At 38.4% G+C, this 127,791-nt stretch overlaps 6 protein-coding genes across 9 annotated transcripts; 5 read left to right on the forward strand and 1 right to left on the reverse strand.

Moving 5' to 3' along the window:
* The first annotated feature begins 439 nt into the window (after positions 1 to 439).
* Positions 440 to 25,278, forward strand: zgc:152774 (MORC family CW-type zinc finger protein 3). Of its 3 annotated transcripts, XM_081611646.1 has the most exons (18): positions 440 to 779; positions 6,370 to 6,475; positions 6,596 to 6,668; positions 8,635 to 8,767; positions 8,945 to 9,165; positions 11,329 to 11,476; positions 12,034 to 12,187; positions 14,668 to 14,796; positions 15,416 to 15,535; positions 15,650 to 15,753; positions 15,846 to 15,974; positions 17,393 to 17,509; positions 17,727 to 17,804; positions 22,177 to 22,216; positions 22,294 to 22,613; positions 22,792 to 23,263; positions 23,568 to 23,686; positions 24,261 to 25,278. In XM_081611646.1, the coding sequence occupies exons 2-18, from the start codon at positions 6,437 to 6,439 to the stop codon at positions 24,415 to 24,417; spliced, it is 2,553 nt and encodes an 850-aa protein (XP_081467772.1). In that variant the 5' UTR covers positions 440 to 779; positions 6,370 to 6,436; the 3' UTR covers positions 24,418 to 25,278. The 3 variants fall into 3 exon arrangements, with proteins under 3 accessions (XP_081467772.1, XP_008418602.1, XP_008418604.1); XM_008420380.3 differs by lacking the exon at positions 440 to 779 and having other exon boundaries at positions 6,141 to 6,475; XM_008420382.3 differs by lacking the exon at positions 440 to 779 and having other exon boundaries at positions 6,142 to 6,475; positions 23,571 to 23,686.
* A 1,148-nt stretch (positions 25,279 to 26,426) lies between these two features.
* Positions 26,427 to 43,893, forward strand: f8 (coagulation factor VIII, procoagulant component). Of its 2 annotated transcripts, none has more exons than XM_008420383.3 (27): positions 26,427 to 26,821; positions 26,917 to 27,017; positions 27,774 to 27,896; positions 28,939 to 29,151; positions 29,295 to 29,477; positions 29,623 to 29,726; positions 31,211 to 31,331; positions 31,418 to 31,661; positions 31,745 to 31,910; positions 32,015 to 32,102; positions 33,409 to 33,614; positions 33,701 to 33,839; positions 33,938 to 34,147; positions 34,734 to 35,398; positions 35,479 to 35,621; positions 35,825 to 35,990; positions 36,170 to 36,400; positions 36,481 to 36,724; positions 36,809 to 36,991; positions 37,577 to 37,693; positions 38,532 to 38,603; positions 38,766 to 38,851; positions 38,944 to 39,099; positions 40,426 to 40,570; positions 40,656 to 40,804; positions 42,174 to 42,356; positions 43,320 to 43,893. In XM_008420383.3, exons 1-27 carry the CDS (start codon positions 26,442 to 26,444, stop codon positions 43,473 to 43,475), a joined length of 4,974 nt encoding a protein of 1,657 aa, XP_008418605.2. In that variant the 5' UTR covers positions 26,427 to 26,441; the 3' UTR covers positions 43,476 to 43,893. The 2 variants fall into 2 exon arrangements, with proteins under 2 accessions (XP_008418605.2, XP_008418606.2); XM_008420384.3 differs by having other exon boundaries at positions 33,704 to 33,839.
* A 5,762-nt stretch (positions 43,894 to 49,655) lies between these two features.
* slc16a2 (solute carrier family 16 member 2) lies at positions 49,656 to 85,504 on the reverse strand. Its single transcript, XM_008420387.3, has 7 exons — positions 84,445 to 85,504; positions 72,438 to 72,582; positions 71,426 to 71,924; positions 69,194 to 69,337; positions 58,719 to 58,947; positions 56,081 to 56,347; positions 49,656 to 55,980 (listed from the first exon to the last, which is right to left on the reverse strand). Exons 1-6 carry the CDS (start codon positions 84,863 to 84,865, stop codon positions 56,097 to 56,099), a joined length of 1,689 nt encoding a protein of 562 aa, XP_008418609.1. The 5' UTR covers positions 84,866 to 85,504; the 3' UTR covers positions 49,656 to 55,980; positions 56,081 to 56,096.
* An 871-nt stretch (positions 85,505 to 86,375) lies between these two features.
* On the forward strand, positions 86,376 to 99,910 carry LOC103471403 (uncharacterized). Its single transcript, XM_081611603.1, has 3 exons — positions 86,376 to 86,443; positions 95,340 to 97,117; positions 98,795 to 99,910. The coding sequence occupies exon 3, from the start codon at positions 98,797 to 98,799 to the stop codon at positions 99,577 to 99,579; it is 783 nt and encodes a 260-aa protein (XP_081467729.1). The 5' UTR covers positions 86,376 to 86,443; positions 95,340 to 97,117; positions 98,795 to 98,796; the 3' UTR covers positions 99,580 to 99,910.
* A 6,163-nt stretch (positions 99,911 to 106,073) lies between these two features.
* On the forward strand, positions 106,074 to 119,215 carry top6bl (TOP6B like initiator of meiotic double strand breaks). The gene is made up of 14 exons (XM_081612030.1): positions 106,074 to 107,939; positions 108,091 to 108,214; positions 109,286 to 109,339; positions 109,415 to 109,527; positions 109,666 to 109,749; positions 109,835 to 109,890; positions 110,248 to 110,319; positions 110,455 to 110,657; positions 113,605 to 113,754; positions 116,031 to 116,195; positions 116,306 to 116,496; positions 117,201 to 117,332; positions 117,405 to 117,503; positions 117,587 to 119,215. The coding sequence occupies exons 1-14, from the start codon at positions 107,919 to 107,921 to the stop codon at positions 117,632 to 117,634; spliced, it is 1,512 nt and encodes a 503-aa protein (XP_081468156.1). The 5' UTR covers positions 106,074 to 107,918; the 3' UTR covers positions 117,635 to 119,215.
* A 1-nt stretch (position 119,216) lies between these two features.
* Positions 119,217 to 120,397, forward strand: LOC103471410 (thiosulfate:glutathione sulfurtransferase-like). Its single transcript, XM_081612031.1, has 3 exons — positions 119,217 to 119,229; positions 119,869 to 119,985; positions 120,108 to 120,397. Exons 1-3 carry the CDS (start codon positions 119,217 to 119,219, stop codon positions 120,395 to 120,397), a joined length of 420 nt encoding a protein of 139 aa, XP_081468157.1.
* Positions 120,398 to 127,791: the final 7,394 nt, after the last annotated feature.

A 127,791-nucleotide genomic window follows, 5' to 3' on the forward strand; every position in this document is an offset into this window, starting at 1 on the left:
TAAATGCAACACTTTCCTGAACATTGCAAAATTTGTGTATTTTTATACCTCAACTGTTGCATTGATCTTAAGGAAATTTAATAAGATGTACAAACATTAAGTACTGGATTCATTATGACCGGTTTATAGGAACTGCTTGATGTAGAAAAATCAGGCATATTTGAAATAAAATTCCTCCTCAGTTACATTTATTGTTTACTCCATAACGCCCTCCAGATGCCTTTTTTCACCTCCTTCACCATCCTGGTGTAAGGAAATGTTCAGGGTCTCGACTGTTCATATTTGCAGGTTTATCTCATGATCCCATGGCGACTTGTACCCAATGTAAGGTAGTTTAGGCTCAAGGATCAGAGGTGAGCAGAAAATCAGGACCAGCCACCGCTTCAGTTTCTTCCAATTGTTTTTTTTTTATTCAGTCTTTGCTCAGACTTCTCCCCCAGCATCCAAAAGCTCACTGTTTTTATATACAACTGGCACCACACCTGTGCTTGATTGGACACAGCCACCAAGGAACAGGTCAAAAACATTTACACAAAGAAACACAAAAAACTACAAATCAATTTACAAACTCCTACATAATAAAGTTATCTGCAAAATAAATTAAATACAAGATAACTCAAAAGGTTATTTTTAAAAGGAAAAACAAACAATACACAAAAGAAAAACCCTCTAATTGGTAGAACCCAATAAGGTAATCACTGACATCATCCAGCCATTTAACCAGGAAGTACTGGGCCGGCCTCTCCCATACTCCTGCAGATCTACATGGACAAATGATGGTGAGTACAAAGAAAAGTAAATACTCCTTGAAACAACTTCAACCCATAATCCAGAAATAATAACTTTAACCTAAACAGATAGATCTTGCAACATAATGCCAACACAAACAAACCCGGGATAGTAAGTGAAGCAAAATGGCAATGTTTGAATTAATTATTATAACCAAATATAAAAATAAGTGAATGAGAAAGAATAAGGGACAAGTGGTGAACACAAACTGAACCACTTTGTCACACCCAATTACAATGAGCATGAGCTAGCATTAGCATTGCAGCATGGTACTGACGCTGATAACTACTACAGGAAGTTCGAAAAGTAGCAATAGGACTTGTGTTTCCAGGGTTGTGGGATTTCATGATCCACTTATTTTCATGCATGAGGAAAATCAAAAATGTTTTGATGGTTTTCAACTAGTGTTGCTTTGGACTTTGATTGGGTAAAAACACAGTCGGTTTTCAAGGGTGTTAAAACCATAAGTGCTCTGCTTCAAACATATTTATATAATCTAAAATATCCCATCGTGTTTCATTACAGGCTCATTTTGGGAAGCTGGACATTTTTCTCTCAACCTTGTGTCCATAAAGAAATAACTGCTTGACTTTAAATTCTACATGGTCAAAGCAAGTTTAGTTTTTATTACTTAACAAAATGGCATCTCTTGAGCAAAAAAAATTAAAATAAAATAAATAATTAAATAAATAAATAAAATGTAAAGAATGAGTCAGGTTTCCTTGGGTTCATATCTTTATATTTAAATTCATGGAGTATACACAATGAAGTCTACTCTATTACAATTTCCACATGTTGATAATGTTGGTTGACGGAGCTATGTTTTGGCGTTTAGTTATCCAAACAAACAGCAGTGCGACCGAGAAGCTTGGAACAAAAAAGGGAAAAAAATACAAAAGAACAAAAACAAATTTAAACATTTGTTAAAGTTGATGCTGCAGCTTCAAACAGAAGTTTGGTGTGAGAGTCACTACCAGGTGGAGCAGAAGCGGCGCTCCGTCTGTGAAATAGACGGAGCTACGGCAAACCGGTTCAACAGCGAGAACAGAACCAGCGTCTTACATCACAGCTCGATGACTTAAATAATTTTGCGGGTTATTTGTTTAGCTTTCTGACCGTCATGCTAATCCAGGTTAGTCTTTGTAGCTGTGCGCTGCTTTATCTGCTATCTGATCGCTCCATAAGTCTTTTTTTTTTTTTACTGCAACATGCAAACTTCCCCATTCACTCAGTGCGTTATTGTTCCACATCGCTTAGGATTTGTTGCTGTGCGTTCGAGCAGTGTGAAGGAAAGAGGAGACCAGCTGCACAGGGATATATATATATATATATATATATCTCCCTGCGACAGACTGGCGACCTGTCCAGGGTGTATCCCGCCTCTCGCTCGGTACGCTAGCTGGAGATAGGCACCAGCACCCCTCTCGACCCCACTGAGGGACAAGGGTGTAAGAAAATGGATGGATGGGTATATATATATATATATATATATATATATATATATATATATATATATATATTTTTTTTTTTTTTTTATCTGATGGATCAACTCACAAGGTTGAGTTATTGAAACTAAGTTGAATGCACATTTTTAAAAGTTTTATCAATGAAACCAGTGAAATATATTTGTAACAACAAAAAAAATCATTAACAGCATCACATAAAACATCATCTCACATACATACATTTACACAACATATAAAAACAGCAAAAAAGTTATTAAAAGCATAAAATTCGCAATCAAGAGAAAAACTACACCAGGCATAGCATGTAGCTCTTGTTAACGTTCTTTATTAAAATAGATGACCATGCTGAGTTATAATGATCATCCCCAAAATGTGACCTTGTTTCTATCCTCACATTGACATGTCATTGCTTCCAATACCTGAAAATATTTCCAACCCATTGGTCTTGCTGCATTAAAACTACAAAATCTATTGTGTCATGTGTTTCATCTGGATTTTATATGAAAGTCCAATAACAAGTAGTTGAACAGTTTCACAAATGACATTTCTGAGAAGATGCGGCACTTCTGGGTTAACTAGAGGAACATCACAACCAAAAGGAGGTTCACAATAGAGACAAAGAGACAGCTTAGATTGAATAGAATGAATTGATGATAATAATAATAAGTCACTTTAATAACCGATAAATCTGACAAGAACTAAGTATAAGTCAGCTAATTGTTGAGTAATGTTCTGCAGAGGTGTGAGGCAGTTTTCCACAATAGCCAAGATAAACAAAACAAAAAAAGACAGACAGACAAAAGCAGGTCGTAGGTTAAATTAACATCCTGATCAATCTTCCAGCACAAAGGTTTTTCTTATAAATGTTGTACTGGTTCCACAGAAGAAGATCCTGGAAACTAAGTTGCAGCAGGACAATGCACCACGTCACAAAGTCCTCGTTACTTGCAAGATTTATCTGATAATGTGGTTGGTGGGCGTGAATTAGGATAAGAAAATGTATAAATGTATGTCATTACAAATGGATTTTAGAGAAAGCTGGTGAAAATCTTCACTTTGGATGTTGATGATAAATTCTCTAGCGTTTAGTTGAGGCATGAGGTTTTTCAGGTTCTAAAGGGCAAGAGAATATTAGCCTGAGCGATAACTTGTTTAGACGGTGTGTTTTGTTGTGGGAGCATAAACAATTCAACTTGATCTCATTTTAGTTGTCCACAGTAAGTCATTTGAGCTGACGTGTTCTTTGACTTACTTGACTTTCATAGGTAAACAACTTAGACTTCTCTGAGAAGAAGAGATAACGTATGTTACAAAGATGTTATGTGTTTTTTCACAATGTTCAGTCTCATTGTTTTCTGTTGGGCAGTTTGAAGGATCTGGAATTGTGTTGATGAAAAGTAGGACTCATAAAATAAATAAAACTTTGTTTAGGTTTATTTTTTTATGGAACTTTTGCCACAACTTGATTTTTGTCTGTGAGGAATGCCTGATGGCTGAGGGACGTTGACTTTCCCCATGGTAAAGATAAATAAATTGATCACAAAAACGACTAAAACACTACATGTGCATCACTGAAAACAATCAAGCATGCAATATTTTGTTGACAAAATATAAAAGAACAAATTATTAAATGTTTATTTTAAAAAAAATTCCCAGACAGTTTCCAAACTTTTTTGTTCACGTTTTTTTATTTTCATTTTGTCAGCCTAGAATTTATTTTTAGTCTGTTTCCAGTAACTACGAGAGAACTTTCTACAAAAACATTTGCTGCGTCTAACCAAGTGTGATGGATGGGTGTGACCAAGTTTGTTTTTCAGTAATGAGCTGTTGTATGTTTATGGCCCTTCTTCTGATGATATTAAAATAAAAAAACAAAAAGCATTCCTAATAAAGCCAAATAAAAGAAAATTGTTTTGTCAAATTTCTCATTGCAAAATCTCATGATAAAAAATATGTCCCTGCATTCCCCTGTCCCTGCATTGCTGGAGGGACAGATTTGCTCTATTGTTGAACTGCAGTCGGGAATTACGCAAAATGAATCCAAATGCCTGTGAGCCACTCTTTGGAGACTCCAGTCTTTTTAGGGCTGGTATATCAAGTTGCACATAAGAATGATTTTATTTATTTTATTTATTCCGATAGATTAAAGTTGGCAGATATCATTTATGAACTGCACTTTAATCTCTCCTGTCCAAGCAGAGTTAATCCAGAGACACAAGGCTTTTCTGTTAACCTTGAATTTATGCACAGTGTAATGGAAGTTTGTTTCTTTGTTACATCTCCAACTGCACTGCACTACTGCTGAAATATACGGTGGATTTTCAATAAGTGATAGCATTATGGAAAGTTGATTCAGTTCAATAATTTAATTTAGAGAATGAGATTTATAATGGAGGGCTGCACAGTGGCACAGTTGGTAGAGCTGTTGCCTTGCAGCAAGAAGGTTCTGGGTTCGATTCCCGGCCCAGGTCTTTCTGCATAGAGTTTGCATGTTCTCTCTGTGCATGCGTGGGTTTTCTCCGGGTACTCCGGTTTCCTCCCACAGTCCAAAAACATGACTGTCAGGTTAATTGGCCTCTCCAAATTGCCCTTAGGTGTGAGTGTGTGTGCATGGTTGTGTGTCTCTGTGTTGCCCTGCGACAGACTGGCGACCTGTCCAGGGTGACCCCGCCTCTCGCCCGGAACGTTAGCTGGAGATAGGCACCAGCAACCCTCCCGACCCCACTGAGGGACAAGGGTGTGAAGAAAATGGATGGATGGATTTATAATGTAGACGCATATATTAATAACACACAGAGTATTAAGGTTAATTTTTATAACTATGCATTATAGTTAATGAAGCCCATTAGTTCAGTTTTAAATTCTCCAGCTGCTTTAGGTCATGAGGGTTTGCCGGCCAGTGAAGTTCACTGACTCTGTGGAGAACAAACGAGGTATTGGTGCTTTTGGTCGTGTAGGCAGGTGACAAGTCCTGTGGAAAAAGCAAACCTCTGCCTCTGAAAAGCTTGTTAGTCAACAGGAAACTCAGTGTTCAGTTCCTACACTGACAGTCGACTTTAGAAAACACAGTGGACAAACACCAGCAGGTAACACGACTCTATTCATCCTTGAACGTACACTTTTCACACGGGACCTGAAGCAACCACGCTGGGACTTTGATTTCCAAATGAAATGCAAAGCTCACTACGCAACCCTGAGCAAAAATCCAGTCCTTTTTCTCCTTAGCCAAGGTAAGACGGTTCTGCTATTGTCTTTTTTCCTGGAAAGACTTAACATACGCTATAAAATAGTTGTAGTTTATGGCTTTGAAGTGTTTGTGTTTGGAGACAAACACTTGTCTCCAAACACAAGTGTTTGTCTCAAGCATTGACTCCACCCACAACCCACGTCTTGTGACTCTTTCCCAAACTCTTGAGTAAGTTTTGCTTTTGCAATTTTTTCAAGGCTGTGGTGTAACATTTCCCACATTTTATCCTTCCACTTGACTTTCTGGTAATATGGCAGGATACAGCACTCTATCTATCTATCTATCTATCTATCTATCTATCTATCTATCTATCTATCTATCTATCTATCTATCTATCTATCTATCTATCTATCTATCTATCTATCTATCTATCTATCTAAAGGAGGTATTGATTATTTTTATTATATTTTTATTTTATTTTCAACCTTTTGTTGCTCAGTCTGTTTGGGATTTTCTTAATTTGATTGTATTATTTTTTTAAAAAAAAAGTCATTTCTTCATACATTTCTAAAATACACTACACAGAACAAAGTCGCTACAATATTCTATTTTTGAAACTAGATTGTTTCATTTTAGTCCAAGGAGGTAAAGCAAGAATCTTTTTTTCTTTAATCAGTTCTGCGTGCAGCAGTGAGGCTGAACTCACTTTGCAACAGATAGGAAAATAAGAGCACTCACCAAACCACAATCATGCCCTATAGCTTAACGCGACAACTGCAAACGGGGAGGGAAACGATCATCTATGTGATTTATGCGCAACGACACCTAAAAGCAAAGATGCACTCGGACGTGGACGATGTGTCATTAGTTAGTTCAAAGTCGGTTTAAATGTTTAAATGCGGCACTTCCTCTGTCTGCGACCCACAGGACGCACCCACTCTGCCGTGTGAAGTTACGTACCTGCTCTCAGAAGCAATATTATCACAGAGAAAACATGGCGAGGTTAAGCGAGCAGGGGATTCGCCTCAGTTCCGTAAGTTTTTCAAACATTACAATCATTTCTGCTCCAAAGAGTCGCGTTGATTAATGAACATCAGAAGAAGCGTTAATGGCTGATTGTTATGTTTTTTGTTTGTTGTTGTTTTTTTTCCAGATGAGCCCTTCCTTTCTAAACAGCAACTCCACCAGTCATACCTGGCCGTTCAGCGCGGTGGCGGAGTTAATAGGTAAACTGCAATGACACGATTACATAGAAACTTTGCATAGGACGGCGCACCTGCACTCTGTATTATTATGCTGTTGCAACATTTCGTGGTTTCATTTTGCTCTCTCTTCCGCTGTCGCACACTGAAAGCTGCGTGTTTCGCAAACTTTGTTCTAAATTGGAGCGATGGACTTCCTCTTAGAGACTCCAGACTTCATCAGTCTAACCAAGCTTTCTGTTATTGTCGAGTGCGTACATCTGCGTGCATTCAAAAATAATGTGAATCCTGCAGACTTTCCCTGCTGGAGGAATGTTTTCTGAGCTGTTTGGTGTTAGACTTTCTGGGGTTTAAAGCATAAACGCGGCTGTTTGGGGTGCAACGTGACTTCATAGCGTCTCTCTCTGGCTGTCATGCCTCCACTCTGTGTGCTCTCATTGGCTAAGACCCAACCGCCATTATTTGGCTGCAGGGCTTTTAACAGGAACTGTGACAGGGCTGCAGTTAAGACGTCCTGTTAGATCTGTACATTTTGCATCAGTGCTGCTGTGTGTTATTACTAGGTAATGCACTGTCCGGCGGGGAGCTATAGGACGGCTTTACATTGCAAAGTGTCACGGAGTTAGACCTAACCCCGCTGCAGTCCAGATGTGCTCAAATCTGTAAATATTTGGTACAGTATTCGTATTGAACTGCCTCAGAAAACGTTTGACCTTCAAAACTACATCCCCCCCACGTTTTATCTGCGCACATTTAAAGGGACAGTTCAGGATTTTTGAGCTGAGGCTCGGTTAAGAGTTTATAAGCTGTTAGTATCTTACCCGAATTAGACAAATCTCTTGACATATTTATTTAATATAAATCCAGATTTGTTGTTCCTTGAGGTTAGAGCTTTATACTTGGTCTGAATCGTGCCAAAACCAGAGCAGACTTGTACCGTCTTAAAACAGCTACAGTCTCAAAAGTGTCAAAGAGTTCGTGGTGCTGCATAGATCCTTAAACTGTTGTCACGTTTAATGACATATTAGAATAAACTGTTTAGCCTCACGTGTAAAACTCAAGGCCCTCCGGCCAAATCTGGCCCATTATAACTATTTATGCGGATAAATTTACAAGAAGGCAGAAAATTGTTGTTCTCAGTTTTGGCTGCTCTCTGATTGGTGAATATATAAGTATTATAACAAATCTGAAAAGCAAATAATTATAAAATTGGTCAAATAGCACATACATTTAATTTTAAGAGAATATTACATTTAAAAAATGTTATAATAAACATTTTTGCTTAAATAAAAAAGTGTGTATTATAACACTGACCTCTTTTTGGGGATAGTTGTTTAGCCAAAAAAAAAAACTGTGACTGACTTTCTGTTGGTAAATATTATATGTCTGAGTCACATAGCCAGAGGTTCGTGTCTCAGACTTTGAGTGCATTACAGAACGTTACTTTAAATAATCATTGATTGCTAAAGCAGATTTTAAAACAGATATTCACATCACATTCACAGCGGCTGCTTCTCTTTCCTGATCAGATGTGAAAGAGCCATTCGAAAGTCTTGTACAAGACAACCGAAAGTTCAAAAGGATGAACAGACCAATCTATCTGTAGATTTTCTTTTCATCTGGAGGCTCCGATTGAGATGCACCTGCATAAGTAGTTTTTGATTTTACTATGTGAGGAAGCTGCACTCTGGATTTTAACATTTTACCGAGTTAATCTGCACATTTTATGCATGTGCAGATTAGCTCTGCAGGTTGTTTGATTGTGCTCCCCATAGGAACTCCATCTGGTTAAGACTCGCAGGATTTCACATAAACACTGTTTATAAACACTACAGGACAACTTATCAGTTACAAAGCTGTGCTCCTCTGTCAGCATCTGCAAGAGGAGTTACTCTTTTATCAGTTGTTTCTCTGTAACCTCAGTCCTCCCCTTTTCCTGTGTGTTTCTTTCTTTTCTGAGTTTTGCATTTTCTCCCTTTTCGTCCTCCAGACAATGCGTCAGACCCCGGTGTGTGTGCCAAACAGATCTGGATAGATGTAGTTAAAATCGACGATCAGCTTTGTCTGACTTTCACAGACAATGGCAGCGGGATGACACCGAATAAGCTGCACAAGATGCTCAGGTGAGTCAGAAGAACTGAAACAAGACGATTATGTGGAAAACACAAGAACCCACAGCATATCTAAAACGTCATTTAAAAAAATAATAACAATATTACTGATTAATAACAGTAATTATGGTATGACGTGTGAATGGTCGTATTGAGTGTCCTTATTATCGTCGTCCCGTTTCATTCCAGCTTTGGCTTCACAGAAAAGGGCTCAGGTAAAGCCAGCCAGCAGGCCATCGGCTTGTATGGAAACGGCTTCAAGTCCGGCTCCATGCGTCTGGGCCGGGATGCGCTCATCTTCACCAAAAACGGCGGCTGTCAGACTGTGGGACTGCTCTCTCAGACCTACCTGCAAAACATCAAAGCGCAGGCAGTCATTGTTCCCATAGTTCCCTTCAATCAACAGACCAATATCCTTTTTAAAAAAACCTAACGTGCAACACGCTCTGTGTTTGTTGTTTATGATTAGTATCAATACGTGTGATTTATTTATTTTTTTGTTCTCATCTAGGTAGAGCGATAGCTCTAGCATAAATACCACCATGGGTCCATCCTGCATGTAAATGTGTTGGGCTGTAATAAAGCACGCTGTTGCGTAGTTATGAGGCAAGTGAGAAATTTGATCATTTTTTAACTTATGCAAATTTGTCAACACCAGCTTTTATGGGCCTGTATAGTGAGGTTGTGGTCTGAAGAGATCAACACCTTATATCATGATAATTAGGCTGCTTCTAGTCCTCAGGCAAAGCGGACCACAAAATTAGGCCTGACAGGCTCTGAAAAGTCCAAAATTGATAGAAGTGTTTCACAGGGATGCAGAACTGTTGAAGTTGAAAAGATATTGGGGAGCAATCACAGAACCATCAAATATCCTGTTAAAAATGTGCAACAGGGTCACAAGACACATTGAAAAAAAATGTAAATGAACTGACAAAGATTTGAGAAAAGCCTCCACAAACCCATTTTCTTCCAGTTCTGTTGTGTCCAAGGTGTTCGGGCCTCAGAGACATGGCCTAACAAGGTTAGGGAGTTTAAAACCCGACCACATATGAACAGGACAAAAATGTTGAAACATCAAAACTGGGTTAAGGAATTTCTGAAAACATACTCTCCAATTTTGTTATACTCTGATTGATGTGTGGATCACTCTAAATCCAAACAAAAGGTTTTAGAAGACGTCTTCTTCAAACACTGATACAGAAAAAAGTCTGTTTCTATTAAGAAGACGCTGCCTTTTATTACATATAGGACAACGCTCCAGTGCATGCAGGAGTTGTCAGTGAGAGCCTTATTGTTAAAAAATAGACATGCTCCCCTTCCTCATTGGGCAAAAGCTCTATTGTAGCCCCTCTGTAAGGGAGGTTTATGTTGAAGGAAAACAGTAAACCTCTCACACCAAGGTCTGTTACTTCATGAAAAGTTGATAAGAAAGCCAGAACTTCACTTTTTCTTCCTTAGGTTTGACGTCTATGAATAGGAGAATTGACAACAAGCATTTTAGTTGTTCAATAATAAAGTGAATCCTAAACTAAACAAACTGTTGAGAAAACAGACTGTTTTCTCAAAGTTTAATCAAGATGATTTCATTCATTAAGAGCAAGACAACCTGCAAGTAAAAAAAAAAAAAAACCTAACTTCTCCCACTCCCCAGGTCCTGTGTTTAATCATGAATCATCTTGGCTCAGTCAGACTTTAGATCAGTACACGATGTGCTTTTGGACCTACTTCATGTTGTCAGACAAGTTCTGCCAAACGGATTTTGCAGTCTGGTATAGTAGGTATCGCCGGTGAAATTGTACTCAGCTTTTCAAAAAAAGAAAAACAAAATCTAGTTGATTGCATTTAATTCAATAAACAAGTGGGTGTGATTAATTACTTTTTCACTTAGATCCAAGTTTGTTTAAATGCAGCTTCAAACATGGATTCCAAAAAATAAAATGGGGAAAAAAATGTAATCTTATGTTTGAGGAAATTAGGAATTGCGTTTTGTTAGTATCGTTTTAGTATTTAGCTTCTCTTTGACACTGAATGAACGTATTCACTCCACCTGCCCCGGCAGCAGCTGGGTTAAGTGTGGTCCTATTGTGTTTTTCCACCCATGTAGGAGGTTCTGCATGGGTAGAGCGCTCCTCTGGGTTCAGCATCTTGACTGAAAGGTTACAGTGGTTCTGATCCGAGCCAGATTTTGGATCCCAGACTTCTGGTGTGTTTGTTAACCCTCGGTGATAATGCTGTTGTAAAAAGCTTGTGACTCTTTCTGTAGTCAGAGCGGACTACAGAAAGACATGCCGGCTTCCTGTTCTCATTCTTGCAAGAATTAATAAAATGCTATTATTAGTTACTGGTAACTAAGAGTAACAACTATTTAGAGGAATCCAATTTTTTCTTACATTTTTTATTTTATTTTATGGTTAATACAAGACAGCTTTTGTGTTCGGTCTGAGACAGAAATCTCAGTCGGGGCGCCCCATAGCTAGGTTTGCCCTGGGTGGGAAGCCGTGTTGCCTTTATCAAAAGCCACCACTGTCTAGATGTAAACTTCCACACATGATCGGACCTTAACTCAGCGCTATGGTCTCTGGTTGTGACTGAAGACTCAGAGGCCAGCCTGGCAGCCATCTTGCAACACTCCATCATCAAGTCCCAGGAGGAGATACTCACCCACTTCGACTCCATTCCTTCAAAAAAAGGCACCAAGATCCTGATATGGAATATCCGCAGGTCAGAAACAGAAACAGACGCTTTTTTGTGTTGTTTTTAGATAAATGTTTGCATTATCGTATTGATTGTCACAGTTGTTTCTTTGATTTGGGCTCACTTGAGTGTTAGATGTTTGTTTCAAATGTAGCTTAAATGCATTTTAGTGTGGACAATAAAGACAGAAGCAGATGTGTGTCGGCTTGTTTAAGTTAGAGGATGATTTTATCACAAGCCTCAATTTACTGTGGCACAAGCAGTACAAATGTTTTTTTTTCCACTTCCTGTGAATATTTTGAAAAAAAAGATGGTAATCAAATTATTTCTTTAAGTTTCTCTTGTTTTTTCAGTTCCTTCTGATCATATTTTCTCTCTGCTCAGAGAGAATATGATTAGAAAAAGATTAGAAAAAATGGCCGCGTGACATTTAGAGGGATTTTTAAGTAAAAGTTGAATCTGTAATTCAAACTTGGTTTTACTGTCGTTTCTATTTTGAATAACAGATCCTTCGTTACTCCTTTAAAGCAGCTTCAGAGCTGGAAAACGTGCTCTAACGCTTATTTTGTTTTGTGTCCCTGAAGAGCCAAAGATGGTAAAACTGAGATTGAGTTCGACACCGATTCAAGTGACTTTCGTTTGCCTGAGATTCACTTCGAGGAGCTGAAGCAGGGCCTGAGGAACAACGGGTCCCCGAGACCGGAGCAAAACATCCCAGACATGTATTACAGCCTAAGGGTGAGCCGGCCGTTTGCTTATTTTAGGAATTAGTAATTTAGCCTTTGTTGGAGCATTGTGTTTATTTTACCGTGGTCTGAGCACATCAAGAGTCCCTTCAGAGCAAACTGACCATGTTACAGCTGTGAAACCCATTAAGTCTGTTGAATCTTTGGCACAACAATCTGCATTTCACCGAGCAGATAGAAGCTTAAGTACGAGTACGACACTGTGCACAGCTCAACAACCTTGCATTTTTGGCTAAAAATAGGAGTTACTAGAAATGAGCTCAATTCCCCTTACTATCTCCCAAACAACAAAGTAAATAAGCTCCATGTTTAGCCTAAAACTGAACTTAAACTGCGTCTCTTATTAGTATTCTTTAGATTTTTGAAAATGTTGAATATTCTACGTAAAGCAGAATCTCAGCTGTCACAGAGCACCAAGCCAGTTTTGGCTTCTATGAAGAGAAAAAAACAGAAACATAAATTTAACAATTAAAATAACAGAAAATAATGCAAACTTGAGAGTAGAAGAAGAAGAAGAAAGTGATCCTAACCCTACACCTACAGCAGCATAACTAGAGATAGATCAAGATAACAACTGGACCAATCAGTTCTGTGTGATGAAACTTGATCATTCAGCGCTTTACACGTAAGAAGAGGAATTTTAAATTGTATTTGCATTTAACAGGGAGCCAATGAAGAGAAGCTAAAGCAGGAGAAATATGATCTGTTTTTAATTTTCATCAGAGCTCTTGTTTTTGGATGAGCTGGCTGCTTTTAACGGCATTCTGTGGACTTCCTCATAGTAAGTGTAAGCATTACGTACATCCTGACTGAAAAGACCCCTCGGCTTCTGCCACAGTAATTTCCTGTTTCAGCTCAGCTCAGTTTTAAAATAACGTCGAATACGAATCAAAGTTTCAAACCTGGAAGAGTAAAATAATTACAGGAGTGAAGGGAAATGAGGGAGCTGCTGCTCTGCTCATGTATTAAATCATAAATGGAGATCGTCGAGTCTTTGCTGGAGATATTTCAGAAACAATCTGCTGCACTTCCTCATCTTGCTTCCGAATGTTCTGGCCTTCACAGAAATAGCGCCTGGTTGCTAGGTAACACTCAACCCGTCCCTGTCCAGCTGTGTTTAGTTACTTGTATGTTTTCACACTAAAGTAGGCAGGTTTTATTCTCCTGCAGCAGCCAGGGCTGAGGGTTGTTCTTCTCTAAGACGCTTTGGTTTCTGCTCAGCTAGCAAATGCTCTGGCTTTGCTTTGTTTATTGCCAGCACTCTCTAGTTCTTATTATGGACAGAAAGGAAGCTCAATGAAGCAGATCTGGCCAACTTGGTTAGCTTGACAACGTACTTTGCTTCAAATTGTGTTAATTAGAAAACGATTTCAAATGTTTCAAAGAAAAACATATATACATTAAGTGAGTCAGAGCATGAAACTAATTCACGTCAGACAAAAATATCACAGCAAAAACACAAATTCAGATGCTCAGAGTTTTTTTAAGTCGCTAATTTCTTAATAGAAAAATTACTTGTTCCAGACTTTTCCACTTGTAACATGAGAAAAATGTCTGCAAAAGTGCCAGTGGTACTAGTGTTTTTATTACTAATATTAAAGGTTCATTGACTTAAAGCAAGCTCCTATGTCTTGCTGAAAAGTTACTTATAAATTAGAGTTATCTAAGATATTTGCTCTAGAAAGTAGACCAAAAATACTTAGAAAATTTTGTGGTTTTTGCAGCAACCAGTGTAAAAAAAACAGGAAAAAAGCAGTTTTCAAATGATGAAAACATTTCTTAACTTTTTGATTTCCTGATCTTCCACCAAGTTGGCACTGGGATCAGATCAGAGCTAAAGCTTGGCATGTTAGAAATCCAACAAACTGGTGACCAGTTGTTGTTTGGACTGGTTTGGTGGAGCAGGCTTTATAGGCCAGGCCGGTTTTGATGGGTTTCCTATGAAAATGAACACTAACATTTGACAAAAGTTTGACGAAAAATCAGAAACAAAAGAAATCTGTAAGAGGGCAAACTCCTCTTCACAGCCCTGGATAGCTCACAAAGCTGAGGTGAGTTCTGAGCATTCAAAGACTGAAACAGGTGCAGTGGTTGTGGTTCAGGTCAAGGTGAGCCCAACGCACGTGAGGGAGAAAAGGGTAAGTGTAGCTTTTTGAGCTCCAGTTTCAAGCAGAAACCAAGAACCTCTCCACCACCAAAGACATCTGTGGTTTTCTAGTAAGCCTGCCCCAGTTCCCTTTTGAAGCAGCCTGGAGGGTTTGACTAACACAGCTATGTTTTACCTGTTTTAAATTGCAAGAAGCGTGCTGAATTTTAGATTTGTGAAACAACTTTAAAGTTTGTTAAAAAAAAATTATTTTTTTTTACTCTCAACCAAGACAACTTGTCACCCCAAAAAATATAAATTACTTCTTTTTTTTTTTTAAATACGTCAGTATTTGCATTTTCTCTTTGCTTGCTTGTTTTTCTCAGGCCTACCTCAGTATCTTGTACCTGAAGCCACGGACACAGGTCATTCTACGAGGGAAGAAAGTCCTGGCCAAGTTGGTCTCCAAGAGTCTGACTCACATCGAACATGACGTCTACAAGCCTCAGTTTAGCGTATCCTTGTGTTTTCTGCACATATATTCTCAAACCAAGCAGAAGTCGGAAGCTCTTGGCTTCACGTGTTGAATCACATCATTTATATTTATTAACAGGGAATCATGGATTACAAAATGAACTGATACAGCTGAAAAGGGAACATTTTCATTTAAAAAAAGGCTTAGATAAAAAACATTATTGTTATTATTGAAATTGATGGAAGTCACAATTGTTGCCTTAATAATGGGATATTTTCCTTCAGTAATGATTTTAAGGCACTTTGTTCTCTATTCAATACGAAGAGGCTGAAAAGTGTTAGAAAATAATGATCCAGACTTTTTGGAAAATAATGATCCAGACTGATCAATTTTACTTAAGCACTGAGTTTGGGTTAGCTGCCTTCAAACAGTGAATGCACAGAAGATAAAAAAAACTTTAAATAATGGAAAGATCCATTAAAAAAATCTCCCTCAAGATATATCATCAAAAATGCCAGTCATTATTTGGCTTCTGCGTTGCCCTACATCTACTTAGTGAGCAAAGATATGTGAGTTTAATCATGTTTTTGTTTTTTATTTTAAAAAATCTGAAGCGTGCCCGTGTGTAGCGCCGTTTCTCCCTAACTGGTGCTCATCAGAAAGAGAAAGTGAAGGTGACTTTCGGCGTAAACCCTAAGAAGAAGGAGCACTATGGCATCATGATGTACCACAGGAACCGACTCATTAAGGCCTACGAGAAAGTGGGCTGCCAGCTAAAGGTGACAAAAATGATAATACTTTATATACTTGACATGTTATGAATGAATGGATGGATGGATGTTATGTTGTGCTAAGTATCAATCTACCTCTTTGTTGTTGTTGTTCTTTTGCAGGCCTCGGGTCAAAGGGTAGGCATCGGGGTGATCGGCATCATTGAGTGTAATTTTCTCAAACCTGCTCACAACAAGCAGGACTTTGAGTACACTAAAGAGTACAGGTACCTCACAACAAAGCCTAGCCTGCCTTATCTGCTCTTTAGTAAATTAGGGGAAAAAATGTTAAAGACTTTGTTTTCCTTCTGCTGTCAAGACTCACCCTCGGAGCTCTGGGTCTTAAACTTAATGACTACTGGAGGGAGGTAACAGAGAAGAGGGCCAGGGAGCGAGAGTTTCAGGCTCTAGATAAAGAAGACAGCGAAGACCAAGAGGAGGCGGACGTGTGAGTTTTTGGTTTACCTCTTCTGTGGAGCAGATGAAAATATGTCTGATCTCATTTTTGTTACGTCAGTGCTGACAACCCCTGTGAGCTCTGTGCTCATCAACATTCAAGACTCTCTTCTCACTCCATTATTACTTTTATCTTATTGCCTCCTCAAGCAGACGTTATTCAGACTTTTGATTAGTTTTCTTCCCATTTTCCATTGAGTTGCATTTGTCTTTTAAGCCACAGCATTTAAAAAAGTTACAGAATTGGCTTGACTGGACCGGCTGATTGTTACTTTTTCAGACAGAAAACTAGTTCGCGCTTGTCAACCAGGAAGCTGCAGTTCACCCAAAGTGGTGCTGCCAGAGTCCTGACTAAGAGGAAACTGGATCATGTTACTCCAGACTAACTGCCATTTTTGAAAAAGGGTAAATGCTGCTATTGGTATAAAAAGCGCTGAAAGGTCTTGGGCAAAGATCGGCAAGTTGCTTGTCAAGCGTGAACCATTTTGACCCTTCTGGTCTTTAAAGACCTGCTTACTCATGGTTTCCAGGACAATGACTCATTTAGCTTTAATGCTCTTCCGTTCTGGAGTTTGCTCATGTTAAGACTCACCTTTGAAAACCTGAGAAGTGCAGAAATGGTTGCTTCCTTTAAATCAGTATTTAAGACATTTTTGTGCTTCAATCAAAGAATCTGAGAATTAACTGTTTGCCTGATCAGTGACATATCTTGCCAGTTTGAGAACAAACTACTGTGTTCTAATATTCAACGCTTTTAAATGTTTGATGCACGGAGATCTTTTTTAAGCTGTTATTTGTATTGTTTTTCCTCTGACCCACTCCAAAGCTCTACGCATTGCCTTGTGCAGGAGTGATGCTATGCAAATAAACTTCCTTTGCCTTATTTACTAAACTAGACAAAGCCTCTCATTCACAACTCCTACAGATTTCTGATTCCATGTTAATGAGTTGAAACTAGAGAGAACGTGTTTTATATTCATCACACTGTCTTCCTTCTGAGTTCAGAATTTCCTCTAAAATATTAATCATCATATATGAAGCACGAAACGGTCAATAAGCAAATGAAAAATGTTGTTTTTCAACCTATATCCCCGATTTCCCAAATGGAGATCGGGGTATATAGTTCATGGAAAACTTTAAATGACCTTAAGTAAGTGGTGACTCTTGAAAGTGTCTCCATCTATCTATCCTTTGGCTGAATCCATCCTGGTCAGTTTTGTCCCAAAACCTTCAAGTATCTCCTTGAAAACGAAGGGTGAAAGGTCCGGTTTAAGACTAGAAAATACACTGGAAATTAAACAAAAAGACCCTCTTTGTGGCTGTTCAACCATAATACTGAGCTATAATATTTATAATCCCAATAATTTCATAAAATCTTCTGCTAACCACCAGCTTTGCTTGTCTTTGCAGGGGTCCTGTGTGGCTACAGTGTGAGGAGTGTCTGAAATGGCGAAGTGTCCCACCGCACCATTACAAGGTCATGCCAGAAAACTGGAGCTGCAGCCAGAATCCCAATCCACGTTACAGGTGGAGCATTTTTACATGTCTTCCAGCGGGAATATTCACTTTTATTCGACTTTTCTTGTTTTCTTTTCACCCACTTAACACAAAAAAGTGAATGCAACTTCTGCTGCTTTGCATGTGATGTTTTAGCTGCCAGTGTTGTTTTTTTTTTTTCTTTGGTGACATTCAGCCAAGCTGTATTTTAGCAGTGACTGATGTGTTGGGCCTCATGGTTTTGCAGAAGCTGCTCATCGCCAGAGGAAGCTGAGGAGAGCGGGGAACAGTTAACACCCAGCTACCAGAAAAGCCACAAGAAACTGTAAATTCCTTTTTCACAAGACCTCTCACACATACTTTTTCACACGACTTGTCTTCCTGTGCGCCTGCGTGCATGTGTCTGCTATCTTGCGGTTTCCATTTTTTCGGTTTCTGGCCCTTAAAAGTGAAGGCTAGGCTCTCCATGTGACAGGACATGTATCTAATAATCAGAAAAGCTTCTTTTTTTTTTTTTTTTTCCACTGTGAGATTTGACTGAAGTGTGACTCAGTGAGTTTGCCACGTCGGTGTCGGTGCTACCCCTTCCACAGAACTACACAAACCAGTTTTAGTAGCTCTAAAAGGCAAATATTTTCATGATTTTCGCTGCCAAAGGTTGTCGGAGAGCCACAATGTTACATTATGAAGAAAATAATCTAGTGTCGATGCGTAACACAGTGTTCAACCAGCAGAAAATGATCCTTACATCCACTGAGCTCACCTGTGTTTGCTGCATAAATAGAGTTTGTAGCTCTAGTTCTCTTAGATGTATTACTGTTTAAAAAGTATGTTTAGTCCCGACAATGGATCATATTCCATTTATAGCAACAGATGGGGATAATCTTAAACATGACGTCATAGAGGACACGAGGTCATCCTCCATATACGATAGTAACTTGCTGTTTTAGTGGGAATGATGCAAAAAAAGTATATTTTTTCCACAACAGTGGGTTTTAAAATGACTAATCTGCTTTAAATGAAATGCAGACTGTGATTTATTCATTCTTTCCTTCCAAAAGTGTTTCAATTTCAGCATACATGCATACGAAGCATACGTTACGTAGTGTGGACGGGAAATGCGCTTTGCCGCTGTAACCCACTGTAGCGGTTTTGTGGCCTGATACTTTTAAGCCTCAACATTTGCCTTGAGGAAGTGAGATGACCAGAACTGACCATATTTGGAGGTGCGTGGGGCTCAGGAGGTCACGGAGTGGTGTGAGAAACCCGATAAGATAACAACATTGCAGGACAGACTCAGCATGCTCAGACTGTGTTTCAGCCTGTTTCCTGAGGTCAGATTCCAGAGTTAGATCCCTTGTTTCCTTCTTGCAAATTAGTTTCGTCCGTGGAGTCGAAACTCCACATCAAAATGTTTACACATGCCTCACGGTTCTGCCAAAATTTATTCCATTTGGCTGAATTGACTAAAGGTAATTTAACATTTCCTAGAAAGTGGCTCACAGTCGTGTTGAGCATGGCATAGTTTTACCTTCATGACATATTTATCATACTCTAGCTTTGATCTCTTTTTGGCTATTTCTCTTAACAACAAGAGTGAAAAAAGGACGTTCTCAAATCTTGCATGTTTCATAAAATACAGGTTGAAAGCTCAAATATTTAAATCAGAATAATTTTTGCTGTAATGTGAATGTGCTGAAAGTCTGGCTCTCTCTGGCTGCAACCTTAATGAACCTGAGGCATTTCTAGACGCATCTCAGAAAATTTTGTTTTTCTTCAAATTACCTTTTACATCTGAGTTTCTTCTGACTTCCGTTTTATACACTTTACTAACACTAGAAAATAACTAACGTTAAGTCAGTATTTTCCCTGTAACAAATTCACACAGAAAAATATGGAAAAATACCATCTCTAATATGGGACTTAGAGATGGTGCATTCACTGACCGAAAACAGATTGGATTTTTGAGTTTGTTTGCTGAAAATTACCCAACTTTGGTCATGCTTTAATAAATCTTCCTCTCTTGCTTTGCTTGAGATTAAGTCATATATGCCACAGTATAAGAAACATAGAAAAGTAAAGCTAGAGCGTTGTTTACTGAATGTTTATGTGCTTGCACCCTGAAACACCAGGCAGGAATAGGATCATTTAGAAAGCAAATAAAAAATTATCATGCCTTATCCTGCCTTTGCTGACTTTGATCCAATTAAATATTTTACTTCAGAACAGAACAGAATGACGTGGTTTGATGTGCAAGCCATTTGAGATTTGTGTTATATTGAGGTATTTTTGAGTTTAATCTAATCAAAAATAGCAAATCTGTAGACTTTTAGGACAAATCTATATCTCCGTTAGGTGAGAGGCGATGAGAACTGAATCCTTTGTCTTTGAGAGCTAAGTGAAATCTAAGGAGAGAAATGTCTTATAAGCAATGTTCCTCTGGTTGCTCGCAGGCAGACACAAAATTTACACCCAGTTTTTGAAGCCACGCGTCCTCTTCCCAGTTCCACTCCTCAAGATGACCTTCACCTGCCAACAGTTGGAGCAAGGCTCCGAGTTACACCCCTGTGTTTGATACCTTAGACACCAACAAACGTGTCGCTTTACATAATGATTAACTATCACAGGTGGGAAAAAAATAAAAAGAAACACAAAGTCAAAAGTTAATTCTTTCATTACAAGGTGAAAGTTGCTAAGGTTCCTTAATGAGAACAGGAGTGGCTGACCTTGCAGCCATGTAAGTCGGAGGTACCAGGCAGGCTGTCTCTTGCCCGCTCGGTTTATCCGCACTTCTTGATCTGCACTTTCTGCAGATGGAGCCTCCTGTCAGGCCGGTGAGAAAATATGGCAGCAGTCTTTTACGCTCAGAGAAATCTCTGCATATTTTAGCACATTCACACAACTTGAGCTGCGTTTCACTTTTTAGATACAGAAAAAAATTGCTGCTTTTTTTTTTGCTTGTAATTGGAGGGAATCAGCAGTGGTGTGACATGATTCTTACAATATCAGGGTTTTTATTAGAGCTGAGAAACTGTGTTAGCAGTGTCTCAACATAAGTAGAGTAAAGTTGACCTGGTATGAATTTCCCACCCACAGGATGAAAGATAGTGTTAAAAACAAGATTAAATTATTTTATATGCAAAAGCCTTAAATCACCTACTATTTCCAAAATAATATTGTAACTATTAAGGTTAATAAGTAAAGATTACATTTATTCTCTTGCTTTAACAACAAAGACCTGAACACCGACTAAATACTTAACCTTTCTACTATTCTGGATATTTCTGTCCTGTAAGCAAAGGGAAACATGTAGGAGCCTTACTTCAACATGTGTAACTCCTATTATTTATTTAAGAAGCACTTTAAACCACAGCAGCAATTATCATGAAAAAAATTAATAATTTTATAACTGCAGCTATTTAAATCCTAAAGATGTAGTAAAATTTGTTACTGGCTTCGACTTAGAAAGTATCTTAAATGGTGAACATGAACAGAAAGATTAAGGAAGATGCAAATGCTTAGAGAGTTGGAAGAAAGAGTGAAAATTTAATGCAAGTCATTATCAGGAAGTTTGTTTTTTTATTCTAAACTTCAGCTTCATTTGTTTGGAAATAACTGGGAACACTAAATAAAAGGAAAACGTCTCTAAATCTGTCAAGGAGCAGAACGTGTTTTGACAGATTTAGTGTCAAGAAGTGGTTAGTGCAGCAGCAGCAGGTTAATGGGGAGTTTCAGGACATTTCCTCATAAGCAAAGCTGGATAGAGTTCGTCCATTAATGGTCTGCTATGCGTCTGAACGATAAGACTGCAGAATGAGAAAAAATAATTAGCCCACCGGCCTAAAGCCACAAACTCTCAGTAACTTGAGTATCAAAGTAAAACTGAGAAGTGGCTTAAAATGAGCAAATATTAAAGTTAGATTTCTTTCTTCTCCAAATTAATGTTGCTAACATTCTCTTCATAAAGATAAATAAACAAGCAGAATGGCAATAAAGCTTTCAACTTATTTCTGTTAAAATGTCATGTTTGAATTAACAGAAATAAGTGAGAATCTGCCAGTCGCATGCATCATTTTAAGCTTACCTGCATGCGATGCGATGCTTATATAGTGGCGTTATTTGGAGAGATTTCTCACTTACCGAAAGCAATTCCTGTTCTACTTATGCTGAAGGTTAAACATTCTTCTACCTTCACTCACCGCGTTCTGACTCACTCTCCATGTTGGTTTGGACAGGTTTGTTTCTCTTCATTAATAAATCATTACTTGCATAATATGAGCAACAAAAGACGTTAAGTAAATCATCATAAAGACGAGATGAGAAACGCTTTGTTTTCAGAGATCTGACATTAAAAGGTGATCATATCTTGCCATTACTTTCTTTGAATAAAACTGTCCATTTAGGTCTCTAATGGGATAAATATTAGACTTTAATTACATTTTCAGGTTAATTTGCTGCTCCTCAAAACTCTTTGCACACTGAAACAAATCTTAGAAGACCAAAACAGAGGTTAAGTGGTCTTGACTACAACACTACTAAGGACAAGGGAAGGATCTGAATTCCCAACCTATAGCAATTCTGTGGTGTAAGCAAACTAAACGGTGTGCAGTTGATAAGAACATCTCTGTTTGCATCTAACCATGATGTATAAACTCACCGTGCTCCCAGTGTCTCACTGTGCTTTTGTTTCCTTCCAGAGAGCACTGCAAAAGCAGAAAACGAGAAAAATCACTAGAGGTACGTGATATTTTTAGCAACAGTTTTTACCAAACTGCATTGGGAAGGTTTTATGAGCGTACCTGGTTGTGTTGCAGGCGTGGCACTCGGAGGAACAAGAGGCGAAGGATGAAAGTATTTCATCAGAGCAGCCCTACTCCCCGTCCAAACACAGACGTGAACACAGTACGCATGAACAGAGACTGGAACAGGACGAGGCCGATTTGCATAAAGACACTCACACAAATGATGCAAAGTCGGAAACACACTCCCAAGAGAAGGCTTCTGGAAGAGATTTGGTCATTAAACAGAAGAATGATCGTAGAGAAGAGGAAATTGATCAGAGGCTTGAAGACAAGGAGGACGAGAACAAGAGGGAGACAGCGGAGAAGGAAGAGGAGCACACAGACACTTTCAGGTGGGAAAAACTGAATCACCACAAGGGGGTGCTGTTGTTCATGAAAAAACATGTTAAGTCTGGGTAATTAAAAGTAAGTTTATGAACAGTGCTCAGGTTGAGTTTGAAGAAAAGATCAAATGTGTGTATAAATTTACAAACACAGCAACAGTAACCAAATATTCTTTATGTTCTTTAGTCGCAAAAGAAAGTCTGGACCTATTTTCACCTACATGTCGAAAAAGCGCTGGAGGCCAGAGCAGTCAGGAAACCCCACGGAGGATTTTCCTACTGGGAAACAAACAAACGCATTCCAAAAGGACAGCAGCAGCCAAGTGGAGAAGTCAAACGCTTTGCAGCAAACCCCGTCCAACACCTGGACCTACTCGCCGCTGGCCACCCAGACTGTTATGGTGTCCCCGCTGAGGACGGAGCGGCCCCAGAGCAAGGCGCTGCCTCCAGAGCAAGGCGAGCGGGAAGCGAAAGTGCAGAAGCTGGCCGCGTTGGAGAAGGAAGCTGAGCGACTACGGAGCCTTCTCGGCCTGGAGGTCTCCAAGACGACGCAAGGCACGATGACGACAGCCGATGGCGTTGTTGAAAAAGAAGGGAAGGGAAGACCGACAGCATCCACAACCAGCAAGGACGTCGGCTGCCAGACAGTCATGGCTGAGGTTTACAATTTTATCTATGTAGTCGGTTTGGTGTGTTCAAGTTATTCTTTGAACATGTCATTCCTTTGATTTACACTTTTGTTGTTTAGAAATGGCTGAGCAAACCCACGTAAGCAATGCGGTATCACTAGCAAATCTAAAAGAAAAAGTTTTTCTTGTGCTTATGCTGTAATTTGACTGCAGAAAATCTGTTTTTCAAATTTAGAGAAGAAGAAAAGTAGCATCAATTAAAAAGCTAATTTGGAAAGTATAAAACTGGAACCTGGAAGTCTTGTGCAGCAATCTGTAAACGCTCTGTGTCCAGCAGTGCTCCACCTCAGTGCCGGACGTGGCTGCAGCGCTGGAGAGCAGACCGAGGAAGGAGAGGAGTGAAGTTCAGAGCAGAGTGAGAGCGAGTGACGGTGACTCCTGTGACGACAGCAGGTAAGTATTTAAGATATTCAGACAGTACAATAACACACACACACACACACACACACACACACACACACACACACGCATTAGGCTCAAGATAGACATGGACAATTCTCCCTCTTCATCTTTGAGTTTTATGGGATCTTATATGGTGTACCAAATAAGGTCGTTTTTAGAGCCATGATTGCCATAACCCAGAAAACCTGCAGCTTTGTGTTTTTTCATTAATGGCGTCTAACAAACCAGAGACCTTAATTAGACTTCTAAGAGCATTTAGCAATAATGGATTTTATTTAGGCATTTCCAAATAAAGGAGGCAGAATGCCAAATTATTTTAAACGTTTATTATTTTCTTAGAAGAGACCTTTTTTTAGCTTCGCAATTTTGTGCTACTTTGCGTCAATCTATGGCAATCCAAATAAAACAGTTTGAAGTTTGAGTTTGTAACAAAATATTTTGGAAACCACTGTTAAAAAAAAAAAAACCTCAATTTTAAATTGATCAAATCAGTTTGTGCTTAAAACAGATTTTTAAAGTGCTGCCAGTTCAACCTTTAATGACGTTTTGTCCTTCCTCCCATCAGATCATCTCAGCAGAATCTGCGCGAGATCCGTAATAACGTGGTGGTGCTCCTCACGGCCCTGCTGCCCCAGCTGGACCTGGCCGGTATCAGCTTAGAGACGGCAGACGTGGACAACATCCTGCAGCAGATCATAGAGGTTAACTCACTGAAACTATGAGCGCCTCGAAGTCCTGCACAAGATGGTTCTCCTGTGTGTCCTGCAAAGGAATACTCTAAACACCCAGGTTCTTCCTCCATACCATTTATTTTCTTACCTCATGGCATCAGCTCGTTTGAAGATTCCCGAATCCACCGGATGTAGATTACTGAACCGAAGCGTCTCGTGGTGGATTAGACAATGTCTCGCATGTGAGTGAAAAACCAAAGAGTTCAGAATCTAAACTACATGACGTATTTAGGAATTTGTTCCGATAGACTTTTTACGCTTCTCCAACTTCTTAACCATTCAACACGGGAGGGAAAGAAGGTTGTGTTACTGCATAAGCTTATTAAGATGATGCTATTCCTCGTCAAAACTAAAAGTGGTCATACAGAGTTATACATTGTAGCATATAAATACAGTCAGTGTACAATACGGATTACTAAAACTGCAACAGGTTTCTTTGTAGACCTTCATAGGGAACCTTTCTGAAAAGCAGGGACAAATTACATAAAACGCTCTCTTGTAAAAATCACTGCAGTGTAATGTCTGTTTTTCTTCACATAGATTAAAGTCAACTTTCTATTAGTTATTGACCTTTTGTGTACAATTGTATTACTTATTTAACTGCAACCTGTGGAAACGTTACTTTAAATATTGTGGAGTCTCTGTTCAGAGCCCATCTACTGTAAAAATGTTTTTCTTTTTTTATCTAAAACTGCATGCCATATTTTAATGTTTGTGTTTGGCCTATTAGTTTTACATATACTTTTAGCACCTGATACATGCATTTGTCATGCAGCTCTGTTAAGATGGAAGAATTTGTTTTTATGTGTCAAAAACGAAAGCTTTGTGTTTGAAGTAAATATTGAAACCATTTATTGTGCTCTGTCTCTATTTTATTTTATATTATTTTATTTTGTGTTACTTTACAGCGCAGTGCCTGTATTCCGGATTGAAAACATGGTTTGGGGAGCGCTGTAGTAGTGTAGTTTTGCCACAGGGTGGCAGCAAAGCTTTGTAGTAAAATATTTTTCTCTCACGTCCTAACGAGGAAGCGCCGTAGATGAGAGGAGCTTCCACAAAAAAATCCTTTTTATTTTGTTTTGTTTTGGTTTTTTTGGCTGTTATGCAAAATTCACAAAGGCATAAAAACTAAAACTATGCAAAAGAACAATATTTTGTGGTTTATATTTGTATTGATCCTTCCAGTTTGATTAAAAACGAGTCACTTTAGTCGTCAAGTCAATAGTTTGATATAGTTTTAAAACCAGACAGAGATTCAAAACTGCTATAAAGCTTTTTAAACTAGATAAAAATTAATCTCATATGACTTTTCAGCATATTAAAACACAAATTAAAACGTTTCTTCTTTATGGATTGTGATTGCTACCCACTGCATGACATCCATAATTCTCATCACTGTAATTGCAGAACCATCCAAGATGTCATAAACATTCTAAAACAATGTTTCCGCTGCATAAAATCCTCCTTTACATCATTACGCCTTTGTTTTACATGAAACATAAAGGTTTCCCAAATAAACAGACATTTTAAAATAGTTCTAACCCAGTCTATGTACTGCACTTTTCACACTTCTACTGAAAATGTGTTTTTAGATTTATTTGGAGATGTCTTTAATGTCAAAGTTTGTTTTAAAAAAATCTCAGGTTAGTGTATGTAAACCATGTTTTGAACAGTCAAAGATGCTCAAATGGAGTCCTGGAAGAGATTAACTTATTTTAATGTTGCTGCCTATTATGACTTCTCTTTTTCTACCTAATTTCAATTATATTTATTTATAATAAAAAAAACTCAGTTAACGTTAACATTTTAATGTGAAGCCTTTTCTTTTTGAGTGGATAAATAACTTCATAAATAGATAAATACACATCATATTTATGTTTTAGTTCATAAATAGCTTTTCATTTGTTCATATCTAACTTCTTTTAAATTGTTAAACCTTTACAATGATGCCAACCTCCAGCTATGACCCAGTGATTTTAATGGACAGAGTGCAGCTGCAAGTGAGTTTTATTACGATGGCGTCTCCAAGACAAACTCATCTTCCAGAAAAAATTAATGTGATGTCACGACTACCCACGCGCCCCCACGTGCTCTCCCTTCACCGTCTTCTTCTTGACCTTCCTCTCCTCCCTCCTCCCTCCCTTAAATATCGGAGCCCAGAGGAGGCGCAGCAGAGCCTGGTTGGTGTTTCACACCGGGACACTGAAGTGGAGCTAACAGGTGCGCACACAGAAGGGATGAGGACACAGCAGCTGCTGCTCCTGCTGCCGCTCCTCCTCTGCTGCTCCGCCGGGGAGGTTCAACAGGGCGCTGTTAGGGAGTACTTCATAGCGGTGGTGGAGATCGGATGGGACTACATCCACCTGGACGATGGGGGCCGCGCATCCGAGCAAAGGTAAGCAACTCCGACTAAATGATGAGAGAAAAGTGTAGTACAGTTCTCCGAGCCTAAGTTTGTTTTATGGCTAACTAATCCTTGATTTTCTTCAGAGGAAACCTCAAAACCATTCCTCAAAAATACATCAAGGCCGTTTACAGGGAGTACACAGATGCTGCATTCACTGCCCCCAAACCGAGAGCAGCCTGGACAGGTGGGCGGTGCACGCTTTCATTTACACTTACCTAATGACGGCAGGAAACTTGTCAGTAACATAATGAATGAATGAATGAATGAATGAATGAATGAATGAATGAATGAATGAATGAATGAATGAATGAAGTGGTGCCTCTTGAGAGCCTTGTGAGTGGAATAGCATTAATAATTCTGTGGCGTCACACCAAACCAAAAGCTTTCGCAAAATTTCAGGAATTTTAATAAATTGGCTGTGAAAATGGAAATGTAGTTTGATTTTTTTTTTTAATTATCTAATTATTTAAAAGAAAAATTAATAGTCTATAAGCATCTTAATACAAAGCAGTTGATTTCAATATGCTGGCACACATATATGTATATTTAAAAAAAAATTTTAAAGTCAAACATTTTAAAACTCTGCCACTCTCCTGACATTATCATGTACGCCTGATATTACTTGAAAGCTTGGAGCCAAAAGTAAGGGAGGAAAACTCTTATCAAGAGACAACAATAAAGCATAAGTATGTTATTAATTATAAAGCAATAAATGCTGCAATCCATAAATATTTCTTATTTCACCAGATACATTCAAACAATATATGATTATACTATATAATACTATTATAATAATATAAGTAATAATAATAATATGAAGAAGATCGTCCCTCCATACGCTGTCGCTGAATCTAGCATAAACATACTTTTTCACATTAACAAGCATCATATCATGTTTGAAAATGTTACAATTGTAGCATCTGATGTTATGTGATGGCAGGTATTCAGGGCCCAGTGATTGTGGCCCAGGCTGGGGAGAGAGTGGTGGTCCACTTCAAAAACCTGGCGTCTCGGCCCTACAGCATCAGCCCAGTGGGGATCACCTACTGGAAGCAGTCTGAAGGTAAGCCGTCAAAATACCCAGCATGTCTTCTTCTCTTTTTTTCTTTTTTTTTTTTGCTTCTGGAACATAGCAACATGGGTTAAACATTAGTGAGCAGCATTCCCCTGTCCTTTGTCAAATAATGAGCAACAGATTGACTCAGATGCTTGACTCATGGTTTGGTTTAAAGACCTGTTGCAGTGCAGATGAGGAAATGGAAAACTCAGACAGAAATAGCTGCAAACTGACCGCTTACTGTTACAGTGAGTTACATTACCATGTGGGATTATTTTACAGTTTGAGTCACTACATAGTAGTTTCCTTTTTGAACTTGAAATGTGATGAATGAAGCAGTTTTTATAACATCATTATCAATAAACTGTAAAAAAAAAATGCTTTCAATGAACAGGAACCCCTATTAAGAAAAAACAACAACTCTTGATTCTCAAGAAGTGACAGAGAACAACGGTCACCATTATCTCATGTGTGCAGATCTTTTGCGGGTTGCGGGAGCCAAACTGCTCATCTCTCTGGCTCTTATTAGAATCTTGTACCCACGTGTGGCGCTTCCTAGTTAATCCCATTCGCTGACAGCACCGGATTATACTCTAATGCTGCTAAACGTCCCAAACCATCACTTCCTGCAAGCAGCTCGGTTCCGATAACTGACTTTATAATCTGAAAAGCTGCTTTTGTCACGTTCGGGGTTTAGCCTATTTAAACATATTCTGCCTTTGCTGTTTTCATATTCTATCACGTCACAACTGGAAAATGTAACACATTTTATTTGGATTTTATCTGAAAGACCAACACTAAAGAGTGGATCAATTTAAAGTTGATGGGGAAAAAAAGAACATTTTCAGCTGTTTTGATGTCCATTTGTCTGATTAATGTTTTTGCTCTGAGTCACTGCTTCCCAAAGAACTTTAATTACTTTCTAACATTTTTTTCCTCAATTTTTTTTTTTTTTTTTAATATCTGGAGGCTTTTAGTGGGAGCAGCTTTTACTCTTTTGATCCACCTTGGTAGCTAAAACAACTCATGGAATATCCTCTCTTTCCAGGAGCTGGATATGATGACTCCACCACTGGTCAGGAGAAGGAGGATGACGCCGTCCAGCCCGGCGGATATTATGAGTACGTCTGGGACATCAGCTTCAGCGACGGCCCGACCATCAGTGACCCCGACTGCCTCACATACTCATACTCCTCCCAGGTGGACACGGTGCGAGACATGAACTCCGGACTCATCGGTGCCCTGCTCATCTGCAAATCAGGTCAGTGAGCTGCTGGAATGAGTCATCAAAATACATTCATTCACAGGAGCTGGTAGTTTAGGAAGAAGTCCAATGCTTTATTTCAGATTTAAAACCTGGATATATCACCAAATAAGTCACTTAACTTTAAAATCCTGCGTCAGGCGCTTTCACAGAGGACGGCCAGAGGAGATTCCCAGCATTTGTCCTTCTGTTTGCCGTGTTTGATGAGACTAAAAGCTGGTATGGAGAGGTGGGGCAGAGGACGGGCAGGGAGAAGTTCAGGAGAAGCGATGGCAGGAACGAATACCACACCATCAATGGATACATCAACGCCACATTACCTGGTAAGCCGCCTAACACACCGCAGAAGACGTTGCTGCGTACATGCATGCTGAAATGTTAAGCGTGCATGTATGCTTGACATGCATGCATGCGTTGCTCAGTGCTTTGCTCAGTGATTACACTGAATCCGTCTCTGTCTATGTGCAGGTTTGACAATGTGTCAGGGTAATTACCCGGTGTCTTGGCATATGATCGGGTTGGGCACTACTCCAGAAATCCACTCCATTCGCTTCCAGGATCACACACTGCAGGTAAACGAAGACTTCAGATAAGAGGCAGTCACAGCAGACCGGTCAGGGACGTCTGCCAGATAAGATGTTTGCAGGGCGCTCAGGAAATGCCTCAGGTCTGCAGTGTTGGAGGCATTTCTGGCATTTCTGTTGAGAACTGCATGGTTTTGCCAAAGTCAGTAGATAAGGTTGACCTTTATCTGTGAGATTGTGTTTGTTCATCCAAGAGCATAACAGCATCTTTGTTGGCTGCACATATAAACAGGAGAACTCTGAAAACAATTCCCTGGCGGAGCTCTTCTTTCTACAGGCAGCTTTTAAATGTTAAAAAAAAAAAAAATAATTAAAGCAAGGTGTTTCCCATAAAGGATGAATCCTTAAATTATTTTTACTGTCTAATCAGTTCATCATTATCACTCTTGTCTGTAACATATGTTAAAATAGGATTTGATGGTGGAGCCATTTAAAATATAAGATACAATTTTACTATACTTATGGATCCGATCTAATTTTTCATGAGAATTAGATATTAATTTGTTCTCGTTCTTAAATCTTAAAGATGGTTGAAACTCAAATCTTAAAGATGGTTGAAACTCGAGTCTCTGTGCTTGCTTATTGATGTTGTGTGCCCTTTTTTCACGTATCTGTAGAGATTTTGCAAGTTTAAACATGATGTACAGATTTCCAAACAGATACTGATTAATTGCATTTATAAACAGAAGTTAAGCTGCATGACAAACTCCTCCTTAGCTTTCGTTCAAAAGAACTCAGCCTGCTGAGGCAACTTAATTTCATACCAGGTCATGTTTGAACTTCTGGCCTGGAATTGGCTGGTGAAGTCCTGGAACAGGCTGGACCTGCTATGGACGGCTGCCTGGAGGGACAATATACAATTACATTTATAGTTCCTTGGAAAAACTTCCGCTTTTTCACATATTATGAAAACTTAAGGAAGAAATGTAACTTTTTCTCCAATAAAAAAGTTATTTGAGTTTTATGAAAATGTTGCACCAAATTTTATTTTGAGGCATCAGTTAAAAGCAATACATACTCAATACTCCAATTTTATTGTAAATAAATATGGTAAAAAAAAACTACCTATCTATTTTCTTCCACTTCCACTAAGTAAATCTGGCCAGTAAGAACAGGCAATTGATTCAAACTGACATTTTTTTTATCTCTTATATCTCATTTTCACATACAAAAAAAATATTTTAAGGTTAAAAAAGGGTTAGTACAACACATATTATCCCTTATTCATTAGCCAAGTTTTTGCTTTTAAATTTGTAGAAATCAAAACTACAAACATCCGGCAATTTTTACATAAATCCGGCTTGGGCTCCAGAACTTTTGGGGTTCACAGGTGATTTCAAGCTTAAACACATTTGGCTAAAAGGTTCTCTAGAAAGTAGTTTTTTATCCTTTTGTCTAAAGATTTTATTCAAACAGTTAGTTGAGTCTAATATCTAAATGAAATCTATGTACTATAAATTGTTTACTTGCAGGTACTGACCCATCGTAAAGTCACAGTGGAAGTGACTCCAATGACATTCATCACTGCAGAAATGAGACCGGCAACCAAGGGCCAGTTCCTCATCAGCTGTCAGATCCACGCTCATCGATATGGTAAAAAAAAAAATTATCAGTTTACCTTATCAGAATATAACAACAACTCCTTAAGTTTGGAATAACCAACATTAACTGTTTCATAGATGGCATGAATGCATTGTTTACGGTGGAGAAATGCCCGGAACCCGTCACCAAGGAAGTGCGCAAAGTTAACGAACATGATATCATCTATGACGAAAGCTCAGAGTATGTGTTCAACATAGAACAAATTCCAAAGCCACAAGTCCAACCCAGATCCGGCGGAGGACCGAGTCGCCCGTTCACCCACTATATTGCTGCTGAGGAAGTCACCTGGAACTACGCTCCTCATCTGAAACCCACAGACAGGTGAGGAAATGTGGAAGGAAAAAAGGAAAAGCATAAGTATTTGTTGCTAAACAAATTGTTTCCCTTCTTTTTCCTGTTTCCAGTGAATTACAGTCCAGATATTTGCCTGCTTCTCCCCATCACCTTGGCTACACATATAAGAAAGTTGTGTATGTTGAGTACGCAGATCCATCCTTCACCGTGAGGAAGAATCCCTCTCAGACCCTGCTGGGTCCCCTACTGAAAGGAAGAGTCAACGATGAAATCCATGTGAGTTGTTTGAAAGTCTGATTAGTGCATGTTAACAATCTGCTCTGTTTGGGATTTTTCTTTTTTTTTATTTATTTATGTGCCTTTTGTTGATTTTTTTCCAGATTTATTTTAGAAACTTAGCCAGTCGCCCTTTCAATATCTACCCCAATGGCCTTACCAAGATCGTTCCAGGACCGGGATACGCTGATGGTAAGCCTACGCTCTGAAGAAATCTGCATTCACTGTGTTTGTGGAGAACACACAAACACAGTGAATGCAGTGTTTGCACCATGCGGGCTCTGGATGCCCGCATGGTGCTGATGCAAGTTTGTGTTAGCAGCAACACAACAGGGAAAAGGAGGAAGTGTGATTTTGCTGCAAGCACAGAAACCACCAGAGTGGCACTTTCCCACAGGGGCACATCGAGGGTGAACTTAGAATAGAATAGAATAGAATAGAATAGAATAGAATAGAATAGAATAGAATAGAAGCAGCCTTTATTGTGCCACAAAGGGAAAATTTAGGTGCAACAGAAGCAAGAGATATAAATGTTTGCACCAAAAGTTAAAGTGTTAAAGAAAACAAATCCTAAACAACAAAATTAACAACAACAATAACATTAATATGCATTGCATATACATTGAACAGTAAAAAAGATAGACTATTTACAACACAGTACTTCAATGGAGAAAATCAGATGTGCAAAAAGAGCGGAAATATAATTTTAAAAATGTTATTTATCTGTGTTTGCTAAAAGATTCATGTTCTCTGAACTTTATCAATGTTGTCATGTTGCGCTCATGCACTGGATGGGATTTATTTTGATTTTATACCATAAACCAATAAGCTCTAAAGTAAATCTGTCCCCAAATTTCAGTAAAATAATTTTAACCGCTAATCCCTGTTAAAAATAATATCTCTTTGAGCTCCCTGTCTTTTCATTTGTAACTTGTTTTTGCTTTCATGATATTGCATTTAACAAATCATATAACCATGTCCATATTCATTAATGGAAAGTAGATATCTGTTTATTTTACTAGTCAATCGTAGTTACTGGCAGATGATTCTATTCTGTAAATTTGTAAATTATTCACCTGTTTCTGCTAATCCATGACTGTCTGGTTAATATATGCATAAATATCTACTCATAAAATAAACAGGTAAACGCCAATCAAAAATCTTAACTTTGAATAAAGTTTTGATCACTTAAAATATCTAAGAAAGGATATCACTACATATTACTTACTTCCAAAGGCAGTTTTTTCTGACAAAATTTATATTAAAATAAAGGGCTCTTGAATTCAAAAGCAAAAAAAAAAAAAAATCTTTCAAATTTTTATTTAGAATATATTTTTTCAGTAACTACGTATTATTCTCCTTCCGCTTCACCTATTCATCTTTCATGTAAAATCCTGAACAGCTCAGTAAAATTAGCAGAACCTCACAAATCTCTGAAGATCTTCAGAGATTTGTGATCTTCAGCTTTTCTTCAACCTGCTCAAATCTCTCTAAACAGCTGCCGGGTATGACCTGCGTACATTGGGAGTTCCACCCAATGGGACGTTGGGCTACACTTGGAAGCTAACTTCAGATGACGGACCCTTGGATGGAGACCCCCAGTGCCTGACTCAGCTGTACCAAAGCACCGTCTCCCCAGAGCAGGACCTGGCCTCTGGGTTGGTCGGGACCCTACTCATCTGCAAGCACGACAGTGGGAATCTGGTGAGATGAAAAACGCGTCAGACACATACTGTCCTTACTGTCTACTATTGGCTGTAACGCTTTTTTTGTTTGCTCATTCCTTGCAGCAGGACCCAGCAGGAAGTCTCATATTTGCTGTGTTTGACGAGAACAGAAGTTGGTACTTTAAGGAAAACATGAAGAGGTCAACTCAAAGCTCCTACAACACCACAGACCCTGACTTCTATGACTCCAATGTCATCTACAGTGAGTTCCACATGTTTGCATTTGTTTTTTATTTGATCTTTTTCCACCATTGTTAGTGAAAACAAAGACGTGTACTTTGAATGTGCCTCTCCCACCAGGTGTAAACGGCATCATGTTTAGCGGGCGTCAGTTTGTCATGTGTCAGAGGGACGTCCCCTTCTGGCACGTGGCCAACGTGGGAACCCAGAGCGAATTCCTCTCCATCTATTTCACCGGAAACCTGTTTCAGTACCAAGGCCTCTACCAGTCTGTTCTCACCCTCTTCCCCATGACGGCTGTAACTGTTCCCATGGTGACAGAAGTGATCGGTGAGGGAAAAGCTCACGTTTACACCCAGCTCCTAACATGAACATGTTCGCTCATTGGTTTACGGTTCAAAGCTGACCGTCTGGATTGATTTTATCGTCTTAATAAGTGGGTGGACAGAGATTCTAGTTTAATTGGTGATACATAAATGTATCTGAAGTGCTGGGAGTTGCCGTTCGGCGATTCTGGATGCATTTCTTACTGAAAATAGCTTGGAGCTATGGTTTCACAAAGAGTGGCCTGCGTCCTGCTTCAATTTTCACTTTCATTCTTTAAACAGAAAGCTTCATTTCCATAAAGTCCAGATGTGTGAGGTGCACAAATAATTTCTGTCCAATTGACAGATCCTCACACCTGAGCTGTAGATCTCTGCAGCTCCTCCAGAGTCCTTAATAACCCTCTTCATTTTGCTATCAATGAAAACCATCTATTCTTTCCTTTCACTTCATAGTCATGAGCTCATGGGTGTTTTACGTAAAATCCTAGTAAAATATATTAAATTGGTGGTTGGAATGTGAAAAAATGTACAAAAAAAGTTTAAGGTCTGAATACTGCTGCATAGCACTACATCCTGACTTTCTCTTCCAGGGGAGTGGGAGATAAGTGCCTTTGACAGCAAGCTTAGAAGTCGGGGAATGACCATCCGCTACACTGTCCGCGTCTGCAGTGACTTTTCTCTGGTCGACCGCAATGAGGATGAAGATATCTCTGAATTTATTGACAACGCATTTTTGCAACCGAGGGGCTTGAGACCTCAGAATGGCACAATGTTGGTTCGGGTGTGCAAAAAACCTATCGCCAACAATACTACTGGTCAAAATGTAACTTTGGGTGAAGATGAACGTGGCCTGTGTCAGCTGAAGAGAGTGCCGGTGGCGTCAGTGAAAAGGGAACAAGGTCCCTCAGATGCGGGGATCCCAGAAGATGTCCTGGAAGAATTAGAGAGAGATGGCAGCTGGACAACTCCTGAAAATCGGACTAATGCAAAAGAAGACAGAGGTGGGAGACAGAAACGAGAGGCAGGCGGGAACTGGACAGAGAACAATGACATACCACCAAATGGTGACGCATCAGAAAGTCAACAGGTCCGCTCTGAAAACTTAATTTCTCCAGTGGAGGAGATGGGTGAAAACTACATCTATTCTGAATCTGAGGGTCTTTTAGACGATCTGTTGGACCTTGAATACAACTTCACCGATAGCAACACAACAGAGGTCAATCTGTCCTTTGAGTATGATGACTACAACAATGAGGTACACGTTTAGATTTTGTCTTATTCAGGACAATCCAAACCTTCTGCTTCGCTGCTATAAATGTTTAACTATTTCAACAGGTGAACGGCTCATCAGAAATATTTGGCACGGGTTTAATTGGTCCGCGCTCTGGAGAAACCAAACCCCGTAATTACTACATCGCCGCAGATGAAATCACATGGGATTATGGCATCAAGGCATCACATCAATTCATTAAACCCAGGTGGGAATAAAAGTCTGACCAAGCTTGGGCTATTTTTGGAAAGTAGTGTATGAGTGCCTGGAATTGTTAAGCTAGTAGAGACATAACTTTGCAGACTTGTAAATGAAATTGCTGTGAAAGGTGGTTCTACAAGGGAACAGACACAGTGATTCTTCTAACTCGCTGAAAGAGCAGTTCTTAATAATTGATTTTCCTAAAATCAGAGAGATGCGTCGGGGGATGAGGAAGTTCCTTCCTCGTTATACGAAGGTGGTTTATCGCGCTTACGTGAATAAAGACTTCAAGCAGCCCATCAACAGAGGAGAGCTTGAGGAACACTTGGGAATCATGGGGCCTGTCATCAGAACTGAAGTTAACGATCTCCTCACAGTGAGTTTCTTCCTCTGTAAGGAAAGAAGCACAAGAAAAGTTTTTCCTCTTCCTCTTCTTCCTGTTTTCTTCTGATCTGTCATAGACAATAGATCAATTTTGTTAATGACCGGCATATAAATACATCTGGTTATGAAGTCAAATCTAATGTTTCTCATCTATGCCGTGTCCTAACTCAGGTGACCTTTAAGAACAACGCCAAGAGACCCTACTCCCTTCATCTTCATGGAGTGTATGACCGCAGCCAGCATCTTAGCCCTACAGAGAGCAGTGCATCCTCTGATATTCCTGGAGAACCTGTTCCTCCAGGACAGACCCGGACCTACAACTGGAAAATTAGCAAGTATCAAGGTCCCTCTGATCCTGAGTTTAACTGCAAGACTGGCGCTTACTACTCCACTGTGGACAAGGTCTGCTGCTGTGTTACTTACACATTCAAAAACTGATTCATGTAGCAAACATCCTCACTTAATTTCTTTGTCTCATACAGGAGAGGGACCTTCACTCTGGTCTGGTTGGTCCACTTGTGATCTGTAAGTCTGGAACGTTGCAGACTAACAGATGGCAGAATAACCTCAACATGCATCCAGACATCCAGGATTTCTCCCTGCTCTTCCATACCTTTGATGAAACTAAAAGCTGGTACCATGAGGAGAACCTGCTGAAGCACTGCTCTCCCCCCTGTCAGGCCAACACACAGGATCCCTGGTACCACACCAGCAATAAGTTTGCAGGTGACTCATTGTGTTTCTTGTAAAGCTTGCTTTTTCTGCTCTGCAATGCGTCCACTAACGAAGGCAATGAATATTTTTCCTTAGCCATAAATGGCTATGTGGCCGAGACTCTTCCTGGTTTGGTTGTGGCCCAGCATCAGCCAGTGAGGTGGCACCTTCTTAATGTTGGAGGCGACAAAGAGTACCATGCTGTTCACTTCCATGGTTTGCCTTTCACTGTCCATGGTAAAGAAGAACATCGTATGGGTGTCTTCAACCTGTTTCCAGGTAAAAACACACATTCAAACACACATTTGTATCCATACTTTCCCTAGAAGGGGGCCAGACTTTCTTGATGTCTTTTTATGATCAGTAGTGATAGTCTGGAGTTCTGTTGCATATGTGGGTTCTCTCTAGGGACTCCAACATCCTCCCATAGTCCAAAACCCTGACAGTAAGGTTAACTGGTCTCTCTAAATTGTCCTTTGGTTATTTGGCCTTTTTGCTTCTGATGGACAGGCATCCTGTCCAGACTGTACCCAACCACATGCCCAATGACTTCTGGATATAGGCACCAACCAACCTTGTGGTGCACCTGTACTGCACTTACTGGGTTGTTTTGATGTTGCCGACTCTTGCTGCCGTCCAAACCATCCAAACTGTTGTAAACTATTTTGGCAAGCACTGAATGCCAACTTATGAATAAACAGTGGCATAAAATCAACCAAAGTCTAAAGAAAAAAACATTAAAACATCTGATCTGGAAAAACTAATAATCAAGATTAATTAATTATTTAGAAATAAATACATTTCTATGTAACATGAACTTTCAATAACTCTGTCTCACTCATTGCTTTGTTTTCATTCCTGAAGGTGTTTTTGGGACGGTGGAGATGAAACCCCCGACGGTTGGGACATGGTTAGTGGAGTGCACCATCGGCGAATACCAGCTGGCTGGGATGAGAGCCAAGCTCTTGGTCTATGATCCAAGTAGGTGCACACATGTCCTACTGATAGAAGCACTGATTGAATTGGATGGTTTTGAATCAAACTGTGTTACTGGGTCTAGACTCAGATGGGTATTAAGATTTCTGGGGCATGTGTATCTATAAGAAAAACTTCCCAAACTCAATGAGACACAAACTTCAGCATTTTTTGATTGTTTTTGTGATTTGTCATCAGTTTTTTTGAATCCTTGATATTTTTATGCTGACATCTATTGTTCTGTTTGTACCATAGATGCCAGAATTGCTCGAACTAGAATAAAGAAATCCCTGTTGCTTGAGGTCTTGTCTTTTTCATTAGGTTTAGATAAAATTAAAATTTTCTGTGAAACGTCTATCAGTTGTAAACCATTCCTGATAAATGCCTGATAAGTGAGGCATTTATCAGGAATAAAGGCCTAATTTCCTATATATCACAGTGTGTAATATTTTAATTGATAGGCCATATTTTCTGGACAGTTAGTTCGGGAAGTGGTAATAAGAGTTTTACGCTTATTACTAATTTAAAAAATCATTTTTATTTATTAGAAATAAAAAGAATGGAACAATAAGCTAAATACATGAATCAGAGTGTTTCAGTACAATGTTTGAATCATGGCCTTCATCAATGCCCACTCCAATTTCAGAGCTGAGTTATCCTAGAATCCCCTCATTGCTCAGGGTAATATCAAAAGTTTCATCAGTTACAGAAAAGGTCAAACCACTGAAACGCATTTCACAACTGAAATTTATTTACTGCATGCTGTTGTTTGCTTTAAATGTGTTTACTGAGTATTTTAGGAACACACTTTACTGAACTTTTCTTTTGATGTTGTGACATGCAGGATGTGTTTTACCTCTGGGAATGAAATCAGGGCGGATCGAAGACTCCCAGATTACAGCATCAGATCACAGCGGTAAGATCAGATGGGTTTTTCTTTTATTTGCAACAGGCTTTCTAATGTGACAGTACCAAAAGAATTAGCACAACTTTCAGTCAATCTAAGGAAAATGCCTACAAACATCAGGAAGTAAGAAGGGGTTATGGTCTTTATGTTGGTTTATGTTTCTGTTTCCAGGTAACTGGGAGCCAAGGCTGGCAAGACTCGATATGACTGGTTTTTACAACGCCTGGATGGGAAAGGGCAGCAAGTCATGGTTGCAGGTAAGACGTTCTGAGAATTTACACTTGACACACAAAGCCAAAGTTTAGGTATTGTTGTGAAACAGTCAGTGTAAAATCATTTGTGGTATCAGGTTGATCTTCTGAGGCCCACCTTACTGCATGGCATCCAGACACAGGGGGTGAGCTCGAAGCTGAGGGACCACTACACCGCCACCTTCAATGTGTCCTACAGCCTCGACCAAGAGACTTGGACTACTTACAGGGGAAACGGCTCCATTAACACCAGGGTACGTCCACAGTTCCTTAGACATCAGAGCAAAGGCTAGACAGCTGTGAGGTAATCTTCATTGTCCCTTTAGACTGAACTGTTTTCAGTCTGACTGTGCTGCAGATCAAGGTTATTATAGTAAACCAAAACGAACAAAATAACAAAAACTGAAATTAAGACTACTTTCACACTGCAGCATGAAGTGACCCAATTCTGATTTTTTTGTCAAATCGGATTTTTTCTTCTTTTTTTTTTTGCCGTGGTTGTTCATACTTCCAAACAGGAATGGCCAATGACCTGAAAGTGTCCCGCATGCGCAGTAGAGGGCGCAATAACGTAGTGCATAGTGTTTTGCCCATATGGTTTTGCCAACCGCCACAAAAAAGAAGTAGTGCTCAGTGTTCGCGGGAGTGAACATGGATGCTAACAGCATAGTTTACACACTTGAAGTTGTTGTCCGACTTGGAGCAGCATATTAGCAACTTAATCCTCATTGTAGTCCGTCATGGTTGTTGGGGGGGGGTTTTCCACTTGCGAGTATCGGGACGCAGAATAGCGATATTTGCTGAGTATCAGTGACGTAAACGTCAAATGAACGCGACATGGCCGTTGAGATTCAGGTCACATTTGAAAAGATCAGATACGTATCGGATAGTGGCCTGCGTTTCATTACGTCAAAAAAAATCGGAATTGGGTCACTTCAGGCTTCAGTGTTAGCTGAATAAAAACGGTAATTAATGGGGAAAACACAATAACTAAGGAAAACTGTTTCATGTGTTTATAAAACTAAAATACTGAAATTAGAGTTATAATAATCCTTGTTTTGTGTAATGAATCTATTAGCCTTTCGGTATGATATGAAATTTTATAATTTTTTTTTTGCACATGCAGTTTACGTCAGCTGTCATCAAATTACGGTACTCAGTACTCCTCCTAGTGGCACTACTTGAGTCCGCAAAATGGTAACAGCAAAAGTTGGGATAAAATGCCAAGAGTCAGTTGGTTGTTTAACAATTATTTAATTCATTTTTGGAAAATTGTATCATCAATTGAATATACATTACCCAACTGATGTTTAAGGACAAGTATATTGTTAATGACGCTGTACTTGACCTTTTTGAATTCTCCACCTAAAAATTAACCAAAGTATGAAAAAACTAAAACTACTAACATAACTAATAGAAACTAAACTGAAATTAATATTTACACTACTTATTATTAATAAAAACTAACAAACCCACAGTAAAAACTAATGAAAGCTAACTGAATTAGACAATCAGAAAGTCACAACGAAATAAAACTAAACTACAATGAAAAATCCCAAACTACTCTAACTGTGCTGCAGAAGTTTCGTGGCAACCTGGACAGCTCCAAGACAAAGGAGAACAGATTCTCTCCACCGTTAGTTGCTCGCTACATCAGGATTCATCCACACGACTACAAGCAGAAACCCGCTCTCCGACTGGAGCTGCTGGGATGCGATCTGAACAGTGAGTTGATTCAACTTTTTTTTAGCACTTGCAGAGAGTGAGAAATGACTCAGACTGTATGTTTTATGTGTGTGTGCGTGAGCAGGCTGCTCTCTGCCTTTGGGACTTGAAAAGGGGAGCATTAATGACAGCAGCTTTAGCGCCTCATCGTTTCAGTCGTCTTTCCTACGAAGCTGGTACCCCTTCCTCGCACGCCTGCACCAGAGCGGTGGAGCCAACGCCTGGAGGCCAAAGGTGTGTTCACCTTTTTGCGAGTATAAGTATATCTACTGATTAGCATGCCGACTGCATACTGCATAAAGAAATTAATTAATGAAAACACTCAAGACATTTAATCCATCAATAACCTTTTGTCTGCATTATCGGTGACATTTGGTCTCCATCAGGTGGCAAAGAAGCAGTGAAGCTCGCAAAGCGGACCATTAACCTTTCTCTCTTCACACTCCGTTATCATGTTTGGCTTCAGCTTCTCTTTCCTTTCCTCTTCACCTTATCGTTTTAACACTTTCCAGAAGTGAACTGCAGGCGTGTGACTTGTCCTCATGGCAGGTCGTTGAGCTGCTGTAGCACCGGAGAACAACAGAGGTCAATCTCTGGGTGCCGACCTTTGGTTATAAGATAATTCTAGGATAAGATGAACAAACAGCAAAATGTTGCATAAAACCAAAAGAATTTCAACAATGAAGGAACTGAAGTTGAAACTTTTGCCCACAACCGGTTTCCACATCGTGCCAGTAAAGAGTAGGAGAATAGATACACGGGTGAAACATTGTTTTTCTATGTTTCGGTTTCTCAACAACCATGCTCTAAAGTTAAGAAGACATTAGTTTGTTGATGATTTTTTAAAGATATATAAGTGAGAAAAATCTTTTACATATTTCAAGACAAACAATTATACAACACTAGTTAAGTGAAGATATGTATATTAATCTTTCTAAAGTTTGTGCAGGAATATGGAGAAGTGTTTCTTCTTTTTTTGCCTTTTTTGTCAACATGTTTCCAACAATCAAAACAAATTTTATATCAAGCCAAGACAACCCGAGTAAATACAAAAGTCATTTTTTCATATCTTAACCAATCTGGACCTATATGAAAAAGTAGTCACCCCAATAATTGTGTGTGCCCTCCGGGGCACCAGCTGCCATAAAGTGTTTGTAATAACTAACGGGTTTCGTCCCACTCTTCTGGCACAATCATTTTAATTCAGCCACATTGGAGTGTTTTCCAGATTAAACAACTTGTTTTTTAAGTTCATACCACTGCTTCTTAATAAAATATATCTCCAGACTTGGATTAGGCCATCTAAAAACCTTCCTGTTGTTTTGTTGACCCATTAGTCACTGGACTTTTTATTATGATTTGGATCATTATCCCACTACATAAACCAGAAGAACTTAAATTTAAAGCCACAAACCAATGTAAGGAAAGCATTTTACCAAGAGTGCTCAGGAACAAAATTAATGGTTTCATTAATTGTGGAAAGTTGTTGCATTTTTTTTATTATTTTCTTGTGAAAAAGCCAACTTTTGTTGATCATATACTGAGCTACACAGTGAACATCCTCTTGAAATCTGAAGATGCTTCAATATCTTGTTTGCCTCAGAACAACAACCCCCATGAGTGGCTGCAGGTGGATTTGGGGAAGGTCAAACGGATCACAGGCATCATCACGCAAGGCGCTCGGTCGTTGCTGACCCAGATGATGGTAACAGAGTTTTCGGTCACATTCAGTCCGGACCGACATTCCTGGAGCAGCGTGTTGGAGGAGAGCTCCCAGAGAGAAAAGGTATGCAGAAAAAAAAATCATAAACGGTTTCCATTTAGACTCAGGCCCACGTCACAGCTGCCAGGCAGACTGCAGGTTTCCCAACTCTAATATGTATTCAGTTATTCAGTGAATCAGAGCTGAGGCTGCCGGGTAGATGAGTCAACCCAGTTTTTTTTGCAGTGCTAGTGTGGGTCTTGGAAAACATTGAACTACATCTATGGATGGCTGGCAAAAGAAAAAATACAGACTATTTCCACATGTTTTGGTCTTTGGGATTAAATGTACTTTTACAGTGGCATGTAAAAGTATTAATACCACAGGAACTTTTACAACTTTACAAGCAGAAACATTTTGCATTTCATTGGAATTTTAGACAAACACAAAGTAGTGGAGTGGAAGGAAAATTATACATGGATTTAAATTTGAAACGTGTGAAGAGAAGTCATGCAGGGGAAACAGCAAACATATGAAAGAAGATGCTAAAATTGAATACTTTGCTCTGTGTGCAAATTACTATTTGTGGTGGAAAACTAAAATGTCACATCTCATCTTCCACCTGGACAACAAGCCTAAGAAATACAATGCTTTTTATTTTTTTATTTTTTTTTACATCAATCCATCTTCATGTGTTAGAGTTCAGACCCAAATCAAATAGAAAATATGTGCTGGGACTTGAAAATTGTGGGTTCAAATACAATTTCCATCCAATCTGTTTAAGTTTGAGCTATTTCCCAAAGAAGAAAAGAAAGAAAGAAGACAAAAGTGTTACAAACATTGATACAAACAATGTGCAGCTTCATCATTTTCCTTCAGTTTCACAATGTTGCTCTGCTTTGTTTTTCTGTTGTGTCTGTAATGAGACAAAATGTGAGAAACTGCAAGAGCTGAGAGTATTTTTCTGAGGAACTGCATGCACTGACATGATAAATGTCATCTTTCTGTGCTGTTTCCTGACTTCTGGCTCTTCCTTTTCCTCATCAGATCTTCACAGGCAACAACGATCCAGACGAGGAAGTTTTCACAGTTTTCGAGCCTCCTTTGTTTGCCCGCTACCTCCGTATCCACCCACGGGGCTGGGTCAATGACATCGCCCTCCGCCTGGAGGTGTTGGGCTGTGACACCCAGCGGGGGGTCTGACTGCCCTGGCAGTAAACACCGGCGCCAGCAACAGCAGCTTTTCGGATTTAACTGGACATTTTGTTTTTTCTGTGAATTTTGCTGGATAATGAGATAATGTAGCGCACTTAAGTTACAATTTGAAGCTGTTCCCCCTGTAGGCAGAACATTGTTTACATTTTCACTTGTTTTCTTTCCGACACTGTGATATTTGATGAAGGGCACACTTATGCTAAGTTCATAGGGAAGTAGGTGTTTTTGGAAAGCTTGATTTTGATTATGCTAAAAAAAAACAAAAAAACATTTTGAATGTAAGCAGGTGTAAATATTTCAGACTTGGGTTGCTTTTTACTGTTTGACTATTTTTATATCATTGGAAAAGTTGTATTTTCTCTGCTTTATTTGAGATATTAAACTATGAGTTCCATGACACCTTCAACATGTGTCAAACGTTTATTGCCAGAAACGTACACAGATAGACACTAGGAGGTGCTAGAGTACCTGCTCTGTTTCTTCTGTACAAAAAAGAACCCTTCTGAAATCTTTTTTGGTTTTTAATAGTGCACCATCTGACGCCAAACAATAACATATGGCTATTGATTTTAAATTGATTTATAGATATTACGTTATAGCTGTTCCTGTAAAAGAACAAAATCCCACTTGTGGCACAAGTTGCCTTATTTCCCACTTAATCACCTGCACCCCAGAATATCTGTGCACGCCACTGTTTGTTTTTGTTTTTGTTTTCTTCTTACCAGAAGCCTTCTCGTGTTTTTCCCTTTTTTTTCCCCAAAGCCTCTTCATCCTTCATTCAGTCCTGATATGTCGTTTTTTCTTATCCACCTCCAAGAGGCCCTCCTGGCAGAAACAATGGGACGGTGGAGCTCCGACTTTGTTCTGTCATAAGTTAAACTATGCAGCTCTGTTGCCCAGAGGAAGTACGCGTTCACAGACAAAATTATTGGGCTGCGGGACTGGAGGGCAACTGGTTGGATCGACACGGAGTTTGTGCCATAAGACCTGACGAAAATGTGTCACCTCATTATCGGTCAGGAAGTTTCCAGGCAGGCGGGAGGTGTTGTGTTTAGTTTGGAGGTTAAGAGCAGGCAGGCATGTGGCAGGAGCACATTGTACCTGGTTGTCACGCTTTATCTCTCTGAAAACACTGACTGCTCTCAAAAACACAAACAGCATCTGTATTCATTGGTGGCTGTGGCACAAGAAGGAAAGCAGATGAATCTGAGCAAAGCAGAGGCTGTCGCCCAGATGTGATCTCTTATCGGGTGCCGCGCTGCTGCTCCCAGCGTGTGAAAGCAGCAGCAACAACAAACACAGACCAGTCTGACATTTTAACACTGGGAATTACATCATTTTCATTACACAGCATTGGAAATGCATTGGCATGCTTTAGCTTCCCCACATGTACCACATCTGATCAGTGTGGTGTGCATTTGTACTATAATTAACTGATTAAACTAGAGTCACTGTAGTGTTGCTAAAATTACCAGCCAATGTACAAAAGGGCATGCCTCCCTTCATATCCAAATCTAAAATGTCCTTTTATCAATTTTTTCAAATTAAAATAGTAAATCTGTATTAATTACACAAGACATTTCAAGCTTTTATTTCTGTTACTGTTACTGATGTAGCTTATTGCCAAAAAACATTTAGGAAAATTGGAGTCTTGATTAAGGTCAGTAAAATGAATTTAACGAGATTTTTAATCATTCATTTAAGAGGAACAGAGAGCATTGATAGAAAGTTGAGTGGAATGAAAAAGTTTGGTTTAAAAACAAGGTGCAATAAACAGCATTCAAAGAATGTTAAGAAAACTCTTCTCAAGAGTTTAGGGTAGATTTACAAGGCATAGACCGGGCCGTGAAGCGTATAGTAAGCTCAACAATAGGCCAACATGGCTTTAATTTAGTAATTCTCTCATTCTGTAGGTATTTGGGTTTTGTTTGAGTTTGATCCTTTTTCTTCTGGGTTGAATATCTTCAAAGTGTATTCATATTGTGTTAATTTTTATGTGTACATAAAAATTACACATAATTACGTTATAGCTGTTCCTATAACGTACAGCTATAATTCCTCTAATCAGAGGAATCTGAAAGGATATTCATTAATATCCCTTCATCTTCCTGCTTTCCCTCAGCCTGCCTGTTTTGCCTCCTGTCACAGCTGCACCCTCTTACTAATCAACCAATCACCTGTTTCTTGTTCAGCAATTATACTCCTCAGTAATCACTGATTTCCTGAGAAGGAAACATTTTGTCTATGGAAATGTTAAGTTTCAGTAAGTTTGTGGCTTACCAGAGAACAACCCAATAAATCACAAATGTTTCTTAAGGAATTCAGCTTCTGCTTTCTTCTTCTTCTAATTGGTATTAGCAGGAATGGACAACTAACGCTGATGTGTTACGCTCGATGCACTTGGTTGGCAGTAAACAGTTAGAATAACGTGGCTTTACAAGAAAATCTTATTCAAATATTTACAATTGTAAAGGTTCTGGTCTGAAGGATTTAGGCTCTGTTGTTTTTCTGTTTGTTTCTTTTTTGGTGCAACTCTTAACTTTCCGAGCACGCTCAGTTATTGAGGCGATGCTTCAGGGACTCTGCGTTGTGAATTTGGACCTGATTTCCACACTGAGCCGCGTAACCAGAAGTTGAGAAAATTCTTCTTCTCTACGTGCTTTTTGGCATGAAACGAAAGCATGAAAAATAATGTTAGGAAGCTGTTCAAAATGCCCTTCATCACTTCCTGCATCAGCAGTGTGGTAGATGTCAAAATGTAATTTAATCTGCCTGCTACCGCTTTTTAATGTTAAATGCTGATGTATTATTTTCAGGAAACAAAACTCTGTAACTGAAAGAGTACTTTTAGAATTTTCAACAAATTAACTTTCATCATAAAAGATTAATCATTCTTGTATTTTTTAAGTTTTCTGATTAGAAAGACTCGAGGTGGTGCATGACTAATTCTCCAAGTTTCTGCTATGTTGACACCAGTTAGACAAAAAAAACTCCTAGAAATGGAAACCTTGCAGTTTTACATGAAATTCAACAGAACAAAAAAAACGTCTTGTGACAAATGTGGAAATTACATAACAAGATCCTGATGAAATCTAAGAGACGTGCATCATAAGCTTATTTTCATTCAGGTCTTTAAGTGAATGCAGAAAATGGTGAGGTCACTGAGTCCAGATGCAACCAGATGTTGCAGAGGCATGCCGAGATAAACATGTGGAGCTGAGCAATGCTACGGGGATTTTAATTAAACTCATATGGTCTGGTCAAAAGAATGAGAAGTTAAAAAAAAAACACCTCATGGCCACTGTTAAGTATGTTGGAGGATCTGTAATGCTGTGGGTCTGTTTCCCTTCAAAAGACAATTGAATCATTGTTAGAAAGCATTGCACTGCAAACTCTAAAATACCTGAACACTTTAAAATCTGGGTTTAAAAAAACTGCGTAATTGCTGCTTCTCTCAGTGGAATAATGACTCACATCTGGCCAAATGGGTGACCAAAAGGGATATAGTTCCTGGATAATGGAAAATACAGTAAAGCAACGACAGCAGGAGAGTCAATAAGCATGATGCTGCAGATGTGCTTTTTAAGAAAATTTATAAATTCTTCTTAACGTAGAATTTTTTTTTTTTTACAGCCACAGAATAAATTTAAGGTTGTTTTTTTTTCTCATTTTCTTCAGTGTGATATAAAATATGAATTAGTACATCATTATTATGTGCCAAAAAACTATCAAGACACTATTTAATAGAGTTAGGGTACTTTGTTAATTTCCTAAATATAAGTTATGTATTTGTTCAATTATAAATAAGCAGTAGCACAAATGTAATTAGCAGGTTTTGTTTTGTTTTCTTCTTGGACAACTTGTGTTAAATCTTAAAAAATAAAAATAAAAACATGAGAGGACTGACCCCTACTGGACATTCAGTAGTATTACAGAAATCTGACAGCTTTTTTTTATTATTATTGTTATTTGTTAGGAAAAATACAAGCCTGCAGCTTAAAAACAACAATACAGAATATTTATTTTTAAAATAAAGAATATGTGTACTTGTTCTGTATCCATAAGCAGAAATATATCCTTTTTTTTGAAGAAAGACAAATAAAGTAGAATATAAAAACTTCAGTAAAACTTACTTCCGTGACAATTGCTCATTACTTTCTCTTACTTAAAATGGACATGTTTTCCTGCCAATTTATCAACTGACTTGTTAAAATGCCAAATGAGCCTAAGAACAAATCAGAGGTATTTGAAACAGGAGACAATGCTTCACATTGAGCTTTGAAGCTCCCACGTCTAACGTTTTAAACTCCACTAGTTACATTTTTAATCATGTTTAGTATTTTAAGCTTTAATCTGCAGCAACAGTTGACACATATAATTAATTAAGTAAGGCAACAGAAGTTTCTTCGAAGTAGAGGAGGAAAGTGTAGCAGAGGAACAATTGTTGAACTTTGAAGACACAGGCTTCGTAAATGCTAATTTTAAATGTTTGCTGTAAACTTCGTTTTCTGGGCTCCTTGTTCCTTACTTGTGAGTCGTGTACAATAAACGCCTGTGTGTACATAAAGAGCTCTGCTTCCAGGAGCCGATGCACTGAGGCGTGCTCTCCACCAGTCAATAGGATTGGACACCTGGGTGTGAAACGCTGAGGGGAACCAGAAGTAGAAGAAGGAATTAACGCCTGAATGAACTCAGCCATGTTATTGTGGTGGTAATGAGCAGATTATACTTCTGAACGCACATTCACCATGCATCTGAAGCAGAGCAGAAGTTTGAATCAGTCTTCGGAAAACGTTTAAGCAATCAGAGCACTTCACTTTTCTGTATTTTATGTTCCAGACTTATTTCCAAAGGGTTTTGTGTTGAATTCTACAAGAGAAAAATCTGATAATTTAGTCATTTTATTAAAGGCAAAAAACAAAAATCCCATGTGTTATACATATTTTATGGTTTCACAGCCTTTGACAATGGATTAAAACACTAAAACTTGAGCTACGTCCACTGATTCAAACTTGACTTGAGCCCACCTGTGGTACAATCAGGTGGCTGGACATGTGGAAAAACTCCCCTCTAGTTTTCTGTCGTCCTGACAGAGAATCAACGTTCCTGTGTGGAAAGAAGGACAACTCACCAATTAAACCTGAATTGCAGAGTAATCAGACGGAAACTCCCGTCCCGGTAATGACTGAATGATCTGGAGGTTTTCAAAGAGAAACTGAACTGCCTGGTTTGATGAATGGGAAACTGAACACTTTGGTCTGGATGCCAAGGTTCATGGCATGTATGGAGGAAACCAAACAAGATCCAACATTGTTTTGAGGTAGAACCCAAAACTTTAACCCAAATGAGCATTTCTGGTGATCTGAAACTTACAATCCGATAATGCTCTGCATCTAACCTGATGGACAAGTTCTGGAAAGAACAGATAGATGATTGACATTTGTGGCAAAGATTGTAAGTTACCAAAGCAGCTTAAACAAAGTATTTTGTAAAGACAGTGGAAATGTAGGTTTTCCTTTGTTTTTGTTGGGTAAACTTTTCAAAATTTCAAACGGTTCCACTTTCTCATTATAGAGTATTTTGTGCAGAATTTGGAAAAGGGAGCTACATTCAAAGGGAGGTATTCAAAATCAAATATTTTTTTAAATCTTTTTATCATGTCACAAGGTTATTACGTCATAAAAACATACCCAGAAAGTTGCTTTGACTGATTCATATGTGTTTCAGAAATCTCCCATGATAGCCAATCGGATGTGCAAAACGCTTAGGGAGACCGAGTGAGGTCTTTTCCACAAAGCTCCTCCTGGAGCTGAAGTCTCCAGGCTCCTCCAGACTAGCAGCAGCAATTAGCAAACAACTGGTGGAACTGTGAGCTTGTTGATTTTATTACTAAAACTACTCAGCCCAACGTTCCTAAGAACGTTGCTAAAGGCTTAATGGAGAAACCTTGTTGTGATGATGTGCAGAAGGTGGGGTGTCGGAAAGAGCAGGAGCTTCTTAATGACACAGTACCATTTTTATTTTTAAAAAACTGCAGTCATTTAATGTAATATATTTACTTGATTGAGCTGTAAAATGGCACCATGTGCCTCGAAAATACATGATACCTACCCTTTAATGGAAAAAAGACTGAGCGTGAGAGTAAATACTTTCCAGATGCACTGCAGGTATGGATAATAAACCTTTTAATCTGGATGACACATGAAACCAAAGTAATGACAACAGAAGATCCAATTTTACACTTTATCGAAAGTTTAATAGAAAAAAAAAACGTGACTTTTGATGAGGATTCAAAATTATAACAAAACACAAAGACAATTTTTCCTAGCAGCATGACTTAAATTCCCAATCTAATGTGCTCACTGACCATGATAGATCATGCTGTACATTGGATTAAACAAAAGGATGAAACAGTAGAGCTGGTGTGGGACAGAAGCTTGCAGCTTTGCAAAGTGCGGAGAGGCAAAAGAGGCTTAGTTTCAGCAACCTGCTGGAGTTTACGGAGAACGAAAGCTTAACAGACTTCTGCACTGAAAGTCTCTGCATATTTCAACATGTAAGGCTGCGGGAAGGCCTGGGCTGAACATAAACGTAGGACCATAAACAACAACAACCAGCGACACCAAACGGTAGCTGTGAAAGCACATCTGCAACTGGAATAATGGCAACACACGTATAAAAACTTTGTAGTTTCTGGTACATATGAAAGACACAGAAAGGTTCAAACGGTATTCAGAAATTCAGATCTTTACTGGCAAAAACACAACAGAGTATTCTTGCTGGAAGTCCGGCAGTCTATGAGGTGCAGACATGTTGTGTATCATGGCTCAGATTTCTAACAATCGGTCCTTCAGCTATCGGTTTCACGTGTTTGTGTGGTTTGGTAGTGAGGTAAAGCACACCAGTCAAAAAGTAAAGCAGACTGAGGTCAGAGGAGTCCAGGGGAATGGCACGCTGCACGGCAGAATAACAAGACCGGGCTGTTACAGAAAAGTCTGGACTCACTTCAAGCCAGTGAGGCCGATAATGAGATGAAACTTAAGAGGCCAGCTTCTTCCTTCTGGCCGCTTTTAAATAAGAACAACAGATTAATTGCTTAAACATACAGCTCGAACTCTTTCAAGTTCGCCAGAACTGTTTAGCATGAATTTCAGAGCGATGCAACAACTGGGGATTGTGCCTTAGGGAGGTTTTACCCCGTCTCACATCAAACGGAGCATGAATTATACCTCCCACACGCCTCACCGAGGCTTCAACCTGCAGACTGTGTGGTTGAACAGTGCAAAGAAAGGAAGCCTGGGTACTTATTAATTAGAAAAACACATGTTCAAAACTATCATAAAAACTAGTATTAGTGTTTGGAGCTCATTTTAGTGAAACAAGAGGCCCCGCTGTGCGCATTTACTGCAGCTCGTAGCTTTGAATGCTGAATAAAGATTTACAGTGCTTTGCAAAAGTATTCAGGCTCCTCGAACCTTTCCGCACTTATTTTTGTTTCAACCACAAACCTCAGTGTATTTCAGTGGAATATTATACAACAGACCAACAGAGAACAGTGATTGGGAAATGTTGCAAAAATACGAGAATTGTGGTTTAAAGTCTTTTTTACTCTGATACTACATGAGGTTCGGTCCAACCAAAAGTTGCCTAATAAGCAAACAGAATCCACCAGGATCTTGAAATAGTATGGCAGAACTCTGAAGCCTACCAAGACACGGTCAGACATCAAACCTGACACAACAGAAAAGGACACACTATGCCACCGGTGTAACACGGTGGCGTAGGAGATCTGGATCAACTGAATGGAGACATCTATGGCTTAGATCAAAACATAAACATCTGTTTGGACGTTTCAAACAACAAACACACCCTTGTCAGTGTGAAACGTGGTGGCAGCAACATGCTGTGGGATACACATCTTTGGTGGGCAACACAAACAACCCCATGGAGGAACACCTGTTAGAGGATGGGAAAAATGTGAGATTCACTTCTGAACAGTGACTATGAATTTGACCAATAGATGATTAAGCCACCATATTTGTTAGAATGGCCTAATCAAAGCTTGAGTTAAATTCAATTGGGAATTACTAAGACTTGAGAAAAAACTTCTGCAAACATTCTCCATGTAATCTGACTGAGCTTGAGCTATTTTGCTGAGAAAATCGACAGTCGTCTCTGGCAGTGATGTCACAATAAACACCTGCAGCTCTAGTCTGTACACCACTTTGTGTTGGTCTGTCACATAAAACTAATGTTTGTGGTTGTAATGTGATAAAGTGCAAGAGCAAGAACACATTTTTAAGGCACCGTATCATTAGGAGTATTCAGAATTCAGCGGTCAGAGTAACAGGACCAGTGATGCTGCATAGACAAAAAAGAACTTTGGCAAACTAAAACTCACACACACCTTCAGCCATCCAAATGCTTTCTATCAATCTACATCCACTCCGTTCCTTCACCATTATATATTAGCTCTAATCTCCACAAATAAGCCAGCACAGCAAACCTCCTGCCAGCACTTTCAATGCAAACAGCAACAAAGGATAACTCATAAACCATTAGAAATTACATCGAATCAGTCCGTTTCCTCTTCTAAATCTACAGTAGTTGATAAAAAACAAGGAGCACCTGGTTGGTTCTAGGAACTAGGTGAAAGTAAAGTCTGATTACTTTTAATTTGTAAAAAGTCACATTGAGGGAGGACATGCAGGGATTCTTCAAAGCTAAAAGCAAATCCTGTTCTGGTGTGCAGCTTGACCACCTGCTAATGACACAGTTAATGTAAGGCAGATTTCCACTCAAGGGTTTTCACAGGTTAATGCATCACCACTTGGTTTTAGTCCTTTGCAAAACAAGAAACGACTTGCATAAAAAGACAGAGGTAAAAGCTGCTGACCAACAAAGTGACGACAAAGTCATTATAAAACAGGGCAAACAATAACCACTCAGACCATATATAAACAGAATCTGTACAACCTGTTAATTGGCAGCTGGTTTCATCTCAATGTCCTCCTTTATGGCTGCCAGACGATTTGACCCTTTGGACAACTATAACACCCCCAAACATTTCCCACAATGTGTGACCTTAGAGGGCCCTGCTTTACTTACAGGGATCACTAAGTGCAATGTTTAACTCCAACAATAATTGAATATTTTTGCTTCAGTGCAGGAGCTAAGTATCAACGCACTTCTGTATTTATTTCAATAAAAATATTTCATACAATCGAAACAAAAAAAAAAACAAAATCTGCAAAGGGCATTTGTTTACTTATGCGGTTTTCATGCAGCTTTTATAGGCAGCATCTTCTGCAATTTTGTTTAACCACAAAACTTTAAAAAAAACTTTAAAAAACTCACAACAAACAGAAGGACATTTCCTTAAAGATATAATAAACGTAGTTTTCTAAAACATTAGGTGCATAGCTTAAAATCTCAGTTTAAAGGAACCCCAAAGCTTAAAAACTTAGACAAACCAGTGTTTCTGATCTGCTGTCTTTAGAGTCGAGTGTTTCTATTGATTCATTTAAGGATATTTGACATTTATCCAAAGGTTTCTTTAGCAAAAGGACATTAAAAAAACCTACAGACAAATAGCAGGGACATCTAAACTGTGAACATAAAAGTAAAAACTGAGAGCTAATAAATGGGAAAGTCCAGAGGAAGAACAAAAATGTTGGAAGTAAATGTTGGCATGATCAGTGAACGGCATTTGGCCTAACTGTGGCTCACACAAAACAGAAATACAACACACACACACAGATAAATACTAGAGACGGAAAATGTCAGCATGATGTTCAACTGGACTGCTGAGGAACATTTGATTACTGAGGTATAAGAGTCCAGGAACTGTCAGTCGTCTGGCAAAGCCAGCAGGAAACCTCTCAAGAGATGAGGTTTGAGTAACTTTCCGGCTGCACACTGTCACAGCACAGCAGCAGGCCTGATGATAACAAAATCTAAACAAATAGGGAAAGTTAGCTGAGCACCACAGCATTCCCTTTTCCCCACTTCACCTTTTGCTGTTCCTGTTTCTATCCGATCACAATGCTTGAGCGGTGCAGCTTGGCTTCACGTTTTAGTTTACAGCACAGCAGAAGCAGGTGGTCCCAGTGAGAGAAATAACTGCAAAACTGCCCTGTTAAGAGTCGCCAGGGGTGTGATGATGTGTTTCATTACTGCCTCAACAATACTCTGTGCCCTCCAGTGAGTCTAATGAAAAGCCGCAAATTAATGCAATTATCTAAGAAACGGCCCAAGCTTGGCTCGTTTGGCAACATCATTACAAGACATCTGCAATCAAAATAATCAGCTGGCGCACTCTAACCAGCCTCAACCTTAAACTAATGAGTAACACTGCGGTGGTCACGACTGCAGTGGATCGGAACTTTTGTGTTCTGTTGTGGACAAGGGTTTTTCCTTTCAGACAATCAGGAACCACGTTTAGATGTGAAGAATTTGGGCGAAATTCTTCACATCGAAAACAAGCAAAGAAAACCAGTTTTGTTACGTTCAGGGCATTTCTGCAGTTATGGAGTCACTTCTGAAAGGAACATACATCATGTTTTGCTCTTCAGATTTGATTGTCACACAAACCACAGACTATTATATGTTCTAACATATTTCTTATTCAAAATTAATGTTGACAGGATTGTGTGAGCTGAGCTGACATCATACCACCTGCTATTTTTCCTTTGACTGCCTAAAGGGCATATTTTATATTTTAGAAGCATAAAACATAAAAAAGAAAAAAAAAACAAATCAGTGAAATATAATTATTCAGAAATAAAACTACATGGTTTGCTAATATAACGTACTCTGGTGATAGTTTGCATTGTAGTAGCAGGACTGGTCAGAACCAGAGGAAAAATTTAAATATGTAAAATTAATCCTGACAGAATTTTAGTGTTTACAATTACAGTTTTTGCCGCAATCCTGCAGGTTACAGGTAGAAGGGGGTCACAGGAGGGCTTTAGAATCCCTTCATAGGGTGACGGTTTGATGAGTATCTCAGGATACCGTTCTATTGTCTTGAGTGGATATTGTTTGTTTCAATGCCAGTTTGGTGTTACAGAAGTAACAATATCAGTCTTTGGTAACTTTTGTCTCTCATTTTTTTTCTCGTTTTTCTTTTCTCCATATTATTTCTCTATTTAGGTCATAAAAATGAATTTAGCCATTAAAAGCAACAATTCAAAACACAGCTCAAAAGGAGAAGGTGTAAAATTATTATATATGATGTTTAAAAGTCAGAGTTGAGTAATCTTATGTTTTTAAATGCACTGAAAAGTATCACAACAGGTGATTAGTGTTATTTACTGATCTATAAATGTTACACTATTGTAGCTCAGATGTCTATCAGTAATTAACCTTGTGTGTGCACGAACAGTAACACGCATTTAAAAAAGAAAATGTTTCAACTTTAACATTATTCTAAAGTATTGGAAATAAAAAAAGATTACTGAAGGAATACTAGATTCTCTTAACAACTCCATAATTGAATTCCTTTACACTAAAGCAGCAAAATAAAGTAACAGTTGATTATTTTTCAAAGCTATCAGAAACATAGTGAAAGCAGATTTATCTAGCACCTTATTAAACGTAGAAAAGACAGCACAGCGGAAGGTTTGATGATTACATATCAATAATATGCTCAACCTATTATACATTTGACTGTAAAACTAAACTTGTACCCATGCAGTGAGAAGGAACGGATCAAAATTGAAAAGAGAAAACCGAAAACAAACATGTAACATACTACCAGCTGCCAGATCTACACATCTGTCTCCTGAAAGAGGAGATCGAAGACGCTCTGCTGACGATTCTGACCCCACCTGCTCCTACAGCGTAAAGGTCAGGACCTAAAAGTTGTCTGCAGCTAATACGAGGTGATTGTGTTTAGTGGCTCATCTGTGAGAGGAATAGCCCGTTTACTGGTGGTTTGGAAAGAAAGCAGACGCTGCAGAATAAGCTAGAAACCCATGAAAGTAAGACTGTTTAGGCAACACAAACTAGATAAAATGGATGCGCTCTCAACATATATGTACGAGGTTCAATACATAGAAACTGCAGAGATTGCATAGAAAATGCATCTCTTGTCTAGCTTTTCATGTTAAGAATGAATTTATTTAAAAGACTAAAAAATAAAATGATTGTAAGATAAATGAATCTACTGCTGATCTCTCTTCTCCCCCTCCTCCTTGGAGGTTTGTGTGTTTTCACACAGTTCTGATGAGAAAACTCTTCTCGTTGAGAATTTGTTGCGTTCATCCAGCGCTCAACCCCCATCTTCTGGCCCTCCATGCTGGTTCTGGCTGGCGTGCGCTTCTGAACTTTTCTTTGCACAAAAAAAGAAAGAAAGAAAAAAGCAAACAACCGGCAGAGATTTGGAAGGGTTAGAGATTAAAGGTAAACCAGAAATGAAGTCCAAAGGTGAGACTTCTGTGAGCGATACAGGCGATTCAAGGGATGAAAAAAGTGCTGGTGGGCTGAATCCCTGTGAAAACAAACAGAAAACCAAAACTAAGAAACAAATACTGTAAAAAATTTTTTAAAAAGCTTCTTATTAACACTTGCGGGTTTAAAAAAGGGGTTACCTTTGTAAGACGCGACTCAGATGTGTGTCTCTACGTCTGTATAACCAGGCAGGATCTCTCCGTTGGAGCAGCTCTTGGGTTCCCCAGCAGGTGGGGTGGTGGGCAACATGTGGGCAGTCGTCGACGTCTCCTCAGGCGACGCCTGGTTTTGCTGGATCCTGCGGTGGATCAGGGGCACAAAAAACAGCACCACGCCCCCAATCATAGGAGGTACCCCAGCCAGGGAGAAAGCTACTGTGTAGTCGCCAAAGTAGCCATGAAGAAGACCTGTGAATAGATCCACAAGAGAATATTAAACACTGTTTACTTAAAGAAGTAAGGAAATATTTCAAAAGTTTTGGGATGGGAAGACTTGAAGGCTTATTTTGTGCTGTTTGTTGCTAATTTTTTCCACATATGTTCTTGGAAATCTATAAATACCCCTTGAGCATTTGTGTAGCTTATAATGGTGAATTCAGTGTTTCTGTAAATAACTTTAATGAACAAGCAACATCCTGAAGATTAAAATTAAGTTATAGAACCAAGTTTTGACTGGTTCAATCCATCATCTATAAATGGAAAGGATACGTAGCAGCTGCAGAGACACGCTGCTCAGATGAGAGAATCTCTCAAGGGGATAACTTTTACTTGTGCTATTATGTCAGAGAAGCAAACAGAAAGCCATTCTTGAAGCAAAGTCAAAAGAAATCCTCTTTAAATCTCTACAGCCAGACACAGATTTAAAGGGGAGGGGCAAAAGCAAATGAGGTGGATTAGCAGTATTTGCTAACATTTGATGGAGTCATCCAAGACATGCTACTGTGAAACATTGTCTTTGCTGCCCAGAAATTGAGTTGTTAACATATCATGAGTAACAAAAGTGTCTTCAATCAGAAGCTTCTTCTGATTCTTTGAAAGACTGACTGCTGCCAGAATCAGCATCCACAATTACTCTCTCTTAAGATACTTAGGTGATATGAGATGTGACAATTTCTGTTTTCTTTTGGGATAATTAAAATATTTTTAAATTGAGCTGAACTATGGTTTACTGCAAGTCATTTATTGAACTCAGCAAAAATGTAGAAGAAGGTGATTCGGTAAAATGGGATTAAAATGAAACATGATTTTTGTTTCATCGCAACTTGAGGACAAATGGTTTAAATCAAAGCGTAACTATTTGCTGGAATGGCCCAGTCAAAGCCCAAAAATGAATCCAGATGAAAATCTCTGGCGAAATTTGCAAAGTTGACATTCACAGATGCTCTCCATTCAATCTGACTCAGTTTCAGCTACGTTGCTAAGAGGAGTAACAGGATGTCAAAAACTCTTGGTTCATGCAAGGCACATTATTCTCACATCAAGGGGAGCGGGTCGGAGTCCAACCCACTGTTGAAAAGGGGAGCGGGTTGGAGTCCCCCCCGTTGCTGAAAAGGGGTGCGGGTTGGGTCCTCCCGTTATGAAAAGGGGAGCGGTTTGGAGTCCCCCTCACATTTTTTTTTTTTTCTGCCAATTCGAAGGGTAGAACTTTGACTTGGCGGGAATATTACTGTTTTTAATTGTTTATTCAATGTTGCATAACTCTGTACTTTTGTGTTTATTGATGTAAAGCACTTTGAAATGCCTTGCTGCTGAAATGTGCAATACAAATAAAATTTGATTGATTGATTGTTCAAGTTGTCTTGTTGAACACACCAAATCGACTTTTCTTTCCTATTGTATGATATCTTGAATATGGATTTGTCAGACAGCTTTTTAACAAGTATTTTGTTCCAAACCCATCCAAGCTCAGAGAGGTAGACCGTAAAAATGAGGCCCTGTCGTTTGTCAGCAAAGTTTAAGCAGAACTTCAGCAGCTTTTTTCAGTGGCTTGCTCTTCTGCACAAAACGATTCAGCAGCAAACATCAATGGTGCAGTCGGGTCCATGAGTTAATAGAGAATGGGTAACCTGGACAACAGAGCGGAACAACATTTAAACGTTTCGGTGCAATAATTGTCCTCATTCAGACTAGACCCCCGTCAAGCTGGACCTTTTATTTCAGCAGAACAGGGGAACACTGTGTGTATTTAAGCAACGGAGAATCATTTCAGATGGTTCCAAGTGACTAAAGTCACTAATGAATACATTTTAGTCATATTAAAACATCTGAATTTAAATTGCTGCCACAGCTTTTTAGGATTTACATCAATAGTTTGCTGTAAAGTTACAAAGAAATTTTACATAAGAAGGTTTATCATCTGAAGTCAGACTCAGTTATGTGCTTAAGCAGAACGTAAAATCTGTATCTGGACCTAGAGACCTGCAAGACAGAGTAAAACCACACCTGAGTCATCAAATTAGTTTTTAGTGGTTAAAATTTCAGGAAACATAGGAGGAGCAACTTCCGAGGGCTGACTTCCGACCTTGTTTGTGCTTTAAACCTCAACACAAATCCTTTAAGAAGGCTGCAGTTGGCCTCAGTCCCAAATGTCTATAAATGCAATCCATTGTATAAGCAGCAGGGCATTTGTCCCACTTTACCTTTACTTCCGACCTATTGTCTTCCCTTGTGTGGAAGTTTTTCCTGTAAACGGCAGTCAGCTTAGGTTTTGCAACAATGCGTTCCTTATAGAATACATATTACCACTCAGAAGTGAAATAAAGAAATAAACAACTCGCACCTGCAATTGGTGGACCTGCCGTCATTGGGAGGGACATAAGGCCCAGAAGGTAACCTATGGCTTGAGAGGCCTGCATGGGGCCCACCAGCTCAAAGGCGATGGGAGCCATCATGGTGAGGAAGCAACCATCACAAAGCCCCAGGAACACACACACCACCACCAGCCCCTCGAACACCGCGCACTGAGGAATCATCATGGACATGAGGCCCAGGGCCATAAAGGACGCCACCTGGAAGAGAAAATTAATAGTAACTAACTCTCTTGGTTAAGCTCTTTGTTCTTGGATAAAGCAGTCCAAATCTGAGGAAATCTCTGAACCACATCATGAGGTCTGAAGGCTCTGTGGTATTTTTATCAGCGCTTTAAGCGTTAGTTAGCTCAGATTCCTTCAGTCACTTAATACCGCCTAATTTAAGTAAGCTCCAGGTCTGGGTCTGTGACAATAGTACTGTGAAGAGAGAAGGAGAGGCTGTGTGTTATTCACAATGAGCTAAAAGTGTCACATTAAACCAGAGGTTTCCAAACTGTGGGGCACTGCACAGTAAAAAATCAACAAATGATGTTAAACACATGACGATTAGGCGGCGCAGCAGGTGATGAGTGAAGATTACTGATGGATAGCGTCAATAAACGATCAAATAAATCTAGCAACAAGAAAGAAACTAAAGTGGACATAGCAATAAACCAAGAGAGGATAATACTAATCAAAGAAAACTAAATGGAAATGAATGAAGAACAAAATGCAAGAATAAACTAAGAAACTAAAGTAAACAGAGGAATAAGTTGGTATGGCAAGACCTTTGGAGCAATAATTAATCCAGAGGACTGTATGGCAAGAATAAACCTACACTATTTCCAGATAAAAGGTAAAATAATATTGTTGAAATGTCATGGGTTTGTTGAGACCACATCTTATACTGAGAATAAATATATCTTACAGACCATAACAGTAAATAACTTATCACTTATTTATGTTTTTAATTAGATTTGATATATTTATTTCTTCAATATAATTTTTCATGTCAGTGTTAATGTCATGAGGCTGATGACTCCATGACACTTTCTATTTGACTCATTAGGATTTGATTAAGAATCAGATTTGTTCTTTGTAATTTCTCTCCAGTAAAACTATATAATCAATAGACAGGTCTATATAAAGATATAATCCATGTTTCTGTCTCATATTTGTACGGCATTAAAAGGACCTGAAACTTTTGTTTTTCCACTGAAAGTTCTGGTTTGGACAGTGAATGCCATGTGTGTGAAATTTTATGGATGATACTCTGATGTCCCATTCTCCTGAAGGCAGCACAGAGCTGCACCACCAGAAACTGACAGAAACACTGAAGAGAAAAAGAGCTATGATTAATGTAGTTACAGTTCTACCCATGTTTTAATGTTGCAGAACACTGTCATTTTGCAAATAGTTCAAAGTTTAAACTGGCATGTTGTACATCTTTTATTAGGTCATTTTGTGGAATATTTAACAACTAGAAAATGGCAAAGAACAAGAATATTTTGCCACTCTGATTGGCTGCTGTTAGGCCTACCGGTTTTAAGTTGAATGTCCATTCATTGCATTTTTCGTAGACACCTGTGAAAATAATTTCTATTCACATGGCTTTTTTGTTCTCTGGGAAATTATGTTTGATGATAAATACAGAAACAAGCAACTATGATTCATGTTCAAAAGTATTTTTTTTTATGTTCCATCTTATAGTAATAGCAAAATTGTTTAATTGACTTCAAAGACTAGAGTCTAGACTGCTTTACATTTAATTTATACGTTGAAAATTTATATAGTAAAATGCAATAAATTAGTTGTGATGTACAGAAGCAAGCTCAAGAATTTGTTTAGCTCTTAATAAACAATAGTAAAGCTTAGTTATAAAGACTAGATGACATGTCAATTTATGGTCTTAAATTGCAAAATAAAGTCTGCAAATTGATTGTAGAATGTAGAATTTTTACAGCACTTTGCATAATGAGCTACTTTCAAACTAAGTGTTTTGTGTTCTACAACTACATTTACTGTGGACTTAGAATTTAGTTTTGTTTAAAAATTATGTTAAGAATATATTAAATACATTAACTTTAATATATTTTACACTATAATTAATATATGGTATAGAATACAGACTTCAATGGTTTGGAAGACAAAAGTATTTGGAAATGTCCAAGGTTCTTAAAAAAATGTTTGTGAATATAACACAAAAGACTGAGTAAAAAGATAGAGGATTTCAGTTTTGGGTTAACAAAATATTGGTAAATATGACATAACAAACTGTTAAATTATGGAAAATATTTTGATGGAAATTCAGAAAAATATATTTTTTTAAAAACAGAAAATGTCCTGGTAACTCTGCCAGGATATTTTCAGGTTTTTTTTACAGAATTTCCGTCAGAAATTTCCCGTAATTTAACAGTATTTTATTTCAAATTCTTCCGTAAAAAAACAGGGAAATGTCCTGGTAATTTTCTGCCAATACATTTTCTGTTTTTTTACGGAATTTCAGCAGAATTTTTCTGTAATTTAACAGTTTTTTCTCCCGTAATTTAACATATACAAACTCTTAAATTATGGCGAACCACCACTTCAGGCGACATTTCCCATATTCTCAAACTCAAAGCTTGACAGGTATGGGGCAACGTGAGAGTTCATCTATTAAACTGACTGAAGATGAAGACATAAAGTAAAAGCTGGATCATAGAAATTTTTAATAAGCGTATTTGTGTGCCTGCCTCTTTTTATTAAATTAAAAATAATTTCAGATTTTTGTATAACTTCTCTTCAAGTCAACTTTGAAAGCGAGCTGTTATTATTGCAGGTTAGTTTTCTAAACTACAAAAAAGTAACTGTTAGGGAAGCTCAAAAATGAAAAATTGGACTGATATTGATATCCGATAGTAGCACTGCTGTTATGCCAGATTTACCAATACTTTATTTTGTTAAATTTTTTTATACGATTACTCGATTAATCGTAAGAATAATCGATAGATTACTTGATTACTAAAATATTTGTTTACAACAGCGTTAATTATAGCATTTATAGGAGGATCGGGGGATTAACATCTTTCCTTCGCCCCCCTCCTTCTACAGCCAGACCTCCTCCCCCTTCTTGCAATACGCCGTCCGTCCGGCCCCCCAGCACTCAACGGTACGCTAGACCAGCCCCACCCTCTTCGACCCCTCACACTTCTAATGGTACACTAGCCCCCCCTCAATGTCTCTCCATCGCTCCCTCCTTCTTCGCTTCCCCCACGGCCACACCCCTCTAACGATACGTCAGCCCGCCACCGTCTCTCCTTCTTCTTCGAAACCCTTCTAATTACACTCTAGCCCCCCAGTCCGCCACCATTCCCTCTGCCCCCCATTCTGACTCTTCAGTACGCTCTACCCACCTTGCTCTGACTGTAACAACAGATGACGAAAGGTTTCCGGTATTCTCAGATTGAAAACTTGTAAGCACTCTTAATGCCATAATCATCCACTCTCGTAAGTTGTGAAGTTCTGCTGAAGAAACGCATCCAGTTTTGACTCTTCAGACAACGTGTCACTCCATTGGTGAGAAAAATTCTGAAAACACCGTTAGGCATGAGGACTCAGAGGCAGGTCCTGACTCGGAGGCATGCCCTGACTCGGAGGCAGGTCCTGTCTCAGAGGTCTGTCTTGACTCGGAGGCAGGTCCTGTCTCGGAGGTCTGTCCTGACTCGGACGCAGATCCAGACTCGGAGGCGGGTCCAGACTCGGAGGCGGGTCCTGACTCGGAGACGGGTCCTGACTCGGAGGTGGGTCCTGACTCGGAGGCGGGTCCAGTCTCAGAGGCGGGTCCTGTCTCGGAGGCGGGCCCAGTCTCGGAGGTGGGTCCTGTCTCAGAGGTGGGTCCTGACTCAGAGGTGGGTCCTGTCTCGGAGGTGGGTCCTGACTCAGAGGTGGGTCCTGTCTCGGAGGCGGGTCCAGACTCGGAGGCGGGTCCAGACTCGGAGGAGGGTCCTGTCTCGGAGGAGGGTCCTGACTCGGAGGCGGGTCCTGTCTCGGAGGAGGATTCTGTCTCGGAGGCGGGTCGAGACTCGGAGGCGGGTCGAGACTCGGAGGAGGGTCCTGACTCAGAGGAGGGTCCTGTCTCGGAGGCGGGTCCTGACTCGGAGGCGGGTCCAGTCTCGGAGGCGGGTCCTGTCTCGGAGGCGGGTCCAGTCTCGGAGGTGGGTCCTGTCTCGGAGGAGGGTCCTGACTCAGAGGTGGGTCCTGTCTCGGAGGCGGGTCCAGACTCGGAGGAGGGTCCTGTCTCGGAGGCGGGTCCTGACTCGGAGGCGGGTCCTGTCTCGGAGGAGGATTCTGTCTCTGAGGCGGGTCCAGACTCGGAGGCGGGTCGAGACTCGGAGGAGGGTCCTGACTCGGAGGAGGGTCCTGTCTCGGAGGCGGGTCCTGACTCGGAGGCGGGTCCAGTCTCGGAGGCGGGTCCTGTCTCGGAGGCGGGTCCTGTCTCAGAGGAGGGTCCTGACTCAGAGGTGGGTCCTGACTCGGAGGCGGGTCCTGACTCGGAGGCGGGTCCTGTCTCGGAGGCAGGTTCTGTCTCGGAGGCGGGTCCTGTCTCGGAGGAGGGTCCTGTCTCGGAGGCGGGTCCAGACTCGGAGGCGGGTCCAGACTCGGAGGAGGGTCCTGTCTCGGAGGAGGGTCCTGTCTCGGAGGCGAGTTCCTTTTGTAATGCCCATAGCTAGATCTGTAACTAGACTTATAAATCAATCTCCATAGAATATTTTCCACCATAACTCTCCTTTCGTCTTCGGTTCCACGTCTGAAACCCATCCTGTTTGTGTCCCTCAAAAACTGTTCAGGGTCCATGGCTGCCTGAGTATAATCCTCACTCAGGCAGTTTTCATCTGCGTACAAGTCCTCATTAGGAAAAAATGTATTTCTCAACTTTCTTTTTGTAGACGTTAACATTTTCTTTTTAGGAACAGGATTCTCCAGGTGCTTTTTGAATTTTTCCACAATAACTTGGTGTCCTTCTGGGTAATCAAGTAGTGCAATTAAATGTAGTCCACTGGCAAAGTGGAATGCATCTCTCGCAACACTCTGGAAAATCCTTTCTCCTAGCTCTTCTGACACTTCCGAGAGTACGTCCACATTTATATCTCCAGTTTTTCTCAAAAGCAAGATCAAAATTTTGCTATGTTGTTCCTCAAAGGTTTGTCTGACAAGATGCAGAGTTGGTCCATCTGCAGCCTTTTCAATCACTTCCCACAGAAGTTCACTGAGAAAGTTTCTCTTTTTGTAATCTGGGCTTCTTTGACCAGGATGAACTTTGTTGGACAACGTTTTTTTCACTTTTGTCCAAAAAGAGACCTTAGGCCTCACATCCATTTCTCTCTGTGGGCTTTCGTCGTTCATCTTTATTTAGCTGAGCTAAAACTTCCAAATGAATCTCGTGTTGACTGACTTGTTAACTGATTTGTGTTAACTGATCAGAGAATTAACTGATCAGTTGGTGATGTCATGGACTCTATGACATCATAACGTCATCCTCAGAAGGGCCTCATGACACAGACATCATTTGAAGTCATGCTGATGACATTATTGTCAGAAGCATGGCAACTGTTGCTAGGGCTAATAATAGCACGCAGTGAGCATGCGCTATGAAAAGAAATAGAATCTGTGGGCACTAAATGCATTATTCCCACAAGTCTGAACTGGCAGTGATCTGCGCAGCATAACAGGAGGGGCCAGGGAACCATTGGCCCCTTCACTTTACCGCCCTACCCATTTTTATTTGTTATTTGGGTTCCATCTCCTAACAGGCATAGGGCAAAGTATCAATGGAACCGCTACGTCGGTGGTCCCCAACCTTTTTATTATCGCTGACTGGTCAAGACTTGAAAATTTTGCTGTGGCCCGGAGAGGGGGCAGGAGGTTGGGGGGGGGGGGCATGTTGGTGATATGGAAACAAAGCAGAATAAAGAAGAGTTTGAATTAATACTGGTTACATTTATTTCAGCTTAGTATTTAATAATTAGGTGTTTTTATGGGAATGTGGATCTTTCAGATCAATTTGAGAAGCAATTTTGATAGGTAAACTTTACTTTATTGTGTCATGTAGCGCAGGGTGTTGGTCTTGGTCTTGGGCTCAGTGGTCTAGACCAGTGGTCCCCAACTTTTTTATTACCGCGGACCAGTCAAGACTTGGAAAATTTTGTTGCGGCCTGGGGGGTGTTCCCGCTAAATCCTGTATATACCCAATTTGGGTTGTCTTGGAGTTTTTATCGCAACCTGTGGGGTTTTTTCCTGACTGGGAACAAAAATACGACCAGTTGAATGTGACAGGTAGCCAATCAAAAAGCGCAGTGACGTAAGAACAGAGGGGAATCCCAAACAGCTGACATATCGCGCAACTGAGTCCGGTGGATATCGGATGTTATATGTGGAAATGTTTATTATTAAATCTAAAGGTCATTATTATGTTTATTCTGTTAAAAATGTTAACTGTGAAAAAACATATTCACCTCCAAATCATAGTGCAGCAAATAGAGCGGCTGCTCCCGTCGTCTTTCATCCACCGCCTTTTCTTTTTATTACGTCTTTTATCTCTTAAAATGACTCCACAAACTATAACTATTGCTTCTGCATAGTCATCCGTGTTTGGTTATTCTAAATTCCCGCTATGTTGGAGGTCTTACTGGATTATCCTCTGGAATCGGGATGTTCGTGACTGGAATCGGTTCGTGTTGCTCCTGCCTTGGACACACAAACCGATTGAACCTGTTGGACTTTTATCAGCTCTGTAGTGACAGAGGTTTGGAGAATCGGCCGACATTCTTAAATCTTTCCGTCTAAACCAGACTTAAGATTCACGACCGCAGCCCAAACGCTCTGACTCTGGTCGCTATGGTAACGTTTATATATCCCTTCAAAATATGATAGAGAAGCGCCACAAAAACGAACATTTTACTTTCCTGAAAATTTCAACTCACGATAATGACTAACGGGAGCCCTGAGCTTGTTTCTCTGCAACGAGACGGTCCCATCTGGGAGTGATGGGAGACAATAATACCCGAAGTGTTGCTTATATCCACAGCCTGCTTGGTCTCTACGTGGCGAAGCAGCTTGAAGCTTCATTGTCTCATTAGCAGCTGGTCGCAGCATGTTACGCAGAGCGGCTTGTAATGTGGGACTCACCTACCGGTCTGGGATAAATCCATTCTCCTGTCTCTTCTCTGGGCCTTTTCCCCTTCGCAAAGAAACTTTCCAAAGACATCTGATCTGTTTCTTACTCATTTTGCTGCTTGTGGCCTCAGTGTTGGCGCGCAAGTAACCGAGAGAATCCAGTTAAAGGATTTTCAAAATAAAAGATCCTCCAGACTCAAATAATACATAAGACGGAAATATTTCACTATTTCTTGCGCGGCCCGGTGCCAATTGGTCCACGGACCGGTACCGGTCCACGGACCGGGGGTTGGGGACCACTGGTCTAGACTACAACTCTGCTACGTGGCTCCTTAGTTCTTAGTTTCACGTCCTCCACTGTCAGTTGGATTTCTTTCAAAATAAATCCCACTAGTGGCATTTATTTTATTTAGATAATTTTTGACACTAGTGGCAAAAATAATTGAAGTTCATGCTATGTTAGGACAGGAGACAAGATGTTTCCCTCCCTGAAATTATGATGCATAGAATAAAATATCTAAGTCTAAACTATGTTACAGAAAAAACACAATAAAAACATGCTTTATCTGTGGCATTGTTCATTAAAATGGCACATTACTGATGTATTAAAATTAAAGACGATCGGTACACTTAATGATATTAGCAATTAGGTACTAATCAGCAAGTACTTTTACTTTTAATACTTACGTATTTTTAAAAGCCAGTACTTTTTTTACTTTTACTTAAGTAAAATGTTAATGTGGTACTTTTACTTTTACTTGAGTACATTTTTGTCTGTGTATTTGTACTTTTACTTTTTTGCGTACTTTCTCCACCATTGGTTAGAATCATGGCAGCAAACCAGCAAAACGCAAAGAACTTTTCAGTTTTTCACCCAAACTAACCGACTGTTGAGTAAAGCTGTTGGATGCAGGTAAAGTTAGCTAAAAGACGACTAGCTAGCTAATATCAATACAGCACCTTAAACTTGTTAACAAGTAGCTTGTAGGCTGCTGGTGTTGTTGTCTATATTCAGCTACAATTCATTTTGTCCCCAAAAATGTTGATTCCCCCCCTTGTTCGTCTGGATAACAGGGAGTCTCTAAGAATCCCCCCCTCACCCCCTTCGCTCACACACATCGTTCAACCAGACAGCTATTTGTAAGCCATAGGGGGGGCCCAGGAGAAAAAGTTTGGGAACCACTGCTTTAAACCCTTCATAGTCACAAGCAAGACGCTCTAAGAACGGTTCAGCAGTGGATAAAAACATATCGAGGCTGTCCAACTTTAAAATCTCACCCTGTTCATCATACTTTACACACTATTTCTAACCAAATTAAAATACAATTTATATACTGACAAAATGGCGACAGACGATAATGAGGTTTTAAAGGTATATTTTTATGATTAAATGTCACTTTTCTTTATTAGAGGTGATAGGAAAATGTGACTCAACTTTAATACATTTTACAAACAACACATAGCCAATTAAAATAATAAGGTATCTAATTATTAATTAATAATTAATTTATTAATTTCCAAATTTTTGTAGATTGTCTTTAATTCGTAGTCTCAACATTGTAAATGCAGGCTTAAGTAAATAAATACAGCAACATTAATCATTACATTTGTGTAGCCATCAACAAAGACATGTGACTTCTCTGTTCATCAGCAGTGGTAAAGTTAATTTAAATTGGTTGATTTGATGGCACAAAGGCAGTTTTTATGAATTCTTTGCTATTCCAGAAATGTAATATACACCTGCTTCATTCAGTCCAGAAACAGCTTGACTGTGTTTGGGGTCAGTGTCATGTTGTCGTAATTTGAGGAGTATAGAAAGAATTTGGAGGTCATCTTTTTGAGCAACAAAACAGTCCCACAGGTTGATACTACCACCACCATGCTTGACAGTTAGTAAGGTCTTGAGTTTTAAAGCGACTCTTCCAAACACACGGCAAGTCATTTTGGCCAAATAACTCAGTTTGTCTCCTCTGACCAAAAGGTTTCTCCATGACTTTTGACTCGTTCACGTGGGCAGTCTCGAATTTCACACGTGGTTTATTTTAGTGCAGGCATTTTTTTTCTTGTTCAGCACCCTCTAAATCAGAGTTCACGTTAAAGCCTTTTCACTGTAGACAGTGACACTGGAAACAGTTCCTGGGCTATTCTAGGGACATCTAGGCCAATTTCTGCCACCTGAGAATGACAGAAGGTTGTAACTACTGTACACTCACAAGAAACTGCCGCAAAACATATAATAAACTTGTTTTTTGTGTAACGGAAAACATAAAAAGTACATGAATTCCAGTTACAGGCCAGGTCTCCTCAGAAGAGAATCAAATATGAGATGCTTTTTGTGTTTTATTTGCAGTCAAATATTTACAGACAGCAGAGAATTCACTTGGAATAAATATTTCTCAGCCTAGTTCTTCTTGTATATGTAAATATTATGAAATGACGCCTGCAAATCATGCTGTCAGATTGAGCCAGTCCATAAACTTTGTGCTCCTGTGTGTACGCCAGGGAGAAATAAACCCTTCTTGCTTCCGCCTGTTGTGCTTTACCCCCTCCTGTTTTCTCAGAAGTGAACAATCAGTGCCAATAAGCAGCTACGTAATTCTCTGGCAGCAGTAAAGCTGCTTCTCCTCTTAGTAGATAAAGCATTTTGTAAAATGAATGTTTGAACCATAAATTATAAATAAATTATCCTTATAATTAAAGACTGAATTTCCACACTAGTAGGAGATGATAACGTTACGCAGCAAAAAAAATATATATATATTTTGAATAAGATTTGAAAAAAAATCATCTTTGGAGTGCTTACCAAAACCATTGATACAATTTGAACTTTTTCACCTTTTGATCATGAGTGGAAGAAAAATGATGCATGGTTTTCAATTAAAATGTAAAAATAAAGGCATTTATATTTAGTGCAAGGGAACACAGCAGACAGGTTGGGGACAAAATGGTGGCGAGGTTTAAAGCAGGGTGAGGTTTCTTTTCCAGGTTTGACAATTTGATCAAGCTTTGTTCAATTCGTCAACTGAAAATGGAAAGAGTAAAGCAAACTACCAAGACATGCAACCACCTAAACTGACAAGGAGAGCATTGATTAGACTTCAGAGGTGCTCCAGAACTCTAAACCTCAGGTGTCGACACAAAAGTTTAAAGTTAGGTTTACAGCCGATGCATGAAGTGGGGTGCAGCCTGTTATAATGACGTAAACTGTGGGAAAGCTCAATTAAATTAATATTTTTGCAATCCAGATAATGTTACAGCATTCATAGAAACACAAAGGACTAACATCATCCCACATATTCCACAACTTCCTCACCTGCATGTAGATCTTCCGTAGACCAGGAATGAGGTCTCCGATCTTTCCAAAGGCAAGTCGTCCCACCCCCGACGACGCTCCAATGCAAACCAGCAGCACCCATTCCTGTTCATTCTCTTTGAACTTTTCCTTCACAAAGTTGATCTGAAATTAAACATAGAAGTTAATATGCTTTTATGCACAATATGCACAAGCTCAACTTTTCACCTAAAACAAAAGAAAAAACCTAGAACTATTCTGTGGGAAGAAGGAATTGTTCATCCACAGCCCAAAATCAAGGCTTTACAATAACAAAATGTTCTCATCAACAGACCTTTAGAACAGCTGAACAGGAAGACCCGGTGCATATACATCACATTCCCTCACTCCCCTTTAGCCATGACCCCCCAAACCAGGCCCAAAACATGAAACCGCCCTCTGAAGTCTTTCCTGAGACTCCTGGTTCTCGTGAAATATTTGCTCTGCTTTGAAGAGCTCTGCATCCCTCAGTGGCCATAGGATAAGCATGTTTAGGGACACAGAGAGGCCATACAGGAGAGGTTTCCTGAGGTGGTCGAGCCAATACAAAGGCCGGGGCTGTGTTTACATCTGGGCCCGGGCCTGAAACAACAGGCCGGTCAGAGGGAGGCCGGAGCTGGAACATCCGACATCTGGATAGAGGGAGATCGACTTCGAACCTCTGTGTTGAAATTTTACAGTTCATTCCCATCCCTCACTATCTCATATTAAATTAGCTATAGTTCAAGGTCACATTTTGCAATCATGAAATCCAAACCACTATCACCGTAAACAGCTGAACAGCGCATTTTGATTTGGCAGTGATTCGACATTTTTACTATCGCTATAATAACACAGTCAGTTGGACTAAATATTTATGTATTCGCAATAATACTGAAAAACATAAAACCTCCTTCCTCACTCTGTAAAACAAGCTGAAAGTGAACAAAGCCTGTGAAGGAGGTGAATAATTTAGTGATTTCGATGTGAAATAAGATAAATGAAACCAGAGTCCAGTAAAAGTCACCATTCAGCACCACAAAGATGGAGTCTGTATTTATCTTCCAAATTTAACTTAATAAAATCATTTTCTTATCAAACAACACACAGATCTTTAAAAAAATAATAATAATAACATCCATAGAGGTATTTTTTCTCATTACAAGCACAAATGTATGTCTTACTTATTGGGATGTTAGTGGAAGGAAAAAATCTAGATGTTTTTTTAAAAAATATTAATAAAATTGGATACCACTAATTAAAATCTGGTGGAACTAATGGGTTTTACCTGTTCCTTCATTTATAGTGAAATAAAGTTACATAAATCAAGTTTTCTGTGAAGGGCTCAGAGATTTGTTAATGCATTGAGTTTCTCATGTAGCAGCTCTTGATCTGTCATCTGAACATGGAAGCTGTATGGTGAAAAACAAACTATCAAGAAATGACAATCAACCTAAACTGACAGGCTTAGCTAGGAGAGCAAGGCATCGTTAGACAGAGAAGCAGCCATGTTGACTCTGACGGAGCTGCAAGCTCCACAGGTCAGGTGAGAGAATCCGTTAGTGATGCACTCCACAATCTGGCCTGGATGACAGGGTGAAAGCTGTTGCTCAAATAAATCGATAATAAGTATACCTAGACTGGGCATGAGTTCGGGCCAGATTTTATTTTTTAAAAGTACCAATTTTAACCACAGTGAACTAACCATACCTATGGTAAAACAGTGGTGGAAGCAAAATGCTGATCAGAGCATGACTAGTTAATATCAGAAACTTTTAAAGTGAAAAGATGATCTCAGGCAGCACTAGAAAAATGACGGTTTCAGATGTTTTCCATCCATCCTAACTGAGTTCTGGGTGTTTTGTAAGGATGAATGAGCACAATGTTTAGTCTCTAGATGTGCTAAGCAGGCAGAAACACATACAAAAAGACTTGCAGCTGTAAAAGCAGCAAAAAGGTGCCTCTTCAAAATACTGACTCAGGGGGCTGAATACACATGAACACCACGTCATAAAAATCATGTATCCCTTCTCTTTTTTCCAGTTGGCAAATTTTTTATATTTTGTGTCAGTCTATCACATAAAATCCACATAAAATATATTTAAGTTAACCTGAAGAAAGCAAGACACAGTAGTTTACTAAACCATGTTTACGACATTAAAACAGACAACGCTTATATTTTACTGTTCAGACTTGAAGGTACCAGAACACAAAACTGAGGAGACATTTTCTTACCAGATGGATATATGGCACAAAGTATCCCAGCACAGCTGTTGCTACTCCGAACGCCCACACCCGGTATGTCACAATGTGAAACACACGCAGGTTGAAGTACTTCCTAACCCCAGCAATGACCTTGCTCCACTTGCTCATCCCCTGAGCCGAGGCCTGGGTCTGGGTCTGAGCTTCAGCAGGGCCGGGGCCCATCCCCGGTGGGCCCATGCCTCCCCCGGTGGGAAGTAAAGGTTTGAATGTTAATGCCAGCAGGGCCTGCACCAGCATGAAGAGGCTGAGAATCTGGAAGGTTCTGCTAAGACCCAGAGGTTCAATCAATTTGTCCAGAAGAACTGGCAGTCCCATGGAGAAGAGGCTGGCTCCGGCAGTCACCACACCGTTGGCCAGGCCCAGTCGCTGCCGGAAGTAGTGACCGAGGATCACTAACGACGGCTGGAAGGCAAAGGAAGAGCCACAACCGAACAATATCCCATATGTGAAGTAGCGAAGGATTAGGGAGCTGCAAATGCAAAGAAGAAAAGCTTAATTGCAAGAAAAACTGCTAAAAATGTTATCTACTGCTAACAAAATTGTGTTTTTCAGTGGGAAGTATCCATAAACATTGCAACATAAACAAGTTTATGGGCAAAGGTCAATAAGACTGAGAAAAGGTCTGTCGGGTTGCACCAAATTAGTGTTTTCATTGACTTATAAAGAGCAAAGTTTGTTCCTCTGGCTGGCTGGCTAAGGAGACTTTGACCACTGGACATTTTCTGTAACTTACCAAGAACTAAAGCTCAGCACATATCTTTTTATGTTCTTCTCTCAAAAATGTATTTATCTTAAAAAGTCTTCATTGGTTGCAATGTATAAATACAGGGTGAAATAAAGAAGCATTATTAATGTTAACATGTTTTAGCATTTTATTGATTTTTTACTAAATTAAAGTGCAATCAGTCTTGGTACAGTATGTCTAAGTGCAGAAAAGTGTAAAAACGCATTCACTATGCAACTGTAACTATAGGCATCTTACTTTGCAAATGATGTTGTGAGGAGGCCTATAAAAGCCACTGCCGCCCCACAGACAGCGGTCTTCCTGCAGCCAAAGTGGTCCGTGAACATGCTGACCACAGGAGAGCAGAAAAAGATCATGCCCATGGCCAGGGCCCCGACCCAGGCTGCAGGACGAAAGCAGAGAGGAGACAGAACCATCATTAGGAACATGTGGAAACCGCATGTGTTGTGGCAATCACTGAAAGTAAATATGACCCTGTGTGACCACAGAACAAACACCAGAGTCCTTGCACCATGAAATTTTTGTTTTTATTTCATAATTAAAACCCTGCGGGCTACTGTTATGTATAACTATGGATCAAAGGGCACAGTTTGCTTTCAATCCATCACACACTGCTTGGACTTGGAAGAAATTCATACAAAATGGCTTTCTGAACAGCTAAACAGCTTTAGTGTGTGCAACATCTGTCAGAGACTGGTGGAAAAAAGGAACCTGAAAATCCTGCTTTATAATAATAATCCTTCCTGAATGTGGCAGTTATCTGATTACCACATGAGACACATTGGTGAAAAAAACGCTCTTGCATCAATTTCTTCGCATGTTTTCAGAACATTCATGTTTGCCCTACTTTTTTGTTCTTCTATAAGCTTTTTGAACAAGTAAAACCTGTGATCTCAGTGGAAGCTGTAGTGAAAGGAAGACATATGCCTCATTATGTACTTTAGCTTCCTCAGAGGAAGTTCAAACAACATGAATGTGACACCAATCTGAGATTTCTAGAAAGTTAAAAGTTTGTTTTTCAGCAATTGAAGTGATTTTCTAATAGTTTAACAGTCTAATAATACCTTTCTAAAAGTTTTTTTATACTTGTTTTCATTTTACTCTGCTTAAAAACCCTGCACAGTGATTGTTTAAGACCTAAAATGTCATGTCAGCCAACATTACAACACAGAAGTGGATACATAACCAGTAAAGTATTGAAAAATATCAATATGCTTCAGTTACGGTAAATGAAGTTTAAAAATGTAATTTAAAATGATAAAAAATATATATTTTTAATATTTTTTAGAGTTTTACATAAATGTGTTTTTTTTTAGTGTCTCGACAGATCAAAACGTGGCTCAAAGTGTTTTTGTTAAGTATTAAGAGAGTGTCCAAGCTTAACAAGCCAAATGGCTCTGACAGAGGCACAGCGTGACCTGTAGAGCAAACAAAAACACATGCCTGATTCAAGTCTCCAAGGGAGCAAAGGTAGCTTGAATGTCTACCACGCTGTCCTGGTTGTGGTCTAACTGATGCAACAGTTCACTGGAAAAAGGTGATGACCTCGTCTGACTTCTTAGACAGTGAAGTGAAACGTGAGCTTGGGATGGTCATCGCTGTGAAGCTTGACGCAAACATCCTGCATGTTTCTGCTAGACTTTTGAACCACTTCTGAAATGATCTTCCAAGTTTTAAAGGAGGAAAATTTTCGTCCCACCATGCAGCTTCACTAATTCGACGTCAGATATGAGTTTACCTTCTTCTACCCTTCTCTGTCAACTATTTTTTGTCACTTTTAGCTTAATACTTTCTTCATAATTTCCTTGATGACAAACAGGGTCAAATACTCTGCGAGCTCAATCAGAGCTCTCTTGGATCACAGCTATGAATGCCAACAGTGTTGAAAGTTTCTGCTACAGACATTATTTTGACAGTGTTTCTCAAATTTTCTCAAGCAGCTACTCAGTTTACAAGCATCAACGCTTTCTGGCAGGAAAGACCACAGGCATCTCTCCTCCTCAAACACTCAACGTGTTTACTTCAATGTGGGCAAACACTGTTCATTTTCAGAAACCCCCATCTCTGGGACAAATCTTTAACATGTTTTACATCCATTGTTTTATTTTGCTACCAAAGACTGCCATGCACTTAGAGTTTAGGTCAGAAGTTTAAATTGTATTAAAAATGTGGATTAAACCATTGATTTTGAGCTTTAGATATTTAGTTTGAACGGTTCCTTTTCCATAGTGAAATTATTGCCACACAACTGTAATAAGTTTTAAAAAGACTCCATACAGAAATTTGAATACAGTACTGTGAATCTTCTCTAGTCCACACAGTCACATTTAAACATTAAGAATTAAATTAATTAAATTAAAGTAATATTTTGTTGTATTAATAGTAATAAAAAAAGGAGATAAAAATATATTCACAACTTTTTTAAAATCTTTTTGGAGCAGCCATAAACCTACAAACACAAATACTGCTTTTAAAAAAACATCAATTTTTAAAGCAAGGTTATTCAGGAGACAAGTTACATAAAGAAATGTGTTTTTCATTAATAAACTGCACACACAATCTGAATTTAATTATATTTTTGAATTCACTGACACGTACTAATGATCTCAGGGAACTCAGAGGGGAAAGTATTGAAAGTAACAATGACGACAACACAGTAGACCCCCTTGTATTCACAGGGATTAGAGACCACAGCAGCCTGAAAATAGCTAAAATCTTCCAATACTTGAGACCACCGCTAAAAATGTTTATAGATGCCTATATAGATCAGACACCAAATATACTTTAATGTGCATTATTAATATGCAGAGTGAAAACTGTCTTAGTTTTATCACAGAAGGTAACATCTTCTGTACCCGGTACTCGCTGTGACTCTTAGGGTCACAGCGAATCAGTGCTAATGAAAATAAATATTGGTTGCTTTGCAAACACCAACCAATAGCATGTCAAGTAGCTTTGAATCTAGGTGTTTGAACTTCCCAAGCTGCATTTTGAAATATCAGTGAAATCAGCGAGAAGGGAAATACTCCACAAAGAATCTGGAGTTTTGGTCAACAGAAAAATCTGGTGAATACTGAACCACGAACAGGCAGGAGTGCACTCTACTATCACTGTTGGAGGGTTTCACACAACATTACTCAAATGTTTTATCATATTAAGAAATCTTTCATGATGAACAATGTGTAACATGTAAATTTATTGTATGTTTGTCTCAACTATAGATAAACACCATAGTCATATTTGGGTAAATGTCCCTACATAGAAACCTTATGCTTTTTGCAACAGTTAATAAATTTGTCAGTGGTTGCTCTAACAGTTGTGGACGGATATTTGACTTCATATTAGCAGATTAGATGGGTTCTTCAAAACTGGTTGATTTGGTGGAACTGACCATCTTTTAAACAAAATCCACCCAGTGTTAGTAGAGATAACTTTGGGCTTCAGGAAATCCATTCATCACATTTAATGTAACCCTTCTAAAACTGGCATATGTTTGGAATCATCTTTCTGTTGGAACAACAAAATGCGTCCAAGTTTCAAAGATCTTGACCTAAATGAAAGGAAACTTGGTTCAAATGTTCAGGAGCCAGCCAAGAACCACAAACGCTCAAGTCTGGTAAGAACTGCGGGTTAGCCAATGTTGCGTTCAACAATAAAGCAAATTTTAAATCAGCATGGACTGACAAGGTGGTAATCAAGAAGTCCCGTCTCCAAAATCAGCACCTTCAATTACAATGTAACTTTGTATGTCCTCACATGGACGAGTCAAATACCTTATGGAGAAATTGCTTAGATCAGGAGAGAAAACGATGTAGTTTTTTGGCCACAATTACAAGAATAATCTTCGTATTGGAAAAATAAGACCCTGTACCAGGTTCTAAGTATCATTATGATGTTAAGGACCTGTTTCACTGCCAGTGGCACAAGTAGATTAAGTGGCGGTTCTCGAACCACCACTTAGGTGAGCTTGTTATAAGATTCTGGGGTGAGATAATTGCAGTCCTGCAAAAAGCATGTAAACTAGTCTTTCTACTGTCAGCCGCAAGGAGGGGACACCTCCTAAACATTGGGAGGCGTCAACTTCCCATCAACTGCATATGCTTGCACAAAGTGGGAAAAACGTGACAAAACCTTCAAATCCATCAACTTTTTTATCAACATAATAACAGGATTGTCGAAATGTGATCAGAACTGGATGTTCTAGAAGGAAAACAATCCAAAAAACACAGCAATACTGGCAGTGGATGAAGAAGGCTAGCATTAACCTTTTTGCAGGGCCCCGACCTGAACTCTTAAAGAACAGAACAAACTGTACCCAGTAGAGTCCATTTTCAGAATAGAGTATGTTATGTGCTTCACTGGCTGAAGACAGAGATCATAAAAAAAATATGGACTGAAGACGCTAAAGAAGAAAAGACCAAACTCAGATTTTTCTTCCCCAAAATACTAAGACCATAGTGGGTTTGTTTTTCTTCTAGGTTTTATTGGATCTAGTGGTCTTCATTTGATAGTGAATTGACAGTAAGGTGGATGATGACAGAAGGGGGAAGACATGCAGCAAAGGTTACCAGGCTGGGAATCGAGCCTGCGACGGCCGTGTCGAGAACTAAGGCCTTCTTATGTAGGTTGTGCTTAACCCGTGCGTCACCACAGCAGCCCCTGTAGGGGCTTTGTTACGAAAGCAGCATTCACTTGAAAGTTTAAAACCACAAACCCATGTTTCAGTGCTATGTGCTGGTGAAGCACAAAACGAAACTCACCCGTCACCCCACAACACCCCACAACACGCCCCCCCACCCCCCCAAAGAACAGGAAACCCTTTCTGACTAAAGTAAAAGTCTGGGAATAAATGTAGTGCAGCGTTCTAATTAGAGAGGATTAGGTCAACACACTCCGAGACAAAAGGAAAAAGAACACTGTGAACTGGACTTGCAATAAAATAGAGAGGTGTGCATTTCTGTGTGGGCCCACAAGCTTTTCGTTCTGCTTAGGCACATTTTGACAGCAACTCTTTGCAGACTTCCTCTGCACAAGCATTTTCTAGCACAGGAAGCCTAAAATAGTTAAAGAGGCTTCCTGGTGAGTACTCAAAAAATGTAAAAGCTTGTGCACATTTAAACAACACTGTGAATGTTTTCGAGTTCTGTTTTCAGGCAGAGCAGAACAGTCTCGACGTTATTTATGTGTGTATGAGAGTTCTTTGATCTACGCAATGCAAGCAGCTACACAGCTGTGCCTTCATAAACATTGTGCATGCCAAGTCAATCAACGCTTTTTTTTCAAGCTGTAAGTGTAAGCAATGTACAGTCTGTAAGAGCATGCACCCTGAGTCACTAATGCCAAGGACCCCTTTTTAAAACCGCCTGGTGATGAAACTTGCATTTACATAACCACAGCTTTCACAAATGAATCAACATCACAAAGACAAATGCACTTGTTGACATGCAACTTCAGTTCAAGTCAAGCAAATGGAAAGGATAAATGAGCTTAAACTACATGTTTTTAGTATTAATGTTAGATGCATTACCTCTGAAGGGTAATGCGAATAAATGAAAACTGTAGAGCGTGAAAAAATAATATCCACTCCGCACATACCAATTAAAATTTGATTTCATGCACAAGGTGTTGCCAAACAATCGGAAACAGCTCATTGTACAAATGCTCTCTGACGACATTGTTTGTAGCTCGCACAGACATAAGAGGAAATATTCAGTCAATGAAACAATGCAGCAGACTGCGGCTGGCATTGTGTGGACTTCTCACTGTAAGAGGGAAACAATAGCCATACATATTTTCGCACTATTAATGGAAACGTGGATTTACACGAATATAGTGTTGATATGGAAAACATTTTCCTCAAGGCCAAATAAAACGTCCTTAGCAGGTGCTGGAGATGGAACATGTAGCAGTATGTGACGTTCAAGTTATTTTGGTCTGAAACAGCAGATACAAAACAGTTACCGGGTGGAAATCTAATAAAATGCTGTTTTATTTAACCGTTTGCTGATGTTAAAGTGGAAGATTTAGGGATTTATGTGGTACACTGTTAATTACCATGGTATATCTAAACCTTTAACGATGGAAAATTAAGGTTAGGTAAAGATTTCCAGCTTTAATTGGAGTCCTACCAATTGAATTTATGTTATGAGATATAAATGAAAAAACAAGCTGTGGGTTCTTTGATAGAGAAAATTAAGAAATTACCAGATAATGCATCAAATGTACAGTACGCCTGAGTGAGCCACTGAGGCGTACAGTGGCTCACAGATCTGTACACATACCAGTTAATATGCTTAGGTTCAGATGAAAAAAAATGAAAGAGTAATAAATCGTTTCCAGATTTAATGAGACATTTACTCAGCCTTATTTCAATTAAAAAAAACGAAATCTGTTTGAAGGTAAAACCACTAAAAATGGGAAGGTGCAATAACCCAGTAGCCAGCTACTGGGTTTAATGGATTTATGTATGAGGTGCAGAAAAATCCATCTTCTCCTGGATTCCAGATTTGGGATCAAAATAACTACTTAAATTTGTTTTCAATTTCATCTAGAAAAGTAACCACACATCATGATGCTGCTGCTACCAAGTTTTACAATAGTCACAATATCCTTTTGATGTTTTAATTTAGGTTAGTTTCATCAGAAACTCATTAATCAACAAGGTTTGGGGAGATTTTACCCCTGTTTGGATGTTTTCTTTAATAACAAAAGGCTTCTGTCTCATTATTCTACAGCAGATTGCTGACAAACCCTAGTTTTAGTGCCAGTGTCTTGTTAGCCTCATTGATCAGTGTTCAGCTTGCCTTTTCGATAAATTTGGAGATAGTGACTGTCCTCACAGTATTATAAAACTTTGAGTATCCTTCTCCTGAAGGACAAATTTGTTCAGGTTTAAAAACTTCTTGCAGAGAAGCAGCAAACTCTGAAAGGCTAAGAGTCCAAGGTTCTTTAATAAATTACAGGAAATCCCAACATCAGATCTCTTTTCGCACGCTACCTGGATGTGAGGACTTCTTTGGAGCAAACTTTATGTGTGTAAGAAATTAAAAGTGCTGGACAAGCATTTCCAAAATCATCTGCAACAGATAAGAGGGGAGTATCCTCAAAGAGCCTCAGTTCAAAAATTAGTTTTGACAGCAGAAATCACTGGATACTTCAGGGTTTTCCCCAGTGTATTATAAGCCTGGTGGATCGCCAGGCTTTCCTTGTGTCCAAACTAGGCTAAGCAATACTTATTTTTGCATTTTTTAAGTCTTTATAGTTGGTGTTCAGGTATTAGTCTTCCAATCTTTCAATAACACATAATTATCAAGTGATATTTTCAAATTTCGTGTCAACTTTAAACAAACTCAAAAACCCAACAAGCTGATGGATGAATGACTGTCCTAGCACCCAATCACCAAGCTTAGCAAGTTTTCTAGGGGAAACCTTGTGCTTCGTGACTTGTTTATTTGTTGACGCTTTCTGAATGTTCCTAAAATCCTCCTGATGATTAAAGATTTTTAGTTACCGTATTTTCCGCACTATAAGGTGCACCTAAAAACCTTCAATTTCCTCAAAAGCCGACAGTGCGCCTTATAATCCGTTGCACCTTATGTATGGACCAATACTGAGCCACAACAGGTCTAGCAACTACGGTAAACAGCTGCCAACTTCATTTTCCCCCGTAGAAGAAGAAGTGCGCGGTGCATGCTGGGATAGTTGTCAGAACGTTGGTTTGTTAATAAAGTTTGATAATACATTTAAAGCCAGGGGAGCGGAGGGGCGTGGGAAGAGAGACAGAGACTGCGGTGGTAGCGTGTCGGTTGGTCTGTGTTACCCAGAAAGCAGTTGGGCACAATATCGCAACACCAACACCGTGAGTGAAACAACGACTGGGGCAGCCTACTATATACTCTTTACAAATGTGGATGTGTAATAATAGAGTATGTAACAAATTGCGCAAACTGAAGCGTCTATTCTATGCACCTTATAATGCGGTGCGCCTTATATATGAAAAAAGTTTTAAAATAGGCCATTCATTGAAGGTGCGCCTTATAATCCGGTGCGCCTTATAGTGCGGAAAATACGGTACTCCAAACTGCGAGTCGATGAAAACTACCTGTTTGGATATCAATATCAATGCAAAAGAATATGAGATATTGTTTACAAGTTGCAAAATATGCTTCAGGTTCTTTCTCTAAATAGATAAATGACTATGTTTAGTGGTGTTTTTGATACACAGAAAATTATGGTCAAGAGGACATCTGCTGGATGCATTTCCTTCTTCCCTCTTTCTCCAACCTTACTAAACAAGGTTCCATATAAAAGACAAATCAAACACCCGCTCATAAAAACAGCAAATCTCTACCATCTGTATCTATGTGCTCATATAACAGTGTGAAAGCTCATGAGACCATGATCCAACCTGAACCCATTCCCCTGCCCTCTGGAATGCCAGAGAGCCAGCCGTGCCTTCGATTCTGCCAACTTGGGATTTCAAGCTGCCAGCAGAGATCCTGGAGAAATCTCAGACTGCAGAGAGACAATTCAGCACCAAGGTGGACAATACACTAGAGGCTTTTCGGGTCATAATGAACTTGTTTGGACCCTGGAGAGTGCTCTCATTGTGCCTGAGACGTGCTCTCGTTCAGCTTTTTTTTGAGTACCCTCAAGAAAAGCTCACTGATCACAAAATGTAATGCTTGAGAATTTCCTCTAATGTTTCTGGTGAATGTAAAACCATCAAAAATGGCCCCTCTCTTCCTCAGTGCAAGAAAATCCAACAATTTTCTAATTGTCCCTTAAAATTATGAGGACAGAAAAGGTTATTAGTACAGTTTGTTGATGCAAAATTTATTTGAGCTTCCGCTTATTTATTCCAGGTGGCATTAAGTTATAAATTGGCAAAAAGCCGAGCTTTGATAAATGTTTTTACTGAATCATAATATTTACACAAAAACATGACACTAAATAACTGATTATCAGATTACAAACACTAATCATTTTAAAAAATGCCTTAAAAACCAAAAAGAGACTTATGTGTCAGAGGCAACTGTTCAACCAAAACTTTCATGAAAATTAAAAAAAAAAAAAAAAAGATTTTTTTATGTTAAATTCATGTCAACTATATAGTTGAAATCAAAAACATGATTTAAAATAAATTAGTCACTCTGTTCCTATAAGTATTAACTCTTCGGGTTAAGATGATAGATATTCTCCTTATTTGCAGGTCTTTCTGAAGGGATCCTGTCATGGATTATGAACCTTGCTCTTGAATCTTGAGTATGCTTTAGTACTTCTTGGTTTAATAATATGTTGACTTCATTTATTTTGCTTATGTTCTATATTCAGCTTCCAACTAGTTAACTTAACCATAAATACTGAATAAACCAAATGTATGCATCTTTTAAACAGAGTAAACCACAAACTTGCTTTCTATCCGCCTGCTGCCTGTAAGTGTGAAGCAACAGGTAGGGGAGGGGCAGAGTGGCTTTACTCTATTCTCCATACAGCTGAGACAAAAGAAACGCCACAGCAGCACTTTTTCTACCGCATAATTAAAACACCTTTAAACCCCAAGAATAGAATAACAGATAAATAACCGTAACCTTTAAAACACCAAAATAAACCCGCCATCATCCTCTCTAATTTTGCATGGACTTCAGAAGTTTCATCCTGCCCCTCTGTTAGCCAGGGCCAAGTCAAATAACACAGAGCAAGGCCGCGCAATGACAACAATGGTGTAATTATACAGAACTATTTGGAAGACATACTTGGGCAATGCTACAACAGTTTTAGGAGCACATCTCAAGCTAGTCTGACTAGTTTCTACTTGCTTGTTATCAACTCTGCCTGGAGTCATTGAGGGGCATTTTAAACAGGTAAACAGGCTGTTAGTCTCAACTTCACCAACAAAAACGTATAATGCAGTTTTTCAAAAACTTCCCAGCCTCCTTGCTTTCAAATGAAGTAACAGATTCGTATGAAAAGTGTGAGGAATATGCTTCCTGTTCAATGCAGCGATCCTTCTGCTCTGTTTCAGATCAGTAGCACAAAGATCAAAATTACTTTAGGCGTTGATAAAAAATTAATCCGCCGCTCCTGTCGAGCCTTTCTTCTGCCCCCGTCTCACACATTCCCCTGATTCGCAAACTGTGCAGCCGGTGCAGCTAGTTGTTTTGAACTTCTTTCCCTCGTTGGGCACACCCGTGTTCATCAGGGGCTCGCTCCCCCACGATCATTAAAGCAGCACAATTTTTTTAAATGTCTTTTTTTAAAAACACTAGCCTTTCATGGGGCATGTGAAAAGATTGGGAATTAAACTGTGACTTGCTGCAGTAACAACGCCATCTGTGTTTCGCAACCCACGTACCTCACCACCATTTTGCTGTTAAAAGTAGAATGTATTTATGCACACCCCGTTGTGGTATTTCAAGATTTCCTTTTGTATCCCTGAAGGCCTGGTAAAATAAATATTTGAGGTGAAGCATTAAAGTGAAACAGATCTTTAACAACCTGTAAAGAAAGATTTATTATTTTGGCTACACAGGCTTTTTTAAAGTGATTCTCAATAGTCTCTCCACTTGAAGGCCAGCCAAGAGAATGACTCAATTTCTGCAATACAGACACTGGATCTAAAGCAGTCACTCCAGTCTAAACAATTTCCTCAATGTAGAGTAGAAAAACACAGCATCCAACCAATTCACATTTACCTTTAGAAAAATAATAACACAAGATAAGGTCTTCATTAATATTTTTAAACACTTTGCCATTTGTAATAATTAATTACAGGCAGCCGTTCAATCTCCTCCCACACATTGTCTTTTACCGTAGCTGGTGATTGTGTAACACTTTGGAAAAATACCCTCCAGTGTTACTGTATGGTGAGAACAGGAAAGAACGAAAGGAGGAACACAATGCCAAAAATAACACCCAAAAATAACACCCGACTTTATTTAAATAACTCACTAAGCAGCAGCTAATACATGTGCATTTTCATCTTTATAGGTCGTTATATAACTGCAGGCTGAATGATTATAATGAATCCAGTGCTAATATTTTACCATAATATGTATATATTCTTGCAAAATAAAACTGCTGTGACTTTCCAAGCTCTAAAATTTTAAAAAATTGTCCTGCTTCTGTTTTTTTATACAGAGTTATTCATAAATCTGACTTTATTTAAATATGTGTGCTATAATCTGAAGCCTCAAAATGAACAAAAATCTATTAAAAATGTTCCCTGTTCACAAATTACAGCTTATTTCCAGCAGACTTTACTGCAGTGCTGCTACTGAACAAATAACACACAGACGTGGTCATTTAAGGGCATGCTGCACATTAGTGTTACTGTTGCTGCTTACAGGGTCATGTGATTATACCAAGTGTTTAACACTTAATCTCACAAGGGAAATCTAAAATATTGTTGGGACTTTGAATAATGTTATGATATGCATGGGTTGAGATTTTAAGTTTGAGTTTAAGTTAGAAACTCAAAACTGCAAAATGTTTTCATCATAATATCACAACATCTTAAAGTCTGTTTAAATAGAGAAAGGTTCAGAGTGACTGGAGTTTTTTCTGGCTGTATGACATAAAGTAACTTAGAATCCTGTTGCTGAGCACTGCCAGACAGCTCCCTGAAAGAAGGCTACTTCAGATCTCCCCCACTTGCAAAACGGACATATTTGACTGTTTTACCAGATGTTTATTCTATGCAAAATCAAAATAGCAAAAATGTTAGACTGTATATAACTTTGCAATAACTGTAAATAACATCTCTGTAGTGTCAGGAGCAATAGGAGTAATTATGTTATTTTACTTAACAGCAATTAGAGTGTGTTGCTTATTTTTATTTAAACATTTTCTGTCTGTAAATATTTTTGGTCTAAGCTATCCCATAAGAACTTCATGCTATCTTATGCTTAAATAATGAACATAATAAATGCACATAAAAGAGAAAATACATGTTCTTTGGGGGAGGTAATAATTTTGAATTTAACAGAAAATGAAAGGGTTTCAGCATCAAAAGCTTAAACTGAAAAATTTAACTAAAAAAGTGATTTAATGGTTGTTTATGTACTGAAAATGGTTGGAAATTCCAGTTTTTATTTATTTTTGTTTCATTTAACGAGCTGAGAAAATAAATTCGTCTGTATTCGAAGTAAAATTGGTGAACATCTAAGTTTTTTAGGGTTGCCGGGGCATCTCTAAGCCACATGTGCATCACCTGGGTCCACTTGTTGCTGTTTTTCGTACTCACCCACTTTGAACTGGGAGGTTTGGTCCTCCGGGTCTGTGTGCTCCTTCACCAGCATCGTATGGAGGATTCCGAAAGAGTTCTGAATCCCGAAGATGGACCCGTTGCACCAGGTTGCAGCAAAAACCACGAGCCAGCCCCAGCCTCCTTCTGGCGGGACAAATCCGGGTCCCTGGCCGTGCATCTCCAGCTGCACCCCAGCTTCAGCATCAGGAGAGGCGGAGAAAGTAGGCTTGGACTCTCCGTCTATCAGTTGCACGGCATTATCCTCCTTCGCGATTTTACACTCGCTGCCCGCCGGCTTGCTGCCGTCCGCCTCCGAGGGAGCATCTCTCGGCTCCATCTGAGGCTCTGCGCCCGGCTGCTCCGTCCGGGACTTCTCTGTGGACGGCTTCGCTTGAATCTCTATCCCGTTGATCCCCATGCTGTCTGGACTGGAGGGGAGGTTACTGCTGGATTTTGGCGTTCATGCCGGGGATATAGGTCACTGACATAACAGCAGCGATTTGAATAACAGATTTGATTGGCTATCTGTCAAACGTGCAAGACGGATGGTGGTTCACTGGCACACGAGCCTCCTACACGCCGCTGGAAGCCGAAGTCTGAGCGTCAACTTCTGAGAATAAACCCCAGCCTACAAGCGCTACATTTTCCATTCTGGACTCCGTGTTTCCAGGAATTCACCGACCTAATCTTCCTTTCTAATATAATGTGTGTTCCCAGGAAGTGCCTGTAGAGAGTTAACCCATATATTTATTTACTTGTACTACTGGTTCCGCTCGGTGCGTCCGCTCCGCTTCGACACCGCGCCGTATTGTCACGCAGTCCGCACCCGGTCCGTAACATCTCGCAGGCGGTGCAAGCATTAGCGATGTCTCGCACCCCGTCTTTCCCTTGACACATTCACGTTGTTTCGGATATAGCTAGGCCTGCGTGAGTCCCAGGTGTGGGCTGTGTCGGCTCTCAACTGTCAACACTGCTTCTGCCGTCATTGAGCTGCTGCTCACCACCGCCTCCTCTCCCTTCTCCGCCGCGGGCAGACAGTTGGAGCCAATGGGACAACTTCGTGGCCGTGACGGAAAGAGGCGAATATTGACGAATCAACGGGACGGACAACTTGCATGCTGTAGCTAACATACTGTAGCTAGCATGTACAATTGTAGCTTCTAAGAAACTGTAGCACTTTAAGCTGTTAAATATACCTGGTAATTGTTAAAACTATTAAGTTTAGACTTTGTTATTGCATATCTGAAACTAGTCTTATACTTAACGTATAAATTATTTTTATGTCTAAATAGTAGACAAGAATCATAAAGGTGTCAGTTTCAACATAATAAACACTACAATCTCTTTTGGATGGTTATGGCAACATACTGGTGTCTCTGTAAATTATATTATAGTTTGAAAATATTTATTGTAGTGATTCAATTCAGAAGTAAAAGTCATATTCATCAGGCATTTTTTCAGTTGATTTAGATGCCAGGCAAATAAAACCCAAATTCATTAGGACTAACATTGCATGGGAAAAAAAAAACAATTCAGACATGTTATGCTATGGTCGTCACTACTGGGTAGTCATCATTGTTAGATAAGCATTGCTACAATAGCTGGCTGGTTAATGTTTCCAAACATATTAATAAAAAATTAGCTGGAAGGAAAAAGTGCGGCAGAAAAAACTTAAAAAGTTCTTCAAACAATAGCAGTAAACGTAACCTTAACAAGGAACTACAATCCCTCCTTTTAAAAATGTTGAGATATTAATGTGGGTTAAACCAAACATCTTCTTTATAATCTTTGCACAAAATTATTTAACCTGCTAAATTCTGTGCATTTTGAGTTCCTTTCAAAATGAAGTTGCTGCTTACTGTGTTTACACTTTCATTTCATGTGAAAATGGCTGCAACAAGATTTACATCCATATCTCTGACCCTCAGTCAAATCCAGAAGTAGAAGTGAAGCCTCCTGCACAACCGTCAAAGATACAGAAAGGGGTCTCTGAATGGTAAGTCAACAACAAAACACTTGTCTTTTCCAGCAGCCATTGTACAGCACATAGAGCAGTAGAATCAGCTGACCAAACTTGCTTGTCTTCTACTAAGACGAGCAGTAGTGGGTTTAGCTCTGCGCGGATTGCTATGAGAAGGACTGGGCTCGACTAGAATTGCTGTAAGGGGCAGTGCCCGCGGATTAACGTCAGTGTCAAGAGGTATTTGACACCAAAATAGATTAACTTTTTATCCAGAAAACAGCTGGATGGACTTTTGGATAAATTTTGTATAATAGGTCCCTCTTTAGAGGAAATCAAGGGTTTTCAAAGTGTGGGAGAGCTAGCTCCCCCTTCAGAAACAAATGGACAAATTTCCCAGTTTCAAATAATTATGTTCATACTTCCATCCTTCCTCAATCTCCTACTCAACCTAGCTTTTGATTCTACAAATTTAATCTTTGGCAGAGTCTTGGTATAGTTGGCTAAATATCTGCAGTTACTGTATTTATGTTTTTTCTCTCATGTGCCCCTTCCTCCCTCACCCCTGAAGAACTTTGCCTCTCCTGAGGAGAGTTAAATCCCCACAGTTTGAAAACCCATGGTTATTTATAATGAATGTATGAAATAGTTTCACTTTTCTGATTTAATATTTAGGAAAGTAGCACTTTTTAATGGGAATCTAATTCAATAAGGTGCAACTCTATAGCTTTATGCTTTTCATGATTTCCTCCAAGAAAATCAGTTATGATGCAAAGGTGAAAGGCATTTTCCGGAGGTATTAAATTATAAACACAAAATCAGTCAAATGTATTTAAGACATAGATGTACACCAATATACATCAGTTTTACTTTTTGTGTTTTAATTTAGTTGTAAGACATCTGTTCAAAGGAACTGTTTAAGAAGATGAAATAAACTCTGCCCTGAATAGGATTTTGGCTCTAAGACAACTAAGTGGTTTGGAGTATCAACATATTTTTATTATTTTTCTTGTTGTTTTTCCTCGGTATTTCAGTGTTTCTAGTAACATTTTTTATTTAGATTATTTTTACCTGTATTCTGTTCATCTGCAATAGAGTGTTTGATCAATACATGAGAAGTCTACATGGATTTTAGGAAAATTTGGCACCAATTAAAGACACATGGAAGTGCTTTTTGAAAAGCACTGGAGCAGACTGGAGTGAAACTGGGATCCTTGAAAGTCTTTGAAAACTGTCACGTGTCACTCTCAGCAGTGGCACAAAATGTGGGTATGCAGCGCAGGCAACACATAGGGGCGCCAGAGGGGGCGTCAAAACCTCGTCTGGAGGGGCCGGCGCGCCTTACGCTCCTTCACCTCGCGCACATAACGAGGTAAATGTAGCGAGTTGTACCCTTCACGTATCGTCGCCTCGGGGGGGGGGGGGGGGGGGGTGAGTGAGCATCGCTCTTTCACCCTGACGTTCCTTCCCTCGGGAGGGGGGAGGGAGGGGGGCGCCGATCTATGTTTTTGCATCCACCTGAATAATGTGTAGTTGCGCCACTGACTCTCAGCCTGGGTTGCACATGGCGTAGCAGAGGAGCAGACATCCCATAATGCAGGTTAAAAAAAAACATCTGATAGAGATGATGTTCCTTTTCTCACTGTCATCTTTTTTTTCCACAAAAAAATATGTGAATACTTTCTGCACTACTGTCAAATTGTTTCACTAATTTAGAAATTCACTAATTTAGAAATAAAGCATTGATAGAAATGTGCTTTCACCATTTAGGTCAATGCTTTCAAACAAAAGCAGCATTGTTTCTCCTAAACCGTCCATATGACTGAAGGACTTGGAGAAGAGAGTGTGCACAGAGATTAATTAAGTAAATTTCACACATAAGCAGGAATTTTAATTCAGTAAGCACCAAAAACAGCCCTCTCTCTGTCATAATCGGTTAATTTAACAGTGGAAATAAAAGCTGAGAATGCTGATCAAATGATAAGTAACATAGAAGGCCACTTTCTCATAGCACAACACAGATGTGCACAGATATGCAAACTACTAAAACTCCCCTAGAGCACCAGAAGCCTTTATTCAAGCATGTTTAATTTGTTCGTCTTGACAAAAAGGGTGTGCAGATGTGGAAACTTACTGCTATGACTGTTTTACTGTTTACTCATTAAGTCATTCAGTGACATCTTGTTTTAAATGGATCCGAGGCATTTGGAAAAAACTTTATTTCGTTGCCGTTATCAGAATGCACCAATTATAGCCCTCATCTCCTGTCTTAATGTTGGCAATCTGCTGCTGGAAACAATCTTAATTGTGGCCTCCAGTTTGGAGGTCCAAATAAGTTTCCAGTTTGGACCTGCCGTTTAAGCTTACACCACAAATCTCCTTGATGGTAGGTAACTACCTTGGGAGGGCCATTCATGACTGTTTGCCTTTCAAAGCCAGTTTTTATTTGCTTAGGTTTATTGCCCTGTTGGTACACTTTACTGTGTTGATATTTCAACTGTCTATCCAAACTTTTACCTACAAATTAAAGGAAACTGTAAAAAAAACCAACTAAACTAAGGTTCATATTGTAAACCAGAATTTGCAGGTACTTAAATATCTCTACCTACAATCTTGCCAGTTTTACATCGCCACAAACCGTGAGGGAGCCAAAAGGGAAAGAAGCTCCAAAGTTGACGTATCCAGACAGGACTGAAACTAGCTACCCAAATGAATACACCAAATGGCAGCTGGAGAAAAGTTTTGTTGTCAGAGATTAAGCCTAAGAACCACGTCCCAATATCCCCAAGCATGGTAGTGGTAGCATGATGATATGGGTCTGTTTTAGTGTGACTGAAAAAGCAGATGGAATAATGAGGTGGAGGACTGTCTTTGAATTTTTCATCTTCACCACAGATGAGCAGCTGAACGTTGGAAACAGGAAAAACTATCCCAAACATGCCTTAAATGGGGCTTGAAAGCATTAGAGCCTACAGAAAGCAATCATTTTTAAACAATTTGCAAATACAAAATTTTTTTATTGTGACTGCATAAAATATACAATAAATTTAAACAGTTTATTATTGAAGTTGTAGATTCCATATATTGTCACCATCCACAATGAAAAAAATGAATAAAAAGTTTAAAAAATTAAAAATAATTAAACACCCCAAATCAATCGGGCTTTTATGTTGATGGTGATGAGGGTATGTAAAATCCATACTACTGACCAAAACTGTTTCCTAAGGGCACTACGTTGGATCTGTGCACCATTTCTAACACAACACTAACAGTTTTATTGCTTGAACTTGTTTTACTTGCACTCTGCTCTATTTTGGCAAAAATCTTCCCACCCAGAGGAAAGTGTCTCAATCACAGTTTGACCTTTGTTTTGTTTTGCTTTGTTTGTCTTTCAAGCCGCAACACATAAAAAGCTTAAAAATATAATAGGGGAAATGTGAGTTACAGCATACTCAGTGGATATCTAATTACACAAGCAGCCACAGGCTGGTAAAAGTACTTTATGGTTATTGTAATATTGAGTTGAACCTTTGTGATTAAGTAAAGTTATACTCAATGACATGCACATATGTTTTCTTCACTTAGTTGAACTAAGAAACCTCAAATGGCAAGTATTACAATAGGAAACATCTACCACTAAGGGGCGCTACAACCATGTGTAAAATGTCTAAGATTACAAGGCTAAAGCATGCATGGGAAAGCTGTCAACTTTTATCACATTAAATAGGTCATAGCTGACTATTAGAACCACTGTTACAGTTTCAGGTATTTTTGGGTATGTTGTACAAGTTTTACAGATCTAGAAAGAGACATTTTGTCTGTTCTTCAAACCAAGTAGCTCAAACTAAGTCAGATCAAAGACAGATCTGTGAATATCAATCTTGCCATTTATTTCCAGCTGGATGTGGGTCTGGACTTTTATTGGGCTATTCACACATTAATATCCTTTGGTCTAAGCAATCCCATTGTAGCTCTGCCAGAATATTTAGAGTCTTTGTCCTGCTGGAATGAACTTCCTCCCCATTGTAAAATTATTTGGGCTTCTTCCAGTACTGCCCTGTGTCTAGCTTCATTCCACTTCCCATAAACTCAAATACCAGTTTTTCAGATACTTTTGAAAAAAAGTCAATTTCAGCATGATACATCCACCACCATGTTTCGCAGTTGTGCTGGGGTGTTCAGGGTGTTTTTTTTGCTGTTTTTCAGAATATCTTATTTTATATAAGTCAATCAAGTTTTATTTGTGTAGCACATTTCAGCAACAAGGCAGTTCAAAGTGCTTTATATCATAAAAACATAAAAACACAAAAATACAAAGTAATAAAAGACATCTCACACAGTAAACTAATAAACATTACATTTTGTCCAGCGCCATCGCTACACATCAAAATGTTGATCAATGTTTCATTTATTTTGGTTCAAAAGCAACTCTAAAAAGGTGGGTTTTTAGTCTAGCTTCAAAGGAAATCAATGTTTCAGCTGTTTTGCAGTTTTCTGGAAGTTTGTTCCAGAATTGGGAGTTTTGCTGTGTTCATATAAGATTTGAGCCAAAAAAAGAACTAATCAGGACTCAAGTCTGACTTTTGACGATGACTTTCTTCTTCCATGGAGTCTAAACTTGTGGCTGTTAATATTTGTCAAGGGCTGCAGTGCCTCCAGATGCGCAACACATTTTTCAGTTTTTTATTGGAAAAACATGTTTATAACAATGTACCACTTTCCCTCCACTTTTCAAATATGCATTTGCTTAAGACTGGACTTCAACTAATAATCAAATCTCATATTGTCCACTTTTCACCTACAGTTTGGCTTCGGTAACAGATTAGAGGGAGCGACTTGTATGCTGTTAGGTAGTGATACCACAGAAATCTTACTCCTCCATGTCCTTAAAGGCTGCCTGTGATACAAAGAGAGCAATAAAATGTATTAAAAACTGAAAGTCTTTCTAATTGAAAAAAATGAATGCTAAAAATATTAAGTGAAGAATATACTTTCTATCACACTGATTGTAAGGAAACGCGGTGTGATATTTAATGTGAGCCCGCTTTACGATACGAGCTGCTCCATTGTCAAACATGTGTTTCCTATTATTCTCCTGAGGACTGGGTAGACAGCATGGGCCACTGTGGCTCCACCGGGTTAAAATTAGCGGTGCACTCGTCTTGTCTGTGTCTAGATATACAGCCACCTCAGGATTCCTTTTGAATGAAGTGGTGAGAGGTCAAAGGTGACGGGGATCCAGCCCGTAGTAGTGCTTCCTGTTTAAAACAAAATAGTTTAAATCCTCAGAGAGGTGTGTGGGTAGGTGGGGGAACGAGGCCCACACATTTCTGCATTTCAACAAGTCAGCTGGGGCTTGACTCACTGACTGAATGAAAAAACAAAACCATGTGATACGATTATTAGAAATAAGCTGCTGAGGGGAACTGCTGCCTTATATGGTTCCTGGCTTCCTGCAAAGAAATAGGAGTATTCTATACAGATTTGACGAAATAAAGTAGATTATGTTATGTTTAAGTGCTAGCAGTGATACATTTAGGTATCACTGCCAGTAGCAGGACATGTTGTCCTGCTACATGTCTAACATCTTGCTCCAACTTGTTGTTGTGGGGTGGAGGAATTTGCATTGGGAGGCAGGTCATTATCTTAAATGCTATGACTCAGTGCATGACTTCCTTTAATCAGTCTTTGGTACCTTGTTGGAAAAGTTTAATACACTGGCATACCCATGGCAACAGAAAACTATGCTATTTAACAGTTTATGCCTTGTTTTGTGAAGTCATAAATAAGACAAAACACTGATGTGTAGCACAGGTGAAATCTGCACACAGGTATGTGCCTGCACACTGAGCTCTGCTTGGTTTCCCCTGAAAGTTGAGTTGGGTAATTCATGCTGGAATGAGCAAGAGTGTTACACAGCAACTTTACTGACCAACTCTAGGACACTGTAATAGTTGTCTGGGATACTGTATGTCATGCTGTGTTTCAAAATGTGTTTCCGATCATGTTTCTTACTGTTTATTTGTTATTGCGTGCTTGAACTTGAGAGATGGTTTGTCATCTGTTCAGGTTACCGACACAAGATTACAAATGATTTGTAGTCATTTGTGACTACAAATCATGAGACTTTTGCTTCCATGTGGAGGAATTTTGACCAAATGTTCTTTGGGAACTTTGACTAGGACACTTTCAAACCTTGATGTTTGTTTTCTGAGCCATTCAGATGTGAATTTGCTGCTGTACTTCAGGTCGTTGCCCTGCTGCATAACCCAAGAGAACAGAAAATTTCTTCCAGATTTTGTGGTAAAAAGGAGAATTTATTATCACAATTTCTACTTTGCAATCTGTCCTGGTCAAATTTGATTTCTGGTTTGTTTGGGAGTGTTTTTATTGTTTTACTGAAATTCTTGTTTTATATCCTAAATAATGCAAAATAAACTTTCCAGATATTTCCCAATGTCTTTGTGGTTGTCAAGATACTATTGGGCAAATGTGAAACAGTCATCATTGTGTGGCAGACAATGTATAATTGTCCTTAATTTAAAACGTCTAGAATCTGCTCAACGTGATATAATCAATAATTAATATAGTTTCACTATGAAATGGCATTGGTCATTGTCAACACTACAAATGGGATTAAGAGTTCAACTGATACAAAGAGTGTTTATTTGATGTTGCGAGACAGATATACAACAGATTTACAACTTTTTTTTTCTGTTGCCATGGTGACAGGTTATTTGGTCACCTAATTGCATATTTTGTGGGTCATATATGTCCTATATTTTTGTTTGCTTTAGTGCAGTTGTGTGCTAGCAACATATTCTTTGTCGTGTGTAATAGTTGTAAGATTTTCGGATGAGTTTGATCAGAGGTTGAGATTTGGGCTGGGATTTTTGAGTTGGAGAGGAGTTTTTATGTTGTGTTTGGGAGGAAACAGTCAGTCATCTGGCAACCCAGCTTGGATAGCGTGTTTTTCTTTTATAAGCGACTTATCTCAAAAGGGTCACATATTTGTCCATAACATTTTAGCTGTTTCTTCAGATGTTACCAGTTTGTCCAGAAAATAATTAAGCACATGGGAATAAAAAAAAGAGTTTAAGGAATTTCATAAGGCTTGCTTATGAGGAAAAAGTCATTTGATAGAGTTCTGTCTTTTGACTATTGAGAGAGACTGTCTCAGTTAACAGTGAATGCAGTGATTTATCCCTTTGATACATCACTGCAACCTGAGCCGTGATGATCCAAGCAAGCTGTTGAATCTTATCAGTCTCTGACGGTAAAAAAAAACAAAACAGGGGGACACATAGGGGATGTGAAGGAGATGATTGTCTCATGTAGCCAAAACATTAAAGCATGGAGCAAAGCTGAAAAAGCAGTGGTGATGAGGGAAAACTATGAAAGGAGCAGGAGAAAAGTACAAAATTTTCCATTGTGGTTTGTTACACCACCACTGAATGACTAAACAGAGTGATGCTTATAAGTAAATGCTAATGTGAGCGAGCTCCGTGTTTAAAAACATAAACATGCTAACAAATGCTAATTGGTACAAAGAAAACCACATTTGGGGTTGAATGAAGAATGTTACCAATAACCCCTGGGGAATACAGTGTTTGTATTTAACATTGATTGATTTCATGTGTCTACTGTTACATAAAGCAGTAAAATGTAAGATCTGTTAGCACTTAGTGCCGTTGCTAAATATATATCAAATACAATAATCCAATAATACTACTTGTTGTTTTATCAGATAGTGTTTACTTCAATTCCTGTAATTTGTTTATAAAAAATATATAAACCAAAATATATGTTGTATTTTTTCTTATTACTGAAGTACATTTTGAGTAAAGATGCCTGGGAGATGGTGGTAAATAGGCTTGTGTCCAGAACTGTTTGCTCTGTTTGTTTGCTTACTTTTGTGCCTTCTTGTTCAACAAATGACAATCTTAACATATTAGAAAAGGTCTAACATGTGTGTCTAACATCTTTCAGAATAAAAAATAAATAAATAATTCTTGCTTTAGTAGATACCCAACAACTCCAAAACAGCATGTACAAGCAGAATAAATGTCATTTTAATTAGAAAATGCTATTCATATTCATTCTGATTAAATTATACATTTTAATATTTTGTGCTCAAACTGAAGAAGTTTCATCCTTTCACCCCTTATCTGGTCTGCATGTTCAAAGCTTGAATTGACTGCGAACCAGGCGTGTTTCATCTAGTCTGAGGAAGTGTAATAAACTTCATCAAAAATAATTCTGTGTTGCGTTGCACAACAAGAAGTAAAGAGAACATGCAGCTACTGAGGTTTCACTCTTTTGGCGACGCCTTTTCTGAGCACTAATCCCAGCTAGATGAAAACCCCTTAAGCTTCGTTTCCAGAACCTAGTTTTACAAAGAACTTTTATTTAGAGCTTAACATTGTGGCAACCATGACTCTCCGAGGCTAACAGTAAACAAGTGTGTTGTCCTTCCTTCCTAGTAAAAGCAATTAAAAAAAGATCATGGAGTGTTTCATGAGTCTGAAAACTTTTGTTCTATTTAAACTTGTTGGATTAGTTTATAAGAATGCATACACACACAACAATAAATATGTTCTGTGTTTATTTAAGGGCTGTGCTGGTGTACCTTTTACAACCACAAGCTTACGTGTATTTTATCAGGATGTTTTTTGATGAACTAACAGTAATGCATAATGGCAAAGGGAAAATAAAATGATGCGTGCTTTTCAAATGTTTTTACCAATGAAAATCTAAAAAGTGTGACATGCAATTGTATTCAGCATGTCTTTGTGTGATAATATCCATCATTTTGATATTAATATTGGTAATAATTAACTCTTTATTTAGCCCAGTAAGATGCAGAGTCTTTTCTTTCTGGTAGTCCATTTCAATCCATCCATCCACTCTCTATACCTGTATATCTTTGCAGGTCAAGTCGGAGCATTTGGCTGTACGTTTGTGGACAGAGGGCGGGGTTACTTCCAGAAGAGGAAACCAGTCCATTGCAGTGCAACACCGAGACACGACAAACAACCACTCAAACACATTTACTCCTAAGTCAAATTTTGAGACCAATTAATCTTAGACAAGCGTTTTCAGACTGTGAGGCAAAGTCAAAGACTTGGAATCTGATTGGTCAGCCAGTCAGTTTGTTTGATTTGCTTTTTAAAACTGTAAGCCAGACTGCTTATCAATGTCTGGCTTACAGACATTGATAAGCCAGACATTAATACCATGTTCAAGTCAACACCTAATGTCAATAGGTGTCAGAAATGCTCCTTTTGTTGTTTCACAACTACCATTAATATTAATAATTACAAGAACAACAAGAAGTAGCCTGAAACTATTGCACAAAAAAGGTCTTCCAATTTTGATCATGAAGGAGAAAAAACTAAGTAAACTTGTTTGCACTTTGTGGTCTATAATAATTCAAAATTGTTGGCTTCAAGTGGATAAGAGTTAGCATGATAGCACTAAGACACATAGAGTTTTCAGCGTTAAGCTACACTAATCAGGCTAATTGAGTGATTTTGTTGTGCTCTAAGCCACTGTAACAGGAGAATACGAAGCTTTATTTGTGTAAAATTTTTATTTTTTAACTTTGGCCCACTGCTCATTATAATTTAATATTGTGTATTTAGATAGAATTGTAATTTTCCTGTGTCCCCCTTGTAGTCTGTGCCCCTGTGTAGGGTTTCTATACAAGTGAAGTGAGTAATGAACTGCTTTCAGAAATCGTTTTCCAGATAAACTCCTAAACCTATCCATTTATTCATCACTTACACAAGTGAAGTGAGTAATAAACTGCTTTCCGAAATCATTCTCCAGATAACAAACTCCTAAACCTATTCATCCAGTCATTATAAACTCCAAACATACCAGACATGTCTCAGTGCTTTCAGCTAAGGTTGGTTAAGGTTGTGTAAATCTCCTAAAACCGAAGGGAATACTCTGCCCTGGTACTTTTCTTTTCCTTGGTACCACATTACCCCTTGGGAAGAAGAATAAAAAAACTGCTTAGCAAGTTTTACTCCATAAAAGGATTAGAAAAGAGAAGGCTTCCATCATTTCATTCCTTTGTCACAACGGGGTCGCATGAGAAGAGGGAGTCTGTAACAAACAGGCATGGACGCATTCCTCACCCTCCACTCTCAGAGGCACTCATAAACACACACTGTAACGACCTTATGTCCCGCTCTGCTCCACGAGATCACCTGCAGAGTATGCAGGAACTTTATCTTTAAAGTATGTGATCAAAAGCAGACATATTCACCTCCGGTGTAAAACAAACACACGTAAAACAAACACACCCAACTAGCACAAGCATGCCTCCTGCTGCTGCCGAGCCAATTAACATGCAGAACAACACTCATCTTTGTGGTAACTGGCCCCCACCTCACACCCCTTTCCAGACAGCTTAAAAAACTCCGTTCAAAAGAAGAAAGAAAGGAACACTGATGGCTAGTTGGAGGACTGCTTGAGAAAGAAAAGGCACTGTGAAAAAAAACAGAGTATGACGATGAGAAGAAGGGAGGGAGAGGCAGCCACTCAGGGGAGAAACAGAGGGGGTGTTGAAGAGGAGGAGGAGGAGAGAGTTTGAGAAATAGTTTAAAACAGTGAGAACTGCAGACATTCGTGAGCACATGGAAAGAGCCAGAGCAGCGGGAACAAAGAACTTTAAGAAAACAAACTAAACAGCATCGAAAGGTAGAGTACTTTCACAACTTTTCATTCATTTTATTATAAATACCTTCTCCTAACCAGCTGCAAAATAGTTGCATGCTTTGTTTTGTTTTTCTAAAGGTTCAGCCATCAGTAATTATCTTTAAGGACACATGAAGAACTAAAATTCATTTTTGATTTATCTAAGTCATAAAATACAGTCACTGGTTTGCTCTTGAAGTTTCGGGCTCCCACAGACCTTATCTAGCTTTCTGTCAGGAGTAAATGGAAGTGCTGATCTGTGTCACCCCAATAGCTTCCAGCAGTCAGATTTATTTATCTTACGGTGTTTACAGGATGGAGACCAGAACATTGCAGATGTCTGGGTGTATTTAAAGGCATCTCTTAGCAGAAAGTAGACTTGAAGAACCCCCCTTAAAAAAACAAGTTGGTTTTTTTGTTTGTTTTTTTCAAATTTTGGGATCAAACTGTGGTCAAGGAAGAACAAAAAAGATTGGTGTTAAACTTTTTACTTAGTAGGGGAAAAAAAGGTACAACATTGTACATATTGTGATTAAAACTTTTTCCTTTTCAGCTGTGTTCAAGGTTGTGGCTCATGATAGTTATATTCCTTTTCATTTTTTAAATGTGGAGAAATAAAATTTACAATACCAGTTGACGCAGCCGAAACTTGCTGAAAAATATGCTTTGGAGTGCTGAATTCTGGCATCAGTGCATAAAACCACAACCACTCCCACAAAAAAGGTCAAGATGTATCTAATCAGATGAAATGTTATCTAAAAGCAATAGCTTTGAGGCCTAGCAAACCAGCACTCAGTGAAGAATTTAAAAGTTCTCTCATAACCTCATAAGTCTACCAGCAATTCACCACAGTGTTGGAAACGAAGGAACGTGCCCAAGGTTCCACCTGCTTCACAATCCTGAGACAAAATAGTGTTTCCAATGGTAAGAAGAGAAATCTGTCCTTCCTACTTGTTTTTACTTACATGGAGCTCAACACACATTTACTGCATAGGTAAGGTGCTCAATAATCCTCAGGTCTTTTTTTGTCACAAATTGTTCACCATATTCCCATTAAAGTGGCCAATTATACCACTAAAACTGTCTGAAGAGGAAAAAAGAAACTATGAAAGATTTCCATACGGTACCGTTGCAGACATTATGTCATCGAAAAGCGTTTTCAGGTCAGGGGAGGGGGCGGTCCGTATGCGGAGGCCTTATGGACGTGGCCATCACGTGTTCGAGTCCCACCCTGTTGGCCTTTGCTGCATGCCTTCTCCCTCTTTTATTGTCCACTTTCCTGTCAATCTGCTGTCAAATTGAGGCCACTAGAGACAAAAATATCCTTTAAAAAGAAGAAAAGTGTGTTTTAAAATGTGTTATTTACTATAAAGACCAACTGACAGGTCAATTATGATTTATTATGTTCTTACTCTTCAGAATTTTAGGTTTTTAGCCTATTCCCATTTTTACTGATATTTATGTAAAATAAATGTAGTTCCACAGATCTTATTTTTAATATGGCACAATTTTCAGGATTTGCTTTTGCGTGACTTGACATTCTTAAAATTACTATTCTTTATACCTTGTTTAAACAAAGTAGTTGAATTATCTATTAAAGCTGGTATCAATATGACATGGATAACTGCATGTGCTTGGTCACAATAATGTGAGTGATCTATTTTTGCTTTCTTTTTCCAGAGATGGGATCACTTTGTGGGAACCTGGCTGTACTTCTCCTCTTCCTCTCACCTCTAATGCACTCCCACCTCTTCGCTCGTGCTTCTACATCTTCCCCACCCATCACTCGTAAGAAGATCATAATCGTGGAACACTTCACCGTAGTTAACCCCAACGCTGATTATGAGGACTTCAGCATTGTTCATGAAGTGGTACCTTCTGCTAAAAGTCCCCGTTTGAACAGTGAAGTTGTGAATACACCCTGTGAATACAATTCCTGCCTGGAAAATCAGGAGCCCTGTGAAATGATCAAAGCTAGAGAAGGGTGTCTCTGCCCTGGGGTGAGTGATGAGGACAGGCCTCCTCATGCTCCACGTATCGAAACACTGCAGCCGATCACCACAGGGGAAAACGCAGGGAAGATAGAGGTGCAGTGGTGCGCTCCTGACTCCGTTGTTTCCTCCTACAAGGTGACTGTAGAGGGAAGTGGAAACGATTTGGAGTTTGGGGATGGTGCCCGACGAGCCACGGTGGGATCTTTGGAGGTGGGGACAAAGGTTTGCGTGGAAGCAATAAACAAAGCAGGACACAGCAGTTACTCAGACTTCTCCTGCAAGCGGTACGAACGCCCTGAATCTTTGGAGCTCCAACTGCTGGCTGGGGTCATAGGAGGAGGAATCGTCTTAATTCTGCTTCTTATTATAGTAGCTGTGGTCCTCTGTAGGAGAAAAATGTGTCAGAAGGCGCAGCAGGAATCAGTCAGTGGACTGGGAAATCCCTCTTACAAATCAGAAAGAGCATCATGAGCCAGACAAAAGAAACGTGGACAGTTCAATCCAGTCAAGTTAATTAATAACAAAAGATTAATAGTTTCTTATGGTGTGTCTTATGACAAATATATGGTTTAAACTCCTGTTTCAATGAATTTCCACGCAATCATGCAAAGATCAGTGAAATATGACTAACATTTGCTATTTTGTTGTTAGTTTTACAGGTTTGTTTGCAGGCGAATTAACCTTAGTAGATTAATTTAATAGTATTTTGTTGAGGTTTTTTTTATTGTTAAGCTTACATATTAATTGTGTTTTTCTAGAGTGCTGACTGAAATTGTTTTAATAAAATTATTTTTTTATAAAAGTCTGAGTATGACTGATTTGATTTCAGTGAAAATGGCATTGCAGTGTTCATTTCTTGTACATAATAATTTAACATAACTTAAAAGATTGAGCTCAGTATATACTGGAGTATTTTTGCTTCACACCCTAATGCACCCTAATATGCCCACAATTATAGTTCTTTAAAGATGGGTTTTGACTAGATAAAAAAAATTGCATATGAAATGCAGGACATTTTAAATTAAAAAAGGGTTTCTATAATTCATTTTAACCCATTAAAGATGGGGTATGTAACTTTTATGGGGGGGTTTTAGTGGTTTTTATATATTTGTTAAAACTATCATTATGTACTGACATGAGGCAAAGCTCTGGATTTTTAGATTAAGTTCAGGGTCCCTTCAGAAACTTCTTTCTTTTCACACTTTTAAAGGTTTGTTTTACTCTACTTTTATTGTCAGGTGAAACCATCAGACTTGTTATGGCTTTTGATTCCTTTCACAGTGTATAAGCAGTTGTTTTCCTATATTATCTAAAAAATAAATTTACAAGCTTTTCCAATTAAACTAGACCAGAACTATAAGAATTGTGGTACCTCAACAACACAGGTGTAAAATAAAGCTTCATTTTATTTTGAAAGTCTTCTCAAAGGTATGCCAGAGCATAGAAAGTACCACCCACCATCTGTATGGGAGCCAATAATGTGTCAGCAAACAAAATGAGGAAGAAGTCCACAATACAGCTCATTTTCACAGCTTCGCTCTTTGACCAGGATGGGAAACACAAGTAAGTCAATTTCATGTAATGTAACAGGTATAATATGCAATTTAACACTGACCTATAACAACGTGTAGACTTTTCAGATTGTTACAATATTTCCTCATATCTAAACCTTTAATTGTTAGTAAAATGCTAATCTCATCCTTTATGGAGGGACTCAGCATTTTAGATAAGTTACAACATAACGCCAAGATCCGGTTGCCAGAGCATCACGAAACAAATCAGTGAAAATATTGTTGAAATTTGCGACGCCAACCTGTTGCATTATTTATGAGGGCATCTTGACTTTACTACCAAATGTTAAGAAGCTCCATGAATCCTTCAGATATTTTTTTCTGGAGTCGGGGAAGTGACGTTGAACATTACCTCCCACTGATGAGCTGTTGATACCTGACGCCATCATTGCTATATTCAATACTATAAGGTAGCTTAATGTACAACCTAGAGCAACTAAATGTGTTGTAGCTCGTATCAGATTACATGATTTCCGTCGCACGAACAGTTGGTGCTTCCGCAGGAAGTTACAGTTTCTGCCGACTGATTTATCACTTGAACTTGTCTTTTTAAAAAGTGGTTGATGCCGTTTTCTCAACGTTTTGAAATGCTTCGTGGTTTTCTCCATCTATTTTTTATTTTTATTTTTTTCTAGTAAAATACGATGAACTGAAAGCTCTTATTGAAAGCAACAAGGATCTGGTTCTGATTGATGTCCGCTCCGATGGTGAGGTGGCTGGAGGACGTATCCCTGGTGCCATTCACATTCCCGGTGACACCTAATTTACTACCAATTTGTTGTCCTTAGAGTGAGTTGTAGAAAAAGCTAATGAGGTACACTTAAAAAGCAGAAGATTTACAGGGTGTGCTGTTTTGCATGCAATGTGTGCCGTGGTGAGTGAGGATAGCCATTCTGGTTTTTCAGGTTCTGTATACGTTGCTCATCTTCATACTACAGAACCTGACTAATAGGCTGCTGTCTAAACTTCCTTCAGTTCACACACTAGACGCCGCTCTTAGCATGAACCCAGATGACTTTAAAGCCAAGTACGGCGCAGCGAAGCCACCGCTGAATGCTCCTCACATGGTGTTTTACTGCCAGTCAGGCGGGCGATCAATGATGGCAACAAGAAAGGCGGTCCAAAAAGGATATACTAAGTAAATTAACTATTTTTGTTGTGTTTTAAAACACTTTTTGACTTTCAGCTTACGGACTGTGATCAAATTAATTTTGCATTGTTTTTTTTTTTTTAATGTAATTATGGCAACTCCTGATTCTGTGCTTTCTTTGTCCTATTCAGTGCACGTAATTATGACGGAGCCTACAGCGAATGGTCGAGAAAACAAAGGAATTGATTTCTTTTTAAAGAGAAGCCTCATATTGTGCATTATATTTATATACACCGCACAGGTTTTACAAATGTTTTTTATGTCGTTGACACAGAAACTGTAAAGTCTGAAGTCATAGCGCACAATAAATTAACATGGAATAAAATGTTTTTTATTCTTAAAACTGTCATTGTGAGATTACTGGAGTGGTTTAATTAAACAACTGATTCAGTTTTGCATGCTGTATATATAAAGTCATAAATACATATAAATAAATGTACAATCTAAAAAGCTTGTTTTTGTTGTTTTTTCTTTTATATTAATGTCTGGAACTATGCAGTGTGTCATGTTACTCTTGTCAGTGGTTAAAGACAAGGAGTTTCAGGAAATACAACTGTTTGATATTTTGGGGATTGGGTCCCATGTGATGTGAAGAGATAAAATAAGTTGATGCTCTATAGCCCATGACCATGTAAAAAAATACATACATGTATAATTACTAAAATTTCAATAATGTATATATTTTTTTATTTGTCTAAGTTAAAGATAGATTAATTTGATGCATGTACCTTCAGATTTATTACTTTCACAAACACATCAATTGTGATACTTTTTGGATTATTGAACTCTGGCACTTCTGGCTTTCCATACATGCTGCCTTCTAAATTGTTTGTATTTTAGATTTCTACTTGTGTGATTTGATTTTATGCATAAGATCAGAGAACATAAAGATGAGAAGTCCAGTTGTAGCCTGTAGTAGACCAATTATGCTACAAGGCATAATCCTCATTTGTTCGATTTACACAATTTATCAGACTGAGCAAAGCAAGAACAGCAGCCTTATGCGTCACACTATAATGCTCCCTCACATACCCACTATTGCAAGTTTTGTGGTTATTTAAAAAGGGGTGTTAGCTGGACAAAAATGTATGAGATATGCATGATGTGCTTTTAAACTGATATTGAAAATAAATTGATCTCAGAAATTTATTTTAAAACATGAAATATTGTATATGTTTCTTACAGAGAAATTATATAAAAACCTATCATTCTTTTATGAAAACTGTAATAACACGCAATGTCAAAAATGTTATGGCTGACACAGTCGTGAGAAAAATCATTGACTTAATAATAATTGTATAGCAAACAGTCATTATACCCTCCACAAAGCAGGTACGCGACAAAAAGTTCCTGCTAAAGCAGCTGGTCTGTGACAGAGTGTTGTATCTACGATAATTAATGTAAAATTAAGTGGAAGGAAAAGTGAGGTGGCAGAATGAGAAACAGCAGTTTTGAGAGTAATGTGAAGCAAAATCTTAAAAAGTTGGGAGGATTAAGAAGTTGTGTCTGTAACCAGTCAGTGCTTTAAGAAGCACCACACAGACATTTTCATTACAATGATATTCTAATTTATTAATATGCACCTACAGCTCTAAGCCCTGAGTTTGCTTAAATATTGATATGGTTCACACAGAGTTTGATCTGTTTATATTTCTTTCTAATTCTATATTTTTTGGTTTGTTTTACTCTACTTTTATTGACAGGAAAGCCATTAGATGTTGTATGACGTTTGATTCCTTTTCAACATATTACCACTCACAGTCATTTTCTTATTTGCCTACTTTATAACGTTTTCCAATTCTTTTAAACAAAACTTTTATAAGAATATAGTTTGTTTTTTTAAGCATCATTTTGACAAGAACTCTATAAAACTAAGGTAAGCTAGAGGATAGTTATTGGCTTGCTTCCACAACCTTTTGCTACACACATTCACCAGGAAGGCAAACGCAAGTAAGTCTATTTCATTTACTGTAACAAATAAAATGCATATGCATCTTAGCAATGAACTTAAAAAACTAGCAGTCTGTAATGTAGTTTCGGGGGAAAATTATATACAATAATACTGAAAATGTGTTATGAATGTACCTCTGACAACTAAAAGAAGTTGTCAAAATGCATAGTACTTGTCCTTATTGATGTAAAGGTTAGATAAAGGAAATGCCCATATAATACTTCTCTCTTCCTTTTGGGAGTGACTCAGCATTTTAGATAAGGTTCATTCTAAAACCTCCTGGATCCAATCGCAGCACAGTTCTTTGCCAGAGCATCACAAAACAAACCGCTTAAAATATTTGTAACGCCCTAACATGTTGCATTATCTATGATGGCATCTTGACCTTATTACCAAATACCAGAAACAAGTTGTGCAATAAGCAGAATACCCCATGAATGCTGGCTTTATCATTTTTTTTTCTTACAGATTTCTAGATAGATACATAGGCTTTCTGTCATCTTCACATTAATTATTCATAGCTTTCAGCAGTTCGGGTAACGTGAGCTCGGCATTTTTATATTAATTTATATTTACATAATCTATAGTGTGTCTGTAAACATGGAGTCAGGGAAGTGATCTTGAACATTACCTCCCACTGATGAGCGGTTGATACCTGACGCCTTCATTGTGAGGTCAACTATAAGGTAGCCTGTATGTACAGCTGAAAGCAACTAAATGGGTTGTAGCTCGTATCAGATTACATGTTCTGTAACCCATCACACAAACAGATGGTGCTTCCTCAAGAAAATACAGTTTTGTGTTTTACTAATAAATCACTTGATCTTGTGCTTTTAAAAAAATGGTAGATGCACTTTTCTCAAAGCCTTGGAATATTTTTCCCACGTGTTTTTTCCTAGTCAAATACGAGGAACTGAAAGCTCTTATAGAAAGCAACAAGGATCTGGTTCTGATCGACGTCCGCTCTGATGGTGAGGTGAATGGAGGACGTATTCCTGGTGCCATTCACACTCCCAGTAAGAGCTGATTTATTACAATTTACTCTCCATGGATTGTAGAAATAGGATAATGATGTACACTTAAGCGAAAGTATTACAGGGTGTGCTGTTTTACATATGTATTTTCAGGTTCTCTATATTTTTGCATCGATTGCTTCATGATGCAGCATCTGACTGATATGTCGTTGACTCTTTTCATTTCAACAGTTCACATAGACGCTGCTCTTAGCATGAACCCAGATGACTTTAAAGCCAAGTACGGCGCAACAAAGCCAGCGCTGAATGCTCCTCACATGGTGTTTTACTGCCAGACAGGCAGGCGAGGGGAGATGGCAGCAGGAAATGCGCGGCAAAGAGGATATACTAAGTAAATGGGTTATTTTTGTTGTGTTTTCTGTTTATCAGAATGTTTCTAGACTCTATTTAATTGAAGGAATTTTGATTTTGTTATCATTAGAGTAAACAGCTGCTAATTAAAAATAAGGAACTTGGTTATATCAAACAATATTAGAGTATGTTGCCATTCAAATTCAATTAAATAATGATAGCTTTTCATAGTAAATGTAACAATTCCATCATACATGGGATAAAAATCAGCATTTTGATCACTTTTTTGCATAAAAATCGAATAATAATAGATCAGAATCAATGATGCTGTTAATTTCTATATAGAAGGAAGTAGAAATTCAGAAAATAGTTTTATATTAGGGGTGACAATGGTTCACGATGGAAGGGTTTATACTATTGCCAGTGGGTTGGCAGTTCGAAATCCTTCTTCTCCCTCTGTCTCACTCATTGTGTCCCAAAAGCAGTTTTGGCTACAGTGTAGCGCACCACCACCAGTGTATGAATGAGTAAATGACTGATTGTTGTCTAAAGTGCTTTGGAGTCCTCAGACTTGATTAAGCTCTATACAAAGCCAGGCATTTTACCATATTCCCCAGTTCAAGTCTCTTATTATAAAATATTTACTGACTAATAGCAGAGATGTGATTAAAATCATGCGTTTGTTTTTATAGTCATGTAAAATCATGCGTTTGCTTTTTTATAATCATGGCAACTCCTAATTCTGTGCTTTTTTTTGTTGTTGTCAGTGCACGTAATTATGCCGGAGCCTACAGCGAATGGTCAAGAAGACAAAGGAACTGATTTCTTTTAAGGAGGAGCCTCACACTGTGTACTACGTTTATATACACTCCACAAAGAAAATGGATACAGATCGATGTTAAGTTTCATACAATGAATCACTAAAACTTTCAAGTTTGAATTCATAGCACATAAGAAATTACGATAAAATCAATTATGTTTATGCCCCAATAGGCTGACTAGAGTATTAAATACCATCCATCCATCAATCCATTTTCTTGCACCCTTTTTCCCTCAGTGGGGTCGGGAGGGTTGCTGGTGCCCATCTCCAGCCAATGTTTCGGGCGAGAGGCGGGGTACACCCTGGACAGGTCGCCAGTCTGTCACAGGGCAACACAGAGACACACAGGACACACACTCACACCTAGGGGCAATTTGGAGAGGCCAATTAACCTGACAATCATGTTTTTGGACTGTGGGAGGAAACCGGAGTACCCGGAGAAAGCCCACGCACGCACAGGGAGAACATGCAAACTCCATGCAGAAAGACCGGGGCCGGGAATCGAACCCAGAACCTTCTTGTTGCAAGGCAACAGCTCTACCAACTGCGCCACTGTGCAGCCAGTATTAAATACCATATAAAGCTTTTTGTTTGTTTTCATTTTTGCTATATTCAAGGCTCTATGTTTGGTCTTCTTGTGTTTACCCTCTACACCTTTTCCCTCTTGGTAACATCATCTGCCATCATGGCCTTAATTACCACTGCTATGCTGACATTTCCAAATGTGTCAGAAGGCGCTCCACCCTCACCCTCTGTCTCACTAAAATAAAAACCTGGGTGGAGCAAAACTTTCTTAAGCCATGCTATGACTATGACTATAAACTATGGCAAATGTCACGTCATCATTATCTTTGTTCGGACACTATCACCTTCTCTACATCACCACAATCTTGACGTTTATTTTGACTCCACCCTCTCCTTTGACAACCATATCAACTAAATAACTAGGACTTCATTTTTCCACTAAAAAACATAGCAAGACTCCATCCATCCATCGCTTTTTTACATCTCATTTCGTCTTCTTTAACTCAAACTCCTGTCCCTCCTCTGCACCCAGGACCAAGCACCAAACCTGGGGGTGACAGAACATTTTCCATCGCCACCTCATCCTCTGGATCTCACCCCCACAACCGACCCATGACTGTTCTGACCTACTTACTTTTAAATCCCTTCTCAAGTCCCACCTTTATGAAATGTATTTTAATATTTCTCTGATTGCCTGTTGTTGCTGTTCTTGATGTTTTTAATCTTAATTACTGTACAGTGTCTGAGTACTTTGAAAAGTTATTATTATTATTATTATTATTATTATTATTATTATTATTATTATTATTATTATTATTATTATTATTTGTAGTGGGCAAAGAAAGTCACATTAGTCATAAACACTGACTTTGAGGAATTAGAGCAGCTTCATATTTTGTCATGTTACAACCACAAACTTTGATGTATTTTCTTGAGGTTTTATGTGATAGATCAACACAAGCTTCATATAATTATGAAGCATAAAGGAAGGTATGTGGCAACCAAAATCTTTCCAGAAATTCTCAGCTGGAATTGGACCTGGGGTTTGACTGCACGATTCAGATGTGCATTTATATGTACATCTGGAAGCATTAATATGCTTTGATCTACGTCAATATTGGACAACTCTACTGAACCAGTTTTATACATGTTTGACTAGTTTTTGCTTTAACAAAGGCTGAATTACCTCCACAGCCAGGCTGGTTGACTGCTTTGCCTGGTACCGGGATAGGATAATCTTAATTGGGCCCCCTGTCCTCAGTATTCTTTATTAAAATAAGAAAAATGTCCAATAGACATAAGCTTCTCCCTCTGTCTTCTCTTCCATCCTCCGCCCTCAACTGCAGACCAATCGCGATGAATACTTCGCTTTCCTTGATTTCTGATCATTGAAGACACGTGGTCCTACACGACTGCGCAGTTCTTGAGAGCTGAGCTGATTGTTTAAAAGTCAACTTCTGAATTAAGAATGTTAAGAGAAATACGGCAGGTAATTACTTGAATAAGTTGATTATAACTTAAACTGAGTATGCGCTAATTGGATTTTTTTTCTCTAAAAGTTTTTTTTTAACACGTATAAATGGTTTATTATCGACGCTAATGTTAATGTTAGCATGACGTTAGCTTGTCAATCTGTTCAGGTGCTGAGGCTAATCCAGCTGATGGGAAAACAAAGGAAACGATCTAGTTTAAAGAATACTGGAGCAATTTTAGTGCTTTTATGGACCGAAAAGGGCTCGTCCCATCAGAGGTTAAACTGCACTGGTAAGATGGCTGAATTTTCTGATAATTTGCTGAATTTTGATAATATCGTGCTAATTCGTCTGGTTTAAATATCCATCAAAACTTTAGACTAATTTGTATAAACAAAGTGATTTTAACTATTGCGACTATTACTTTAAGTTTCTCTAAGTTAAGAACAGTAAGGGTATAATCCTGGCATTTTATAATTGATTATATAAAGTATGTGGTAAAAATGGTCTGAATATTGAATTATTTTATAAATTTGTTTTTAGCACTTTGCTACTTTGGATTAGTTATCTAAATAGGGAGGTTAGGGTTTCCAGACTTTAATCCATCGTTTTTAGTCAAATTGATAAAAATGAATAAATAAATAAAAAAAACCTTAATTATTAAAGAGAGAAGGACTTTTTGCAGTGATCTATCTCATATTTAGACTCATTATTCATAAATTCCCACTTTTGAAATTTAATTTCTGTCAAACGAATTGACAAAACTGTTGTTCTGACTGCATTCTATGAAATACTTTTATTTATTTACATTTTCAATATAAATTTCCCCCTTAATACTTTTTCCTTTAACTGTATACTTTAGTTTATACACACATGGAAAAAAGTGATTAGAAAAACAGTCTGAAAGTGTTTTGGACTGTGTGTCATCTTTAAACCTATATATGTTCTAGGTACCCCATATTTCTTAAAATAAATGTATCAACAAGGTACAAATGAATTAATACACACTAATTTAAGTGTTCATTTTAAAGTAAAGCTGATTAAAGTTTCTAAATAAAATTGTCTTTATGTCATGGCTGAAAGCCCACCTCATCATGCTGTTTCTGTAATAATCCAATAAAGCATAACGAGGATCGCTTAATCACATTAATTAATCAAATTTACTCAAAAATCCAGAAAATATTTTAGATTGTAGTCTGGAACAGTTTGGATATTTTAAATAACAAACAATGTGGAGAAACTTGTTTGGTCTTTTTTTTAATTTATATCTAAACATTTCCTCTATTTTCAACATTAACTGTGCTGCACATGCTCCTTCACTCGTCAGACAAAAACTCATTCTAATTGTCATTTTATTCTCTAGTTGCAGCTGCTGGTTCCTGGTGTTTTGGAATTGAAATGCAAACCCTTCAAGCTGGTATGTAAACGCAACAACAAACACACTGAGTCACAGATTATATTTACTTCACATGTTCTGCATTGATGTGAACAGACCTGAAAAAGGTCCTGCTTCCCGGTGTGTGGCCTTGTCCTGAGCCTGATCCCGAGGAGCTGACTGCCTTCACAGATCTGTACGGATCACTGAAGTTCCTGCTGAATTTTCAGGTAATTCAATTTATTAAATGTGGTAGGTACTAATTTACTTAAAAATATTAACTTCTGGAGTCAGTTTGTTGTCATCTGGACATGTATTTATTTTTCTTGCTTATTTAATGCGTTAAAGATGTGATGTCGTTCTTCCAGATGAAAAATCCAGGACATTACTCGTCCAAATGGCAGGTTCATGTTAAAGCGTTTCTTCAGATGTTCGGTTTGACCAATGCTGGGGTATGAAACTCCTCCCTCTCTTTTAAATTATATCAAGGGAAAGGAAAATATATATAAATAGATTTTTTTATATATATTTATCCAGATAAGAATCCAACTAAAATTTAAAATCCATGGACAGAAATCACAACATGACTTTAGGTAAGACATCAACATCACAGACTGTAGTAGTTCTCTGATTCAGAGCCTGTGAGTCTCAATGAAATTACATATTCAGCTCAGTTCAGATAGTTTTATTTATTCTGCAGCAAGTTACAACAAATACAAGGCACAAGATGAACAAATCCAAGTAATATTCAGAAACACAAATTAAAGTAATTAAATCGATCCATATTGTGAAACAAAATGCAATTGCGCTCCACGTGTATCACAATTATAATAAAAAGCACAAAAAAAAATCCATTTTTGATTTAGCTTTTTTCATTCATTTATATTGTATGATCATAAAGCCATTAAAATATATAAAGTTTAACTCCTGTTTTTGCTGTATCCCAACAGAGCTTTCCTCATTAGTAAAGTTGCTCTTTCAGTCCGACCCCCTCTGATCTTGGACGTCACTTGTTCTGCACAGTCAGTAATACTGATTTATTGCTGTTTTATGATACTTTTTTTGTATTTCTGTTAAAATGTTTGAAAGTCCTGCTGCTCATGCAGGCACAGTGAGGTCACAGCTGCGTACAAACAGGGATTTTCTCTCCTTTTCAGACCATGGTGCGATCAGAGAGGATCGTGGTGTCAGAAAGGACATCCTGTCGTCAGAGAACGGTTTCCTCTCAGCATCCCACCCAAAGCCATGGACCAGGGCCTGTTCGGAGAGCTCAGTGTCCAGATTGTTACACTGCTGAGCCCCTGTGTGCTGCAGTACCCCCATTTGCCTACGGAGCTATCTCGCATGCAAATATCCTTTTGTCTGATTTAATCACATTCTGTTCTGATTTCTTTGTAAAGATGAGTATCTGAACCGGTGCATGAAGAAAAATTCGCTTTGTATTCAGTCACGTGACAAGGGCTTCAAGTTCTGCTGCAAGATCAAGAGTCAGGGAAGTCCATCCAGCTTCCCTATTAATCAGCTGTGCTTATAGTTACATCATCTTATCCAAATATGACAGTGAAACATAAAGAGTTATTTTAGACGTGTTCTACCAAATATGGACACAATGGATCACGAGATTGTGTTAGACCTCTGCTTGTCCCTGTGTGCTAAAGCTGTCCAGTCACAGCTTTAATGGGTTTTCAGTGTCATAAAGTCAGTTGGACAGGAAGTAGTCACATCTGTAGCTCTACTTTTTTCCACATGGCATACACAAAACAACAAGCATCTTAAATTAGATGTGCATTTGTCACCACTTTTGAATGTCCTAATGATGTATAGCACAGATACTACTTAATGGGAATTTAGTCTATTTAATGGCAACCAGTAATGGGAACTGTTGTGTCTCTCTGGCGATCCCTTCAGGGAATTTGCCTTATTTCAGAGAGTTGTTGCTGGTGGCGGTGGGCTCCTGTAGCTGTCTGTATTACAGCAAATTTGTTGACGCATCTGACTAAATACAGTAGGTTTTTCTATGACAGTCTCATCAAAATGATGCTCAGGGTTGTTCTTTTTTTTAAATTATTTTATGTAATCTATAATCACCAATATTATGTTGAATACTGTGACAAATTGTCTGGATCCTGAAACATGACAGCGACTCAAAGAAATTTGACTAAATGCATTGGCTACACTTTTAATAAAGGCTAAAACTGGTTGACTTTAAATAGCAACAAAAATACATCTGGCTTCAGAGCAACAGCTGTGAACCTCAGAGCAAAGTTAATGTCAATAACCCCTGAAGTGCCTCACTGAAGTATGAGAGAATGAATTGCATCTCACCTTAGAGATAAAACTTGTGCCAAAATCACTTGACTCGCAGATTTATTCACAACTACTTAAGTCTTCTTCATCTGCAGCTTCGCCACAGTCACTCGGTGCAGATCCCCCTTTAGTGGCAGGAAATGAGCAAAAATAACACACAGCTGATAGGAGCCAAAATAACGTAATAACCAGCTGGAGGTTTGTAGAAAATCACATTGTAAACTGTAGATTTAGTTATGAGTTGTGACCTTTTCCCTGAGTTTTTATTCAATATTTAGGGGCTTGATTTGTGATAGACAATAAGATGCTTTATTTCCTGCTCTATAAATTAACTTAAGGACATTCTAAATTGAAGCTTTCTGAACTGTGTGGCAGCAGGTGGTAATTTATCCTTCTTTCTAAAATACAGTTATTGTAAAAAATCATATTTACCTTTTAATTTGAGGGCTTTGTAGGTCAGGTCTCGATTAAAAATGGTCTGCGGTGCCACATGGTTCAGTGGAAGAGCAGTCGTTCCCGATTCGATTCTTGGTCAAAACCCATTTACTGCATGTCCGCCTCTTCTCTCCCTGCCCTCCTTCCTATCAGCTACCAGTGAATAAAGGCCAGTAGAGCCACAAAATACATTTTTAAAAAAACAGAATTGTGGTCTTTACCAGACTCTAACTTCACAACTCCAGACAACAGATTCCACACATTCATTATTTAGTAAACCAAAACTAATCCAAGGCCTTATTTGTTCAGTGTTTCCTCAGTTCCCTTAAGGTTTGCCGCCACAGCAGGATTTTCATCAGCAGGCCTGGACTTGATTCTTTCACCAGTTGTTCTGTTGTAGATTTTCATTATTTTGTTAACTATAAAGATTCCAACAACTTTTAAAGTCAGCTGAGGCCTGAAGAGTTAAATGATCTATTTAAGACATTTTTGGAATTGACTGTATGTTCCAAATTGATGGGCAACAGTAATTGCCTTTATAAAGTAATTGCTAATATATTTTCACCTTGACATTGTGTGAAAAGATCTGGCTACAAATTCAGCATTTGTAGATGTGGAAAGGGAATACTTAGTTTTTTCACACACAGCCTTTTGGGTTTCTTTTTTGTTTAATACTTAACAATAAAAGTGTCGTAATCTGAAATGTGTACATTTCAGAACCTGTTTTTGACCAGATCGTATTTATTCTGTCCTATTTTGTGAAACCCTAGAATTTAATGCGACTTTCTTTCTTTTTGTAAATTAAATGAAGTGCATATAAAACTGAAGCTGGATAGTAAATGAAATAATAAAGCCAAGATCTTCTACTTTAGGCGGGTTTGTGGTTTTGCTTCGCCTGCACATCTGCTATATTCACTTTCAAATGAGATAGCAAAAGACGAAGCGATCGGGTTTTAAATCTGTGAGAACGTGTGTTGATACCTCTTAACCCCTCAAATGTCTCTTTTCTTGTAGACGCAGCCAACCTACCTCTCAGTTTGCTTTCAATGTCTTAAATGTCATCAGAGTTAAAGCGACCATGAGAAGAGCAACATCTGCTTCAGGAAACCATGGATATGCAATTATATTTAGGATTATTGCAATAACAATATAACTTGTGATAATTATAAAGTGTATTATTTCATCTGAACAAGGTTTTATTAAAAAGTTGCCTCAGGTCATAGTTTTTTGCTGTTTTGGTATTGAAACTACTAATTGGTTGCATCTGAAAGTCTTCACCTTACTGTCTGCTTACCCTGTAAAAAGCTTAAAACGGTAAACACGCATGTCATCAGCAAAAATATGACAGGCATTTCATATTTTCATTTCATACTTAAATAATTATCTAACGTTTCTTGCAACCCTTTCGGTTCTTTGATATTCATTCTGCCTGCAGCGATATTGTAACTATCAGTCTGTGCTTCATTGTGCAGGCCTAAGTTTAGACATGCAGCGGTATGTTGTGTGGTAGACTGGGTGTTTTTCTTTTTTTCCGAAGGGAGATTTAGATGTCTGATTTGAATGAATCATCCTTGACTCGCCGTGTTTTCAGGTTCTGGTTTTCAGCCCCAGTAACGTCCCTGTTTCAGCTCCGTCTGGTTTCTTCCAAACCCTCCCTGTTGATTTGGACTACCAGCATCTGGGACTGGACAGAATACACTGCTGCTCCTCCAAAGGTAAACAACCACCACTGCTGGGAGAACAGCATGTTCTCACTGCCCAGATGCATTGTGGGTCTTTACCTGGAAGGGATAGTTTTACAATAAAAAATCTGGAAATTGAGGTTTGGAATGTTGAACGTTCAATCCCATCTAGTAAAGACTTTCAATAACAATTAAAGCACAGATTTGTTTTTCTCTTGACTTCAGGGAATTGCACATAAAAAAACACATGTTTAGCTGTGAGAGAATAAGAAAAAACTAATTGATCCCAGAAGCAGATAATTGAAATCAAATGAGAGAAAACAAACGTTGAAAGCAGCAACAGAGAATAAACGATGTTTTCAAATCTACTCCACAGACTTGAAGTGTGGGAAATACTCTTAGATAAATGTAAATGCCGTTTATTGTCATTAAATGTTGTTTTTTGGAGTGGAAAGGTGTGCAAACATCTTTATAACTGTGATAATGTTCTTGTAGTCTCGTTAAAACTGCAGTGAGAAGCTGGGATTAATTTCCCTAAACTATTTTAGTGCAACTTCAACATCACAATAAAAATACCAGGTTGCTGATGTTTAGCCATGTTTACAGAGTTTGGGAGTCATTCGTTCAGTTTAACGTGACTCAATAAAAAATGTTGAAAGCTTTATAAGGCACAGCCACCATCATCCCTGTGTTGGTTTCATATGCTGCATCCGGTACTAAAATATATAGTCATATAAAACAGTAATTGAGGAAACTATGACTCATTCAAGTCATCAGCCATCTGGCTCATTCATTTTGAGGTGCAAACCTCTCGTTCTTATGGTCACATATCTAATTTGGGATCAAAAAATTGGACACGTTTCAGAGGAAATGTTCATAATTATCTAATAAGCAACAGTGGATTTCTGTGGGATTTTCCTGCAGTCAGCATCGACTGTAGGAAAAACCGTTGATGTATACACCAGGCCACATTGTTTTGCTTTATTTTGCCAATATGTTTTATTTTTGGCAAATTCTCTCATTCCTCCTTTGCCATAGATTACATTTCAATGACATTACATTTCATTGAAATGTAATTTTATTCAGTAATTTGATTCAAAAAAGAAAAATCATGTAGATTTACAGACTCAGTAGCATATTTTCTATCTTTATTTTTTATGATAATGACATTCAGGTGATGAAAACCCAGAATTCAGCAGAAACGAATGAGGAAGACTGCTGTCTAGACTTTTAGGAACATACTCCTTCATAAGGAGGGTAAACCAAAGAAGGTTATTTCTAATTACCTTTTGTAGCTTAAAAAAAAAAACTAGAGATTGACTGCCCACACAAACGCGTTCCTAGCAAATTAAGTGAAAAGACAAGATGTATTAGGAAAAAAATGCAGCCACAACTAAGACAAAGTGCATTCTAGAGTTTGTGGGAGTTTCAGAGATGGATTGTGGCTGAAGTTGCTGCTTAAAGAGCCGCCACACAAAACATTTTTCATGACTGGCTGAATCTCTCAGATTCCTCCTGCACGTCTAAAATTTTTGATTTACATGAAGGTACATTATTTCATTTGAACACCAGGGTCTGAATGTGGAGAAAGAGTGAAGTTATATTTGCTGAATCCATTTTAGAGTTTTTAAAATCTGGTTCATCTTGCTGTTTTGTCTTAATGAGACCACTTGATGGCGCCGCTGCACTACTTATGCAGTGGCATCAACCGAGTATTTTTCAGATCAGTGAAGTAAAATAACACAAATGAACAGGTGTAAATAAACTCAGTGTCTGCAAGTACATTTTAGCAAACATTACTGTGTATTTTCACTAAGTTCAGACATATTTTCCTTCGAGCAGAAAAGGCCATTTTAATAACGTCAATATACACAGCGGGGGATTTAGAAATTACACAACAGCATATATCTGTACATCATTAAAATGAGGTTTGTGAGGTTGTCGCTGTTTCGCTGGTTGTCATTTCCTATCAGTCTCAAACTGCAGCTTGTTTACCAAGACGGGCCGATAATCGACTCCATTGTGACAGATCTGTCTCCATCAGCAAAGCAGGCTCACATGTAACTAACTCATTTCCAAAGTTTTTATTGTGCAGTTAACTAGTGAATTATTCTCTCTTCACGACAAAAATAAGCTGATTATTCCTAAGTGCATATTTTTGATCTTTTTTTTTTCTAAATGATGTAGAACCAAAAGATGCAACTCTTCGCTCTATAAACTGAGGTTCTACTGAGGCCGTAGAACCAGAACAGTACTATTAGTTATTTTTTGTAAATATAAATTTCTATATTGTGTTTTAAATGTTCCAGCGTCCCCTGATGATCCTGTGCACAGTGTTGTGTTCACTGTGGAGCAGGAAAACTGGGACGATCCAGAGCGGGAACCCAGTCACCTCCCAGTTCAGCAGAGTCTCCTAGTCCTGCTCTTCTTACAGCATAGTGACCCCTTCACCTCTCAGCTCACAGATAAAATGGGTGAAGATTTATTACCATCATCATCATCATCATCATCATTATCATCATCGCAGCAGATGTGAACATGAAACTCTGAGCTGAAAACATTCACCATTTTTTTCTTCCTATAGATTGTGAGTTGTTGTTAGAGCTCCATCTAGAGGACATTCTGAGCAACAACAGGCAGGCCGTCACATCAGCTCTGCAGGCTGAACTTTTCAACACAATGAAGGCTTTAAAAGAAAGAAAAAAGGCAAGAAAGACATTTTTCTGCATTAATTTCACAACTTTATGTAAGACCATTGTGCTTACAGGGGGACAATAATTTGACTAAGTCTTTTCTGGTATCAACCCCATAAGCTTCAGTGTATTTTATGTCACAGATTACCACAAAATAGTCCATAAATGGGACATGGAAGGTAAAATATGCATAGTTTGCATTTATTTATTTGCAAATAAAAGTCAAATAAAGCAGTGTGGCATACAGAACTATCTTTTGTCAAAGGTCCAGATGCAAAGCTTCTGGGGTTTGTCTCTAGCTGCTTTGCATCTCTAGAGACTGAATTTTCTTGCTTTTTCAACTTTAAGAGGCAGCACGTCTCTGGGTTTCAATCTTCAAGTTGTGCTATGTTTAAGGTCTTTATTAAGGGAAACCTCTGCTCCACTTTTTTTTTTAATCTCTAACAGTTTTATTTTCCAGAATTGCCTTAAATTTACCCTTATATCTGTCTTCCTATCAACTCTGAGTTTGAAAGAAAAATATCCCCACAGCATGATGCAGCCACCATCTTCTTTCACTGTGGATGTTATGGGCTCTGTGTGTTGCATGTAGACTAAAAACCTTTTAGTTTTAGTTTAATCATCTTTTACTTTTCAAAAATGTTCTACTGCTTTGTCTTGGTTAGTCACTTAAAAGCCCAATAAAGTACGTTGAAGTTTTTGCTTTTAACGTGACAAAATGTAACTTGTATTTTTGTGTTTTCTATTAAAAAAAAATCAAAATAGTCACAAATCATATAAAATAAATATGTGTGTTTGTGTTGTAAGAAACGAGAGAAGCTGCAGTCAGCTGCTGAGGTGATCGTCAGCTCCACCATCAGCATAGTGAGCAGCAGCAGCAACATGGACTTCAGAAATGCCTGCTTGAAACACATGAAGGTGCTTTCATTTTCTTACTTTAACACATGACATTATTTTAAAATAAAACGCATATATCTATGTGTTTGTCAGGTTCGTGACACTCATGAGTTATCAGCCTCCCTCAGAGAGTCCCTGTGGAGGGTATCGTCATGGAAACGGCTCCCTAAAGTCGGGTGCTATTCTGCTCAGGTCAGAGCGTCGTTTGATTTCTTCCACAATCGGGTTTAAATCTGCTTTTGGCTTCATTTAGCGTCACAATATTATTCCAACAGGTCGAAGGTCAAGCTGCGAGTAACGAGGTCGTCAGAGCTGAAATCTGACAGTTTTTTTTTTTTTTAATTCTGGCCAGGAATTAAATTGTTTTTTTTGGTTAAAGGGACATGTTTGTACTGCGAATATTTAGTGTTTCTAGTACTCTATCGGAAATATATAATTTACACTACAGTATATGTGAATGTGACTTTTTTTTACTGCTTTACAATAGATTGAAATTTAGGATAGAGATCTAATTAATCGCAATAAAGATTGGCTTTGACTTTTCTATGATGGTGGTTGCTTTAATAAATGTATGCAAAACATTGTCAGCAGTTGAGTTTATTTTAGGTTGAAATAAAGTAGAAAAAAATATCAGCATAAACTGCTGACCTGAAAGTAATTCAGCAGAGAAAGTATCCATGATGGGACTGATCTTAATATGTCTGTTGTTCCAGTTTTTTTTTGTTTGTTTGTTTGTTTTTTTTGTTGTGTTGTTTTTTTTTTTTTTTTGGAGACAATGATATTTTATAATATTTCACAACATTACAGAAACTTAAACTAACCCATATATATTAAGGACTAATTTAAAAATACAAACCCATTAAAAAAAAAACCTTAAGTCTGTTTTGTTGACTTTACTTTTACATTTTTGAAGTGTGTGATTTTTTAATGGAACAACAACATAGAAAACTTTGTCACAAATTGAAGGAAGTAGGGATTTAAATCCATTGATGAAATAATGAGAACCTGAGTGTCATGATCCGTGTTTCTGTGTGTTTATTTTTGAGTTTTTCTGTGATCCTGTTCCCTGTGAGTCCTGTCTCTGCGTCTTCCCCGTTGATTGTCTCCCAGGTGTGTCTTGTTCCCTTGATTACCCCATGTGTATTTAGTCTCACCTGTTGTCTGTGTTTTTTTTATCAGATCCTCATCATTCGTCTACAGTCAGTCAGTCAGTCAGTCAGTCAGTCAGTCAGTCAGTTAGTTAGTTAGTTAGTTTCCTCAGTAGAACTGTGTAGTCCTGAGGTTGCTTGTTTCAGTCTTTGTCAGTTGCTACCGGTATTAGCTGTGTGCTAACTCTCTGCCGTGCCGCCTGTGTTGGACTGTTTTCTTCATCATTAAACATCATCATCTTCACCATAACCTGAGTCCCTGCGTTCATTCTCACCACTCCCAACCACACCCCGTGACACTGAGAACATCAGGATCCAGACAGGGCTGCCCTCACTGTGATTTAGTTTTTCCTTATTGATTATTGAACAAACAAATTGTCTTAAAAGAGTCTAAATGTGAAAACATTTGCAATGAATTATCATGTCAGTTTTTTTCATGCTTGATTTTCTTTCATTGAATATTCTCTGCCAATATCTAAAAAGTTAGATGTTGAACGTAATCTTTTAATAGATTATTCATTTGTTTTGACCGTTGATAGAGGACCTAATGATTTAGAGCCCGTGTTGTAATTGAAACACCTCCTCAACAGTGATTCTCTTACATAACTATTGGCTCATTACCTGAGTCTTCCAGGTCAGACTGAGCAAACCTGAGCCAATTATTTGCCACCGAGCTGCATAAAAGCGGCGATGTGGAAGAGGAGAATTAAGCAGAGATTCCTGATTCATCTCTAAAGCTTCACTCACACAAACCAACATGACAAACCCAGGTGAGTGTTTTCCTCTGATGGTACAGTAATTATCTCTTTTTAAAAATTAAACTGGGACATCCTACAGCATTCATTTAAAATATTTTTAATATTTTTTTACAAATTAATTAGAATGCAAAATCAATTATATTTTTGTTTTAGTTTAGTACAGTTTCATGACTTGCAATGTTAATATGTCAAATGTTACACAAAGACAGATAAATGTGTAGATAATGGTTTATGACTAAATCTATGCGTATGACCCTGTGACGCAGCAGAGTAGATAGGGTGAAGCTGACAGCTTCACAGTTACTTTTAAAACATTATTTATCTTCTAGTCAGAGCTTTGCACAAACTGTAACATATCTGCTCACCTGTGCTTTTTGCATTTTGTTATATGCACGTTTTGTAATTAACAATTTAGAGAGAAAAAAATCATACGTGGAGTTTATGTTCCGGGATTTTTTTAGAACCATGGATTTCCAGGTTTTTATTATCTTTGCCAAAGTTCTTAATATTTGTCTCCAGTTGGAGCAAATCTGAGCTCAGAATATTTGCAAACACTACCTAATAATTAAGTACAATTATAGAACCTAAAAAATAGATTCACGCAGATTTCTCTGGGTGTTTCTTAAAAAAACGTCTTTTCTTTTTTCCTAGTCACATACGAGGAACTGAAGGCTCTCCTGGCCAAAAGCAAAGATCTGATTCTGATTGATGTCCGTGAGACAGACGAGGTGAACAGAGGATGCATCCCCAGGTCCACTCACATTGCCCGTAAGAGCTTGTTTATTATAATTTTACTAAATATCTGCATCTTTTTCACTAGATGGTTTTTCTAGTGCCTCAGGCCTGTGTGAGTGAACTGCTGTTGTGTCTTTCTCCTCTGTTTTGATCAGTTGGCACCGTCGAAACTGCTTTCAAAATGAGCCCAGAGGATTTCCAGGCCACATACCGGATTCCCAAACCTGCACTCGATGCGCCTGAGCTGGTGTTTTACTGCCGGTCAGGGAAGCGGTCAGAAGAGGCCATCAGCAAAGTCAGAGAACTCGGATATGTGACGTACGTTATATTAAAGTTCCCCGAGTCGTTACTGGAGACGTCTCCTCTTACCATCAATGTTTCTCTTCTTACTTTCAGAGCACGTAATTACACCGGCTCTTACCTGGACTGGTCTCAGAGGGAGTGATAAAGATTCACGTTGGAGAAGAGCCTCACACTGCACACTATATTTATACAATTCTATAAGCTGTAAAAACCTTCTAGAAATTGATCATGTTGGTTCTTATAGAACACGTCTCTGAATGTTATATGTGTGAATAAGTAACTTGCAAATAAAATAATATTTTTGTTCTTAAAAGTGTTTCTGTGTTTTTATGGACATCTCAGATCCAAAATTTCATAAGATATGAAAAGACAAACAGCTTTGACAAGTGCAACATATTTACCTCATCCAGTTCACTAACGGGCAAAAACAGATGACTCCACTGCAGTAATTCTTTCTAAACAATTTCTAATTTGTTGATAGTGTTGTCATTAACAACACTTTATTCATAAGGAAACATCAAGCATTTAAAAAGTTTTATCATTTCATACAGTTTAAAGTCCAGGAGGAAACTATGTCAAGAGCTGCTTGCTAGCAACGGCAGCAGATAAACAAGATATTAATGTAATGAATCAGTGATGATCATTTTTTAGCCCTGGTTCCCAAAGTTGGGCACATGAGCATGTTGTCGTGTCAAAAAACCAAATGGGCGATCTGGAAAGTTTACCAAGAAGCTAAAATACATTTCTTTCAAAGGAATAATAATTTGTGCCAAAACCAGTAACATACACTGATAGAACATGAAGACTAAATGGTCTTTTTGCTGCCATTGAGGCATAAATTAGATTCAAACAAGTTTTCTCCAAAACTTTCCTGTAGTATTTATGGTTTGTGATAGAATAAGCAACATTCACATGGATGACAGGACTGCAGGTTTCCCATAAACACATGTCTTAGAGCTGAGGTGTGTGGAGAATATAATATATTATGAAGAATAAGGAAATGACCTTTGTTAAATTGATAGAAAATCATTGATTTAGTCACATGTAAAACTCGAGCGGGGTCCTGCTCTGTCACAGCGCTCCTCTTGTCATGCCAGGCTTTGACAGCCTTGGCGATTGATCCACATGTCATTACCAAGGCACAAGGATGCAATCATGATAATGTAGAAGAAGAGAGCAGATCACAAGGCGAACCAGCCAGGCGTGATCAAAGGGGAGACGAGGCGGGCGAGATGAGTGGAGCAGGGAGCAGAGCAGGAGGGGGTGGTTGTTATGTAACGGTATGAACGCACAAGAGACTTCAGATCTCACTGGAATTGCCACAAGGCAACTTTGTGCACATTTCGATGTGTAACTGGATCTCCACAATATTTATTGACAAACTTTTCAAATATTTTAGCTTTCTCTGCATTCAGAATTAATTTTATTTTCACTGTGAATGAAGAAAGCCCAACGAAATGTAAAAAAATATCAACTCTCGAAGGCAAGTAAAATTATTGAATAAGAATAAGAAAGTATATCAAGAAATATAAAAATGTAGTTGAAACACAGAACAATTCAATAAGTACTTAAAATTCTTATTTTTAAGAATAAGAATTTTTTCTTAAAAAAAATTCTCTTTTCATGCCAGGCTTTGACAGCCTGGCATGACAAGACAGCCTGGCATGACATCAATGGATGTAAAACATACATTGATGTTTTACATCAATGGAAAAACATATTTTTCCATTGATGTGGTTTGGCATTAAACAAATAAAATTGATTTGATTTGACTTATAAAATAATATTTAAGCACACAGCTGTCCTCTTTTTATGTGGCCTTTTAGTATTTAGAGGCCCACACTTACAATTAGCTCGGCTTGACCCTCGTGTCACCATTGTTGGGGCTTTCAGCAGCAAATTGGACTGTAGGCATCCTGAATGGCAGCCCAAACAAATTCACATTTCTAACAGCGTCAGCAATATCTTCTTCTGATCTAGAGTGACTAAAAAAAACATTTTTTGGGGGGTAGTCACTGCTATCACTGCAGATCAGAAACATTTTAATAGTTGTTTCAAGTCAACTTTCAAGTCAGAATGTTAATTTGCTGCCTCTTATTCCACTTATTAAGAGGTTCCTTGATGACAATGTCATCAGGTTTACTACACATACCAGTGGTCATAAAGCGATGCTTGATAGGTGGAGAGGAGATTTAGTCACAAATGGGACATGATACTGGTTGAGGGTTTTTTTATTATTTAGCTCTGCTCTTTGTTAAATTATGAATCAGAATTTTTTTAAAAATTGGGATCAAATAGTTCTACAGAAATCACAAAGCTTGCTAACTGTCTTTATTATAGACTCAAAATATTACATCATTTGTAATCATATCTGAGAAGGGGATGAAGTAAAATTTACGAACTACAATATTGAAAGAATTAATATAAAGTCTAATAGTTTATGAAAATTGTAACATTAGCATTCCTAACCTTTCCAGGTTATATAGATAATCATATCAATAAGGTTAAAGCAATTAAAGCAAAGGAAATAGAGCTGGTTCAGTTATTCTGTTCAAAGGTTAACAGCCACTTCTGTCAAATAACTACAGAGCCATTCCTCATATATGTTCAATCAGGAGGGTTGACGTAATAAATGCGATTGGAAATTGGTTGCGTTCATATTTGTTGGCTCAAAATATTTAGCAAAATTCAAATTTCTTCAGTCAAAATCATTTTATTTTGGCAACTATTGCATAATTTGTGCTTAATATGCTTTAAATGTGTTAAAAGTGCATTCAAATAAAGCTTTGTACATTATTCAATTTGATTTTTATTTTCAAATAAATTATATCTAAAAATATCTGCTGAGTTAACTACTTGAATGATACATACCATAAAATATCAGGTAAATAAAACCGTAAATACCAGGTTACAGCATCTTTTGTATTTGACGTTGTTTAGGAAGCCAGCGGTTTATAGCTTCAACCCTGATCAAATCTCACTTTTACATGAAAACTATTTTAAAAATGTAATGTTAGATTTGCACACAATTACACAAATGCCAACTCATCATTGCTGTTTTTTCTTACATAACTTCATGATTCACTCAGCCTAATAACATCTTATCTTCTTGCAGATAAGTTACAAAACTTTACCTGCCCTGAAACCCCATATTAAGTAACTTTGATGGGACAAAAAAGCTTGTGTCATTTAATGTGCTAAAACCTGAGAACGAAACCTGTATTTTGTTCAGCTTCCATGTAAAAAGTCACATTATTTCAAATTGCATGAGCAGACACCAGAGCAGAGATTTAGGTTAGATGTCATATTTTAGATTTGATTGTTACATAATATCAACAGATATTATTTCACCTTTGTTCATTAATGTGGGTTTTTTTTTTCTTCCTGTGTTTTGTAACACTTTGATATGCACTCATATAATTACTCTCCCATAAAGCCAGTTGATTAAAGTTGCTTGAGATACTTGCATAATTTTGCACATAAAACTGCTGACTAAGGCAAATCTTCAAGAGTGAAGAACATAAACTTTAGCAACTACTGAAAATATCAGATTGTTTTTTACTAAGTCTTTTTTATGATAAGATAAACTTAGCCGACTACACCACAATCCTTTGACATGTAGATGATGCACAGAATAGATGCTAATCATCATCTGCAAGCAGACAGCCTGTTTAAATGTGGGTTTATATAGACTAATATATCATACATTTGCTTGCAAAAGATTTATTAGATTCGTTTTCTTTACACTCTTGTCCCTTAGTGGGGTTGGGAGGGTTGCTGGTGCCCATCTCTAGCTAACGTTCCGGGCGAGAGACGGGGTCACCCTGGACAGGTCGCCAGTCTGTCGCAGTGCAACACAGAGACACACAGGACAAACAACCATGCACACACACACTCACACCTAGGGACAATTTGGAGAGGCCAATTAACCTGACAGTCATGTTTTTGGACTGTGGGAGGAAACCGGAGTACCCTGAGAAAACCCACGCATGCACAGGGAGAACATGCAAACTCCATGCAGAAAGACCGGGGCCAGGAATCAAACCCAGAACCTTCTTGCTGCAAGGCAACAGCTCTACCAACTGCTCCACTGTGCAGCCCTGATCCAGAACATGTTTAAAGACACTTAAATCTCTTTTCTTCCCCATTCTTATCCCTGTTTGAACTTCAGCAAGTTGTCTTCGTCCCATAGATGCAGTGTGGTTGGCTGTTTTGTGTTTCCAAGCAACAAACACATGATTGGTAAATATGTTATGTAGCTGTTACCACCCTCCTCATTTAAAGATCAGATAGAAGAAAAATGTTTTCACACAGGTTTGCACATTTCTCTGACATCTTAATGTTACATCATTGACTTACCTTGAATAAGTTCAAATATCACAGGCGTACTGTCGCAGAAGCTTTTAGGTGTGGTGCTTAATCAATAACCCCCAAAGTAATTTTATTGTATCTGACCCTGGAGATAAAACATGTCAAACTAATAGAAAAAGACTGAACCTGCAGTTTTATGGTCAAGCTATGGTCTTCATCTGCTGGTTGCCTATGAGCAGTTGGTGCCTTTTCATCTGGATCCATTTATGTACAGATAGCACACTGCAGATAGGAGCCCTCCTGTGATTTAATAGCCAGCAGGTTATCACTTTGTCAGGATTTATAAATTCAGGACTCAGTGTTGATCCTCTTCGCTAACTTCTGTTTCAGTTTTAGAAGGCTGATTTATTTATTTACAGTAATCGAAATAAATGTTAATCAGTCAAAAATAGTAGAGGAAAACAATTTCTGTCTTCTAAAACAAAAAAGTTTGAATAATTTATGTTTAGACTTTTTTACACACCTTTACTAAGGAAGCATATGTGTAACCTTTAAAAATGTACTAGTAAAACATTATTAAAGTTTTTATTGTACTTTTTATTTAACCACAAAGGTCAGATTAAGGTCAAGGTCTTATTTACAACTGTGTCATAAAACTACTGACCCTATCCTTCTTCTTTTGAGGTGAAATAAAGGCAACATAATTTGCAGTTGAGATTGGCTGAGAAAAATAATGGAGAATAACTATTCTTGCAAATCAGAGTTAGACACTTTAAAATTAAAAATGTTCCAGTGCAGGGTTGTTTTTCTAAGATGATAGTAACTCAATATCTTTGCATGTCTATTTTTAATAGAAGCTGCTTCTGTGAAACCTATTTGCTGCTAATGTGAGTCCTGCTTGGGACGCAACAGCCTTCATTTTGCGTTTCTAGATTATTTACCTCAGTGATAAGTTTGTTCGTCAACACCTTGACTTTCGTCAGTGGTGGATGAACTCGTGCAACCAAAGTTTTCAAAACTTTGGAACTTCCTTCTAAGTTTTAGAAGATCTTTGGATATTCTTTCAGCTGAATTACTAAATGTAACAACCGTATAGGCCAGTTTTTCTGCCTGATTGGTTTTGCTCTAAGAGCTTAGACATGTTGTCTCTCAGAGGGGGGTTTTTGTTGTTTTTTTTTGTTTTGTTTTTGTGCCTTGAGTTGAATTAAATGGCCAATTTGAGTTTATTGTCTCTGTGGCATGACATGTATTGCAGCTCTAGTAACATTCCTGTGCCGGATCCACTCTGTTTCTCCCAGTCAGCAGCTGGGACTGGTAAACACAACTTCTGCTGGAAAAACATGTACTGACAGCCAAGATGCTTTGGAGGTCTTTTCCTACAAAGGCTGGTTTTCCAATAAAACTCTGAAAAAATGGCTTAAATAGTTTTGGGCGTCCACAACGTTTATGTCCATCTTGTGAAGATAATTAAAAACAAAACTTTATTCTCTTGATTGGAGAGAAATTCACATAAAAGCCACATGTTTATCTGTGAGAGAAGCTCTATCTACCTATAGGTGCAGAAAAATAACTTGCTTAGCTCATTGCAGAAGGAAACAATTAAAATCAAGAGTAAAACCGAACTGTTTGGTGAAAGACGAGAAAAACAAACTCATTAAAGTGACAGTAATGAAAAGAACAGATTGTACCATAAGTTTTTAGCTGTACTTAAAATCTACATGAATCCAGAGGATTGTTTTCACAAACATTTCAGAGGGAAAAATGTGTGTAAGTTTCCGGTTAAAATTATTCACTCCGCTGTCAGATTTAGCTTTGAAATAATTTTATTCAACCAAGAAACTTGTTTGTGTTAGGAAATGAGAGCGTCGTCTTTCAAAGGATAACAAAACTATGTAAAGGGAGTGTCAACTAATAAAGCTTAAACAGCTTATAGGTTTATTTTTGTACTATTTGTTAAACAGAACACTTTTTTTCAAGTCAGTTCTATCAAGGTTTTTCCGGTCATTTTAGGGTTGTTAATTCATTTTGTTGCAGTGTATTCTGTAGCTTTCAACATGCAGTCATTTTAAAGGACAATAAAGAAAAACATCTTGACTCAACACGCAAAAAATAATAATTTTTACAAGTTCTTTCTGCAGTGGAATCTAATCAGCCTACTGATTGTATTTATGACAGCTGATTAGAGATAAAAGCTGAAGGGATACTTCAACCTTATGTTAATAATTCCCCCCAGATATTCAGACCTACACATGAAGAGCGATGCGGCTCAAAGCAGATAATGAGCTGTAGTGACGACAAAACATTTTAATCTGATCAGCCCAAAACTGATAACTGATTAAGTGACGTCTAAATAAATTTCTTGTCTAGTTCATCCCATGTTTTTATTGTTTCGGTTTCATGTTGAGATTTTGTGCACGACTGTATTGTGGTGTAAAATTTTGAAAGAAAAAAAAAAAGATGTTTAAAAACGGGAGGTTTTAGCTTTGAATACCTGCTTAAGTTTAACAGCCTATAATTTTTCGAATCAAATTTTAGGTTTTTATTATAATTTAAATTTATTATGAATACTTTATTTTATTACAAGATAGCAATAAAGTGATCAATAGCCAATAAAAAAGGAAATACAACTTACCTTCTTTGCAACAACAAGTGATGAGCAGGAGCTCTGAGAAGTACATTTGAAAAACACTGGAAGTAAAAATAAAACAACAAAACGAAAAAGATACAAACATAAACAATTTTACCGATTTTCTACTTCTAAATGATCAACTTTAAGTTTGTAAATGTATTTGGCATTATTCACTAATATTTTTCATACATGTTTGACAAATATGTGAGGTTTTGTATTCATTTAACAGATTTAAAATATAAATTATGTTTTTGTGTGGTGGGGGGTTATGTAATCAAAGCAAACAATAATCACTCTAAGGAATAAAACTGAGTTACAGATGATCACAGTTATCAATAATTAGTACATTTAGGTGTTTATGACTGTGTCTTTAAATACTCATTGAACATTTTTTACATTTTGACACAATCTTTGGTGTGCTTTATTAGAATTTTATGTGTTAGACAAAGTAGCACAATTACATGAATTACAAGTAAGAGATTATTTTCAAATAAACCGTTTAAAAAATCTGAAATGTGTGGTGTGCATTTGTATTCAGGTTCCTTTATTTTTCTATTTTGATATTCTTTATTTTCTTTTCAACTTCACATAAAATA

This window comes from Poecilia reticulata, chromosome 10 (assembly GCF_904066995.2).
Source record: "Poecilia reticulata chromosome 10, P_reticulata-male-v2, whole genome shotgun sequence".
Taxonomy (NCBI): domain Eukaryota; kingdom Metazoa; phylum Chordata; class Actinopteri; order Cyprinodontiformes; family Poeciliidae; genus Poecilia; species Poecilia reticulata.

Coding starts and splice junctions, on each gene's coding strand:
- zgc:152774 (XM_081611646.1), top strand. CDS start 6,437: ATGGCGAGGTTAAGCGAGCAGGGGATTCGCCTCAGTTCC. Junction 6,669..8,634: donor CGCGGTGGCGGAGTTAATAG/GTAAACTGCAAT, acceptor TTCGTCCTCCAG/ACAATGCGTCAGACCCCGGT. Junction 22,217..22,293: donor AACGAGAAAAATCACTAGAG/GTACGTGATATT, acceptor GTTGTGTTGCAG/GCGTGGCACTCGGAGGAACA.
- f8 (XM_008420383.3), top strand. CDS start 26,442: ATGGCGTCTCCAAGACAAACTCATCTTCCAGAAAAAATTAATGTGATG. Junction 35,622..35,824: donor CATCAATTCATTAAACCCAG/GTGGGAATAAAA, acceptor TCCTAAAATCAG/AGAGATGCGTCGGGGGATGA. Junction 38,852..38,943: donor GCAGCAAGTCATGGTTGCAG/GTAAGACGTTCT, acceptor TTGTGGTATCAG/GTTGATCTTCTGAGGCCCAC.
- slc16a2 (XM_008420387.3), bottom strand. CDS start 84,865: ATGGGGATCAACGGGATAGAGATTCAAGCGAAGCCGTCCACAGAGAAG. Junction 72,583..84,444: donor AACCTCCCAGTTCAAAGTGG/GTGAGTACGAAA, acceptor TTCGTCCTGCAG/CCTGGGTCGGGGCCCTGGCC. Junction 56,348..58,718: donor GGCAGGTCCACCAATTGCAG/GTGCGAGTTGTT, acceptor ATCTATTCACAG/GTCTTCTTCATGGCTACTTT.
- LOC103471403 (XM_081611603.1), top strand. CDS start 98,797: ATGGGATCACTTTGTGGGAACCTGGCTGTACTTCTCCTCTTCCTCTCA.
- top6bl (XM_081612030.1), top strand. CDS start 107,919: ATGTTAAGAGAAATACGGCAG. Junction 108,215..109,285: donor TCAGAGGTTAAACTGCACTG/GTAAGATGGCTG, acceptor TTTATTCTCTAG/TTGCAGCTGCTGGTTCCTGG. Junction 109,340..109,414: donor AATGCAAACCCTTCAAGCTG/GTATGTAAACGC, acceptor TGATGTGAACAG/ACCTGAAAAAGGTCCTGCTT.
- LOC103471410 (XM_081612031.1), top strand. Junction 119,986..120,107: donor CAGGTCCACTCACATTGCCC/GTAAGAGCTTGT, acceptor TGTTTTGATCAG/TTGGCACCGTCGAAACTGCT.